The sequence below is a fragment of the Anomaloglossus baeobatrachus genome, chromosome 1 (assembly GCF_048569485.1).
Source record: "Anomaloglossus baeobatrachus isolate aAnoBae1 chromosome 1, aAnoBae1.hap1, whole genome shotgun sequence".
NCBI classification, from domain to species: domain Eukaryota; kingdom Metazoa; phylum Chordata; class Amphibia; order Anura; family Aromobatidae; genus Anomaloglossus; species Anomaloglossus baeobatrachus.
In genome coordinates this window covers 953,075,474-953,180,403 of record NC_134353.1, presented here as the reverse complement: position 1 = coordinate 953,180,403, position 104,930 = coordinate 953,075,474, and the positions used below count along the sequence as shown (strand labels likewise).

Here is a 104,930-nt window from a genome sequence, read left to right as displayed (position 1 = left end):
CCTCCCCCACTGCGAGCCCCCCAACGTGTGGCCTCCCCCACTGCGAGCCCCCCAACGTGTGGCCTCCCCCACTGGGAGCCCCCCAACGTGTGGCCTCCCCCACTGGGAGCCCCCCAACGTGTGGCCTCCCCCACTGCGAGCCCCCATGTGCAGCCTCCACAACATGCAGCCCCCCCCTCTGCGAGCCCCCTCAACGTGCAGCCTCTCTCCATGCAATTCCCCAACATGCAGCCACTCTCCATGCGAGCCCCCCCAAACAGCCATTGCCGCCCCCTGCCCAGTGCGAGCCCCCCCAAACGTGCAGCGTTGCCCCCTGCCCAGTGCGAGCCCCCCCCAAACATGCAGCGTCACCCCCTGCCCAGTGCGAGCCCCCCCAAACGTGCAGCGTCGCCCCCTGCCCAGTGCGAGCCCCCCCAAACGTGCGTCGCCCCCTGCCCAGTGCGAGCCCCCCCAAACGTGCAGCGTCGCCCCCTGCCCAGTGCGAGCCCCCCCAAACGTGCAGCGTCGCCCCCTGCCCAGTGCGAGCCCCCCCAAACGTGCAGCGTCGCCCCCTGTCAAGTGCGAGCCCCCCCAAACGTGCAGCGTCGCCCCCTGTCCAGTGCGAGCCCCTTCCAAATGTGCAGTGTCGCCCCCTCCCCAGTGCGAGCCTCCACCAAACGTGCAGCGTCGCCCCCTGCCCAGTGCGAGCCCCCCTAAACGTGCGTCGCCCCCTGCACAGTGCGAGCCCCCCAAAAAGTGCGTCGCCCCCTGCGAGCCCCCCCAAACGTGCAGCGTTGCCCCCTGCCCAGTGCGAGCCCTCCCAAATGTGCAGTGTCGCCCCCTGCGAGCCCCCCCCAAACGTGCAGCGTCGCCCCCTGTCCAGTGCGAGCCCCCCCAAACGTGCAGCGTCGCCCCCTGCCCAGTGCGAGCCCCCCCCAAATGTGCAGCGTCGCCCCCTGCCCAGTGCGAGCACCCCCCAAACGTGCAGCGTCGCCCCCTGCGATGCCCCCAAACATGCAGCGTAGCCCCATGCACAGTACGAGCCCCCCCAAATGTGCAGTATAGCCCCCTGCCCAGTGTAAGTCCCCCAAACGTGCAGCATCTCCTCCTGCCTAGTGTTATCCCCACATTCCTTATGAAAGCCCCCACAGCCTCCCCCTGCCCTGTATAGCCCCCCCCATAACCACCCTCCTTATAGAAGCCCCCACAGCCCCGTGCTGCAGCTTCAGGCCATTCCCTGTGACACATACACGAGCTGCAGCCCCAAGAAATGACCGGAGACACTGCTCTGTGCCCCCTCTGCCCCGCCCACAGATCGGTTCAGCCTAGAGAATACAGACCACGCTAAATAAAGAACACGCCCCCAACAGTAGATGAATACGCCCCGGAAGTGACGTCATAACCTGCAAGCAGCCTGTATTCTCTAGCTTCTATCCTGCTGCTTCCCGCCCACCGCTCTGCCCCGCCCCTTCCGGTGACGTCACCCCTCAGGAAATCTGCAGGACGTGTCCTCCCCCAGCACAGAGCGGAGAACTCCAGATCCCAGCGCTCTGCAGAGACACAGACTCCCTGCACCACAAGTCCCAGCCACACTAATGTCACACTGCGCCTGCGCCCCCAGTGCTGGCCACAGAGCAAGTGCAGCGCCACCTACAGGCAGAAGCCGGGAATAAGGGTAAATGCCGGATCCTCTGGAGACGTTTCTCCGAGTTGTTTCCTGTGAAGTTTCCGTTATTTTCTCTTCTCATCTTTTCTCCATTCAGATTCCTCCAATAAAGAATCCTCTGAAGAAAAGAGGCAAAATGGCGGCGAGGATCATTCCCCTCACCCTGGAGCTCCTCTCCCATCTTACTGCAGAGGTGAGAGGCTGTGACGTCACCACATGACATCATTATCTATGGGGATAACAGAGGATATGACCGGGGAGGTGAGAGGCTGTGACGTCACCACATGACATCATTATCTATGGGGATAACAGAGGATATGACTGGGGAGGTGAGAGGCTGTGACGTCACCACATTACATCATTATCTATGGGGATAACAGAGGCTATGACCGGGGAGGTGAGAGGCTGTGACGTCACCACATTACATCATTATCTATGGGGATAACAGAGGATATGACCGGGGAGGTGAGAGGTTCTGATGTCATCACATTACATCATTATCTATGGGGATAACAGAGGATATGACCGGGGAGGTGAGAGGCTGTGACGTCATCACATTATATCATTATCTATGGGAATAACCGAGGATATGACCGGGGAGGTGAGAGGTTCTGATGTCATCACATGACATCATTATCTATGGGAATAACAGAGGATATGACCGGGGAGGTGAGAGGCTCTGATGTCATCACATTACATCATTATCTATGGGAATAACAGAGGATATGACCGGGGAGGTGAGAGGCTGTGATGTCATCACATTATATCATTATCTATGGGAATAACCGAGGATATGACCGGGGAGGTGAGAGGTTCTGATGTCATCACATTACATCATTATCTATGGGAATAACAGAGGATATGACCGGGGAGGTGAGAGGCTGTGATGTCATCACATTACATCATTATCTATGGGGATAACAGAGGATATGACCGGGGAGGTGAGAGGCTCTGATGTCATCACATTACATCATTATCTATGGGAATAACAGAGGATATGACCGGGGAGGTGAGAGGCTGTGATGTCATCACATTACATCATTATCTATGGGAATAACAGAGGATATGACCGGGGAGGTGAGAGGCTGTGACGTCACCACATTACATCATTATCTATGGGAATAACAGAGGATATGACCGGGGAGGTGAGAGGCTGTGACGTCACCACATGACATCATTATCTATGGGGATAACAGAGGATATGACCGGGGAGGTGAGAGGCTCTGATGTCATCACATTACATCATTATCTATGGGGATAACAGAGGATATGACCGGGGAGGTGAGAGGCTGTGATGTCATCACATTATATCATTATCTATGGGAATAACCGAGGATATGACCGGGGAGGTGAGAGGCTGTGATGTCATCACATTACATCATTATCTATGGGAATAACAGAGGATATGACCGGGGAGGTGAGAGGCTCTGACGTCACCACATTACATCATTATCTATGGGGATAACAGAGGATATGACCGGGGAGGTGAGAGGCTCTGACGTCACCACATTACATCATTATCTATGGGGATAACAGAGGATATGACCGGGGAGGTGAGAGGCTCTGATGTCATCACATTACATCATTATCTATGGGAATAACAGAGGATATGACCGGGGAGGTGAGAGGCTCTGATGTCATCATATTACATCATTATCTATGGGGATAACAGAGGATATGACCGGGGAGGTGAGAGGCTCTGATGTCATCATATTACATCATTATCTATGGGGATAACAGAGGATATGACCGGGGAGGTGAGAGGTTCTGATGTCATCACATTACATCATTATCTATGGGAATAACAGAGGATATGACCGGGGAGGTGAGAGGCTCTGACGTCATCACATTACATCATTATCTGTGGGGATAACAGAGGATATGACCGGGGAGGTGAGAGGCTCTGACGTCACCACATTACATCATTATCTATGGGGATAACAGAGGATATGACCGGGGAGGTGAGAGGCTCTGACGTCACCACATTACATCATTATCTATGGGGATAACAGAGGATATGACCGGGGAGGTGAGAGGCTCTGATGTCATCACATTACATCATTATCTATGGGAATAACAGAGGATATGACCGGGGAGGTGAGAGGCTCTGATGTCATCATATTACATCATTATCTATGGGGATAACAGAGGATATGACCGGGGAGGTGAGAGGTTCTGATGTCATCACATTACATCATTATCTATGGGAATAACAGAGGATATGACCGGGGAGGTGAGAGGCTCTGATGTCATCATATTACATCATTATCTATGGGAATAACAGAGGATATGACCGGGGAGGTGAGAGGTTCTGATGTCATCACATTACATCATTATCTATGGGGATAACAGAGGATATGACCGGGGAGGTGAGAGGTTCTGATGTCACCACATTACATCATTATCTATGGGAAGAACAGAGGATATGACCGGGGAGGTGAGAGGCTCTGATGTCATCACATTACATCATTATCTATGGGGATAACAGAGGATATGACCGGGGAGGTGAGAGGTTCTGATGTCATCACATTACATCATTATCTATGGGAATAACAGAGGATATGACCGGGGAGGTGAGAGGCTCTGATGTCATCATATTACATCATTATCTATGGGAATAACAGAGGATATGACCGGGGAGGTGAGAGGTTCTGATGTCATCACATTACATCATTATCTATGGGGATAACAGAGGATATGACCGGGGAGATGAGAGGCTCTGATGTCATCACATTACATCATTATCTATGGGGATAACAGGATATGACCGGGGAGGTGAGAGGTTCTGATGTCACCACATTACATCATTATCTATGGGAATAACAGAGGATATGACCGGGGAGGTGAGAGGCTCTGATGTCATCACATTACATCATTATTTATGGGGATAACAGAGGATATGACCGGGGAGGTGAGAGGCTCTGATGTCATCACATTACATCATTATCTATGGGAATAACCGAGGATATGACCGGGGAGGTGAGAGGTTCTGATGTCATCACATTACATCATTATCTATGGGAATAACAGAGGATATGACCGGGGAGGTGAGAGGCTGTGATGTCATCACATTACATCATTATCTATTTGGATAACAGAGGATATGACCGGGGAGGTGAGAGGTTCTGATGTCATCACATTACATCATTATCTATGGGAATAACAGAGGATATGACCGGGGAGGTGAGAGGTTCTGATGTCATCACATTACATCATTATCTATGGGGATAACAGAGGATATGACCGGGGAGGTGAGAGGCTCTGATGTCATCACATTACATCATTATCTATGGGAATAACTGAGGATATGACCGGGGAGGTGAGAGGCTCTGATGTCATCACATTACATCATTATCTATGGGAATAACAGAGGATATGACCGGGGAGGTGAGAGGCTCTGACGTCACCACATTACATCATTATCTATGGGGGTAATAGGATATGACCGGGGAGGTGAGAGGCTCTGACGTCACCACATTACATCATTATCTATGGGAATAACTGAGGATATGACCGGGGAGGTGAGAGGCTCTGATGTCATCACATTACACCATTATCTATGGGGGTAATAGGATATGACCGGGGAGGTGAGAGGTTCTGATGTCATCACATTACATCATTATCTATGGGTATAACAAAGGATATGACCGGGGAGGTGAGAGGCTTTGATGTCATCACATTACATCATTATCTATGGGAATAACAGAGGATATGACCGGGGAGGTGAGAGGCTCTGATGTCATCACATTACATCATTATCTATGGGAATAACAGAGGATATGACCGGGGAGGTGAGAGGTTCTGATGTCATCAGATTACATCATTATCTATGGGAATAACAGAGGATATGACCGGGGAGGTGAGAGGCTCTGATGTCATCACATTACATCATTATCTATGGGAATAACAGAGGATATGACCGGGGAGGTGAGAGGTTCTGATGTCATCACATTACATCATTATCTATGGGAATAACAGAGGATATGACCGGGGAGGTGAGAGGCTCTGATGTCCTCACATTACATCATTATCTATGGGAATAACAGAGGATATGACCGGGGAGGTGAGAGGTTCTGATGTCATCACATTACATCATTATCTATGGGAATAACAGAGGATATGACCGGGGAGGTGAGAGGTTCTGACATCATCACATTACATCATTATCTATGGGGATAACAGAGGATATGACCGGGGAGGTGAGAGGTTCTGATGTCATCACATTACATCATTATCTATGGGATAACAGAGGATATGACCGGGGAGGTGAGAGGTTCTGACGTCACCACATTACATCATTATCTATGGGAATAACAGAGGATATGACCGGGGAGGTGAGAGGCTCTGATGTCATCACATTACATCATTATCTATGGGGATAACAGAGGATATGACCGGGGAGGTGAGAGGTTCTGATGTCATCACATTACATCATTATCTATGGGAATAACAGAGGATATGACCGGGGAGGTGAGAGGCTCTGATGTCATCACATTACATCATTATCTATGGGGATAACAGAGGATATGACCGGGGAGGTGAGAGGTTCTGATGTCATCACATTACATCATTATCTATGGGGATAACAGAGGATATGACCGGGGAGGTGAGAGGCTCTGATGTCATCATATTACATCATTATCTATGGGAATAACAGAGGATATGACCGGGGAGGTGAGAGGTTCTGACGTCACCACATTACATCATTATCTATGGGATAACAGAGGATATGACCGGGGAGGTGAGAGGTTCTGACGTCACCACATTACATCATTATCTATGGGGATAACAGAGGATATGACCGGGGAGGTGAGAGGCTCTGATGTCATCACATTACATCATTATCTATGGGAATAACAGAGGATATGACCGGGGAGGTGAGAGGCTCTGATGTCATCACATTACATCATTATCTATGGGAATAACAGAGGATATGACCGGGCAGGTGAGAGGCTCTGATGTCATCACATTACATCATTATCTATGGGAAGAACAGAGGATATGACCGGGGAGGTGAGAGGCTCTGATGTCATCCCATTACATCATTATCTATGGGAAGAACAGAGGATATGACCAGGGAGGTGAGAGGCTCTGATGTCATCACATTACATCATTATCTATGGGAAGAACAGAGGATATGACCGGGGAGGTGAGAGGCTCTGATGTCATCACATTACATCATTATCTATGGGGATAACAGAGGATATGACCGGGGAGGTGATGGACTCTGGAAATGTCTGTAGTGATATTATTAATGTCTCCACACTCAGGATTACGCAGTAGTGAAGACCTCTAGTGATCGCTGTCAGGCCCCTGTGTGTGAAGGACGGGGAGGAACCCTGAGCCCAATCCCGGGGCCTCCAACTCACCCCCGGATACATGAGGACATCAATGACCAGAAGATCCTAGAACTCACCAACAAGATGCTTGAGCTGCTGACTGGAGAGGTGACACTGCTGGGAATGCTGGGACATTATACAGGACAGCACTGGAGGATTCTGGGTGATGACGGTATCATTGTGTTGTCAGGTTCCTATAAGGTGTCAGGACGTCACCGTCTATTTCTCCATGGAGGAGTGGGAGTATCTAGAAGGACACAAGGAGCGGTACAAGGAGGTGATGATGGAGGAGCCCCAGCCCCGCACATCACCAGGTAATAGACAGGACTGAATACACCCGGCCTATAATTATCTGTATGTAATAATGATGTCCGTCCTGTCTGTGTCTCCTGCAGGTCTCTCCAGTACGAGGACGACCCCAGAGAGATGTCCCGCTCCTCCTCCTCCACAGGATCCTCAGGTAGATGGAGATCTCCCCTATGAGGTGTAGACGGCTGTGACCTCCTTGTGGTCAGTCTTGTTTTCTCCTCCAGTATTAGATGTTTTATACTTGTGTAATGAGAGCGGTGGAGACGGCAGGATCACAGCTGACCACAGACCTCACATGTCCGGATCTTATCTCCATTATTCCCGGGGACTTTTACAATATTTTGTTTTGCAGCTTTTGGATCCGGATAAAGATCTGAACAATATTAATTCTCCAGAGAGAAATGTGAGGGGCGATCAGCGGAGTAACGAGGAGATTCCTACAGATCACCGCCCCGGTGAGGCTCTTAGATGTATAGTCACTTTTTTGGCCAAAATCTTGCTCCATTATGATGCAATACTGTTATGTGATGTCACAGGTTGTGGATTTATAATATGGATGATAAGATACAGCCGGGGATGAATTATACTAATGTGACTGCAGCCGGTTTCTTCATCATCCGCGGTCAGTCCTGATGAAGAAAAAGTATTTGTCCAATTTGGGACTAAGAAGCCATCGTCTCCTATTACACTCATGTTAGTGTTTGATAAGGCTGCTTTCACACCTTCAGTTTTTGCTATGCGGCACACTCCGGCACTTTGCAGGAAAATCGCAACCGTTTTTTTTTGCTGCCGGTTGCGATTTTCCTGCATAGACTTTAATTAGTGCCGCATTGTGCCGCATGGCCTTGCGTTCCGTCCGGTTTTTGCCGCATGCGGCAGATTTACCCGATGCGGCGGCCGGATGGAACGTTGCCTGGCACGTTTTTTCGTGCGGCAAAAAAACTGCATCGCGCCACATTTTTCAATGCATGCCTATGGCGGCCGGATGCGGCAATAACCGCATCCGGCCGCCATAAGGAAAAACTTATGCAAAGGATGCGGTGTGTTCACCGCATCCGTTGCATAGCTTGCACAGCCGGATTGAGCCGCAGAGCTCAAGCCGGATGTGTGAAAGAAGCCTAACAGAATAAAGAATATGGAGACATAAACCCCAATATCAGTGACTGACAGCCGGGCTCCTGCCATAATGATTGGGATTGGAGATAACGCTGAGCCTCATCTTTACCCCTTAAGATGCTGCGCTTAGTAGCAAAGAAGGACTCTAGGTGGTTAGATAATGGAGGGGACTTTCTCTCACCCATGAGACCCAATGGGCTAAATAAATAATTTTTTTTGAAAAATGAATATGCAAAAGTGAAATAAAAAAAAACCTAAAAATCTATATTTTTACAAATATAGAAAATAGACTCCTATAGAGTGTAACCCATACAATAAAGTTAATACGTTATTTTGACATAAAGGGTTTCTTGAAGTCAAACAGAAGAGAAGGTATTTTCCCTCTGGATATAGAAATTCCAGGTTACAGGGAAGTTGGGTTATTGGGGATAAGCTAAAGGTGGTAAAAGCCAGGACTTTATCCTCAATCCCAATCTCCAGAGTAAAGGCCATAGAGATCAGAGGATGACTGATCGGCTTGGCCAAACAATTGTATGACCAGAAATGCTTAGATCCTGAAAACCATCATTAATGGGTACAAGATGGAGTTACTCTCCAACCCAACGTTGTATTAAGTGATGCCACGCCTACTAGTCGAATTCTGACCAGGAGCATGCATATCGCAGAATTGCGTTGTGTGAACGCCGTTCCCAGCTCAAAAAACGGTGAATCGTCGCAGCACACAGTGTGCACACTGGGAGGGTGCATAAGTCTGCAGTCACAAAGAGAGACTGAGGACTTAACATTTAAGGTCAGAGAACCCCTTTAACAGAGTAGCTGTGACTCCAGACAATCATCCATCCAGAAATAACCAGCACTGAGGCATGTGAGTAGTGAGTGTAAATGGCTTCTCCCAAAATGTGATTGGGCAAACCAAACAAGAATTTGCACCCTCGGGGGCGTGGCCTGGACGCCAATGTGAGGAGACGTGTCTCTGGAGCTCTCCTGGAATCACCCGCAATAAATACCTGACACGCCGCTAGTACCGCTGCCTCAGCCGGCTGACTGGATATTGCGGTAGTGGTGATTTGTCCGGGGTGAGTCTGGTGGATCATTAGCAGCGCCATGACCCGCCGCCGGCAGAAAGACCCTTGAGGCGGGAAAGTCCCCAGCTCTCAAGATGACTTTGTGATAAGGGAGGAAGCAGAGAAAGCCAATGCAGCCTGCCAGCAACAGATGCAGGTCGCAGCAAAGCTGGCGGTTTGCCCGGAATTTAGAGGAATCCCTGCAGCATGCAGACAATGGAGGTGAGGAGGAGGGGGAAGACGCTGCAAGCTCTGATGAGATTGGGGATGGTGAAGAGTAGCAAGATAGTGCATGGGAGGTGGAGAAAGCCCACAGTGCAGAGGAGGCTCCAGAAAACCCCACTATAAAGGACGTTTTGGCAGTGGTGTCCTTTTGTAAACAAGCCCTGACTACCCTGACAAAGCAAGTTAAGGGAATACAGGCAGAGGTTGCTGGCATGAAGAAGGACTTGAAAAAAAGCTGACCTGAGAACAGGAGCTGTGGAGGAAAGGGTGGGGATAACAGAGGACCATATCACAAAATTACAAAAGTCTGAAAAAACGTTTGCACAGCAGATAGCTGAAGTCATGGCAAAAAACGATGACCTAGAGAATCAATCTAGAAGGAATAACATCAGGATTGTTGGCATCCCTGAGAAAGCGGAAGGAAGGAACCCCACTGAATATGTAGAAGGGTGGCTCAGGGAAAAAATTGGTGCTAATGTCTTATCCAAGCTCTATGCCGTGGAACGTCCACACAGAGTCCCGATGCAGTCACAGCCAGCCGGCAGGGGTCCTCGCACTATGCTAGCCAAGCTCCTCAACTACAGAGACAGGGACACTATACTGCGAAAGGCAAGAGACATGGAGGATCTTATGATTGACGGCCAGAGAATTTCCATATACCCGGACTACTCCATTTCTGTTCAATAGCTGCGTTTGACTTTTACTGGAGTAAAGAGGCGCCTGTGAGAGATTGGGGTGCAATACTCAATGATGTTCCCGGCAAAGCTAAGAGTGACGGCGTTGGAACGGGTGCAATTGTTTACAACCCCGGAGGAAGCCATGCAATGGTTGGACGCAAACGAAAAACGGATCCGTGCGAAGGATTGAGCTGACTGTCTGAATCTGCAGTATATTGGAGAAGGCCGGCTGAGGCTCTACGACATCCTTAGGAGCTTACAAGGGACCCTTCTTGGTTTTTCTTTCCCCCCCTTTTATCTCCTCCTTCCCTTTGGGATTGAGGTAGTATACAGGGGAGTGCGAAGGGTTTGATGTGAGCTTCGCAGGACATGGGGACTGCCTAATTAGGCGCGGTGGTGATGTCTACAATTTGAGATTCCAGTTTAATTACTGTTCGCCATTTTACTGTTATATTAGTTTGAGCGGAATATGATTATACATAGGAAGGGTGGGAGCGGGGAGCTGTTGAAAAAGGGACGAGTTTCAAAATGTGTCTAGGAGGGGAAGACTGGATAGGCGGGGAGGAATTTAGCACGGACAATGGTCCAGGTTTGGAAAACCCGATGCTTCAAGGGAGTACTCAAGAACAGGAGGTGGCGGGGAGTAGGGGGGGAGGGGAAGGGAGCAGGGAGCGAGGGGGGAAAGGGGTAGGGTAAAGGAAGCATGGGGAGGTGCTACAAGGTTGGATGGTTTTACTGGGTGGGATTATGGGGGATAGAAATAACGTGTTGAGTTGGAATATTAGAGGTTTATCAGATAGGCTCAGGAGGGCGGCAGTAATTAAATATATTCAAGACCAGAATCTGTCAGTAATATGTCTACTAGAAACACATCTAACAAAGGAGACAACACATGTTTTAAATAGGAGATGGGTGCAGAAGGCCTATCATTCCACCTTTTCCAACTATGAAGAGATAGAAGTGTATGTGGATAAAGAGGGACGGTGTGTGGCCGTCAAGTGTAAAATATTTGGCAGACTCATGTGTATAGCTGCAATATATATATACCACCTCCATATATGTGCACCAAACTAAGGGAGATAAGGGAGTTCTCTGAGAAGGGGGGAGTAATCCCTTTTTTACTGGTGGGGTTTTCAATAATGTGATAGATTTGTACTGGGATAGGAGTAGTAGACCTCCAGGTATTCAGGATAGTTGTATGACCCCATATGGCACTCTTATTGGGGAACTTGGAATGGCGGATGCCTGGGGAGTAAGGAATGAGAGGGTATCCTGCTTCTCTTGTTACTCTGCTTTGCATAACATTTTGTCCCGCATTGATATGGCTCTAGCTAGTGATCTGATGAATGCAATGATAGGCGATGTGCAATATCTGACGAGTGATTTCAGATCATAGCCCGATTCTAGTGTCCATGCGACGGGAGACCATGAAAGGGGGAAGAAGGGGAGAGTGGAAGCTTCATCCAGCATGGATCCGTCATATTAATATGGGTAACATAGAGTGGGATCTCGGGGAATTTTTTATCCACTGATCCCCCTGGAAGTTTGGGATGCGATGAAGGCATACCTTAGGGGGCTCCTGTTCAGGGATATCTGTAAACGTAAAACACAGATGAGGCAGGATGAGAAAAATAGCCTGGAGGCCCTAGATAAGGCGCAGCTGAAAGCAATCCCGAGTAATACAACGGACGCGAAGCAAAATCTTAGGAAGGCGCATGAGCAGGTTAATAAGATGCTTTTGGAGAAGGCGGTAAGGAAGCAGGCATTCCAAAAACTGAATTTTTATGAGGAGGGAGAAAAAGTTGGTCATCTATTATCGGTCATAGCTGCATTTCAAAGGAGTAGTTCATTTGTGCATGGTATGGACACGGCGGAGGGGACACAGGTCACTGAGGTTAAAGAGGTCCTGGGGGTCTTTTAAGATTTCTATCGCACGCTATATTCTTCTAGCGGGGAGATGAGGGTGGAAGAGGGGGACTCATTTCTTGAACGATGTGAGCTTCCTGTCTTGTCGGTGGCCGATAGAGATAAATTGGAGTTACCTATTACTATTGATGAACTGGAGGGCGCTCTGCATGGCATGAGCAATGACAAGGCCTCGGGAGCAGACGGGCTACCAGTTGAAACTTATAAACAGAAGAAATCCTATTTTCCCAAACTATTGAAAGTCTTTGAGGTGGCGGAGGGGGAGGGTGTATTGCCTGGATCTATGAGAGAAGCAATAATAGTAGTAATTCCTAAGGAGGATAAAAACCCGAGGCTTCCAGACTCATATAGACCAATCTCGTTATTAACAGCGGACGTGAAGCTTCTGGCTAAGGTGTTGTCAAACCGGCTGACTGGAGTTATATCTAACCTAATCCATATGGACCAATCAGGGTTCATGGCCAATAGGTCGACAGCTGCTAATATCAGGAGATTGTATCCTTAATCTACAGTTGCCGCCTGACAACCCTGGCCGGAGGGTGATCGCTTCGCTAGATGCCCAGACAGCTTTTGATAGTGTTGAGTGGGGGTATCTGTGGAAGGTGTTTCAACATATGGGTTTTGGCCCACGGTTTGTAAAGTGGGAGCAGCTGTTGTATAATAGGCCTACTGCTAAAGTGAGAGTTAATGGTATGACTTCCTCAGTGTTTGAGTTACACCAGGGAACGAGGCAGGGCTGCCCACTATCGCCGCTACTATTTGCTATTGCAATAGAGCCTCTGGCTGCGGCCATTAGGAACTCAAAGGAGATCCATGGATTTAGATATGGAAACTTAGAGGAGAAAATAGCTCTATATGCCGATGACCTATTACTTTTTTTGGGAGACCCGTCAGCCTCATTGGATCATGACATGCAGATAATAGAGAAATTTGGAGAAGTTTCGGGACTGACCATTAATTGGTCTAAATCGAGCCTCTTTAATGTGAATGGGGAAGTAGCCTGGACAAATGGTGATACTGGGGCTAACAAAGAAGAGTGTTGACGAATTTAAATATTTAGGTATCCAGATATCTCTGCCAGTAGAAAAATACATACAGGTGAACTTATAGCCGCTTCTTAACAAATTGAGAGCCAAAGTGGATGCCTGGAACAAGCTAGATTTATCGGTTGTTGGAAGGGTTAATTTATTAAAGATGGTAGTAATCCCTAAGCTCCTATACATACTGCACAATGCCCCTGTTTGTATTTCAAGAAGAGATTTAAAGGGATAAACTCGCTGTTTAGGGACCTGGTGTGGGGAAAAAGTAGCATAGGGTGAGATTGGAGACTTTAGAGGCCGAAGGATGAGTGGCGTCTAGCAATCCCAAATCCGGAATTGTATTATATGGCGGCGCAATGTCAACACCTCAGGGGTTGGTCTGATCGAGAGAAAGATGGGGGCATTAAAGAAGTGCTGGAATACATAGTGGGTAGAAGTCCATTGGTAATGGGACTAGAGGATGGTGCGGTGGGGCTCCTGGGTGGCACATCTCCTACAATGGCACTTATAAATAAGACCTGGGATAGGCTGAAAAGGGTGAGAGGGGTGACCCAGTTAACTAAGTTTACACCTATCTGGGATAACAGTAATCTCTCGGAGATTCAGAAAATGGGGAATATTGAGGACTGGAGACGTAGGGGTGTGATATACAAGCACCAGATATTGGACGGAGGAATTCTGAAATCGTTCCCACAGTCACAGAGTGAGTTTGTTACCGGCGTCCGGCTGGCTTCACTACAGTCAATTGAAACATGCGATTGCAGCCCAAGTGGCTAAAAAAAGTGTGGACATAGAGACTGACCTGGTATGTGTGTAAGGGCGGAGGAAGCACTAAAGTGATAATTTCTGGCACATATAGGGTATGTGCGCACTAGGCGTTTTTTTTTTTCACGCTGCGTTTTTATGTGCGTTTTTGTCTCAAAAAACGCACCCGCGGCTAAAAAACGCGACAAAAACGCATGTGTTTTTACCACGATTTGGTGCGTTTTTTGCTGCGTTTTTGCTCACTGCGTTTTTAATCAGTGCACAATGCCATTAAAGATTGTTGATGAAAAAAAAAAAAGGTCTGATGTCATTTCCTTCTTCAAAATGTTCATTGTATGCAGGAGAGCAGACAGCTGCAGAACTAGTGTATGCAGGAGAGCAGACAGCAGCTGCAGAACTACAAGGCTCAGCATCCTCCATCCAGGACTGTATGCAGGATTTTTTTGCCCAAAAAGAAAAAAAAAAATGACATGGGCTTCGCTATATTTTTGTATGCTAGCCAGGTACAGCAGGCAGGTACAGGCTGCCCCCAATCCCCACCTACCTATTTGTACCCGGCTGGGAATCAAAAATATAGGGAAGCCCTTTTTTTTTTTTTTATTTCATGAATTTCAAGAAATAATTTAAAAAAAAAATGACATAGGCTTCGCCCAATTTTTGAGTCCAGCCAGGTACAACTAGGCAGCTGGGGATTGGAATCCGCAGTGCAGAAGAGTGCCCATGCTTTCTGGGCACCCCCACTGCGAATTGCAGTCCGCAGCCACCCCAGAAAATGGCGCTTTCATAGAAGCGCCATCTTCTGGCGCTGTATCCAACTCTTCCAGCTGCCCTGATGCCGGGTGGCTCACTGGGTAATAATGGAGTTAGGGCTAGCTGTATATTATCAGCTGGCCCTAAGCCCGAAATTCATGGTGTCACGCCAATATTAGACATGGCCACCATGAATTTCTAGTAATGATAAAAAAAAAAAAAACAACACAGAAAAATATCTTTATTAGAAATAAAACACAACACAATTAGTGACTCCATCTTTATTGAAATTAAGAACTCCCCTCCGCAGTAATCCTGGGTCAAGGGTCCCGCGCCGTCCAATCCGGATCCAATATCATCTGATCGGTTTGCTGGAAGGTAAAGCGATCAGATGATGTGTCAGGTTCTAGGGGCTGAAGCACATCACACATCAGCTGATTGTATAAAAGCCGATTTATACAATCAGCTGAAGCATCAGTGCAAAAAAATAAATAAATACGTCCGTGCTGATTACCGGCAGCTAGCTCCTGCAGCGATCGGATGAGAGTCTGATCCTGTCCCATCGCTGCAGGAGCTGCCGGTAATCAGCTGATGAAGTCCCCTGACGGCAGGATCAGCTGATAGCCGGCCGGGCGCGAAAAAGCCGGCGACACCGCGAGAATTACGATCAGCTGATGCATCAGGTGACTGCATCAGGTGATCCACCGCCAGGTCCTGCAAGCTTCGTACGTGCCCCGGGGAGACTGCACACAGCCAGAGCGGCGGTACCGGGAGGAGATGGGAGCGGGCATGGCACCGGGACCCTGCAGACAGGTATGTATATATGACATTTTTGTTTTCTACTGTTCACTTTTGTTTTCGCCGCTGCCTCCACCTCCCGCCCAGACATGGCATCGGGCGGGTTTTGGACGCAGCGGTGACGGTACCGGGAGGATTCATGCTTCTGTGTTTACCAACAGAAGGAATCCTCTTCCTGTACACGTCACTTTACTGCCCACCCCTTGCGTTTATAGCTGCGTTTTTAGTCATAGAAACGCAGCTATATGCGTTTTTCATTGCGTTGTTGAACATCTCATTGAACTCAATGGGTGAAAAACGCAGAAATAGTTGACATGCTGCATTTTTGTGGTCACCACAAAAACGCAGCAACAAAAAAAACGCTGTGTGCGGACAGCACTTCTGAAAACGCATAGACATTGCTGGGGAAGCAATGTCACTGCGTTTTCAGCACAAAAACGCGGTAAAAAACGCCCCTAAAAACGCAGCAAAAACGCCTAGTGCGCACAAGGCCATATACTACATACCTTTCTTTTAGACTACTTAAAACTAAATCTAAATGGGAGGAGGAAGTTGGGCCGATAACGGAGGAGGTGTGGGAGAGTATCCTGGAGTATGTACCTAAACTCTCTATGAGCGAACCGGCCAGACTATCTCACCTATGCGTGATTCACCGGGTATATAGGTCTCCTTTACTGATGTTTAAAATGGGGTTGAAAAGGAATTCGGAGTGTCCAAGGTGTCAGGGATCTGACGCAGGTATTTTTCACATGATGTGGTCTTGTCCGAGACTGGTCTCCTTTTGGACTAAGGTTAGTCACAAGATAGGAAAAACGTATGGGTGTGTCCTTCCCAGGGAACCAGTGATATGCCTATTGGGATACGTTGAGGAGCTTGGGGTGGAAAATACTATGAAAATTGCCATTGCTAGGCTGCTGTATGCGGCAAGAAAGCTAATCGCCAGGTCCTGGATTAAAAAGGACCCCCCGACCAGGGGAGAGTACATTAAAAGGGTGAAATGTATTATTCAGCTGGAGCAGGGAGTGTATGAAAGGGGGAATGTTAAAATGTTTGAGAAGCTATGGCCTTTCTGGCTGCAATGCGGATAGGACGAGTGATGGACCAGTAAACTGATATGGGACGGGGATAGCCATCGGAGACCTCTGATGTGTTTGTTTTATATTATTTGTATTATTAGTAATTCCTCTTGCGCAGCGGGGTGAACTGGACGTTTGCTATATTACAGTTGGAGGATATTCTAAGTATGTACTAAATGGGATGTAGTATCGGGGGAGGAGTGCTGCTGGTGGGGTGGGGTGGGGGGGGGGAGGGGTAATTGATATGATAAACTTAATTTGAATGCCGATTTGTTATACTGTTGTATGTATTCTGGTTTAATAAAAAAAAATATCTGATTTAAAAAAAAAAAAGAAGAAATTGCACCCTCCTGAATAGAAGTGAAACTGGAAGGCAAATCATAAGAAATAAAGACAACGTCCTTCATCAGTTGTACGAACACAAAACAGGCAGTGTCCAACCAAGAGGGAAAGCAACAAACAACCAGAGAGCACCGGTTTGAACCCCAGAGAGGAGCCATGAGAATACCTTAGTAGGCATGAAATCCTTCATTGCCTCCCAGACGCATTGTGTGGAGGAATCGTGCCAGCACCCTCTTCTAGGCGTCACAATCATGCTTTACAATGTCCAGCGTCATCTGCATCTCTATACAAAGCCGGGCGTACCTCTCGGCATTGAGCATGTCCAACGTCAGGTGTAGGCTCACTGCTCATGGTCAGAAGTCACCGCACTTCCGGTCATGCACACTATATATCTCTGAAGCCAACAACAGAAGAATCCAAGAAAAGGAACACCGGGCACTAATCAGCTCACCGACCGACCTCGCAGCAAATTCACCTTTCCACTCAAAGTCCGGTACAGCTCACTCCGGCATAGTTACAGCTTTGCTCCGGGCACTGGTGCTCCTTCCAAGCATAAGTCCCATCCATAAGAAGCAAAAGAAGAGGAGGGCACTCACCGGGCTGCCATATACAAAAAGTCTGTTTATTTCAGCATCAGGTAAAATATAAAAACAGCGTGGAGAGGAGGGGGAAATGCACGGCACAGCAGACGACGGCCGTTTAGTGCTTAACAAGCACTTCAACAGGTCTACAAACACATGACGTCAGATCCCCTTTCTTATAGGGCAATACCCCACAGAGGAAATATCAGAAACTTATAAAAACATTTTAAAAACATCAATAAACAACAAAAATGTTTCAAATATGATCCACTAGAGAATACTATTTATTCAATTATTAACAGAAATTGTCATTTGATAGAGAAAGACGGGGATCTAACCGATTTGGAAAGACATAGACCAATAGTAGCCTTCAAAAGATGCAAAAGTTTGGGTGATATTTTGGTTAAAAAAAAGATATGTGCCACCCACTACCTGGTTGCATAAATATAGCCCAAAAGGGAATTACAAGTGTGGCAGTTGTTCATTTTGCAAGTTTCACTGCACAGATAGACCTCTAAAAATAGGGAACATCTGGCATATTACTAAACAACTGATCACTTGCAAAACCAAAATGGTGGTATATATCATTTTTTGCCCGTGCAGAATGTACTACATCGGGAAAACTATCCGGCCGCTCTTTGTTAGATTTAGAGAGCACCGCAACTCTATAGAGACAGGTATTGGTGCAACTAAAATGATTTCACATGTTAGAGACCTACATGGAGCCAATAAAAATATACTAAATTTTGCTGGTTTAGAGCAAGTGGAGCCCAGAGCAGAAGGAGGAGATCTCCATAACATTCTACTACAAAGGGAAGCTCAATATATAATAAAGTACAATGCTCTGGGCCCGCTAGGGTTAAACGAGAAAAACGATCTCCGTGTTCTTGTAAGATTAGAAAAGCCGGAGATTTCTTGCTTTTTTCATGTCTTTGTTATAAGTGTTACAGTCTGATGTTGTTTATTGATGTTTTTATACGTTTCTGATATTTCCTCTGTTGGGTGTTCCCCCTATAAGAAAGGGGATCTGACGTCATGTCTTTGTAGACCTGGTGAAGTGCTGGTTAAGCACGAAACGGCCGTCGTCTGCTGTGCCGTGCATTTCCCCCTCCTCCCTCCCGCTGTTTTTATTTCATGCTGAAACAAAAAGACTTTTTGTATGCGGCAGCCCAGTGAGTGCACTCCTCTTTTGCTTCTTACATCTCTGAAGTCAGGACACGTACAGCTGGCTTCAGAGTAAAAAAAATCTGTTTGTGTGCTACTACGTATATGTTGAGACTGTTGGGCAAGGATTCTAGATATGCATACAGAACTGCTCGTTCTGGGTGCTAGTATGCTGTCCGCACTCTCTTCCAAACTGGGCTGGAATAATTAAACACTGGTGGCAGCTACATTATGGCAAGGATTGTTTTGTAGGATTAAGGACAAGCTGGCTGGTCAAGATGTGCCTTCTTCTCTGGCCGACCTGGTTTTGCTAGCTATCCGCATTGACCTCAGGTTCCAAGAATGATTCAGAGAGATGAACCTAGAGAAAAGAATGTTACGCCTGGTTCCTTCATTCCAGAAACCCCATATGCCATGACCCGTAGTCTCTGTGACTCCTCCCGAGCCCATGGAAGCGGATCAAATGCATTCAGAAAAGCTCCACTGAGAGATCCATCCCACTGGAGAGGGGTGCTTCTACTGCGGAAGTACTGCTCACCTGATTCGTTTCTGTCCAAGAATTCTGGGAAACTGCCAACCTGAGGGTCAGTAGGAGAGGCTACCCTAGGTGAGAATGTTTCATCACTATTTATTTATATCCGTGTTTGTAACTAGTGGCAACACCCGAATCACAGAGTTGGCCTTATTGGACTCTGGTTGCATCGGGAACTTTGTACAGCAGGCCATTGTGGATCAGTATCTGATTCAGGTCCATCAGCTACAAGCTCCCTATGCAGTGTCCTCTGTGGATGGAAAGCCCTTGTTAGAGGCTATCCATTTAATCACCGAGCAAGTTGACCTTCAGATGGAAATGCTGCACATGGAGAGAATCACTTTCTACTTGTTACCAAGAATGTTGCATTTACTGTTATGGAGTCTGCCATGGCTTTGGAGGCATGAACCGATTTTAAAATGGAGATCCAGAGATGTGCTCAGGTCGGGGTCACACATGTCTCAAAGAATGTTTCTTTTCAGCTCAACCTGTGAGGCCTTCAAATCTTCTGGGTCTGCAGTCTACCTGCTGGTCCTACTCGGATGTCTTCGACAAGAAGGGAACTGAGACTGCCACCACATAGGCCATGTGATTACCTTATCAACCTCCTTCTTCCTGGTTCCACTTCTCTCCACGGTCGTATCTACCCTCTTTCTCAGGCGGAGACCCAAGCCATGTCCGAATACATCAAGGAAAACCTGGCAAAAGGATTCATCCAAAGGTCCTGCTCACCGGTCGGAGCCGGATTCTTCTTTGTCAAGAAAAAGGATGGTTTCCTTCAGCCATGTATTGATGATAGAGGTCTTTAACGAAATCACTGTCAAGAATAAATACTGGAATTGTTTGACTCTCCGTGGTTCCAGGATCTTCTCCAAGCTTGACCTCCGTGGTGCGTACAACCTCGTCCAGATATGGTTGGGTGATGAATGGAAGATTGCTTTTAATGCCCGTAATGGTCACTTTGAGTATCGGGAAATGCAATTTGGGCTCAGCAATGTTCTGGCGATCGTCCAGGAATTTGTGAATGATATATTTCAGGACCCTCCTCTACCCATGCGGGGTGGTGTACCTGGACGACATCCTGGTGGTCTCTCCTGATCTCTCTACACACAGGAATTACTGAGACTAAGTGAGAATCAATTATACACCAATTTGAGAAGTGCCCCCTTGAACTGTCTTCCCTCCCTTTGCTTGGTTACGTAATCTTGGACACCAGCCTGAAGATTGACCCGGACAAGGTGTCGGTGGTGCTGAAGTGGACCTGTCCTGATGGAGTAAAGGTGATTCAACTGTTCCTCAGTTTTGCCAATTATTACCATCAGTTCATCCCTCAGTTTTCTTCCCGGATTCTGCGCATTACTGCCTTGACAAGCAAGAGGGCGAATCCTAAGATGTGAACTCCAGAAGAAGACAGCGCGTTTATCGCCCTCAAGGCCCTTCTTTTTGGCCCGGCGCTGCATAGATCGGACATTAATGGGAACTTCATCCTGGAAGTGGATGCTTTGTCCTCCAGGGTTGGTGCAGTTCTCACACAGAAGTCTACCTGCTGGTAAGGCATTAACCTGCGGTTTCTTTTCCAGGGTCTTCTTTGCTTCTAATCGCAATTCGCTACCGAGCACTGTTAGCGATTTAAGATGGCTTTGTAAGCGTGGCAATACCTTCTGGGGGGGGTCGGGGGTGCATCCAGTCATCATCTACACTGACCACAAGTACTTACAGTTGGCTCAGAGGCTGAGTCCGTGCTAAACCCGCTGGATGCTGTTCTTCGCTCATTTTGACTTTGTTCTTTACTGCCGGCCGGCCGAGACAAACGTTTAGGCAGATGTAATGCACTTTCCAGGTCTTTACTACTGCCGATCAAGAAGAAGAGCCTCAACATATTGACCCCCTCTGAGATGTTCCCGGTGGCACCAGTAAACGTGTCTTAAGTCTCACCCGGAAAGACGTTTGTTGCTGAGGCAGATGGGTGTGTGTTGCAACAGAGTCTGTCTTCTAAGCTGGCCGGTCACGCTGAACAAATGAAGACAACTCTGCTGATCTTGCATTACTGGTGGCCAATGCTTCCTAAAGACTATGTGGAATTTGTCTCAGCCTGTCCCTCGTCTGCTCATAACAAAACCTCAAGAGTGAGTACTCTGCTCGTTCCATATAGTGTATGGTCAGCAGCCCAAAATCCAGTTCCCTATGGCGATTTCCCCCAGCAACCCTGCAGCCGATGCTCCCGTCAATACTTTCTGCGATGTCTGGGCGGAGACCAAGTACTCCCTGGAGCAGTCCTCCATCCAAATGAAGAGTCATGCGGATAAGAGACGCCTAGACCTCACTTTGTTCCAGCCAGGAGACAATCCCAGATATGTCTGCCTCAAGTTGGTGTCCTACAAGTTAGGTCCCTGCATTATCAGTTTCTTCAAGGTGCTCCAGCTGATCAATGATGTGTCCTACAAGCTAACGCTTCCATCCTCCTTGCGAATTCCCAACTTGTTCCGTGTTTCTGTCCTCCAACCTGTCCTGAGCCGCTACTTCCGGGATTCTGGAAAGGGTTCAAAGTAAAACCCTCCTCTTAGAGGACTAGAAGGGGTTTGGGCCGGAGGAGAGATCATGGGAGCCCAATAAGAATAATATGTCCTTCTTCTCCTTAAAGGGAACCAATCATCAATATTTTTGTAAATAAGCTGAAGCCAGTGCTATACTGTCACTATCAGGCAGATTATCTACATACCATTAGTGGGCAGCTCGGATGTTTAGGCTTTCAAATCTAAGAAAGTGAAGTTGAAAAGTCGTCAGCTTTTTGATTGACAGTTTCACTGCAGCAGATAATAGCAGGGTGGGTTATGCACATGGATTCCCGCCCCCCGCCTCTTGTTCCTCCCTCTCTCTCTCTAATTTTTCTATTCAGTAAGATGGCGTCGGGGTTGGTGTCTGCGCATAGCGCTTATCTCGGCGCCATCTTTCTGAAGTCCGTGTTACCCCCTGTCATTATATTCTTGTGTTCCGGTGTTCTGGAGCGGTGCGGTGTCCTGTAGCGCTCCCTCGGTCACAAAGAGAGCTGAAGAAGCAAGGACGCATGCGCCACCCTCAGCCACAAGAATATAATGACGGGGGGTAAGACTGTCTTCAGAAAGATGGCGCCGCAGATAAGCGCTATGCACAGGCGCCAACTCCGATGCCATCTTACTGAATAGAAAAATTAGCATAGAGCCAGAGAGAGGGGGAGGAATAATAGGCGGGGGGTGGGAATCCATGTGCATAACCCACCCTGCTATTATCTGCTGTGGTGAAACTGTCAATCAAAAAACTGACGAATTTTTAAACTTCACTTTCTTGGATTTGAAAGCCTAAACATCCGAGCTGCCCACTAATGGTATGTAGATAATCTGCCTCATAGCACCAGTATAGCACTGGCTTCAGCTTATATACGAAAATCCTGATGATTAGTTCCCTTTAAGGCCTGTTTCACACGTCAGAAAAACACAGATGTTCTTAACTGACATGTAAAACACGACTATGTCCCTCCGTGTGCCATGATTCACGGCACACATGGGTTGTCCATGTGCAATCCGTGAAATGTGATCCGTATTCCGTGATTGCACATGGACATATACTCACCTGTCCCGTTCCTGCTCTCCGTGGTGCTGAAGTCTCCAGTTCTGCAGCATCCGTCCTCCGCCGCTCTCTATCCTCTGCAGCTAATAATGAATATGCACGACAGTAATGAGCCGGGCAGGAAGCAGCTGCTAGGGAGGCAGAACACAGCGTCACTGGAGATGGGTGAGTTGAAAATGTTTATTATTTTCAATGTACGTTTTTTTTTCTGGTACGTGTTTCACGGACCACACCGTAGTGTGGTCCGTGGGACATCAGTGATGCCAGAAAAAAATGGACTTGTCTCCGTGCGGCAATCACGGACATGCGTGTACGCCATACAGAGACACGGTCAGTGAAAAATCACTGATGTGTGAGGAGCAGAGCCATTAATTATAATGGGTCTGCATAGGTCGGTGATTCTGGTACGTATAAAAAAAGCACATATGTACCATAATCACTGACGTCTGAAACAGGCCTCAGAGATTCCTGTAAAAGGGGGGGGGGCGTAAGGACGGGTGGTGGGCTACTGTAACGCCTATACCTGCATCCCCGCACTGTCCTGCCCCTCCTCCCCGGCTTCAATGCCAGCACACTCACCAACCCGTCTGCTCTGTCCCCGGTCCCTACTGCCACCTCCCGGGACCTGTGCACGCCGCATAGCTCTCCTGGTAGCAATCTTAGGGCGTGCATGCAGCTTTTTTGAAAGGGCCAATGAGCCCTAACCCGGAAGTGCCTCTCAGCCTATGGCTGAGAGCCACTTGGTATTTAAACTACCGTGGTCTATTCCTGGAAACACGTCGTTAGTTGTTAAGGTTCCTTACCTATGTGCTGCTGCTGTGTTACTTAAAATTGTCTGTTTCGTAGTCTCAGCTGCTGCAGCTGAATCGTACCTTATCGGCCAATCCTGCTGTACTGGCTACTGCTGCATCGTACCATATCAGCCAAATGTGCTTTATCAGAGACTGTCAGTGTCCATATCCCTGGGGTCAGCTGTCACAGCACCGCATCTCCCTGAGTGGCAACTGGTATTTACCTGCAGCCCAAATACACCCTCACCAAATACACCCTCATCAAACAGAGGCTGTGGTGACAAACTGGTGCGAGCCATAGCCACGTCCCTAAGGTATTCTGTGTGCTGTAGTTCAGTGGGTCCACTCCCTTCTTGCACCTGCAAGCTTTACATTGTGAAGCCCAGTTGTTAGGTCCTTCCACTACTCCAGAGTCCAAATTATTTGATCCTGTGTACCTGAGATTGTCTGTTGCAGAACTTTCATGACTCTATTTTGAGTGGTCACCCAGGGGTCCCAGCTACCCTGAAAGCTATTGCTAAACTCTTTTGGTGTTCATCCATGCTTAATAATATTAAAGATTTTGTATCCGTTTGTGAAACTTGTGCACATGCTAAAGGCCATCATAGCCGGGGAATTGGTTGCATTTTGTCCATGAATTTCATCACTGATTTGCTTTTGTCAACTTTCACAGAATTCACAGAAATTCTTCTTTCCAGACCTAATCTTGACCTTCACTGTTAACGGCCATTTTTTAATTACATATCAAACCGAGGAAAGGGCAACTTGAAAACACTTTGCTATCTTCCTATAGCCTTCTCCTGCTTTGTGGGCCTGCACCATTTTCAGAGTGCTAGGCAGCTGCTTAGAAGAACCCATGGCTGTTGTTTTTTGGCACAGGGTTAGAGGAGGCTGTGGTGTTATAATGCTGTGAAATTTCCATCACCTGGTCTTTCCTAATGATGGTGAACAAGCCATAAAGGCCCCATCACACACAACGAGATCGCTAATGAGATCGTTGCTGCGTCACCGTTTTCGTGACGCAGCAGCGATCTCGTTGTGTGACACCTACCAGCGATCAGGCCCCTGCTGTGAGATCACTAGTCATTGCTGAATGGTTGGGATCATTTTCTTCAAAGGCGATGTCCTGCTGGGAAGGACGCATCGCTATGTTTGACACTGTGTGACCGGGTCCCAGTGACAGCAGAGATCGTTACACAGGTCGCTACTGAGACCTGTATCGTTACTGAGTCGTTGGTAAGGTCTGACTGTGTGACCTCTCACCAGCGACTTACCAGCGATCCTTCTCAGGCCACATCGTTTTCGGGATCGCTGGTAAGTCGCTAAATGTCACTGGGACTTAACCCTAACATGGTAATTAAGGGCTGAAACCTTGATCAAAGTTATCTGAGTACACAAATATCCAAGGGTGGCCACACTTTTCTATCAGCCAATTTTCCTTTTTGTAATTTTTAAAATGTAAAAGATGAAAATAATTTTTATTTTTTGCTTAAAATACAAAGGACATGTGTCATCTGTAACTTTCTGCCTTTTTAGAGATTTCATATTCAACTTGCTTAACTGTTCACAATAACAGCAATTTTCACCAGGGGTGCACAAACGTTTGCATGTCACTGTACTGGCCGTTCGCAGTCCAGTAATGTTTCTATAACAGAAGCTACATGCTGCTTTCCATTTGGAAACACAAACTTTTTGATGCAATTTCCACACAATTGTACGTCTTTTGATGGCTGTATATCATCATATGTGATTGTTTTGAGGTGTGCTAAATACTGCATATATATATTTTATATTATATATTTATATTTTATATATATATATATATATATATATATATTTGGACCTGATTTCTCACCCTCATGGTTGTTTGGTTGGACCTTTAGTGTTTAACCATTAGGACCCCCTTTTTGTAAAACCTATTGTGTTATGAATGTGTAAATTAATTGATATGATCTATTTCTTGCTATAAAAATATGTAATAAAAAAGTTTTATATTTTTGCAAGTAACTATCGTATTTTTTCGCTTTATAAGACGCACCGGATTATAAGACGCACCCCAAATTTAGACATAAAAAAAGGTAAGAAAAATAGGGTCCGTCTTATACTCCGGTGTTCTCTTACCGGAGGGGGGCAGCAGTGGTGGTGAAGCGGGGTCACAGGAGGCACAGGTTGTTCTGGCAGGCGCGGCGGGTCAGTGGTAGCGGGGTCTGTGGTTGCAGGTGCCGTGGCGTCCGTGGTTGCAGGCGCGGTGGCGTCCGTGGGGTCCGTGGTGGCGGCAGCAGCGGCTGCAGGTGAGCCGTGCAGCAGGCCGGTGCATTGAGTGTCCGCGGTCCCGGTTCAGTGGTGGGAGCGGCGGCGACTGGTCAGTGGTGGGAGCGGCAGCGACTGCTCAGTGGTGGGAGCGGCGGCGACTGCTCAGTGGTGGAGCAGATGGATGCGGTGTTTTCCCAGTGTGTCCGCGGTCCCGATTCAAGTAATGGCGCCCGGAGCGACGCATGCGCAGATGGAGCTCTCATCCAAGGGCTCCATCTGCGCACGCGCTAACTCCCGGAGCAGCGCGTGCGCAGATGGAGCTCTCATCCAAGAGCTCCACCGGCGCCATCATTTCAAAGTGGGACCGCGGACAACTGGTAGCTTGCTGTACAGCCGCCCGCCCCGCACGCACAGAGTGGCAGCCAGCAGGCTGCCCGCCCACCCTGCGTGCAAGCCGCCGGGTACCTGTGCTTGCGTGCGGTGGCAGCCGGGTACCCGTGGCTGTGTGCGGGCGGCAGTTGGGTGCTGTGTGAGGGCGGCAGCCTGGTGCCTGTGTGAGGGCGGCAGCTGGGTGCCGCCCGCACGGGCACCCGGCTGCCGACCCCACACAGCACCTGGCTGCCGCCCGCACACAGCCATGGGTACCCGGCCGCCACTGCACGCAAGCACAGGTACCCGGCTGCCGACCGCACACAGTACCCGGCTGCCGCCCGCACACAGCCACGGGTACCCGGCTGCCACCGCATGCAAGCACAGGTACCCGGCCGCTTGCATGCAGCCACAGGCACCCGGCCGCCTGATCGCCTCAGACAGGACCCCCCCCCCCCCCCCCCAGGTACCGCTTTATAAGACGCACCCCCCCATTTTCCTCCCAAATTTTTGGGAGAAAAAGTGCATCTTATAAAGCGAAAAATACGGTAGTTTATGACTCATTCTTTGATAAATTGGACTATGATTCCCAGTTTTTCCTCTTGTTTAGTGATATGCTGCTTTGGAGGTGGATGTGGGCCCCTTATTTCCTGAGCCCTTGTGCAGCTGCACAGGTAGCACTAGTAATGGGGGGCATTTTACTACCGTGTTTTTCCAAAAATAAGAGCTGGGGCTTTTTTTTTGGAGGAGGTCTTATTTTTGGAGAAACATGGCTGGGGGTAAGTTTATCCCCTCCAAAAAAGCAGACGCCCCACTTTCCAGGAGACACATACTTACCAGACCCGGATGTCTGCATGGCTCCCAGGTCCTCCCTGTGATCTCCGGTGGGTGCTGCACGCCATCCTCCCATGCCTCTGGCTGACTGACACACACACACACACACATTACATCCAGTGTTACAGAATACTTCTGGCCGCAGGGAATGATGGGAGGAAGTCACGTGTCCGGCCCGCAGGTCCCGTAAGCAAGCAAGCATTCTTGTGCTCCACTGACCAGCCTCCCAGGATTCTGCCATCCAGAAGAAATCGGTGTCGCTGGATGTGGTATGTGTGTGTGTGTGTGTGATGCGATGTGTGTGTGTGTGATGCGATGTGTGTGTGATGCGATGTGTGTGTGATGCGATGTGTGTGTGTGTGTGATGCGATGTGTGTGTGTGTGATGCGATGTGTGTGTGTGTGATGCGATGTGTGTGTGTGTGATGCGATGTGTGTGTGTGTGATGCGATGTGTGTGTGTGTGTGTGTAATGCGTTGTGTGTGTGTGTGTGTGTGTGTGTGTGATCAGATGTGTGTGGGTGTGTGATCACTGCAGGGCCTCCCGCTCGGCGTCTGTGGAGTGTGATTGTGGGGTGCCCGCTTTCTATAATGAAGTGTACTGCAGTATCTCTAACTTTTTTAGCTGCACGGACACTCCACTATTAAACCGTGGCTAGGGCTTATTTTCAGGGGAGGGCTTATTTTTTGAAAAACACGGTATATGTGTACCGCCCCGATGCTCGGCGGCCGCCGAGCCTGCTCGGATCCGGACTCGTTGAGTGGTGGCTCGAGCGTCTCCGGACCCGGGGGCCCCAGTGGTCACTTCGATCTGAAAGGAAGGGCTGGCGCTTTAGGGGATGTAGGTGTACGGCCGGAGCCATGTTGGTAAGTTCATGACACCATCCACGGGTTTTGGTGAAGGTGTGCACCACCACTGCTGTTTTACGGGGCACCCGGGGGGCAAGTTGTTAACCCCACCGTGGGTAGGGATGGAGGCCCCGGGACCCGTTGGCGGGGAGTTGGGCGGTGCAGGGCGACATGTGGCCGGAGGGCACTGTTGTACTCACGCTTAGTAACACACACCAGTCTTTGGTAAACGGAGTTGATGGTGGTCGGTGCCCGCAGCTGGCTGCGGTCAGGTCCCCCACCCGGTTGGTGGTCTCTGCCTTTCTCCTGCACTGTGTTGTGTGATGTGACTGCCTGTGCTTCAGCAACAGAGAGTCCGCTCCCCGGCATTGTGTATGTCGGGAAAGCCCTTTGCCCGCAGACGCTGGCACGTGGGATCTCCTGCCTGTGCGGTGGCTTTCTATCCCCATCGTTGGGCTGTTGTCTTCAGTCGGAACTTGGGTGGGACAGGACCTATAGTCCTGGCCGCAATCAGTGAATTAACTCAGTCCAGTGGTTTCTGGACCTCGTTTCAGGCTGAGTACCCCCTCTTGTGCTCTGGTTTCCAGTCTGTTCCCTGGGTCGGTACCGGCGGGCCACTACCCTGTCCAGGTCCACCTCGGTTCCACCAGGCTGTCTTCCCGGCTCCTGCGGGCAGAGGCCTCCGTATGCCTCCTAGCCAAAGGTGCCTGGGCTCCGACCCTGGCACCTGTCAGACTACCACAGGCCTGCTTCCACTCTGCTTCATCTCCTGAACGATCTCTCCTACTCCTCTCCTCCAACTCATCTGACTACTTTTCCCGCCTCAGGCTATCCGAACTCCTCGGTGGGCATGGCCAACCGCCTGACCACACCCTCCCTGGTGTGTCCATCAGCACTGAGGAAGGTGGCGTAGGGCTTTTGTGATTGGCTGATGTGACCTAATGTAGGGACAGGTGTTGTACGGGGCCTACCTGTGACTAACTGGCTGGTCAAGGGCGTCACATATGGAATCAATGTAGGGGCCATTACACTGTTTACAGGATTATGATGGAGCCATTATACTGTATGTGAGGAATTATACAGTATGAAGGATTGTGTAGGGTCCATCATACTGTGCGTGTGGAGGAATTCACAGTGGGGGTATCATACTGTCTTTGGGGGCACTTATCTGTTTATACCTTGAGCCAGAAGAAGCTCGTAAGGTTAAACGGGACCCGTGCTCACACAAGACTCTCAGCACAGAGTGGAGAACTACAGATCCCAGCACTCTGCAGAGAGACATAGATCCCATGCTGGACGGCACCACAAATCACAGCCACACTAATGTCACACAGCACTGCGCCTGTGCCCCCAGTGCTGTCCACAGATCAAATGCGGCACCGCCTAGATGCAGAAACCGGGGTATATGGTTACATGACGGTTACTCTAAACGTTTCTCTGTATTGTTTACTATGAAGTTTACGTTGTTTTAATCGTCCCCTCATTTTTCCATTCAGATTCCTATAATAAAGAATCCTCTGCTGATAACATCTCTGCGAGAAGGAAGGACAGAGGCAAGATGGTGGAGAGGATAATACACCTCACCCTGGAGATAATCTTCCATCTTACTGGAGAGGTGAGAGGTTCTGATGTCATCACATTACATCATTATCGATGGGAATAACAGAGGATATGACCGGGGAGGTGAGAGGCTCTGATGTCATCACATTACATCATTATCTATGGGGATAACAGAGGATATGACCGGGGAGGTGAGAGGCTCTGATGTCATTACATTACATCATTATCTATGGGAATAACAGAGGATATGACCGGGGAGGTGATGGACTCTGGAAATGTCTGAAGTGATATTATTAATGTCTCCACACTCAGGATTACACAGTAGTAAAGACCTCTAGTGATCGCTGTCAGGCTCCTGTGTCTGAAGGACGTGGAGGAACCCTGAGCCCAATCCCGGGGCCTCCACCTCATCCCCGGATACATGAGGACATCAATGACCAGAAGATCCTGGAACTTACCCACAAGATGCTGGAGCTGCTGACTGGAGAGGTGACACTGCTGGGAATGCTGGGACATTAGACAGGACAGCACTGGAGGATTCTGGGTGATGATGGTATCATTGTGTTGTCAGGTTCCTATAAGGTGTCAGGACATCACCGTCCATTTCTCCATGGAGGAGTGGGAGTACCTAGAAGGACACAAGGACCAGTACAAGGAGGTGATGATGGAGGAGCACCAGCCCCGCACATCACCAGGTAATAGACAGGACTGAATACACCCGGCCTATAATTATCTGTATGTAATAATGATGTCCGTCCTGTCTGTGTCTCCTGCAGGTCTCTCCAGTACGAGGACGACCCCAGAGAGATGTCCCGCTCCTCCTCCTCCACAGGACCCTCAGGTAGATGGAGGTCTCCCCTATGAGGTGTAGACGGCTGTGACCACCTTGTGTTCAGTCTTGTTTTCTCTAGTCACCCTCCAGGACAGCAACACAGCAGGAGTTAACTCTCTGACCAAATAGGGATAGGAAACAGAGTCCCTTCCCACCTTCCATTTCCAGTGTTGTTTCCTGTCCTTATGAGTGCATGAAGAGGTTACCTGCGGTGGTCCGTGGCTGGTGACCAGAACACTGCTACAGCAAAATTCCACCTTTATACCAGGTAGCTGAGGTCAGAGCTCACTCGCTTTCTCCTTCATCGCTGATCTGCAAAGGCAGCAGTACTATCAAATTCTGCAAGAAGGGCCCTGTGGTTTAAGTTCTGGAGCAGTGATGCTACATCAAAGATCTGGCTCTTCTCCATCCCCTTCCAGGGAGAGTACATCTCCAGTCTGGCTCTAAATGAGTTACTAGAAAGGGCAATCGAAAAAGTCACTACCAGAGCATAAAACGATAAAAAATATTTTCAGAGCCAGCCATTTCAGTATAGAGGAAAGGTAAAACAGGATGGTGGACTTGCCTAAAAGGATGAAAAGGCAGGAACATTTTTACCTCCCAGAGGTCGAACGATTGGAACTAGCATCAGGAGAAACAATGACGCCAACATAGTAGGAGGCCGCATCTCAAAATTCCTTCCCAATGGCAAATTATTTCATCAAGCCAGTGGGTCCTAAATACTATCAGAGACGGGTTGAAGATTGAGCTCTCCTCCTATCCTCCACGACATCTAAGACTCACCTGTACTTCCTTTCAGGGTTGGCAGGACCCACTCATGTAAGGTCTTCGAGAGCGCCAGAGGTCTGGGGTAATATCACCACTTCCAGAGACAGAGGTCAGACAAGGCCGCTACTTTCAGTTATTCTTGATAAAGAAACCCAATGGCTCGCACAGGGTTTTAATAAACTTAAAACCCTTGAACGAGTACTTAACCTACAGACGGTTTAAAATGGAATCAGTCAAGTCCATAATTCCACTAATCAGGTGCAATTTCGTAATGGCAACAATCGACCTAATGGATGCCTACTACCATATCCTAATCCACCAGTCTCACAAGAAATTCTTCGAGTTTGTGGTGTCTCACAACCGGTAGATATTACACTACTACCCGTACAACGTAAACCCATTCGGCATCTGCTCAGCTCCTTGTGTGTTCACCAAGCTGATGGCAGAGGTTGTGGCTTTCATTAGGGAACAAGACTTCTGCATTGTTCCCTACCTCAATGGCTTCCTTGTCCTTGCTCCTCAACTCCAGTACTCGAACAGCACATACAGATAACCCTCGAGGTCCTAAAGAAGTTGGGGTGGAAGGTAAATCCAAGGAAGTCCGATCTCAAACCCTCCACAAGGAAGAATTTCCACAGAATCCCACTAGATTCAAGCAAGCAAACATCCTTCCTGCCCAGGGAAAATCAGTCAGAAATCAATTCCAAATCTCAGCGATACACAGAGATCGGTAACACTGAGGTTGACAATGTCAATACTGGGATCCATGACATTGTACATCCAAGCAGTAGCCTAGGCCCAGGCCCGCATGAGAATCCAGCAGACACACATCTGTTGTGATTGTCAGTTATGCTTTGGCTGCTGGGAGGCTCCCTCTTGTGGCCAGGAATGGTTTGGACAGAAACCAGGTGTGTTGAGCAATGGGCGTTTCCATTGCTAACTCTCTGCTTATTTAAATCCTGGTCTGATAGCAGGCTATGCCGGATGTCAGTTGTTCTTTGTTCACTAGCCTGCTTCAGACCACATCTACCTCAGATAAATGCTTTGCTCTTTATTTGTTGCTTTGTGCTTTTTGCTCTTATCTGAGTTTGTCATTTGCTGTGGTTGTTTTCAGTTTATTTGCATGCAGGGATCTTCCCTCTCAGTTGCTTAGCTGGGAAACTCCCTGGAGTTATGTTTGGAGTATTGCTCCTATAAGTCCATGTGTTTGTGGCTTTTTTGAATTTGTAATGATTCCTGTTTTCTGTTCATTGGTATGACAAGAGCGCCTGGTATAGGACGGAGTGCAGATCGTGCGATCTGAGGGCTTTTTTGTACTATCAGGAATTTGGAATTTTGTAGGGTTTTTCTCTAGCCACCATCAGCCCCTTTCCTATCCTTTCCTATTTTAGTCAGTGGGGGCCTCACCTTTGCTAATCCTATGATCTATCTGTGTATTGTGTTTTCCTATATCACTGCAGTCTTTGATTGTGGGGGGCTTGCTATTCTTTATCTATTTTCTGAGGTAGAGAGTTATTCATCTTTCCTTCCTTTAGAATAGCTAGTTCTCCGGCTGGGTTCGCGGTGCACAGGATGTTAGTTCACCCCTCAGCTACTTCTAGTGTTGATGGTTAGTAAGGGGATGGCGGCCAGTTTAGTTGCCAATGCTCTTGTCACCTTTTACCAATGATTTATGGTGGTCTTCCATGGTTCCGGATCATAATAGTACATCCGGCCTACAAATTTAAAGGGTACTCTTAAGAAGGAAAAATAAAAAAAATAAGGTGTACTGAAAATTTTTTTTTTGGTGTTTCTCTTTTTCTTTGGGTTCCGTGGAAGATTTTTTTTTTTCTAGCTTGGATGAATTGGGTGAACGTGTTGCTCATCTTGATGCTAAGGTTCGTCATATAGAGTCTTTTCTTGCACAGACTCCCCTTGCAGAGCCTAAGATTCTCGTTCCTGAAATTATTTTTTGACCTTCGCCCTAAGTCCTCAGGGAATCCCGTACAGCAGGTTAAGATTGTCATCTCCTTACTGCGTGGTGACCCTCAGGACTGGGCCTTCTCTTTAGCGTCTGATGATCCGATTCTCAGTGATGTGGACTTCTTTTTTCAGGGCTTGGGTTTATTATATGATGAACCCAATATTGTGGACCAAGCAGTAAAGGCCTTGTTGTCCTTATCTCAGGGTTTGGATTCTGCTGAAACTTTTTGTCAGAAGTTTCGAAAGTGGGCGGTCCTTACCAAATGGAATGATGACGCGCTTGCGGCTCTTTTTCGGAAGGGTATTGATGATACAGTGAAGGATGTAATGGTGGGATTCCCCGTCCCTTCTGGTCTTGATGCCTCTATGACCTTAGCCATTCAGATTGATAGGCGGTTGCGTGAGCGCAGGAAGATATCTGCTGGTTTTGTTCCTGTGGAACAGCCTTTGGAGCCTATGGAGTGTGATAGGGTCCTCTGTAATGCTAGTCGGCAGGGGTTCAGACGGAAGAATAGACTGTGCTTCTATTGTGGAGACTCTTCTCATAAGATCTCTGTCTGCCCTAAACGTGAAAGGAGATTGGCTACTTCTGTTACTGTGGGTTCTTTGCAACCAAAGTTTCTTTTGTCTGTCACATTGCTTTGCTCATTGTCTTCCTTTTCTGCATTTGCCTTTGTGGACTCAGGGGCAGCGCTCAATTTGATGGTTTTTGGGTTTGCTAGGGATTGTGGTTTCCCCATGGTTCCTTTGCAAACTCCTATTCCTTTAAGGGGCATTGATGCTACCCCTTTGGCAGAAAATAAATCCCAATTTTGGACCCAGGTGCCTATGAAAGTTGCACCAGCGCATCAGGAAACTTGTACATTTTTAGTATTGCATAATCTACAGGATACATTGGTACTGGGATTTCCGTGGTTGCAGACCCATAATCCAGTTCTTGACTGGAGATCCTTGTCGGTAGCTAGTTGGGGTTGTCAAGGTTTGCATCAGGACCTTTCCGTGTCGTCCACGTCTGCTCAGGCAGTTGATGTTCCGGCCTTCCTGTCTGATTTCCGTGATGTATTTAATGACCAGGAATCTGATTCTCTGCCCCCACACCGGAACTGTGACTGTGCCATTGAGCTGGTGCCGGGTTGTAAATTTCCCAAGGGGTAGATTTTCAACTTGTCTGTGCCCGAACATGATGCCATGCGGTCATACATCAGGGAATCATTGGAGAAGGGGCACATTCGGCCCTCATCTTCTCCTTTGGGTGCTGGCTTTTTCTTTGTTGCTAAGAAAGATGGGTCGTTGAGGCCTTGTATTGATTACCGTCTTCTTAATAAAATTACGGTCAAATATCAGTACCCTTTGCCTCTGATGTCTGATCTTTTCTCTAGAGTGAAGAGCGCCAAATGGTTTACGAAACTGGATCTCAAGGGTGCGTATAATCTCATCCGTATTAAGGAGGGTGATGAATGGAAGACGGCTTTTAATACTCCTGAGGGGCATTTTGAGTACCTAGTGATGCCTTTTGGGCTCACTAATGCACCCTCCGTCTTCCAGGCTTTCATGAATGATATTTTTCGGGACCTTATTGGTAAATTTTTGATTGTGTATTTGGATGACATCTTGATTTTTTCTGATGATTGGGACTCTCATGTTGGGCAAGTACGGGCTGTTTTTCAGATACTTAAGGATCATGCACTGTATGTTAAGGGGTCGGGGTGCAAAGGATTTCCTTTTTGGGCTTCATCTTGTCTCCCGCTATCGAAATGGACCTGGTTAAAGTTCAGGCTATTTACGACTGGGTGCAACAGACTTCTCTAAAATCCCTGCAGCAGTTTTTGGGGTTTGCTAATTTGTACCGTAAATTTATAGCCAATTTTAAATGGCGATTGGTTCACTTCTGCCCCAGTCCTGCAGCAACCTGATGTGTCTCGCCCATTTCAAGTTGAGATCGATGCCTCAGGGATCGGAGCTGTTCTGTCTCAACGAGACGCTACTTCGGGTAAACTTAAGCCCTGTGCCTTTCTTCGGCGCTCCATTGGGAGACCCAGACGATTGGGGTGTATAGCTACTGCCTCCGGAGGCCACACAAAGTATTACACTAAAAAGTGTAAGGCCCCTCCCCTTCTGCATATACACCCCCCGTGGGATCACGGGCTCTCAGTTTTCATGCTTTGTGCGAAGGAGGTCAGACATCCACGCATAGCTCCACTGTTTTTAGTCAGCAGCAGCTGCTGACTATGTCGGTTGGAAGAAAAGTGGGCCCATATGGGGCCCCCAGCATGCTCCCTTCTCACCCCACTCTTGTCGGCGGTGTTTGTTAAGGTTGAGGTACCCATTGCGGGTACGGAGGCTGGAGCCCACATGCTGCTTTCCTTCCCCATCCCCCTGAAGGGCTCTGGTGAAGTGGGATCTTACCGGTCTCCAGGCACTGAGACCGGGCTCCATCCACAGACCCGGAGAACCTGCTGATATGGAGCTGGGTATCCTCAGGGACAGGGTCGGCAAGCCTCCCAGGAAGTCCGGCGGATTCTGATGTGGGTGGAAGACAGAGCATACACCATATCCGCAGTTCACATAACGGGCGTAGAAAACTGGGAAGCAGACTTCCTCAGTCGCCAGGGCATGGACGCAGGGGAATGGTCTCTGCACCCGGACGGGTTTCAAGAAATCTGTAGCCGCTGGGGGTCGCCGGACGTCGACCTAATGGCGTCTCGGCACAACAACAAGGTCCCGATTTTCATGGCACGGTCTCACGATCAAAGAGCTCTGGCGGCAGACGCCTTAGTTCAGGATTGGTCGCAGTTCCAGCTACCGATTGCCGCCGCGCCATCCTCGTCGCCCCAGACTGGCCGAGGAGGTCGTGGTACCCGGATCTGTGGCATCTCACGGTCGGTCAACCGTGGGCACTACCAGACCGGCCAGACTTACTGTCCCAAGGGCCGTTTTTTTCCATCTGAATTCTACGGCCCTGAACCTGACTGTGTGGCCTTTGAGTCCTGGATCCTAGCGTCTTCAGGATTATCTCAACACGTCATTGCCACCATGAGACGGGCTAGCAAGCCGACGTCTGCCAAGATCTACCACAACTCGTGGAAGATATTCTTATCTTAGTGTTCTGCTCAGGGAGTGTCTCCCTGGCCATCGGCATTGCTTACTTTGCCTTCCTTCCTGCAATCTGGTTTGGAAAAAGGTTTGTCGCTCGGCTCCCTTAAAGGACGAGTCCCAGCGCTGTCTGTAGTCTTTCAGAAGCGCCTAGTACGACTTCCTCAGGTACGCACGTTCCTGCAGGGGGTTTGTCACATTGTCCCTCCGTACAAGAGGCCGTTAGACCATGGGATCTGAACAGGGTACTCATTGCTCTCCAGAACCCGCCCTTCGAGCCTCTGAGGGATGTTTCACTTTCTCGACTTTCACAGAAAGTGGCCTTTCTGAGCTAGCAGCGCGGTCATCCAAAGCTCCCTTCCTGGTGTTTCACCAAGACAAGGTAGTGCTGCGCCCGATTCCGGAGTTTCTCCCTAAGGTGGTATCCCTCTTTCATCTCAATCAGGATATCTCCTTACCTTCCTTTTGTCTTCATCCAGTTCATCGGTATGAAATGGATTTGCATTGGTTGGATCTGGTGAGAGCACTCAGAATCTACATTTCCCGTACGGCGCCCCTGCGCCGCTCGGAGGCACTCTTTGTACTTGTCGCTGGTCAGCGTAAAGGGTCGCAAGCTTCCAAATCCACCCTGGCTCGATGGATCAAGGAACCAATTCTTGAAGCCTACCGTTCTGCTGGGCTTCCGGTTCCATCAGGGCTGAAAGCCCATTCTACCAGAGCCGTGGGTGCGTCCTGGGCATTACGGCACCAGGCTACGGCTCAGCAGGTGTGCCAGGCAGCTACCTGGTCGAGTCTGCACATTTTCACCAAGCATTATCAGGTGCATGCCTACGCTTACGCGGATGCCAGCCTAGGTAGAAGAGTCCTGCAGGCGGCGGTTGCCTCCATGTAGGGAAGGGCTGTTTTACGGCCCTAACTTGAGGTATTAATTTACCCACCCAGGGACTGCTTTTGGACGTACCAATCGTCTGGGTCTCCCAATGGAGCGCCGAAGAAGAAGGGAATTTTGTTACTTACCGTAAATTCCTTTTCTTCTAGCTCCAATTGGGAGACCCAGCACCCGCCCTGTTTCCTTCGGGATTTTTGGTTGTTTCGGGTACACATGTTGTTCATGTTGAATGGTTTCAGTTCTCCGATGTTTCTTCGGATTGAATTTGTTTAACCAGTTATTGGCTTTCCTCCTTCTTGCTTTTGCACTAAAACTGAGAGCCCGTGATCCCACGGGGGGTGTATATGCAGAAGGGGAGGGGCCTTACACTTTTTAGTGTAATACTTTGTGTGGCCTCCGGAGGCAGTAGCTATACACCCCAATCGTCTGGGTCTCCCAATTGGAGCTAGAAGAAAAGGAATTTACGGTAAGTAACAAAATTCCCTTCTTTTCTCTCGGAAGTTTGCTCCTTCTGAATGGAATTATGATGTGGGGAACCGGGAATTATTGGCTATGAAGTGGGCATTTGAAGAGTAGATACATTGGTTGGAGGGGGCTACACATCAAGTTGTGGTGCTTACAGACCACAAGAATTTTAACTATCTGGAATCTGCAAAGAGGTTAAATCCTCGGCAGGCCAGGTGGGCTTTGTTTTTTACCCGGTTTAATTTTGTGGTCTCTTTTTTGCCGGGAACCAAGAATGTTAAGGCCGATGCCCTTTCCATGAGTTTCTGTGCTGACTCTGTGGAGGTTGTCGAGCCGTCTACTATCCTGAATGATGGTGTAGTTTTCTCGGCCATTACGCCTGATCTGCGGTTGGCACTGGCGGAATTTCAGGGGGATAAACCTGAGAGATATCCTGCGGGGAAACTGTTTGTCCCGGACCAATGGAGAGACCGAGTTGTCTCTGAGGTTCATTGCTCTGTTTTGGTGGGTCATCCTGGCATTTTTGGTACTCGGGATCTTGTGAGACGCTCTTTTTGGTGGCCTTCCTTCTCCCGGGATGTCCGTCGTTTTGTGCAGTCGTGTGGAGTTTGTACTAGGTCCAAGCCGTGTTGTTCACGTTCTAGTGGGCTGTTATTGCCTTTGCCGGTACCTAAGAAACCTTGGACGCACATCTCTATGGATTTTATTTCAGAGCTTCCTGTCTCTCAGAAAATGACTGTGATTTGGGTGATCTGTGATAGATTTTTCAAGATGGTCCACTTGGTTCCCCTATCTACGTTGCCGTCTTCATCGGAGTTTTTTTTTTTTTTTTGAGGATTTTTTGCTCCAAATTGGGTGTTCAGCTGTCTTTCTCCTCGGCGTTTCATCCTCAGACCAACGGTCAGACTGAAAGGGCTAACCAGACCCTGGAGACCTATTTACGGTGTTTTGTTTCTGCGGATCAGGATGACTGGGTTTTGTTTTTGCCTTTGGCTGAATTTGCCCTTAACAATAGAGCTAGCTCTACCACATTGGTGTCCCCCTTTTTCTGCAATTTTGGGTATCACCCCAGGTTCCTCTCGGGGCAGCTTGAGGCGTCTGATTGTCCAGGGGTGGATTCGGTGGTAAACAGAATGCAGCAGATTTGGGGGCAGGTGGTGGATAAATTGTTTCAGTCCCAAGAAACTGCCCAAAAGTTTGCCAACCGGCGTCGGACTGTTGGTCCCCGGTTTAAAGTGGGGGACATGGTGTGGTTGTCCTCTAAAAATGTTCCTATGAGAGTTCCATCTCCTAAATTTAAGCCCAGATTTATTGGACCTTATAAGATTTCGGAGATTATCAACTCTGTATCTTTCCGTTTGACTCTGCCTGTGTCATTTAAGATTTACAATGTCTTCCATAAGTCCTTGTTGAAGAAACATGTGGAGCTAACGGTTCCTACAGCAGCGCCTCCTGACCCTGTTTTTGTACAAGGGGATCTGGAGTATGAGGTTGAAAAAATTCTGGATTCCCGTCGCAGTAGGCGACAGCTTCAGTACCTTGTGAAATGGAAGGGTTATGGGCAGGAGGCGCTGCTGTAGGAACAACTCTTGGGTTGTGGCTTCTGACATTCATGCGGACAGGTTGGTTCGCGCCTTCCATCATGCTCATCCCGAGCGACTCGGTGGCGTTGGTGAGGGTTCGGTGACGACCCCTCCTCAAGGGGGGGGGGGTAATGTTGTGAATGTCAGTTATGCTTTGGCTACTGGGAGGCTCCCTCTTGTGGCCAGGAATGGTTTGGACAGAAACCAGGTGTGTTGAGCAATAGGCGTTTCCATTGCTAACTCTCTGCTTATTTAAATCCTGGTCTGATAGCAGGCTATGCCGGATGTCAGTTGTTCTTTGTTCACTAGCCTGCTTCAGACCACATCTACCTCAGATAAATGCTTTGCTCTTTATTTGTTGCTTTGTGCTTTTCTTCAGCGCTCTATTGGGAGACCCAGACGATTGGGGTATAGCTACTGCCTCCGGAGGCCACACAAAGCACTACACCAAAAAGTGCAAGGCCCCTCCCCTTCTGGCTATACCCCCCCGTGGTATCACGGGTTCTCCAGTTTTCAAGCTTTGTGCGAAGGAGGTCAGACATCCATACATAGCTCCACAGATTTTAGTCAGCAGTAGCTGCTGACTATTTCGGATGGAAGAAAAGAGGGCCCATATAGGGCCCCCAGCATGCTCCCTTCTCACCCGTGGATGGTGTTGTAAGGTTGAGGTACCTATTGCTGGTACAGGGGCTGGAGCCCCACATGCTGTTTTCCTTCCACATCCCCTTGTAGGGCTCTGTGGAAGTGGGATCCTGCCAGCCTCTAAGCTCTGACGCCGGGCTCCATCCACAGACCCAGTTGAACCTGATGGATATGGAGCAGGAGTACAATCAGGGACAAGGCCCTGCATCATACAGGTACTCTGTGTCCCCGGCAGGCACAGACACACTCCGGGCTGGCTGGGTGTTGTAGTGCGCCGGGGACCGTAACGTTGGAGTTAGAGTTCCTACAGTTTACTGGGGGACTTCGTGTTGTGGGAACGCAGCGCCGACCCCCACTGGACCGGGCGGCGCTGCTGTGACTTGTGGTGCGCCGGGGACACGCCGACCGCGCTTTTACGGCGGCGGCGTTTATAAATCCAGTCCCCGGCTTTTGCGGCCTAGCTCCGCTTCGTTCCCGCCCCCACCCTGTCAATCAGGGTAGGGGAGAGACGCTGTTTCGCAGCAGCGACGAGGGCTGGAGCCTGATTTACATGCTCCAGCCCTCTCACTAGGCACAGAGGGAAGCAGGCTTCCCGCTCTTAGTCAGGAACGCCCAGGGCCCGCCCTCCTCCCTCTCCTAGGACGCCGGCAGCCATTACATGCAGTCTGGCTGGAGGAAGGACGCAGGCTCTGGGAGACCTGGACTGGGGGGGCTTTTTGGCGACCACACACACCCGCTCTTAAGCGGGCGGTAAGCGGCATTTCAGTGCTGGCCCCTCTAGTGCCTCACTGTGTATTGGTGTACTGTCTACCAGATATATAGATATATTTATTTCTTGCACTGTGAGGTCGCTTCCTGGCTGGATACCCAGATCGCTCTGAGGAAGCAGCAACATGCCATCCACAAAACGCAAGGCTGCCAAGGCAAGGGCTGTGTACACTGCGTGTGCTGCATGTGGGGCTGCTCTACCAGCAGGCTCCGATGACCCCCATTGTGTGCAATGCTCCGATCCGGTGCTGCTTCGCCAGCCGGAGTCCGGAGAGGTAGTGTCCCAGGCTGAGACGCTTGTAAGTTCTGCCCCGTCGCCAGGGACAGACTTTGCAGTTTTTGCTGATAGAATGTCTGTGACTATGGCAAAAATGCTTGAAACTTTGCAATCCATGTCTGGGGCTCAGTCTTTGGACTCGGCGAGGTCTCTGTCCTCTGGCCCCCCTCAGCTGGATCCAATCCAGACTACAAGGGGGTCCCCGGCTTCACAAGCTGAGGTTTATGACTCAGATGATAGCCCCAGCCACCCTAAGCGGGCTCGCTGGGAAAGACCCTCAACGTCATCACACTGCTCAGGGTCTCAGCGCAATCAGTCTCCCTGTGAGGTGTCTGAAGAGAGTGATCAGGAATCCACTCCTGGAACCCCTCTCAACCTGGATACCCCTGATGGGGACGCCATGGTAAACGACCTCATCTCAGCCATCAATAGGCTGTTAGATATTTCTCCCCCAGCCCCTTCAGCAGAAGAGGCAGCTGCAGAGCAGGAGAAGTTTCGTTTCCTCTATCCCAGGCGTAAATTGAGTGCTTTGTTGGATCACTCTGACTTCAGAGAATCAATCCAGAAACACGACGCTCACCCAGAAAGACGTTTCTCTAAACGTTCTAGGGATACACGTTATCCTTTCCCCCCTGATGTGGTCAAGCGCTGGACCCAGTGTCCAACGGTAGACCCCCCGATTTCCAAACTTGCAGCTAGATCCATAGTTGCAGTGGAGGATGGCGCTTCACTTAAAGATGCCAATGACAGACAGATGGACCTTTGGTTAAAATCTGTCTATGAAGCTATCGGCGCGTCGTTTGCTCCGGCATTCGCAGCCGTATGGGCTCTCCAGGCTATTTCAGCTGGTTTAGCAAAAGTGGATGCTATCATACATCCAGCAGTGCCACAAGTGGCGTCCCTTACCTCGCAGATGTCTGCGTTTGCGTCTTACGCTATCAATGCGGTCCTAGAATCTACCAGCCGCACCTCCATGGCGTCCGCCAATTCGGTAGTTTTGCGCAGAGCCTTGTGGTTAAAGGACTGGAAGGCAGATGCTGGTTCCAAAAAATGTTTAACCAGCTTGCCTTTATCTAGAGATAGACTGTTTGGCGAGCCATTGGCTGACATCATTAAGCAGTCCAAGGGTAAAGACTCTTCTTTACCCCAGCCCAGAACAAGCAAACCTCATCAGAAAAAGTGGCAGCAGAGGTTTCAGTCCTTTCGAGGTTCGGGCAAGACACCATTTACCTCGTCCAAAGGGTCTCAGAGGACGCAAAGAAACTCAGATTCCTGGCGGGCTCACGCACGCCCCAAGAAAGCAAATGGAGGAACCACTTCCAAAGCGGCTACCTCATGACTTCCAGCCCCCTCCCGCCGAATCTCCGGTCGGGGGCAGGCTCTCCCGTTTTTGCGACATTTGGCTGTCACAGGTCAAGGACCGGTGGGTGACAGACATTTTGTCTCGCGGGTACAGAATCGAGTTCAGTTCTCGTCCTCCAGCCCGATTCTTCAGAACCTCCCCACATCCAGACCGAGCAGATGCTCTGCGGCAGGCGGTGGACTCCCTAAGAGCGGAAGGAGTAGTGATCCCTGTCCCTCCTCAGGAACAGGGTCGAGGGTTTTACTCCAATCTCTTTGTGGTTCCAAAAAAGGACGGCTCATTCCGTCCTGTTCTGGACCTAAAACTGCTCAACAAACATGTGCACGCCAGGCGGTTCCGGATGGAAACCCTACGATCTGTCATTGCCTCAATGTCTCGAGGAGACTTCCTTGCCTCAATAGACATCAAAGATGCTTATCTCCACGTGCCAATTGCTACAGAACATCAACGTTTTCTACGTTTTGTGATAGGAGACGACCATCTTCAGTTCGTAGCTCTGCCATTCGGTCTGGCGACAGCCCCACGGGTCTTCACCAAGGTCATGGCGGCAGTGGTAGCAGTCTTGCACTCTCAGGGACACTCGGTGATCCCTTACCTAGACGATCTACTGGTCAAGGCACCCTCTCAAGAGGCATGCCAACTCAGCCTGAATGCTACGCTGGAGACTCTACAGTCTTTCGGATGGATCATCAACTTTCCAAAGTCGATCCTGTCACCGACCCAATCACTCACGTATCTTGGCATGGAGTTCCATACTCTAGCAGCGATAGTGAAGCTTCCGCTGAACAAACAGCGATCACTACAAACAGGGGTGCAATCTCTCCTTCAGGGTCAGTCGCACCCCTTGCGGCGCCTCATGCACTTCCTAGGGAAGATGGTGGCAGCCATGGAAGCAGTTCCCTTTGCGCAGTTTCATCTGCGCCCACTTCAATGGGACATTCTCCGCCAATGGGACGGAAAGTCAACGTCACTAGACAGGAAAGTCTCCCAGACGGCCAAGGACTCTCTACAATGGTGGCTCCTTCCCACCTCATTGTCTCAGGGAAGATCCTTCCTGCCCCCGTCCTGGGCAGTGGTCACGACAGATGCGAGTCTGTCAGGGTGGGGAGCAGTTTTTCTCCACCACAGGGCTCAGGGAACGTGGACTCCGCAGGAGTCCACCCTTCAGATCAATGTTCTGGAAATCAGGGCAGTGTATCTTGCCCTACTAGCCTTCCAACAGTGGCTGGAAGGAAAGCAGATCCGAATCCAGTCGGACAACTCCACAGCGGTGGCATACATCAACCACCAAGGAGGGACGCGCAGTCGGCAAGCCTTCCAAGAAGTCCGGCGCATTCTAATGTGGGTGGAAGACACAGCATCCACCATATCCGCGGTTCACATCCCAGGCGTCGAAAACTGGGAAGCAGACTTCCTCAGTCGCCAGGGCATGGACGCAGGGGAATGGTCCCTTCACCCGGACGCGTTTCAGGAAATCTGTCGCCGCTGGGGAGTGCCGGACGTCGACCTAATGGCGTCCCGGCACAACAACAAGGTCCCGGCATTTATGGCGAGGTCGCGCGATCAAAGAGCTCTGGCGGCAGACGCCTTAGTACAAGATTGGTCGCAGTTCCGGCTCCCATACGTATTCCCGCCTCTGGCACTCTTGCCCAGAGTCTTACGCAAGATCAGATCCGATTGCAGCCGCGTCATACTCGTCGCCCCAGACTGGCCGAGGAGATCGTGGTATCCGGATCTGTGGCATCTCACGGTCGGCCGACCGTGGTCACTTCCAGACCGACCAGACTTACTGTCCCAAGGGCCGTTTTTCCATCAGAATTCTGCGGCCCTGAACCTGACTGTGTGGCCATTGAGTCCTGGATCCTAGCGTCTGCAGGATTATCCCAAGGAGTTGTAGCCACAATGAGACAGGCTAGAAAGTCGACTTCTGCTAAGATCTACCACAGAACGTGGAAGATTTTCTTATCCTGGTGTTCCGCTCAGGGAGTGTCTCCCTGGCCATTTGCATTGCCCACTTTTCTTTCTTTCCTGCAATCGGGGTTAGAAAAGGGCTTGTCGCTCAGCTCCCTTAAAGGGCAAGTCTCGGCACTATCCGTGTTTTTTCAGAAGCGTCTAGCACGTCTTCCTAAGGTGCGCACGTTCCTGCAGGGGGTCTGTCATATTGTGCCCCCGTACAGGCGGCCGTTAGATCCATGGGATCTGAACAGGGTACTAGTTGCTCTCCAGAAGCCGCCTTTCGAGCCTCTGAAGGAAGTTTCCTTTTCTCGCCTGTCACAGAAAGTGGCGTTTCTTGTTGCGATCACATCGCTTCGGCGAGTGTCGGAGCTGGCAGCTCTGTCATCCAAGGCTCCCTTCCTGGTGTTCCACCAGGACAAGGTAGTGCTGCGCCTCATTCCGGAGTTTCTCCCTAAGGTCATATCCTCGTTTCATCTTAATCAGGATATATCCTTGCCTTCCTTTTGTCCTCATCCGGTTCACCGGTATGAAAAGGACTTACGTTTGCTAGATCTGGTGAGAGCACTCAGAATCTACATTTCCCGCACGGCGCCCATGCGCCGTTCCGATGCACTTTTTGTCCTTGTCGCTGGTCCGCGCAAGGGGTTGCAGGCTTCTAAAGCCACCCTGGCTCGATGGATCAAAGAACCAATTCTAGAGGCCTACCGTTCTGCGGGGCTTCCGGTTCCTTCAGGGCTAAAAGCCCACTCTACCAGAGCCGTGGGTGCGTCCTGGGCATTACGACACCAGGCTTCGGCTCAACAAGTGTGCCAGGCAGCTACCTGGTCGAGTCTGCACACTTTCACCAAGCATTATCAGGTGCATACCTATGCTTCGGCGGATGCCAGCTTAGGTAGAAGAGTCCTGCAGGCGGCAGTGACACCCCCGTAGGGGAGGGCTGTTTTGCAGCTCTAACATGAGGTATTTCTTTACCCACCCAGGGACAGCTTTTGGACGTCCCAATCGTCTGGGTCTCCCAATAGAGCGCTGAAGAAGAAGGGAATTTTGTTACTTACCGTAAATTCCTTTTCTTCTAGCTCTTATTGGGAGACCCAGCACCCGCCCTGTTGTCCTTCGGGATTTTTTTGTTGTTTGCGGGTACACATGTTGTTCATGTTGAACGGTTTTTCAGTTCTCCGATGTTACTCGGAGTTAATTTGTTTAAACCAGTTATTGGCTTTCCTCCTTCTTGCTTTGGCACTAAAACTGGAGAACCCGTGATACCACGGGGGGGTATAGCCAGAAGGGGAGGGGCCTTGCACTTTTTGGTGTAGTGCTTTGTGTGGCCTCCGGAGGCAGTAGCTATACCCCAATCGTCTGGGTCTCCCAATAAGAGCTAGAAGAAAAGGAATTTACGGTAAGTAACAAAATTCCCTTCTTTGCTCTTATCTGAGTTTGTCATTTGCTGTGGTTGTTTTCAGTTTATTTGCATGCAGGGATCTTCCCTCTCAGTTGCTTAGCTGGGAAACCCCCTGCAGTTATGTTTGGAGTATTGCTCCTATAAGTCCATGTGTTTGTGGCTTTTTTGAATTTGTAATGATTCCTGTTTTCTGTTCATTGGTATGACAAGAGCGCCTGGTATAGGACGGAGTGCAGATCGTGCGATCTGAGGGCTTTTTTGTACTATCAGGAATTTGGAATTTTGTAGGGTTTTTCTCTGGCTACCATCAGCCCCTTTCCTGTCCTTTCCTATTTTAGTCAGTGGGGGCCTCACCTTTTGCTAATCCTATCATCTATCTGTGTATTGTGTTTTCCTATATCACCGCAGTCTTTGAATGTGGGGGGCTTGCTATTCTTTATCTATTTTCTGAGGTAGAGAGTTATTAATCTTTCCTTCCTTTAGGATAGCTAGTTCTCCGGCTGGGTTCACGGTGCACAGGATGTTAGTTCACCCATCGGCTATTTCTAGTTGTGATGGTTAGTAAGGGGAAGGCGGCCAGATTAGTTGCCAATGCTCTTGTCACCTTTTACCAATGATTTATGGTGGTCTTCGATGGTTCCGTATCATAACACACATCCTAGCCTCTTGGGACGAATCGCTGTTATGGTCATGAGACCGCAAAGGATCTTGGAAAAAAACCCATAAACGATGATGGAAGATAATGCACAAGAGTAGTTGGAAACTTAGCTGGCTGCAATCCACTAACTGCACAAATACAAATAGAAGTAGCAGTGGAGCGTTCCTAACCAACGTAGACTCCTCGTCACCGCTGGAGAACTAACCTCAAAGATGAAATGAGGAATCTTTTTTTTTAAATCAGATACTTTTTTATTAAAACAGAATACATACAACAGAATAACAAATCGGCATCCAAATTAAATTTATCACATCTATTACCCCTTTAACTCCCCCTCCCGCCCCCCTCCCCCACCCCGGCAGCATCACTTCTCCCCGATACTACATCCCATTTAGTACACACTTAGGATACCCTTCAACTGTAGTATAGCAACCATCCCGTTGTGCAGGAGGAACAACTAGTAACACAAATAAAACAAAACACACACATCAGAGGTCTCAGACGGCTATCCCCGTCTCATATCAGTTTACTGGTCCATCACTCGTCCTATCCGCATTGCAGCCAAGGAGACCAGAGTTTCTCAAACATTTTAACATTCCCCCTTCTTTCATACACTCCCTGTTCCAGCTGAAGAATACATTTCACCCCTTTAATGTACTCTCCCCTGGTCGGGGGGTCTTTTTTAATCCAGGACCTGGCGATTAGCTTTCTTGCCGCATACAGCAGCCTAGCAATGACAATTTTCATAGTATTTTCCACCCCAAGCTCCTCAACATATCCCAATAGGCATATCACTGGTTCCCTGGGGAGGACACACCCATATGTTCTTCCTATCTTGTGGATAACCTTAGTCCAAAAGGAGACCAGTCTCGGACAAGACCACATCATGTGAAAAATACCTGCGTCAGATCCCTGACACCTTGGACACTCCGAATTCCTTTTCAACCCCATTTTAAACATCAGTAAAGGAGACCTATATACCCGGTGAATCACGTATAGGTGAGACAGTCTGGCTGGTTCGCTCATGGAAAGTTTAGGGACATACTCTAAGATACTCTCCCACACCTCCTCCGTTATCGGCCCAACTTCCTCCTCCCATTTAGATTTAGTTTTAATTGGGTAGTCTAAAAGAAAGGTATGTAGTATATCTTTATATGTGCCAGAAATTATCCCTTTAGTGCTTCCTCCGCCCTTGCACACATACTCCAGTACCAGGTCAGTCTGTATGGCCACACTTTGTTTAGCCGCTTGGGCTGCAATCGCATGTTTTAATTGTCTGTAGTGGAGCCAGCTGGACGCCGGTAACTGAAACTCACTCTGTAACTGTGGGAACGACTTCACAATTCCTCCGTCCAATATCTGATGCATGTATATCACATCCTTGCGTCTCCATTCCTCAATATTCCCCATTTTCTGAATCTCCGGGAGATTACTGTTATCCCAGATAGGTGTAAACTTAGTTAACCGGGTCACCCCTCTCACCCTTTTCAGCCTATCCCAGGTCTTATTTATAAGTGCCATTGTAGGAGATGTTCTACCCAGGAGCCCCACCGCACCATCCTCTAGTCCCATTACCAATGGACTTCTACCCACTATGTATTCCAGTACTTCTTTAATGCCCCCATCTTCCTCTCGATCAGACCACCCCCTGAGGTGTTGACATTGCGCCGCTATATAATACAATTCCGGATTTGGGATTGCTAGACCCCCCTCATCTTTCGGCCTTTGTAAAGTCTCTAATCGCACCCTAGGCTGCTTTTTACCCCACACCAGGTCCCTAAACAGCGAGTTTATCCCTTTAAATCTTTTCCTGGAAATACAAACAGGGGCATTGTGCAGTATGTATAGGAGTTTAGGCATTACTACCATCTTTAGCAAATTAACCCTTCCAACAACTGACAAATGTAGCTTGTTCCAGGCATCCACCTTGGCTCTCAATTTTTTAAGGAGAGGCCATAAGTTCACCTGTATGTATTTTTCTACTGGCAGAGATATCTGGATACCTAGATATTTAAATTCGTCCACATTCTTCAATTTGTTAGCCCCAGTATCCTCATTTGTCCAGGCTACTTCCCCATCCACTTTAAAGAGGCTCGATTTAGACCAATTAATGGTCAGTCCCGAAACTTCTCCAAATTTCTCTATTATCTGCATGGCATGATCCAATGAGGCTGATGGATCCCCCAAGAAAAGTAATAAATCGTCAGCATAAAGAGCTATTTTCTCCTCTAAATGCCCATTCTTAAATCCATGGATCTCCTTTGATTTCCTAATGGCCGCCGCCAGAGGCTCTATTGCAATAGCAAATAGGAGCGGCGATAGTGGGCAGCCCTGTCTCGTTCCCCGGTGCAACTCAAACGCTGAGGAGGTCATACCGTTAACTCTAACTTTAGCAGTAGGCCTATTATACAACAGCTGCACCCACTTTACAAACCGTGGGCCAAAACCCATATGCTTCAACACTTTCCACAGATACCCCCACTCAACACTATCGAACGCTTTCTGGGCATCTAGCGAAGCGATCACCCTCCGGCCAGGGTTGTCAGGCGGCAACTGTAGATTAAGATATAATCTCCTGATATTAGCAGCTGTCGACCTATTGGCCATGAACCCTGATTGGTCCATATGGATTAGGTTAGATATAACTCCAGTCAGCCGGTTTGACAACACCTTAGCCAGAAGCTTCACGTCCGCTGTTAATAACGAGATGGGTCTATATGAGTCTGGAAGCCTCGGATTTTTATCCTCCTTAGGAATTACTACTATTATTGCTTCTCTCATAGATTCAGGCAATACACCTTCCCCCTCCGCCACCTCAAAGACTTTCAATAGTTTGGGTAATAGGATTTCTTCTAACTGTTTATAAATTTCAACTGGTAGCCCGTCTGCTCCCGGTGCCTTGTCATTGCTCATGCCATGCAGAGCGTCCTCCAGTTCATCAATAGTAATAGGTGACTCCAGTTTATCTCTATCCGCCACAGACAACACCGGAAGCTCACCTCGCTCAAGAAATGAGTCCACCTCTTCCACCCTCATCTCTCCGCTAGAAGAATATAGCGTGCGATAGAAATCTTTAAAGACCCCAAGGATCTCCTCAACCTCAGTGACCTGTGTCCCCTCCACCGTGTCCATACCATGCACAAATGAACTACTCCTTTGAGCTGCAGCTATGACCGATAATAGATGACCAACTTTTTCCCCCTCCTCATAAAAATGCAATTTTTGGAATGCCTGCTTCCTTACCGCCTTCTCCAAAAGCATCTTATTAACCTGTTCATGCGCCTGCCTAAGATTTTGCTTCGCGTCCGTAGTAGTACTCCGGATTGCTTCCAGCTCTGCCTTATCTAAGGCCTCCAGGCTATCTTTCTCATTCTGCCTCGTCTGTGTTTTACGTTTACAGATATCCCTGAACAGGAGCCCCCTGAGGTATGCCTTCATCGCATCCCATACCACCAGCGGACCAGTGCTACCCTCGTTGTGGATAAAGAAATCCCCAAGATCCCGTTCTATATTCCCCATATTAATATGACGGATCCATGCTGGATGAAGCTTCCACTCTCCCCTCCTTCCCCCTGTCAGGGTCCCCCGTCGTATGGACACTAGAATTGGGCTATGATCTGAAATCACTCTTGTCAGATATTGCACGTCACTTATCATTGCATCCATCAGATCACTAGCTAGAGCCATGTCAATACGGGACAGAGTGTTATGCGAAGCCGAATAACAAGAGAAGCAGGATACCCTCCCATTCCTCACTCGCCAGACATCCACCATTCCAAGTTCCCCAATAAGAGTGCCAAACGAAGTCATACAACTATCCTGGATACCTGGAGGTCTACTACTCCTATCCCAGTACAGATCTATCACATTATTGAAGTCCCCCACCAGTAAAAAAGGGATTACTCCCCCCTTCTCAGAGAACTCCCTTATCTCCCTTAGTTTGGTGCACTTATATGGAGGTGGTATATATATTGCAGCTATACACATGAGTCTGCCAAATATTTTACACTTGACGGCCACACACTGTCCCTCTTTATCCACATACACTTCTATCTCTTCATATTGCACAGAGCTATGGATCAGCAGTGATACCCCCCTTGCATAGTTGGAAAAGGTGGAGTGATAGGCCTTCTGCACCCATCTCCTATTTAAAACATGTGTTGTCTCCTTTGTTAGATGCGTTTCTAGTAGACATATTACTGACGGGTTCTGGTCTTGAACATATTTAATTAATGCCGCTCTCCTAGACCTATCTGATAACCCTCTAATATTCCAACTCAACACCTTAATTCTATCCCCCATTATCCCACCCAGTAAAACCATCAAACCTTGTAGTATCTCCCCATGCTGCCTTTACCCTACCCCTTTCCCCCCTCCCCCCTGCTCCCCTCCCCTCCTACTCCCCACCACTTCCTGTTTTCGAGTACTCCCGTGAAGCATCGGGTTTTCCAAACCTGGTCCATAATCCCTACTAAATTCCCCCCTACCTCCCTCGCCTTCCCCTCTTAGATACATTTTAAAACTCGTCCCTTTTCCAACAATTCTCCACTCCCCCCCTTTCTATGTATAATCATATTCCACTCAACCAATATAACAGTAAAATGGCGAACAGTAATCAAACTGGAATCTCAAATTGTAAATACCACCACCGCGCCTACTTAGGCAGTCCCCATGTCCTGCGAAGCTCACATCATACCCTTCGCATTCCCCCTGCATACTACCTCAATCCCAAAGGGAAGGAGAAAAAAAAGAAAAAACAAGAAGGGTCCCCTGTAAGCTCCTAAGGATGTTGTAGAGCCTCAGCCGGCCTTCTCCAACACACTGCAGATTCAGACAGTCATCTCATTCCTTCAAACGGATCCGCTTTTCGTTTGCGTCCAACCACTGCATGGCTTCCTCTGGAGTTGTAAAAAAGTGCACCCGCTCCAACGCCGTCACTCTTAGCTTTGCTGGGAACATCATTGAGTATTGCACCCCCATCTCTCGCAGGCGCCTCTTTACTCCTGTAAAAGTCATACGTAGCTTTTGAACAGAAATGGAGTAGTCCGGGTATATGGAAATTCTCTGGCCGTCAATCATAAGATCCTCCATGTCTCTTGCCTTTCGCAGTATAGTGTCCCTGTCCCTGTAGTTGAGGAGCTTGGCTAGCATAGTGCGAGGGCCCCTGCCTGCTGGTTGTGGCTGCATCGGGACTCTGTGTGCACGTTCCACGGCATAGAGCTTGGATAAGACATTAGCACCCATTTTCCCCCTGAGCCAGTCTTCTACATATTCAGTGGGGTTTCTTCCTTCCGCTTTCTCAGGGATGCCGACAATTCTGATGTTATTTCTTCTAGAGCGGTTCTCTAAATCATCATTTTTTGCCATGATTTCAGCTATCTGCTGTGCAAATGTTTTTTCAGACTTTTGTAGTTTTGTAATATGATCCTTTGTTATCCCCACTCTCTCCTCTACAGCCGTTGTTCTCAGATCGGCTTTCTTGAGGTCTTTCTTAATGTCAGCAACCTCTGCCTGTAATCCCTTAACTTGCTTCGTCAGAGTAGTCAGAGCCTCTTTACAAAAAGACACCACTGCAAAAACGTCCTTTAAAGTGGGGTTTTCTGGAGCCTCCTGTGCACTATGTGCTTTCTCCACTTCTCCTGTCTTATCTTGCTGCTTTTCACCATCCCCCATCTCATCAGAGCTGGCATTATCTTCTCCCTCCTCACCTCTGTTATCTATATGCTGAAGTGATTTCTCTGAAGTCCGGGCAAATTTCTCCAGCCTTGCAGCGACCTGCATCCTCTCCTGACAGGCTGCATTAACTTTCTCAGCTTCCTGCCTTATCATGGCACCATCTTGAGAGCTGGGGACTTTCCCGCCTCCATTATCTTTTTGCCTGTGACGGACCATGGCACCTCTCTGCATCCACCAGACTCACTCCAGATAAGTCCTCACCACCTTATCTTCCTGACAGCTGGCTGAGGCAGTGATAACAGCGGTATTCAGGGATTTATCAAGGGAGTTTGCGGGAGAGCTCCACAAACACGTCTCTTCACATTGCCGTCCAGGCCACCGAAATGAGGAATCTTGACTTGCCTCAGAATTGCCCCAAAGGAAAGAGACAAGCCCCCAACATATAACGACGGTGATATAAGAAAAAACAACACACAGATGGAAAGTATAGGGTTAAGCAAAGTGAGTCCCTGCTAGCTAGATACAAAAGGATAGGATAGATTTCCTAGTTACAGCCACTAAAAACCCTTAAAGAAATACCAACACCTGATAATCAAAAATTCCTTAAAAAGATCACACGATCTTTCCTCCCACTATATCAGGAATTCTTGTGCAAATACATGAGATACAAAAATACACACTCTAGATTAGATTAGACTGGGAGCAAAACTCCCTTTCTTGCTGGGAATAAATAGTCCTCCAAACAAAGTGCAGGGAGAGCACTTATTCACATGCAAGAAACAAAAAGGTGCATGAGAACTAATTAAATGTCAGAAGGAAAAAATAAAAATACTCATGAGGCATAGCTGCAGACCAGGATGGCATGTAAACAAAACCGACGCAAAAGAACAAAAAAATCGCTGCAGAAATTATTCCTGGAGAGTCCAAAAAAGGAGCAGAAAAAATGTATAAACAGAACTTGCAGGGAAAGGCAAAAGCCTCAAAGCTGGAGGACAAAGTTCAGGACATTTTCTCATTGAGCAGAAACAATTATCACCAGCAAAGGCTAGACAGAAATTGCCTTCCTTTATTCCTCCAGGCTGGACTCCATAGGCTTCTTGGAACAGCAATCATCTCCTGCACCTGTCTGAGCAACAGATGCAGAATCAGACCCACTACCTGCACTAGCCACCAGAGGGAGCCCAGAAACACTCTCGGGAACAGCACCATGTCTAATGATATTCACAACAGATCGCCCAGGTCCCTAGACAAGAAGGTCCTTCTACCTGGGCGGATAAGAGTATAACTTTTTTCTTTGTCGCTCTATTGGGAGACCCAGACAATTGGGTGTATAGGCTATGCCTCCGGAGGCCGCACAAAGTATTACACTTAAGTGTTAAGCCCCTCCCCTTCTGCCTATACACCCCCCGTGCTCCCACGGGCTCCTCAGTTTTTTGCTTTGTGCGAAGGAGGCAGACCTGCACACATAGCTCCACAGATTGGTCAGCAGCAGCTGCTGACCATGTCGGATGGAAGAAAAGTGGGCCCATATAGGGCCCCCAGCATGCTCCCTTCTCACCCCACTCTTGTCGGCGGTGTTGTTAAGGTTGAGGTATCCATTGCGGGTACGGAGGCTGGAGCCCACATGCTGTTTTCCTTCCCCATCCCCCTCAGGGCTCTGGGCGAAGTGGGATCCTATCGGTCTCCAGGCACTGAGACCGTGCTTCATCCACAACTCCTGTGGAGCCTGCTGGATAGGAGCCGGGTACCGTTCAGGGACATGGCCCTGCTACTTGAAGGTACTCTGTATCCCTGTGGGGACCGCGCACGGCAGCACCTCAGCTTTGCTGGGTGTGCTAGTGCACCGGGGACCGCGGCGCTGACCGGGTTAAACTGTGCCATTACACACTCAGCGTCGCTGAGTGTGTTTATATGTAGGGGCTACCGCGCTAACCGCCGCTGCCATGGGAAACTGCGACGCGGCTGGGACTTGTAGTTCGCCGGGGACTTCGGCGCCGGCCGCGCTTTTACGGCGGCCAAGCTTATACTCGAGTCCCCGGCTTTCTTGCGGCCTAGTTTCCTTTTCTCCCGCCCTCAGCCCTGACAGGCAGGGGAAGGGCGGGACGCTGCACGGAACGAGCAGCACTGAGGGCTGGAGTATGATTTGCATACTCCACCCCCCTCACTGTGCACCGTGTGAGCACCAGTTCCCGCACTTTCTCGGCCACGCCCACGGCTCCATCCTCTCGTCAGGACGCCGCAGCCATTCCTGTCAGCTCCTCCGACGCTGCAGAGAGGGACAAACCCTGGGAGACCCAGACACGGTCTCTGGTGGCCTCACAACCGCTTTAGGCGGGTGGTAAGCAGCACCTGTTGGTGCTAGCCCCATGGTGCTGTAGTGTATTGATACATTATTTGTTTATAGTATATTCTTTACACTGTATGAGCACAGTTCATTCTGGCTATATACCCTATTGTGTTGCTCAGGGAAAACAATAGCATGGCGCCCACAAAAGGCAGGGGTGCCAAAACACAGGCTTATTATGCTGCCTGCGCCGCTTGTACGACCCAGCTGCCGGCAGGTTCCACTGACCCTCATTGTGTGCAATGTTCGGCCCCTGTGGCACTTCTTCAGCCAGAGCCTCTGCTAAGAGGGGCCCAGGGGGAGCCACCTGTTGACGCTGTTCAGGTGACGGGGACGGAGTTTGCAAAACTCTCTGAGACTATGGCTAAGATACTAGAAGCCTTGCAGTCCAGGCCGGTATCTCAGCAAACGGACTCTGTTGAATCACTGTTCCCTGGCCCCCCTCAGTTGGACCAACAATGTCCTCCCGGGGTATCTCATACATCCCAGGCTGAGGGTTATGACTTAGACCCCAGTCCCAGACCGACTAAGCGGGCTCGCTTAGAATTTCCCTCGACATCATATTGTTCAGGGTCTCAGCGGGGGGAATCTCTGGTTGATGATGCGGAGACAGCTGATCAGGATTCTGATCCTGAGGGCGCTCTCAATCTTAATACTCCAGATGGGGACGCCATAGTGAACGATCTTATTGCGTCCATCAATCAAATGCTGGATATTTCTCCCTCAGCTCCTCCGGCGGAGGAGTCAGCTTCTCAGCAGGAGAAATTCCGTTTCAGGTTCCCCAAGCGTACACAGAGTATGTTTCTAGACCACTCTGATTTCAGAGAGGCAGTCCAGAATCACCATGCTTGTCCAGATTACTTTGCACTGACGAGGGGCAAGCACCCCGAAACACCGTGTCTGCAAATTGGGATTCTGATCTGGCTTATATATCCTGAGTCATATTGCAATGGATTGTTGAAAATCCACTTGTGACTTTTAGGATCGCTACTTCCAATAGGTGGCGCTGTGCTAGAGTTTGTCTCCTTTACTGGAGAGACAATTTGAATATTTCCCAGAGGGGCATTGCAGCTATAAGTCCCCTTACCTGGCAGCCAGACTGGCTTGCAAAGTCTCCTTAAGGAGAATAGTGTTCCCCCGTGGTCCCCACATAGCTTTCTCATGAGCCAGATCAGACACCCCCATACTTTGCACTGACGAGGGGCAAGCACCCCGAAACACCGTGTCTGCAAATTGGGATTCTGATCTGGCTTATATATCCTGAGTCATATTGCAATGGATTCTTGAAAATCCACTTGTGACTTTTAGGATCGCTACTTCCAATAGGTGGCGCTGTGCTAGAGTTTGTCTCCTTTACTGGAGAGACAATTTGAATATTTCCCAGAGGGGCATTGCAGCTATAAGTCCCCTTACCTGGCAGCCAGACTGGCTTGCAAAGTCTCCTTAAGGAGAATAGTGTTCCCCCGTGGTCCCCACATAGCTTTCTCATGAGCCAGATCAGACACCCCCATACTTTGCACTGACGAGGGGCAAGCACCCCGAAACACCGTGTCTGCAAATTGGGATTCTGATCTGGCTTATATATCCTGAGTCATATTGCAATGGATTGTTGAAAATCCACTTGTGACTTTTAGGATCGCTACTTCCAATAGGTGGCGCTGTGCTAGAGTTTGTCTCCTTTACTGGAGAGACAATTTGAATATTTCCCAGAGGGGCATTGCAGCTATAAGTCCCCTTACCTGGCAGCCAGACTGGCTTGCAAAGTCTCCTTAAGGAGAATAGTGTTCCCCCGTGGTCCCCACATAGCTTTCTCATGAGCCAGATCAGACACCCCCATACTTTGCACTGACGAGGGGCAAGCACCCCGAAACACCGTGTCTGCAAATTGGGATTCTGATCTGGCTTATATATCCTGAGTCATATTGCAATGGATTGTTGAAAATCCACTTGTGACTTTTAGGATCGCTACTTCCAATAGGTGGCGCTGTGCTAGAGTTTGTCTCCTTTACTGGAGAGACAATTTGAATATTTCCCAGAGGGGCATTGCAGCTATAAGTCCCCTTACCTGGCAGCCAGACTGGCTTGCAAAGTCTCCTTAAGGAGAATAGTGTTCCCCCGTGGTCCCCACATAGCTTTCTCATGAGCCAGATCAGACACCCCCATACTTTGCACTGACGAGGGGCAAGCACCCCGAAACACCGTGTCTGCAAATTGGGATTCTGATCTGGCTTATATATCCTGAGTCATATTGCAATGGATTGTTGAAAATCCACTTGTGACTTTTAGGATCGCTACTTCCAATAGGTGGCGCTGTGCTAGAGTTTGTCTCCTTTACTGGAGAGACAATTTGAATATTTCCCAGAGGGGCATTGCAGCTATAAGTCCCCTTACCTGGCAGCCAGACTGGCTTGCAAAGTCTCCTTAAGGAGAATAGTGTTCCCCCGTGGTCCCCACATAGCTTTCTCATGAGCCAGATCAGACACCCCCATACTTTGCACTGACGAGGGGCAAGCACCCCGAAACACCGTGTCTGCAAATTGGGATTCTGATCTGGCTTATATATCCTGAGTCATATTGCAATGGATTGTTGAAAATCCACTTGTGACTTTTAGGATCGCTACTTCCAATAGGTGGCGCTGTGCTAGAGTTTGTCTCCTTTACTGGAGAGACAATTTGAATATTTCCCAGAGGGGCATTGCAGCTATAAGTCCCCTTACCTGGCAGCCAGACTGGCTTGCAAAGTCTCCTTAAGGAGAATAGTGTTCCCCCGTGGTCCCCACATAGCTTTCTCATGAGCCAGATCAGACACCCCCATACTTTGCACTGACGAGGGGCAAGCACCCCGAAACACCGTGTCTGCAAATTGGGATTCTGATCTGGCTTATATATCCTGAGTCATATTGCAATGGATTGTTGAAAATCCACTTGTGACTTTTAGGATCGCTACTTCCAATAGGTGGCGCTGTGCTAGAGTTTGTCTCCTTTACTGGAGAGACAATTTGAATATTTCCCAGAGGGGCATTGCAGCTATAAGTCCCCTTACCTGGCAGCCAGACTGGCTTGCAAAGTCTCCTTAAGGAGAATAGTGTTCCCCCGTGGTCCCCACATAGCTTTCTCATGAGCCAGATCAGACACCCCCATACTTTGCACTGACGAGGGGCAAGCACCCCGAAACACCGTGTCTGCAAATTGGGATTCTGATCTGGCTTATATATCCTGAGTCATATTGCAATGGATTGTTGAAAATCCACTTGTGACTTTTAGGATCGCTACTTCCAATAGGTGGCGCTGTGCTAGAGTTTGTCTCCTTTACTGGAGAGACAATTTGAATATTTCCCAGAGGGGCATTGCAGCTATAAGTCCCCTTACCTGGCAGCCAGACTGGCTTGCAAAGTCTCCTTAAGGAGAATAGTGTTCCCCCGTGGTCCCCACATAGCTTTCTCATGAGCCAGATCAGACACCCCCATACTTTGCACTGACGAGGGGCAAGCACCCCGAAACACCGTGTCTGCAAATTGGGATTCTGATCTGGCTTATATATCCTGAGTCATATTGCAATGGATTGTTGAAAATCCACTTGTGACTTTTAGGATCGCTACTTCCAATAGGTGGCGCTGTGCTAGAGTTTGTCTCCTTTACTGGAGAGACAATTTGAATATTTCCCAGAGGGGCATTGCAGCTATAAGTCCCCTTACCTGGCAGCCAGACTGGCTTGCAAAGTCTCCTTAAGGAGAATAGTGTTCCCCCGTGGTCCCCACATAGCTTTCTCATGAGCCAGATCAGACACCCCCATACTTTGCACTGACGAGGGGCAAGCACCCCCAAAAACACCGTGTCTGCAAATTGGGATTCTGATCTGGCTTATATATCCTGAGTCATATTGCAATGGATTGTTGAAAATCCACTTGTGACTTTTAGGATCGCTACTTCCAATAGGTGGCGCTGTGCTAGAGTTTGTCTCCTTTACTGGAGAGACAATTTGAATATTTCCCAGAGGGGCATTGCAGCTATAAGTCCCCTTACCTGGCAGCCAGACTGGCTTGCAAAGTCTCCTTAAGGAGAATAGTGTTCCCCCGTGGTCCCCACATAGCTTTCTCATGAGCCAGATCAGACACCCCCATACTTTGCACTGACGAGGGGCAAGCACCCCGAAACACCGTGTCTGCAAATTGGGATTCTGATCTGGCTTATATATCCTGAGTCATATTGCAATGGATTCTTGAAAATCCACTTGTGACTTTTAGGATCGCTACTTCCAATAGGTGGCGCTGTGCTAGAGTTTGTCTCCTTTACTGGAGAGACAATTTGAATATTTCCCAGAGGGGCATTGCAGCTATAAGTCCCCTTACCTGGCAGCCAGACTGGCTTGCAAAGTCTCCTTAAGGAGAATAGTGTTCCCCCGTGGTCCCCACATAGCTTTCTCATGAGCCAGATCAGACACCCCCATACTTTGCACTGACGAGGGGCAAGCACCCCGAAACACCGTGTCTGCAAATTGGGATTCTGATCTGGCTTATATATCCTGAGTCATATTGCAATGGATTGTTGAAAATCCACTTGTGACTTTTAGGATCGCTACTTCCAATAGGTGGCGCTGTGCTAGAGTTTGTCTCCTTTACTGGAGAGACAATTTGAATATTTCCCAGAGGGGCATTGCAGCTATAAGTCCCCTTACCTGGCAGCCAGACTGGCTTGCAAAGTCTCCTTAAGGAGAATAGTGTTCCCCCGTGGTCCCCACATAGCTTTCTCATGAGCCAGATCAGACACCCCCATACTTTGCACTGACGAGGGGCAAGCACCCCGAAACACCGTGTCTGCAAATTGGGATTCTGATCTGGCTTATATATCCTGAGTCATATTGCAATGGATTGTTGAAAATCCACTTGTGACTTTTAGGATCGCTACTTCCAATAGGTGGCGCTGTGCTAGAGTTTGTCTCCTTTACTGGAGAGACAATTTGAATATTTCCCAGAGGGGCATTGCAGCTATAAGTCCCCTTACCTGGCAGCCAGACTGGCTTGCAAAGTCTCCTTAAGGAGAATAGTGTTCCCCCGTGGTCCCCACATAGCTTTCTCATGAGCCAGATCAGACACCCCCATACTTTGCACTGACGAGGGGCAAGCACCCCGAAACACCGTGTCTGCAAATTGGGATTCTGATCTGGCTTATATATCCTGAGTCATATTGCAATGGATTGTTGAAAATCCACTTGTGACTTTTAGGATCGCTACTTCCAATAGGTGGCGCTGTGCTAGAGTTTGTCTCCTTTACTGGAGAGACAATTTGAATATTTCCCAGAGGGGCATTGCAGCTATAAGTCCCCTTACCTGGCAGCCAGACTGGCTTGCAAAGTCTCCTTAAGGAGAATAGTGTTCCCCCGTGGTCCCCACATAGCTTTCTCATGAGCCAGATCAGACACCCCCATACTTTGCACTGACGAGGGGCAAGCACCCCGAAACACCGTGTCTGCAAATTGGGATTCTGATCTGGCTTATATATCCTGAGTCATATTGCAATGGATTGTTGAAAATCCACTTGTGACTTTTAGGATCGCTACTTCCAATAGGTGGCGCTGTGCTAGAGTTTGTCTCCTTTACTGGAGAGACAATTTGAATATTTCCCAGAGGGGCATTGCAGCTATAAGTCCCCTTACCTGGCAGCCAGACTGGCTTGCAAAGTCTCCTTAAGGAGAATAGTGTTCCCCCGTGGTCCCCACATAGCTTTCTCATGAGCCAGATCAGACACCCCCATACTTTGCACTGACGAGGGGCAAGCACCCCGAAACACCGTGTCTGCAAATTGGGATTCTGATCTGGCTTATATATCCTGAGTCATATTGCAATGGATTGTTGAAAATCCACTTGTGACTTTTAGGATCGCTACTTCCAATAGGTGGCGCTGTGCTAGAGTTTGTCTCCTTTACTGGAGAGACAATTTGAATATTTCCCAGAGGGGCATTGCAGCTATAAGTCCCCTTACCTGGCAGCCAGACTGGCTTGCAAAGTCTCCTTAAGGAGAATAGTGTTCCCCCGTGGTCCCCACATAGCTTTCTCATGAGCCAGATCAGACACCCCCATACTTTGCACTGACGAGGGGCAAGCACCCCGAAACACCGTGTCTGCAAATTGGGATTCTGATCTGGCTTATATATCCTGAGTCATATTGCAATGGATTGTTGAAAATCCACTTGTGACTTTTAGGATCGCTACTTCCAATACGTGGCGCTGTGCTAGAGTTTGTCTCCTTTACTGGAGAGACAATTTGAATATTTCCCAGAGGGGCATTGCAGCTATAAGTCCCCTTACCTGGCAGCCAGACTGGCTTGCAAAGTCTCCTTAAGGAGAATAGTGTTCCCCCGTGGTCCCCACATAGCTTTCTCATGAGCCAGATCAGACACCCCCATACTTTGCACTGACGAGGGGCAAGCACCCCGAAACACCGTGTCTGCAAATTGGGATTCTGATCTGGCTTATATATCCTGAGTCATATTGCAATGGATTGTTGAAAATCCACTTGTGACTTTTAGGATCGCTACTTCCAATAGGTGGCGCTGTGCTAGAGTTTGTCTCCTTTACTGGAGAGACAATTTGAATATTTCCCAGAGGGGCATTGCAGCTATAAGTCCCCTTACCTGGCAGCCAGACTGGCTTGCAAAGTCTCCTTAAGGAGAATAGTGTTCCCCCGTGGTCCCCACATAGCTTTCTCATGAGCCAGATCAGACACCCCCATACTTTGCACTGACGAGGGGCAAGCACCCCGAAACACCGTGTCTGCAAATTGGGATTCTGATCTGGCTTATATATCCTGAGTCATATTGCAATGGATTGTTGAAAATCCACTTGTGACTTTTAGGATCGCTACTTCCAATACGTGGCGCTGTGCTAGAGTTTGTCTCCTTTACTGGAGAGACAATTTGAATATTTCCCAGAGGGGCATTGCAGCTATAAGTCCCCTTACCTGGCAGCCAGACTGGCTTGCAAAGTCTCCTTAAGGAGAATAGTGTTCCCCCGTGGTCCCCACATAGCTTTCTCATGAGCCAGATCAGACACCCCCATACTTTGCACTGACGAGGGGCAAGCACCCCGAAACACCGTGTCTGCAAATTGGGATTCTGATCTGGCTTATATATCCTGAGTCATATTGCAATGGATTGTTGAAAATCCACTTGTGACTTTTAGGATCGCTACTTCCAATACGTGGCGCTGTGCTAGAGTTTGTCTCCTTTACTGGAGAGACAATTTGAATATTTCCCAGAGGGGCATTGCAGCTATAAGTCCCCTTACCTGGCAGCCAGACTGGCTTGCAAAGTCTCCTTAAGGAGAATAGTGTTCCCCCGTGGTCCCCACATAGCTTTCTCATGAGCCAGATCAGACACCCCCATACTTTGCACTGACGAGGGGCAAGCACCCCGAAACACCGTGTCTGCAAATTGGGATTCTGATCTGGCTTATATATCCTGAGTCATATTGCAATGGATTGTTGAAAATCCACTTGTGACTTTAAGGCTATGTGCGCACGTTGCGTACAAGCCCTGCAGAAATTTCTGCAGCGATCTGAAGAGCACATGTGCGCTTTAGATCGCTGCAGAAATGTTCGTAGTGAGCGCCGATTCCATGCGCTCTGCCTGCAGCTCCTGCCATAGACAGAGCAGGAGCTGCCGGCAAAGCGCAGGAAAGAAGTGACATGTCACTTCTTTTTGCGCAGCGCTTCGGCAGTAGCCGAAGCGCTGCGCTCTTAGACGCCACGTGCGCACGGCCCCTGCACAATCTCCATAGACTGTGCAGGGGCCGCAGGACGCATGCAGTTACGCTGCGCTACAAAGCGCAGCGTAACTGCATGTTTTTACGCAACGTGCGCACATAGCCTTAGGATCGCTACTTCCAATAGGTGGCGCTGTGCTAGAGTTTGTCTCCTTTACTGGAGAGACAATTTGCATGCTTGTCCAGATAAGCGTTTTTCGAAGCGCCTTAAGGATACACGTTATCTTTTTCCCCCTGACGTGGTTAAAGGTTGGACTCAGTGTCCCAAAGTGGATCCTCCAATCTCCAGACTGGCGGCTAGATCCATACTTGCAGTGGAAGATGGGGCCTCGCTCAAAGATGCCACTGACAGGCAGATGGAGCTCTGGTTGAAATCCATCTATGAAGCTATCGGAGCTTCTTTTGCCCCAGCATTCGCAGCCGTATGGGCGCTACAAGCTATCTCAGCAGGTCAAGCGCAAATTGAAGCAGCCACGTGCACGTCCGCGCCACAAGTGGCATCCATTACCACCCAGACCTCGGCATTTGCGTCTTACGCTATTAATGCTGTCCTGGACTCTGCGAGCCGTACGGCGGTTGCGGCCGCCAATTCGGTGGTACTCCGCAGGGCCTTGTGGCTACGGGAATGGAAGGCAGATTCTGCTTCCAAAAAGCGCTTAACCAGTTTGCCAATTTCTGGCGACAGGCTGTTTGGCGAGCGTTTGGATGAAATCATCAAACAATCCAAGGGAAAGGATACATCCTTACCCCAGCCCAAACAGAACATACCCCAACAGAGGAGAGGGCAGTCGAGGTTTCGGTCCTTTCGGGGCGCGGGCAGGTCCCAATTCTCCTCGTCCAAAAGGTCTCAGAAAGAACAAAGGAACTCTGATGCATGGCGGTCTAAGTCACGTCCTAAAAAGACCACCGGAGGCGCCGCTAACAAGGCGGCTTCCTCATGACTTTCGACCTCCTCTAGCAGCATCCTCGGTCGGTGGCAGGCTCTCCCGCTTTTGCGACACCTGGCTGCCACAAATAAAAGACCGCTGGGTGAGAGACATTCTGTCTCACGGTTACAAGATAGAGTTCACCTCTCGTCCCCCGACTCGATTCTTCAGGTCATCCCCGCCTCCCGAGCGAGCCGAGGCTCTTCTGCAGGCGCTGTGCACTCTGAAGGCAGAAGGAGTGGTTATCCCTGTTCCTCTCCAGCAACAGAACCACGGTTTTTACTCCAACTTGTTTGTGGTCCCAAAGAAGGACGGGTCTTTCCGCCCGGTCCTGGACCTGAAACTGCTCAACAAACACGTAAAAACCAGACGGTTCAGGATGGAATCCCTCCGCTCCGTCATCGCCTCAATGTCCCAAGGAGATTTCCTTGCATCGATCGATATCAAAGATGCTCATCTCCACGTACCGATTGCTCCAGAGCACCAGCGCTTCTTGCGCTTCGCCATAGGAAACGAACACCTGCAATTCGTGGCACTGCCGTTCGGCCTGGCAACAGCCCCACGGGTTTTTACCAAGGTTATGGCTACTGTAGTAGCGCTCCTACACTCGCAGGGTCACTCGGTGATCCCGTACTTGGACGATCTGCTGATCAAGGCACCCTCTCAAGAGGCATGCCAACGCAGCCTCGACGCTACCCTGGAGACTCTCCAGGGTTTCGGGTGGATCATCAATTTTCCAAAGTCAAATCTGACACCGGCCCAATCGCTGACATATCTTGGCATGGAGTTTCATACCCTCTCAGCGATAGTGAAGCTTCCGCTGATCAAGCAGCAGTCACTACAGAAAGGGGTACAATCTCTCCTTCAAGGCCAGTCACACCCCTTGAGGCGCCTCATGCACTTCCTGGGGAAGATGGTGGCAGCAATGGAGGCAGTCCCTTTCGCGCAGTTTCACCTGCGTCCCCTTCAATGGGACATCCTACGCAAATGGGACAGGAAACCGACGTCCCTCGACAGGACCGTCTCCCTCTCTCAGGCGACCAAAGCTTCCCTTCGGTGGTGGCTTCTTCCCACTTCATTATCGAAGGGGAAATCCTTCCTACCCCCATCCTGGGAAGTAGTCACGACGGACGCGAGTCTGTCAGGGTGGGGAGCGGTTTTTCTCCACCACAGGGCTCAGGGTACGTGGACCCAGCAAGAGTCCTCGCTTCAGATCAATGTTCTGGAAATACGGGCAGTGTATCTTGCCCTGAAAGCGTTCCAGCAGTGGCTGGAGGGCAAGCAGATCCGAATTCAGTCGGACAATTCCACAGCGGTAGCATACATCAACCACCAAGGCGGCACACGCAGCCGACAAGCCTTCCAGGAAGTCCGGCGGATTTTGATGTGGGTGGAAACCACGGCCTCCACCATATCCGCAGTTCACATCCCAGGCGTGGAAAACTGGGAAGCAGATTATCTCAGTCGCCAGGGCATGGACGCAGGGGAATGGTCCCTTCACCCGGACGTGTTTCAGGAGATCTGTTGCCACTGGGGGGTGCCAGACGTCGACCTCATGGCGTCCCGGCACAACAACAAGGTACCGACGTTCATGGCACGGTCTCAAGATCCCAGAGCTCTGGCGGCAGACGCCTTAGTTCAGGATTGGTCGCAGTTTCAGCTCCCTTATGTGTTTCCTCCGCTGGCACTGTTGCCCAGAGTGTTACGCAAGATCAGGGCCGACTGCCGCCGCGTCATCCTCGTCGCTCCAGACTGGCCGAGGCGGTCGTGGTACCCGGATCTGTGGCATCTCACGGTCGGCCAACCGTGGGCACTACCAGACCGACCAGACTTGCTATCTCAAGGGCCGTTTTTCCATCTGAATTCTGCGGCCCTCAACCTGACTGTGTGGCCATTGAGTCCTGGATCCTAGCGTCTTCAGGGTTATCTCAAGACGTCATTGCCACTATGAGGCAGGCTAGGAAACCAACGTCCGCCAAGATCTATCACAGGACGTGGAAAATTTTTCTGTCGTGGTGCTCTGCTCAGGGTTTTTCTCCCTGGCCATTTGCATTACCTACTTTTCTGTCCTTCCTTCAATCTGGACTGGAAAAGGGTTTGTCGCTCGGCTCCCTTAAGGGACAAGTCTCAGCGCTCTCTGTGTTTTTCCAGAAGCGCCTAGCCAGGCTTCCACAGGTACGCACGTTCCTGCAGGGGGTTTGTCACATAGTTCCACCTTACAAACGGCCGTTAGAACCCTGGGATCTAAACAGGGTGCTGATGGTTCTTCAAAAACCACCATTCGAGCCAATGAGAGATATTTCCCTCTCACGACTTTCGCAGAAAGTGGTTTTTCTAGTAGCAGTCACTTCTCTTCGGAGAGTGTCTGAGCTAGCAGCGTTGTCGTGCAAAGCCCCTTTCCTGGTGTTTCACCAGGACAAGGTGGTTCTACGTCCGGTTCCGGAATTTCTCCCTAAGGTGGTATCCCCCTTTCATCTCAATCAGGATATTTCCTTACCTTCTTTTTATCCTCATCCAGTTCACCAATGTGAAAAGGATTTGCACTTGTTAGATTTGGTGAGAGCACTCAGACTCTACATTTCTCGTACGGCGCCCCTGCGCCGCTCGGATGCACTCTTTGTCCTTGTCGCTGGCCAGCGTAAAGGGTCACAGGCTTCCAAATCAACCCTGGCTCGGTGGATCAAGGAGCCAATTATCGAAGCTTACCGTTCGGCTGGGCTTCCGGTTCCCTCAGGGCTGAAGGCCCATTCTACCAGAGCCGTGGGCGCGTCCTGGGCTTTGAGGCACCAGGCTACGGCTCAGCAGGTGTGTCAGGCGGCTACCTGGTCGAGCCTGCACACTTTCACGAAGTACCATCAAGTGCATACCTATGCTTCGGCGGATGCCAGCCTAGGTAGACGAGTCCTTCAGGCGGCGGTTGCCCACCTGTAGGAAAGGGCCGTTTTACGGCTCTCTTACGAGGTATTATTTTTACCCACCCAGGGACTGCTTTTGGACGTCCCAATTGTCTGGGTCTCCCAATAGAGCGACAAAGAAGAAGGGAATTTTGTTTACTTACCGTAAATTCCTTTTCTTCTAGCTCTAATTGGGAGACCCAGCACCCGCCCCTGTTTTTTTGTGTACACATGTTGTTCATGTTGAATGGTTTCAGTTCTCCGATATTCCTTCGGATTGAAGTTACTTTAAACCAGTTTATAATTCTTTTTCCTCCTTCTTGCTTTTGCACCAAAACTGAGGAGCCCGTGGGAGCACGGGGGGTGTATAGGCAGAAGGGGAGGGGCTTAACACTTTTCAGTGTAATACTTTGTGCGGCCTCCGGAGGCATAGCCTATACACCCAATTGTCTGGGTCTCCCAATTAGAGCTAGAAGAAAAGGAATTTACGGTAAGTAAACAAAATTCCCTTCATTGTAGATGTCCAAGAAAGTATGCCAGCCAGAGAGGTTGGGGCGCAATGGTCTAACAAATATCCTTCCAGGGACTCTGCACTCGACATCAGCTGCAAGTCTTCCCCTGTCAGGGAACTGAAAATAGTAGTCTACACTGTGTGCAGACTTATTAGGCAAATGAGTATTTTGATCACATGACAATTTCTATACATGTCCTACTCCAAGCTGTATAGGCTAGAGAGCCAACTACCAATTAAGTAAATCAGGGGATGTGTATCTCTGTAATGAGGAGGGGTGTGGTGTAATGACATCAACACCCTATATAAGGGGTGCATACATATTAGACAACTTCCTTTCCTTTGGAAATATGGGTCAGAAGAGCGGTTTGAAGGGCTCTGAAAAGTCCAAAATTATGAGATGTCTTGCAGAGGGATGCAGCAATCTTGAAATTGCCAAACGTTTGAAGCGTGATTAAGCGCTTCATTGCAAATAGCCAACAGGAACGTTAGAAGCATGTTGGGCAAAAAAGGCGCAAAATAATTGCTCAATTGAGGAAAATCAAGCGTGAAGATGCCATTTGCCACCTGTTTGACCATATTTCATAGCTGCAACGTTACTGGAGTATCAAAAAGCACAAGGTGTACCATACTCAGGGACATGGCCAAGGTAAGGAAGGCTGAAAAATGGCCACCTTTTGAACAAGAAACATAACATAAAATGTCAAAACTGGGCCAAGAAATATCTTAAGAATGATTTTTCAAAGGTTTTATGGACTGATGAAATGACAGTGACTCTTGATGGGCCAGAGGCTGATCAGTAAAGGACAGAGAGCTCCACTCCGACTCAGACACCAGCAAGATGGAGATAGGGTACTGGTATGGGCTGGCATTACCAAGATAAACTTGTGGGACCTTTTCGGGTTGAGGATGGAGTGAAGCTCAACTTCCAGACCTACTGCCAGTTTCTGGACGACAACTTCTTCAAGCCGTGGTACAGGAAGAAGTCGGTATCGTTCAAAAAAAAACATGCTTTTCATGCAGGACAATGCTCCATCACATGCATCCAACTACTCCACAGCGTGTCTGGCCAGTAAAGGTCTAAAAGATGAAAAAATAATGACATGGCCCTCTTGTTCACCTGATCTGAACCCCATAGAGAACCTGTGGTCCCTCATAAAATGTGAGATCTACAGGGAGGGAAAACAGTACACCTCTTGGAACAGTGTCTGGGAGGCTGTGGTGGCTGCTACATGCAATGTTGATCGTAAATAGATCAAGCAACTGACAATCTATGAATGGTAGGTTGTTGAGTGTCATCATAAAGAAAGGTGGCTATATTGGTCACTAATTTTTTTCGGTTTTATTTTTGCATGTCAGAAATGTTTGTCTAAATTTTGTGCAGTTATATTGGTTGACCTTGTGATAATACACAAGTGAGATGGGAATATATTTTGTTTTTATTAAGTTGCCTAAGAAGTCTACACAGTAATAGTTACCTGCACAAACAGATATCCTCCTAAGATAGCCAAATCTAAAAAAAAACCACTCCAACTTCCAAAAATATTAAGCTCTGATATTTGAGTCTTTTGGGTTGGTTTAGAACGTAGTTGTTGATCAATAATAAAAAAAATCCGCTAAAATACAACTTGCCTAATAAGTCTGCACCCAGTGTAGGTTCTCAAAGCTGCAGTTACTCTCATCAGCCTAGCCCAAGAAGCATACACCAAATATACAACCCCCCCCCCCCACCAGGGTCCACTCTTTTTCTTCTTTTTTTTTTTTTTTACCCATTACCTCCACAGGTCGAACTTGGTGGTTTGTCTTCTGAAGCCACACTCCTGAAAGCCAGAGGCCAGCCTGTCGGACAGGGTAATCGAAACCCTTCAGACGTGCACACACCAGTAACAAACTCCATTTATAATAAAATATGGAACCCCTGGTGTAAACCCAATATTCCAGACCCATTCCGTCCTAGCATAGCTCAAATCTTAGGGGTACTTTGCACACTGCGACCATCGCTAGCGATCTCGTTAGCGATGTGAAAATCTAGATCGCAAGTGGGATCTTTCTAGGTCGCACATGCGTAAAATGACCTATGTGCGATCCCGAAAGATCGCACTTGCGATCTAGAATTTCACATCGCTAGCGATGGTCACAGCGTGCAAAGTGCCCCTTAGTGTTTCTGCAGAATGGGCTAAAGAAAGATCTCAGACCTGAAACGCTTAAGGTCCAAATCTCGGCTCTAGGTTCCTACTTTCATCAAAACCTTGCAGGCCACCGTTGGATCAAAAGTTTCATGTCAGTTAGGTTAAGACCCAGACAAGTCAACCTAGTTTCCCTTTTGGATTTGAAAATAGTTCTTAAAGGACTTACACAACCTCCCCTTTGAGCCAGTTACCGCTTCAAACCTAAGAATCTTATCCTGGAAAACCACCTTCCTGGTGGCAATTACCACAGCCAAACGAAAAGGTGAACTCTAGGCTTTGTCAACAAGAGAACCGTACATATGAATTTGCAAAGACAGAATACTATTTCGCTTAGATTAGTCATTCCTTCCAAAGGTAGTATCTGAGTTTTACAGTTCCTAGGATATTGTGTTACTATTCTTCTGCCAAAAGTCTACCAATTATAAAGAAGTGGAATTCCATTCCTTAGATGTACATAGAGGAGTAATGAACTACCTTCCAAGAACCAAGCCCTTGCAGAAGGACCAAAGTCTCTTCTTCTAAATCATTGGTCAAACCACAGGCAAGAAAGCTGCCAAGAGTACAATCACTAACTGGATTAAAAATGCAATCAGCGAAGCATGCAAGAACCAGGGTCTCACAGCTCATTTTACCAGATCAGTGTCCGACTTTTGGGCCGAGAAACCAGACTCCTCCATTGAGCAGATTTGCAGAGTCACCACTTGGTCCTCAGTCCATACCTTCTTAAAGCATTATAGGCTATATTTGCTATCTAATAAAGACCTATCCTTTGGTCGAAATGTCCTTAAAGCTGTTGGCCGCCCCCCCTAAGTGTACTTGTTGTTACTCCTCCTGTGGTGCTGTTGTGGATGGAGAATAAAGAAAATAGAATTTGTCTTACCGGTAATTCAGTTTCTAGGAACCCTTCATGACAGCACGGTTATTCCCTCTCTGTCTGTTTTGCACTTAATGGCTTATTTCTGAAATAAAAGATTTAGACCATTCATGCTAGTGTGGTTTCTTGAAAAAAACAACACTGCAGATGGGAGGTGGGAAGAGGTTATTTATCCTCTTTGTGTTTCCAGTCCATATTAGGGTAGAGCGTTTACTCCTGTGGTGCTGTCGTGGAGGGTTTCCTAGAAACTGAATTACCAGTATGACAAATCCTATTTTCTCCTCCAGTATTGGATGTTATATACTTGTGTAATGAGAGCGGTGGAGACGGCAGGATCACAGCTGACCACAGATTTCACATGTCCGGTTCTTATCACCATTATTCCCGGGGACTTTTACAATATTTTGTGTTGCAGCTTTTGGATCTGGATAAAGATCTGAACAATATTAATTCTCCAGAGAGAAATGTGAGGGGCGATCAGCGGAGTAAAGAGGAGATTCCTACAGATCACCGCCCCGGTGAGTACAGACCACCGAATAACGCAAACAAGTCACACATTACAATTTCTCCGCTCCTTCCGGTGTCAGTTTTTCCATTACTCACAGCAAGTTGGGCTGCAGTGTGTACATCGCCCAGGCCAAAAGCTAATGCTCTACCAGGATACAGCTAAACCCCCATTAATGTGGAAGCGTCACAGGTGCAGGAGAAGCAGATCACACACACACCTCCATGGAATGGAGGGGAGGCAAATGCTAGATGATAAAACTGCACACTAGTGGCTTGCATAGAGCGCTGTTCACATGCAGATGGCACAGTCACAAACCCGCAGCCTATTAGGTGACGCCCTTCTATTAGATCAGGCGGGCTGCCAAGCCGTACCCCACTGTGTATCATGCACGGACAGACACTCTACAATGCAAGGCCCAACAGAAAGGGGCCTGGCTGTATCCTGTACAAACAAAAAAAATATACACAGTGGGGTACGGCTTGGCAGCCCGCCTGATCTAATAGAAGGGCGTCACCTAATAGGCTGCGGGTTTGTGACTGTGCCATCTGCATGTGAACAGCGCTCTATGCAAGCCACTAGTGTGCAGTTTTATCATCTAGCATTCGCCTCCCCTCCATTCCATGGAGGTGTGTGTGTGATCTGCTTCTCCTGCACCTGTGACGCTTCCTCATTAGTGGGGGTTTAGCTGTATCCTGGTAGAGCTTTAGCTTTTGGCCTGGGCGATGTACACACTGCAACCCAACTTGCTGTGAGTAATACTTAATTTTTGGAGGACATTGTCCTCTTTTTGTTGCTTTTTTTATATGTCAGTTTTTCCAGTGGTATATTAACCCTTTATGTAAAATAAACATGAAATGTGAATGAATCTGTGATCCCGGTGCAGGTGATAACACGGGATGTGCAGTTATGTTATAGAAGAGAAATACAGCTGGACGTGAATTCTGCCGATGTGAGCGAGGACGAGATCCAGCTCTTTCCTATTATCCACGGTCAGGGCTGATGAGGGGTTTCTCCAGTTTAAGGACTAAGTCTCCATTATCTCCTATTACAGTCATGTCAGTGTGTGAGATACAGAACGGGGGGGCGTGGCCTGGACGGCAATGTGAAGAGACCTGTTTGTGGAGCTCTCCTGCAAACTCCCTTGATAAATCCCTGAATACCGCTGTTATCACTGCCTCAGCCGGCTGTCAGGAAGATAAGGTGGTGAGGACTTATCTGGAGTGAGTCTGGTGGATGCAGAGAGGTGCCATGGTCCGTCACAGGCAAAAAGATAATGGAGGCGGGAAAGTCCCCAGCTCTCAAGATGGTGCCATGATAAGGCAGGAAGCTGAGAAAGTTAATGCAGCCTGTCAGGAGAGGATGCAGGTCGCTGCAAGGCTGGAGAAATTTGCCCGGACTTCAGAGAAATCACTTCAGCATATAGATAACAGAGGTGAGGAGGGAGAAGATAATGCCAGCTCTGATGAGATGGGGGATGGTGAAAAGCAGCAAGATAAGACAGGAGAAGTGGAGAAAGCACATAGTGCACAGGAGGCTCCAGAAAACCCCACTTTAAAGGACGTTTTTGCAGTGGTGTCTTTTTGTAAAGAGGCTCTGACTACTCTGACGAAGCAAGTTAAGGGATTACAGGCAGAGGTTGCTGACATTAAGAAAGACCTCAAGAAAGCCGATCTGAGAACAACGGCTGTAGAGGAGAGAGTGGGGATAACAGAGGATCATATTACAAAACTACAAAAGTCTGAAAAAACATTTGCACAGCAGATAGCTGAAATCATGGCAAAAAATGATGATTTAGAGAACCGCTCTAGAAGAAATAACATCCGAATTGTCGGCATCCCTGAGAAAGCGGAAGGAAGAAACCCCACTGAATATGTAGAAGACTGGCTCAGGGGGAAAATGGGTGCTAATGTCTTATCCAAGCTCTATGCCGTGGAACGTGCACACAGAGTCCCGATGCAGCCACAACCAGCAGGCAGGGGCCCTCGCACTATGCTAGCCAAGCTCCTCAACTACAGGGACAGGGACACTATACTGCGAAAGGCAAGAGACATGGAGGATCTTATGATTGACGGCCAGAGAATTTCCATATACCCGGACTACTCCATTTCTGTTCAAAAGCTACGTATGACTTTTACAGGAGTAAAGAGGCGCCTGCGAGAGATGGGGGTGCAATACTCAATGATGTTCCCAGCAAAGCTAAGAGTGACGGCGTTGGAGCGGGTGCACTTTTTTACAACTCCAGAGGAAGCCATGCAGTGGTTGGACGCAAACGAAAAGCGGATCCGTTTGAAGGAATGAGCTGACTGTCTGAATCTGCAGTGTGTTGGAGAAGGCCGGCTGAGGCTCTACAACATCCTTAGGAGCTTACAGGGGACCCTTCTTGTTTTTTCTTTTTTTTTTTTTTTTTTTTCTCCTTCCCTTTGGGATTAAGGTAGTATGCAGGGGGAATGCGAAGGGTTTGATGTGAGCTTCGCAGGACATGGGGACTGCCTAATTAGGCGCGGTGGTGGTATTTACAATTTGAGATTCCAGTTTGATTACTGTTCGCCATTTCTTTAGTGTTCCTATGGGAGACCCAGACCATGGGTGTATAGCTACTGCCCCCGGAGGACACACAAAGTTACTACACTCAAAACGTGTAGCTCCTCCCTCCTAGCATATACACCCCCTGCTAGCCAGTCCTAGCCAGTTTCATGCTTTGTGTCAGGAGGATCACACACACACATGCATCCTTTTTTGATTTTTCATTTTTTCTACAGATTTGGAAGAAAAGCGGGTCCACTGGACTCCCGGCATGTCCCTTCTCACCCCCCTGGCGGCGGTGCTGTTAAGGTTGACTTCAGGGCAGGAGCCCTTCATGCCGCGCTCCTTCACCATCCCTTAGGGGCTCTGGCTTGAAGTTAGAGCCAACACGGTTCTCACTGCCTTGCAGGAGACCGGCCTCCATCCGCAGCCCTTTTGCAGGACCCTGCTGGACGGAGCACTGAACCCCCACCCCACCCAGGGACTGGGCCCTGCGTCTCAAAGCTAAGTATAGAGACGTTATTCAGAGGGTCCTTCTGCAATGTGGGGCACTTTTATTGGGGGGGACAGTGATTTACTTTCATTATGCTGCTTTTTACTGTGTTTCCGGCCGGTTCCACGGTTTTTACTGAGAACCGCGCCGATGATGCCTGATTGTCGGCCGCATGCATAACTCTAGGCCCCGGCTTCAGCCGCGGCCTAGTTTCGTTTCGTTTCGTTCCCCTGCATGTCAGTCATGCAGGGGGACACTGCAGCGCCGCCCGCCGGCCGCTCTGCACAGGGGAGGACACTCCTTTTTGAGGAGATGATTCCCTCCCCTGTACATCTCCTTAGCCCTCCGATTCCCGCTCCTGGGTTAACCCCCGCCCCCCCCCCCCTCACTCTGGCGCCATTTTCTCAGCGTTCTTAGTACGCTGGTCGGCGCTGGCTGCTCTGCAGTGCAGAGGGAGTGAATATCTGGCTGGGGGTCCAGGCTTGGAATCCGGAGGGCACTCATAATAGCGGCCTGATAAGTCACAACCTCTGGTTGTGCACTTTTATACACTCTCAGGGCATTCTGAAGGAGTTAATTCTTTATTATAGAACCTCCTCCTCAGCAGCATGTCTCACTAGGAGCAAAGCTCCAAGGCTGTACACTACATGTTCTGCATGTAAGCTCATATTGCCTTAACCGGCACAGACCCACACTGTAATGGTTCTTATGTGGTGGTGCCTCAGCCTGGAGTCTCCCCAGGCTGAACCCCTGTCTTGGGTATTCTAGACATTCTAGACAGAGCCCCCACCTCTGCAGCATGTCTCACAGAGCGAGGCTGCAGGCTGTTTTTATTATCCACTGCAGGTAGTCTCGTACGGCTGTACCGAGCTCATAACCACTGTGGCCCCTCAGCTTGGAGGCTCATTAATGGTCCCTCCAGCTGCTCCGGTTTCGGTGGCTGACCCCTGGGGGAATCCTATTTCCAGGGGTCGGCTGTCCCGGCATCTGCTGAGCATGCAGCCCCCTTCTCAGGGCGTTTTCTGCTCGCTCAGCAAAGCTCACAGACCCCGTCCTCCTGACAGGGAGACGCAGGGTCCCCTGTCCTCCCCGTCCCGCAGCTCCGATTACGAGCTGACTCGCTGGACGAGGAGGATGTCTCTACCAAGGGCTCGGACGCTACTTTATGTACATTGATCCGTCCGTAGGTGACGCAGATGCGAATGATTGGATTGCGTCCATTATACTTGTACTGGACCTCCATCCGCCTGTATCAGGGGAGTATTCCCCGCTGGCAGAAAGGCATCAGTATACCTTTAACAGGGCGAGGAGTGTGTTCCTTAACCACTCCAGTTTTCAGCCCGCTGCGTCCAAGCCCACAGCCTGTCCTGCAGACCCCACAGCGGGGTTCTGCTGCCTGTCTCCCCCTCCCATCAGAGGTGGTCAAGGAGTGTACTCATTTCAAGAAGTGGGCTCATTCACCTCAGGTGACTCAGCCCGGACCGTTATGTCAGTGGCTGATGGCTCCTCACTTAAGGTTTTGCGGTCCGCCCGGTTGTCCTTTTGGCCAAGTCGGTATGGGGGCGGCAGGAGCTTCGTTCTCCTCAGCTTTACAGCAGTGCGGTTTTTTTTGTACCTTCTCTGCTTCTCTGGAGAACATGCATTCCCTCACAGGGACTCTATGCCCAAACCGGTTGCCTGAACTTCCAGACTTCAGTCTTTTCATCCTCTGCCAGGTCTGCCATGCTGGACACCGCACGGCGGTGGTCTTGGCTACTTTCCTCGCTATCCGCAGGCTCCTGTGGCTTCGGAGGGACCAGTTTCCTCGTAACCAACTGGATGAAATTAAGGAAGCTCTTGGCGGGGAGTGTTCTTCCTTGCCACAAACCTAAACCAGGGAACCTGTCCAGGGCAGGAATCAGTTGAGGTTTCGGTGGTTTCCGTTCCTCCATCTGATCGTCCTCTAGCTCGGCCTAGGTTCATAAAACCAAATGGCTCGAAGCTGCGTCTTCAGAAGACCGCAGGAGATGCTGCCACTGAGTCAGCTTCCTCCGAGCTATCTAGCCACGCCAACAACTCCTTGGTCGGTGGCAGGCTCTCTCCACTTGGCGACGTACGGTTCCAACATGTCTCCGTTCAGTGGGGGCGGGATTATATCTCCCATGGCTACAGGATGGAATTCTGTCCACCCGCCAAACAGATTTTTTCTTTCAACTCCTCCCGGCTCCAAGGCCGCCGCCTTCTCACAGGCCGTGGCATTTCTTGCAGGCCAATGGAGTATTTGTACCGGTTCCCGACTGGGAACGGTTCTGAGATTTTTGCTTAAATCTATTCCTAGTCCCCGAAGAGGGCGGTGCCTTCCGACCTGGATCTTTAGCTTTTCAAGCATAGTCAGGTGTGGCGTTTTCACATGGAGTCTCGGTTTTGTTCCGTGTGTTTTTCACCGGATCAATCAAGAACCCAAGGAGATTCCCTAGCAGCCATCGGCATCAGAGATGCCTATCTGCAGGAGTCAATCGCAGTTTCACACCAGCGTTGACTACGTTTTGACAATCGGAGTGGTCCAATTCGTGGCTCTTCCCTTGGGGTTAGCCACGGCCCCTCGAGTATTCTCATTGGGGCAGCTGTGATTAGGGTCCTGCACCCCTAGGGATTGGCAGTGATCTTTTGCCCTGGACGGCCTTCTTGTCGGGGCTTCATCCAGTGCTGACTCTTCAGCAGAGTGCTTCGCTCACTCTCGCCACTCTAACCTTTTCGGGTGGCTTGTCTTTCTGTCCAAGTCCACTCTGACTTCGAACCAGAGGTTCTCAGGGACGCAATTCGAGACTCTGTCGGCACTTGTGAAGCTGCTCTTAGTCGATCAGTAGTCCCTCCGCTGGCGGTCGACGTCGTTCTATCAGACACCATATACAGGTGCTGGTCAGACGGTGGTGTCAATGGAAGCGATTCCTTGCCCAGTTTCTCCTGCGTCCTCTGAGACTGGATGTTTTCCGCTGTACGAGCGAACTCCCTCCTCCCACGGGGTGGTGGCTTCGCCACTGACCAGGGGCTCGTTTCAGTGGTGGCTTCGGCCACTCTGTCTCAGGGGCGCTCCTTCCTGGCCCCGTCCCGGGTGATTCTCACCAGGATGCTAGCCTATCCGCCTTGGGAGCAGTATATCTCCACCGTGGAGCGCAGGGCGCTTGGACTCTGTCCGAATCAGCCCTCTGGATCAATGTGCTGGGAATCAGAGCTGTATTTCTAGCTCTCTAAGCCTTCACCATCTGTTGGCGGCTAGGCACATTCGAGTCCAGTCGGACAACGTGACAGTGTTTTCCTACATCAGCTTCCAGGGCGGGACACTCAGCCGCCTGGCAATCTTGGCGGCTCAACATTCTTCAGTGGACAAGGGACTCCTAGTCCACCGTATCCGCAGCCCACATCCTAGATGTGAAAACTGCGAGGCAGACTATTTCAGCTGTCCAACCGTGGTCCACAATCCTCAGGTTTTGCGGTAGACACACTGGTTCATGTTTGATCCCAGCTTCGTCTCTTTACGTATTTCACCCTCTACCTCTTGTCCAGAGTCCTGCGCAAGATCAGTAAAGGGGGCCGTCGGGTCATTCTCATACTCCAGACTGACCCAGGCAGGCTTGGTACTCTGACCTGCTCCTTCTGTCCGTTGGGTTGCCATGGCATCTTCCGGACCGTTCAGACCTTTTCTCAAAGGGTCCGTTTTTTCCGTCAGAATTCTGGATTCTCAGATTGACGGCGTAGCTCTTGAGTCCTGGATCTTGGCGACTTCTGATATCCTTCCTGAAGTCATCTCCGCTATGACTCGAGCCCCAAAGTGTCCTTTGACCTTTTTGGCCTTGCCGACCCTCCTGTCCCTTCCACAGTCCGGTCTACAGCTAGGACTATCCCTCATTAAGGGACAGGTCTCGGCTCTGTCAGTATGTGCCAGCAGCGTATCGTCCGGCTGGCTCCGGTGCGCTCCTTTAAGGGCGCATCTCACATCATTCCGCCTTTCCGGCGGCCTATGGAGCCCTGGGACCTTAATCCGGTCCTCCCGGTTCCCGGAAACCCCCCTTTGCGCCTCTTGGGGAGGTTTCTTTGTTTCATCTTTCACAGAAAGTAGTCTTTCTAGTGCCTATAATTTCCCGCCAGAGAGTTCTGGCTGCACTCTCTCGGAGTCACCCCCTTTTTTTGGTCTTTTGCATCAAGACAAGGTGGTCTTCGTCCGACGCCGGACTTTTTTCCCTAAGGTGGTTACTGCTTCCACCTTATCCGGGGCAATTTTCCTGCCTTCCTTTTGTCCGGCTCCTGTTCATCGCTTGAGGAAGCGTTGCATATCCTGGATCTGGTGCGGGCACTCCGGATCTATGTGTCTCGCACCGCCGTTATTAGGCGGTGCACCTCTCTCTGGTGCTGACTGCTAGTCAGCGTAGCGGTCTCTCGGCATCTAAGCCGACCCTGGTTCGTTGGCTTAGGTCGGCCTTTTCCGAGACCTACAAGTGTACTCAAGTGCCTTCCCCGCCGGGGATCAGAGCACATTTGATCAGACCTGTCGGCGCCTTTTTTGGATTTTCAGGCACCAGGTTACGGCTCAGTAGGTCTGTCAGACTGCAGCTCGAATTAGTCTACATCTTTTTCGAAGCACTACCCAAGGCATGCTCATGCTTTGGCAGACGCGGGCTTGGGCAGACGCATTTTTCCGGCGTCTGTCGCCCATTTGTGAAGTTAGGTTTGCCTGCTTCTCAGTTGTCTGTTTATTCCCACCCATGGACTGCTTTTGGACGTCCCATGGTCTGGGTCTCCCATAGGAACGATAAAGAAAAAGAGAATTTTGTTACTTACCGTAAATTCTTTTTCTTATAGTTCCGTCATGGGAGACCCAGCACCCTCCCTATTGCCTGTGGGCAGGTTTCTTGTTCCGTGTGTCTTCACCGGCTGTTATTGTTGTAGACACAGGTTCCGGTTCTTCCGGATTTTACTCTGTCTCTTCTTGTGGGTGGATGTCCTCCTTCAGCTTTTGCACTAAACTGGCTAGGACTGGCTAGCAGGGGGTGTATATGCTAGGAGGGAGGAGCTACACGTTTTGAGTGTAGTAACTTTGTGTGTCCTCCGGGGGCAGTAGCTATACACCCATGGTCTGGGTCTCCCATGACGGAACTATAAGAAAAAGAATTTACGGTAAGTAACAAAATTCTCTTTTTTACTGTTATATTGGTTGAGTGGAATATGATTATACATAGAAAGGGGGGGAGTGGAGAATTGTTGGAAAAGGGACGAGTTTTAAAATGTATCTAAGAGGGGAAGGCGAGGGAGGTAGGGGGGAATTTAGTAGGGATTATGGACCAGGTTTGGAAAACCCGATGCTTCACGGGAGTACTCGAAAACAGGAAGTGGTGGGGAGTAGGAGGGGAGGGGAGCAGGGGGGAGGGGGGAAAGGGGTAGGGTAAAGGCAGCATGGGGAGATACTACAAGGTTTGATGGTTTTACTGGGTGGGATAATGGGGGATAGAATTAAGGTGTTGAGTTGGAATATTAGAGGGTTATCGGATAGGTCTAGGAGAGCGGCATTAATTAAATATGTTCAAGACCAGAACCCGTCAGTAATATGTCTACTAGAAACGCATCTAACAAAGGAGACAACACATGTTTTAAATAGGAGATGGGTGCAGAAGGCCTATCACTCCACCTTTTCCAACTATGCAAGGGGTGTATCACTGCTGATCCATAGCTCTGTGCAATATGAAGAGATAGAAGTGTATGTGGATAAAGAGGGACAGTGTGTGGCCGTCAAGTGTAAAATATTTGGCAGACTCATGTGTATAGCTGCAATATATATACCACCTCCATATAAGTGCACCAAACTAAGGGAGATAAGGGAGTTCTCTGAGAAGGGGGGAGTAATCCCTTTTTTACTGGTGGGGGACTTCAATAATGTGATAGATCTGTACTGGGATAGGAGTAGTAGACCTCCAGGTATCCAGGATAGTTGTATGACTTCGTTTGGCACTCTTATTGGGGAACTTGGAATGGTGGATGCCTGGCGAGTGAGGAATGGGAGGGTATCCTGCTTCTCTTGTTATTCGGCTTCGCATAACACTCTGTCCCGTATTGACATGGCTCTAGCTAGTGATCTGATGGATGCAATGATAAGTGACGTGCAATATCTGACAAGAGTGATTTCAGATCATAGCCCAATTCTAGTGTCCATACGACGGGGGACCCTGACAGGGGGAAGGAGGAGAGAGTGGAAGCTTCATCCAGCATGGGTCCGTCATATTAATATGGGGAATATAGAACGGGATCTTGGGGATTTCTTTATCCACAACGAGGGTAGCACTGGTCCGCTGGTGGTATGGGATGCGATGAAGGCATACCTCAGGGGGCTCCTGTTCAGGGATATCTGTAAACGTAAAACACAGACGAGGCAGAATGAGAAAGATAGCCTGGAGGCCTTAGATAAGGCAGAGCTGGAAGCAATCCGGAGTACTACTACGGACGCGCAGCAAAATCTTAGGCAGGCGCATGAACAGGTTAATAAGATGCTTTTGGAGAAGGCGGTAAGGAAGCAGGCATTCCAAAAATTGCATTTTTATGAGGAGGGGGAAAAAGTTGGTCATCTATTATCGGTCATAGCTGCAGCTCAAAGGAGTAGTTCATTTGTGCATGGTATGGACACGGTGGAGGGGACAGGTCACTGAGGTTGAGGAGATCCTTGGGGTCTTTAAAGATTTCTATCGCACGCTATATTCTTCTAGCGGAGAGATGAGGGTGGAAGAGGTGGACTCATTTCTTGAGCGAGGTGAGCTTCCGGTGTTGTCTGTGGCGGATAGAGATAAACTGGAGTCACCTATTACTATTGATAAACTGGAGGACGCTCTGCATGGCATGAGCAATGACAAGGCACCGGGAGCAGACGGGCTACCAGTTGAAATTTATAAACAGTTAGAAGAAATCCTATTACCCAAACTATTGAAAGTCTTTGAGGTGGCGGAGGGGGAAGGTGTATTGCCTGAATCTATGAGAGAAGCAATAATAGTAGTAATTCCTAAGGAGGATAAAAATCCGAGGCTTCCAGACTCATATAGACCCATCTCGTTATTAACAGCGGACATGAAGCTTCTGGCTAAGGTGTTGTCAAACCGGCTGACTGGAGTTATATCTAACCTAATCCATATGGACCAATCAGGGTTCATGGCCAATAGGTCGACAGCTGCTAATATCAGGAGATTATATCTTAATCTACAGTTGCCGCCTGACAACCCTGGCCGGAGGGTGATCGCTTCACTAGATGCCCAGAAAGCGTTCGATAGTGTTGAGTGGGGGTATCTGTGGAAAGTGTTGCAGCATATGGGTTTTGGCCCACGGTTTGTAAAGTGGGTGCAGCTGTTGTATAATAGGCCTACTGCTAAAGTTAGAGTTAACGGTATGACCTCCTCAGCGTTTGAGTTGCACCGGGGAACGAGGCAGGGCTGCCCACTATCGCCGCTCCTATTTGCTATTGCAATAGAGCCTCTGGCGGCGGCCATTAGGAAATCAAAGGAGATCCATGGATTTAAGAATGGGCATTTAGAGGAGAAAATAGCTCTTTATGCTGACGATTTATTACTTTTCTTGGGGGATCCATCAGCCTCATTGGATCATGCCATGCAGATAATAGAGAAATTTGGAGAAGTTTCGGGACTGACCATTAATTGGTCTAAATCGAGCCTCTTTAAAGTGGATGGGGAAGTAGCCTGGACAAATGAGGATACTGGGGCTAACAAATTGAAGAATGTGGATGAATTTAAATATCTAGGTATCCAGATATCTCTGCCAGTAGAAAAATACATACAGGTGAACTTATGGCCTCTCCTTAAAAAAATTGAGAGCCAAGGTGGATGCCTGGAACAATCTACATTTGTCAGTTGTTGGAAGGGTTAATTTGCTAAAGATGGTAGTAATGCCTAAACTCCTATACATACTGCACAATGCCCCTGTTTGTATTTCCAGGAAAAGATTTAAAGGGATAAACTCGCTGTTTAGGGACCTGGTGTGGGGTAAAAAGCAGCCTAGGGTGCGATTAGAGACTTTACAAAGGCCGAAGGATGAGGAGGGTCTAGCAATCCCAAATCCGGAATTGTATTATATAGCGGCGCAATGTCAACACCTCAGGGGGTGGTCTGATCGAGAGGAAGATGGGGGCATTAAAGAAGTACTGGAATACATAGTGGGTAGAAGTCCATTGGTAATGGGACTAGAGGATGGTGCGGTGGGGCTCCTGGGTAGAACATCTCCTACAATGGCACTTATAAATAAGACCTGGGATAGGCTGAAAAGGGTGAGAGGGGTGACCCGGTTAACTAAGTTTACACCTATCTGGGATAACAGTAATCTCCCGGAGATTCAGAAAATGGGGAATATTGAGGAGTGGAGACGCAAGGGTGTGATATACATGCATCAGATATTGGACGGAGGAATTGTGAAATCGTTCCCACAGTTACAGAGTGAGTTTCAGTTACCGGCGTCCGGCTGGCTCCACTACAGACAATTAAAACATGCGATTGCAGCCCAAGCGGCTAAACAAAGTGTGGCCATACAGACTGACCTGGTACTGGAGTATGTGTGCAAGGGCGGAGGAAGCACTAAAGGGATCATTTCTGGCACATATAAAGATATACTACATACCTTTCTTTTAGACTACCCAATTAAAGCTAAATCTAAATGGGAGGAGGAAGTTGGGCCGATAACGGAGGAGGTGTGGGAGAGTATCTTAGAGTATGTCCCTAAACTTTCCATGAGCGAACCAGCCAGACTGTCTCACCTATACGTGATTCACCGGGTATATAGGTCTCCTTTACTGATGTTTAAAATGGGGTTGAAAAGGAATTCGGAGTGTCCAAGGTGTCAGGGATCTGACGCAGGTATTTTTCACATGATGTGGTCTTGTCCGAGACTGGTCTCCTTTTGGACTAAGGTTATCCACAAGATAGGAAGAACATATGGGTGTGTCCTCCCCAGGGAACCAGTGATATGCCTATTGGGATATGTTGAGGAGCTTGGGGTGGAAAATACTATGAAAATTGTCATTGCTAGGCTGCTGTATGCGGCAAGAAAGCTAATCGCCAGGTCCTGGATTAAAAAAGACCCCCCGACCAGGGGAGAGTACATTAAAGGGGTGAAATGTATTCTTCAGCTGGAACAGGGAGTGTATGAAAGAAGGGGGAATGTTAAAATGTTTGAGAAGCTATGGTCTCCTTGGCTGCAATGCGGATAGGACGAGTGATGGACCAGTAAACTGATCTGGGACGGGGATAGCCGTCTGAGACCTCTGATGTGTGTGTTTTGTTTTATTTGTGTTACTAGTTGTTCCTCCATTAAGGAATAACGTTTGGAACTCCATTCTATGTCTGAACTGGGTGCAAAAAACCTAAAAAACATCACTATGGGGAGATAAGGTATGCACACCAGTGACTATGGAAGGGGAATACATTGGAATAGCAGAAACTGCAGTGTGAATACTGACATGAAAAATTCAATAGCTATTTGTAAGAATGAAATGTGAAAAATGGAACCTGCATTACTGCCATGAATATATGAATAAAGAGAAATTTAGCTACTGAATTGATCAATGCAATAGAGCCCCAACACTACGCCAAAGTATTTCTCTACGTTGGGGTCCCTAGCTTGTGTGTGTCCTCTCATGCAGTTAAAAAACTTACCGTGTATGGGAGGCTGAGACCCAGGCTATATATACGATGTGGATTGGCAATAGGTGTGTATGGGGAGGGTTCACAAACGAAAAACTACTAACATTAAGGAATAACGTTTGGAACTCCATTCTATGTCTGAACTGGGTGCAAAAAACCTAAAAAACATCACTATGTTCCTCCTGCACAACGGGATGGTTGCTATACTGCAGTTGAAGGGTATCCTAAGTGTGTACTAAATGGGATGTAGTATCGGGGAGAAGTGATGCTGCCGGGGTGGGGGAGGGGGAGTTAAAGGGGGTAATAGATGTGATAAATTTAATTTGGATGCCGATTTGTTATTCTGTTGTATGTATTCTGTTTTAATAAAAAAGTATCTGATTTAAAAAAAAAAAAGAGATACAGAACGGGGACATATACCCAAATAACCGGAGCGGATGGAGATTACTGCTCTGAGGGTCTGTAATGCTGCTCACCAGGGAGGAGGCAGAGACAAAGATGGCAGAGCATTATCATCACATCACAAATATGGTTACATGAAGATGAGCGTCACCTCTTATATATAACCCATTGTGTGCAGATAGGATGTCCGGGGTCCAGCAATTTAATCCTGATATTGGGGGGTGGGATTCTTGGGCGATTCTTTTACTGACATAATTTCATCTGTGATTGTGCCGGATACGAGTTTAATAATAGCAAATGGCATAAACTATTTCTATATTCTGATTTTTTTTTTTTTTTTTCTAGGAGTCAAAATGTTCAGATTTATTTTTTTTCTTTTATATCACAAGATGCTGAAATGTAACAAATCTCTCGTTGCTTATTTCTGTTGCTGACTCCTCCATCTTAGGCTATGTGCGCACTTACCGGATTTTGCCGCGGATTTTTTGCGGTTTTGCTGCATGTTTCGCTGCAGAAAATGTTCATAACATCTCTGCAGTGAATCACCAGCAAAACCTATGGGCAAAAAAAATCCTGTGCGTACTAGGCGGATTTTGACAGCTGCATGTTTTGCTGCGGGATTCCCGCAGCAAAAACAATTGCATGTCAATTCTTTTCCGCACGTCGCTGCGGGATTTCACTTCATTGACTCCAATGTTAATCGTGAAATCCCGCAGGGAATAACGCAGGAAGCAAATTCTGTGCGGTTTACTGCGTTTTCCTGCGTTATTCCCTACGGTGTTTCGCGGTTTACCTCCAGTAATGTACATCGCCTGTCTGCGGTTTTGCAGGGAAGTGATGTCATTATAGGAAGAGGAAGCCGTGCAGAGAGTAAACACACACACATCACACACACACACACGCAGACATCACAGACATAGAACACAGACACAGACACATAGAACACACATAGAAAGAAAACGGAAATATAGAAAACAAAGAACGTGGGCTCCGCTGTATATTTACCTTCCAGCCGAGGTAAGCACACAGCGGCGGCCCGGTATTCTCAGGCTGGGGAGGGAGAGGGGCAGGGTTAATGTCCCCCGCCTCACTCCACCTCCCGCAGCCAAGATTATCAGCCGCAGCTGTCCCGGGACTGTCGCATGCATTATGCGGCAGCACCGGCGTGTCTCCGGCTCTTCCTGCCGCCGTGTAGCAGTGGCAGCAGGGTAATACAAGGGGTTAATGGTGGTGGATCACCGCCATTAACTCCAGGCTTGATCATGGCAGCGTCTATGTGACAGCTGACATGATCAACCCGTAAGTAAAGTGAAAAAAACACAGACACCGAAAAAGCCTTTATTTTAAATAAAACAAACAAGCCTGGTTCACCATTTTATTAACCTCTCCCGCACCAAAGCTCCGGCGTAATCCACAGGTCCTGCGCTGCTTACATCCCGCCGCGACTGTCACAGACACAGCGCTGAATGAAAGCAGCAGACAGCAGAGGTAATTACCGATCATTTCCCACGGCCGGTAATGTGAACTCACTGCCGACCGTGGGAAATGCAGCGATCTGTCCTCTATCTATCTATCTATCCCTCTATCTATTCTTCTGTGTATCTATCTACTATCTCAGAATTAAATGACTTTTTTTTTTTTTTTTCAATGTGCTTTATTGCATTGAATGCAATAAAGCACATCCCAACCTGCACGCGGCAAAACCGCGGCAATACCGCGGTCAAACCGCGGCAAACCGCATGCGGTTTTCGGGTGCGGTTTGCCGCGTTTTTTTTACCGCGGGTGCGGTAATCTTTGAGAGCATGCGGAATTTTCTCAAGAAAATTCCATTTACCAGTGCGCACATAGCCTTATAGAGGGTTTATGGAAGGAAAGGGGCTACAGAGCGGTATTCTGTAAGAATTGATTGTTCCTGCACTGGCTTGCCTCCTCTTTTTGCAGCGCCCGGATAATCCTGCTATATGCAGCCCCTTTCCTTCCATGATCAGCTCCCTTGTCTTGGGTGGTCGGAGCTGCAGCTTCCGGAGGATTTTTTCTGGGCTGTTTCCAGTGTTGTACCTGCTAGCACAACTTGCTGTGGTGAGCGCTGTATTTTGACCCTCACCTTCATGGCATCATAAAGTATAATTCCTCTTATGTTGCCTTATATAAGGCAGGCATGGACACTGTGCTTATGTTACCAGATATGATATTCAGTATATAATCAATATTATTAACTCATTTTCTGTGTGATTTCTTTTTGGAATTGTGGAAGAGTCGTCTTAAATATAATAAAATCATCACAATCTGGGCAGCACAACAATACTGCAGTTAGGGGCCTGAATTTACCAATAAAAACCAAGTTCAAATGTTACAATTTTTAAAATTTACAAAATCTGTTTTATTCTTTTGACAGAATATTGTGGTATTATACAGAATAAGTATGAAGAACAAGTCATTATCCCAGATAAATCCTCAGTCCTTCACATTCAAGATCCGTCATCTTATGCTTCTAAACAATATCCTGAGTCACCTCAGAATGTTCAGCAAATTAAAAGCCACATAAGGGGGCATCAACAGCAACAAACTCACACAAGGGATAAGCTGTACTCCTGTTCAGAATGTGAGATATGTTTTAATCAAAAATCACAACTTATTTTACATCTAAAAGCTAGTCAATGTGGAAAATCTTTAACCCAAAAGTCTGCTTTAATTTCACATAATATAATTCACAAAGGAAAACCATTTTCTTGTCCAGAATGTGTAAAATGTTTTACTTTGAAATCAAAACTTATTCAACATCTAAAAATTCACACAAGGGAGAAGCCATTTTCATGTTCAGAATGTAGGAAATGTTTTGTTCGGAAATCAACGCTTGACCTGCATATAAAAATTCACACAGGGGAGAAGCCATTTTCATGTTCAGAATGTGGGAAATGTTTTATTCAGAAATCACAGCTTGATTTGCATATAAAAACTCACACGGGGGAGAAGCCATTTCCATGTCCAGCATGTGGGAAATGTTTTTTTCGGAAATCACCGCTTAATGAGCATATAAAAACTCACACGGGGGAGAAGCCATTTTCATGTTCAGAATGTGGGAAATGGTTTTTTCGGAAATCACACCTTGATTTGCACATAAAAACTCATACAGGTGAGAAGCCATTTTCATGTTCAGAATGTGGGAAATGTTTTATTCTGAAATCACTGCTTGATTTGCATATAAAAACTCATACGGGGGAGAAGCCATTTTTATGTTCAGAATGTGGGAAATGTTTTATTCAGAAATCACACCTTAATGTGCATATAAAAACTCACACTGGGGAGAAGCCATTTTCATGTGCAGAATGTGGGAAATGTTTTTTTCGGAAATCACACCTTGATAGGCATATAAAAACTCATACAGGTGAGAAGCCATTTTCATGTTCAGAATGTGGGAAATGTTTTATTATGAAATCAGACCTTGATCTGCATATAAAAACTCACACAGGGGAGAAGCCAATTTCATGTTTAGAATGTGGGAAATGTTTTATTCAGAAATCAAGCCTTCGTCAGCATATAAAAACTCACACAGGGGAGAAGCCATTTTCATGTCCACAATGTGGGAAATGTTTTATTCGGAAATCACGTCTTGATGACCATATCAAAACTCATACGGGGGAAAAGCCATTTTCATGCCCAGCATGTGGGAAATGTTTTTTTCTGAAATCACACCTTGATAGGCATCATAAAACTCATACAGGGGAGAAGCCATTTTCATGTTCAGAATGTGGGAAATGTTTTATTCTGAAATCACTGCTTGATTTGCATATAAAAACTCATACGGGGGAAAAGCCATTTTCATGTGCAGAATGTGTGAAATGTTTTTTTCGGAAATCACACCTTGATAGGCATATAAAAACCCATACAGGGGAGAAGCCATTTTCATGTTCAGAATGTGGGAAATGTTTTATTGTGAAATCACTGCTTGATTTGCATATAAAAACTCATACAAGGGAGAAGCCATTTTCATGTTCAGTATGTGGGAAATGTTTTTTTCAGAAATCAAACCTTCGTCAGCATATAAAAATTCACACAGGGGAGAAACCATTTTCATGTCCACAATGTGGGAAATGTTTTATTCGGAAATCACATCTTGGTGACCATATAAAAACTCATACGGGGAAAAGCCATTTTCATGTTCAGAATGTGGGAAATGTTTTATTCGGAAAGCAAATCTTGTTGGACATATAAAAACTCACAGAAGGTAGCAGACATTTTTATGTTTATAATGTGGGAAATGTTATACAGTGGAACCTTGGTTTTAGAGTAACTTAGTTTGAGAGCGTATTGCAAGACAAGCAAAGCTTTTTAAAAATGTGTAACTTTAAGAGCAATGCTTTGCAATAAGAGCAAATATGCACTGCAAACACTTGTGGGTCAGTCCTTTCACCATGCTCTGATTCGCTCTGGAGGTAACTTTCTGTACATATGTACAGTATACCATTGCACAGGTGGATGTGTTGGTCTGCTCCTCTCATCCCAGTGTGCCTTCCAGGTCATCCCCTCAGTACCCTCACTCTTGTTTCCTTCTTTTGAAGTCCACACCATTAGACTCTTCAAACCATTCTCCCTGAGAGTGGCAGTTGTGTATCGCCCTTCAGGCTCCTCCCATCAGTTCCTTGATCATTTTGCCACTTGGCTTCCACACTTTTTATCCTGTGACCTTCCCACTCTCAGCATGGGGAATTTCAACATCCCTATTGACGACCCACTCTCCCCATCTGCCACCCATTTTCTTTCTTTAACCTCGTCATTCGGCCTCTCACAACTCACTAAGTCTCCTCCGCATGAGGATGGGAATACGCTGGACCTGGTCTTCTCCCGCCTCCTCACTCTTCATGACTTCACCAATTTCCCTTTCCCACTCTGACCACAACCTTCTCTCCTTTTCCATCACAAACTGTCTTCAAACACGGGATGCCCCCACCTATCACCCATGCAGAAATCTAAGCGCCATCAATACCCAACTGTTAATGAACAATTTGCAGTCATCCTTGGCTCCCATCTCCTCCCTCTCCTGTGCAGTTTCACATTATAATAAGACAATTGCAGAGTGCCCTGGATGAAGCTGCACCAGCTACATGCCTCAAACACGTTTCCTACAGCGCTGTTCTAGGTGTGCTGAGCGTCTGGAGAAAATCCTTTTCAGCTGAAGACTTCATCCACTAGCAGTTCATGCTCAAAAAATATAACTCTGCTCTCCCTCTGGCTAAACAAGCATAGTTTTTACCACTCTCCTCACTTCACTAGCCAACAATCCTAAACGACTCTTTGAAACCTTCCACTCCCTCCTGAGCCCTAAAGCACAGACCTCGGTCACCAACCTAAGCTCTGATGATATGGCCACTTTCTTCTTACAAAAGATCAACGATATCCGCAAAGAAATCTTTGAAAAATCCCCTCAGAGGCTTGATCCGCTCCTTTCCCGCACCTCAAGCTCACTATCAATATTCGAACCGGTCACAGAAAAAGTGACACGACTCCTTGCTCTTCCCGCCCAACAACATGCACGAGTGACCCTCTTCCCTCACATCTCCTTCAGGCTCTCTCCCCAGCTGTCACTACCTATCTAACCAAAATGTTTAACCTCTCTCTTTCATCCCGTATCTTTCCTTCATCATTTAAACATGCCACCATAACCCCTCTACTTACAAAACCTTTCCTCAATCAGAACTGTGCCGCTAACTACAGACCAGTCTCTAACCTTCCCTTTATCTCTAAGCTCCTGGAACGCTTGGTCCACTCTCGGCTAATCCGCTATTTATCTGAAAACTCACTTCTTGATCCCTCTCAATCTGGTTTCCGCTCTTTACACTCCACCGAAACGGCCCTCACCAAAGTCTCAAATGATCTATTAACAGCAAAATATAAAGGCCACTGTTCCCTATTGTTTCTCTTGGATCTCTCAGCTGCTTTTGATACTGTGGATCACCAACTTCTCCTCACCATGCTCCGCTCTATTGGCCTCAAGGACACCGCTCTCGCCTGGTTCTCCTCCTATCTCTCCGACCACTCCTTCACTGTTTCCTTTCCTGGCTCTTAAGGCCGCTTTACACACTGTGATCTCGGTAGCGAGATCACTAGCGTTCGTACCCGCCCCCATCGTTTGTCTGTCACGGGCAAATCGCTGCCCGTGGCGCACAAAATCGCGCGGACCCGTCACACTACTTACCTGCCTAGCGACGTCGCTGTGACCGGCGAACCGCCTCCTTTCTAAGGGGGCGGTTCGTTCGGCGTCACAGCTACGTAACTAAGCGGCCGCCCAATAGAAGTGGAGATGAGCGGGACGTAACATCCCGCCCACCTTCTTCCTTCCTCATTGCCGGCGGCCGCAGGTAAGGTGAGTTTCCTCGTTCCTGCGGTGTCACACATAGCGATGTGTACTGCCGCAGGAACGACGAACAACATCGTACCTGCAGCAGCAACGATAATTGGGAATAGGGGGGCATGTCACAGATTTAGCAATTTTGAACATTTTTGCGACGATTCAAAATCGCTCATAGGTGTCACACGCAAAGACATTGCTAACGCGGTCGGATGTGCGTCACAAATTCCGTGACCCCAACGACATCACTTTAGCGATGTCGTAGCGTGTAAAGCGGCCTTTACTCCACTCCTCTCCCTCTCGCCTTTGGGGTTCCTCAAGGCTCAGTCTTGGGCCCGCTCCTTTTCTCTCTATACACCGCCCCTATTGGACAAACCATCAGCAGATTCGGTTTCCAATACCATTTCTATGCTGATGATACCCAATTATATACATAATCTCCAATCATCACCCCTGCTTTGTTACGAAATACCAGAGATTGTCTGTCTGCTGTCTCTCAAAGCATGTCTTCCCTCTGACTGAATCTCTCCAAAACGGAGTTTCTTGTGTTTCCTTCCTCTACCAACCAACCTACACTGACATCTCAATTACCTTTGATGATTTAATCATTATTCCCGAGCAGCATGCTCGCTGTCTTGGGGTCATATTTGACTCAGAACTCTCCTTCATTCCCCATATACAATCACTCACTTGCACATGTCACCTACATCTCAAAAACATGTCCAGAATCCGACCATTTCTTACTTTCGAAACTGCAAAAACCCTTACTGTCGCTGTTATTCATTCCCACCTGGATTACTGCAACTCTTTATTGATTTGTACAAAAACTTGTGAACGAGGGGGGGGTATTTTTCATGGGTTTTTTGGAGTAAGAATTACTGCACCACAATTGTGAAAAAAGTATACAGTTTTTATTATTACAAAAAATACAAAATACTGGAAATCACATGTGATTGCAGTTAGTGATTAGACTTAGTTAAAATCCAATTAAATGAGACAGAGAAAAGAAGGTCAAAGGGAGGAAGACAGGCTACCCCTTAATTTCTGTGCAGGGAACAGGATAGTTAAATTATATCCAAGATGGCCATATAAATAACCCGAGAAACATAGGTATATCCCCTAAGATAGTAGAGTAATGGAGGGCTTATACATGAAAAGTAACCAACAGGATAAGGTCCAAATCAGGGCCTGAACACAATAGTATGTAACACCACCAGCAAGCACATAGCATAATCTCAAAAAAAAATTCATACAATGGTGGAGATTGGTACCTGAAGGACCTACCTGTGGTATGTATAGCACCCAAGGAGGGGAGTCTGTCAGCCTCACATGTGGACCCGGTCCCAACCGGTGGGTGCTGCACGCCATCCTCCCCTGCTTCTGGCCGACACACTCACACACAGCAGATCACACATACACACACAGCAGATCACACACACACTCATTCATCACATCCAGCATTACAAATGCTTCTGGCCGCAGGGAACGATGGGAGGAAGTCACGTGTCCGCTGGTCCTGTATGCAAGAATTGCGGCAGGTCCTTGCACTCCACTGCACTGCCTCTATGGATTCTGGCGGCGAGAAGAAATTGGTGTCGCTGGATGTCGTGAGTGTGTGTGATCCGATGTTTGTGTGCGTGAGATCGGATGTGTGAGGGGGTGCGATCACTGTAGAGCCTCCAGCTCGGCATCTGGTGTGTGTGATTGCGGGGTGTCTGCTTTCTATAATGAGGTTTCCTGCAGTATTCTTTAACTTTTTTTAGCTGCACGGACACTTCATTATTGAACCGCAACTAGGGCTTATTTTTGGGGGAGGGCTTATAATTTATGCCTTGCTCCGAAAATGCTGAAATTCCCTGCTAGAGCTTATTTTTGGGGGAGGTCTTATTTTTGGAAAAACACGGTATATAGCATGTCTCAATTTGCATTTGTGGATACAGTACTGTACTGTACTTTCTTTCTGCTAACCAGTACAGCACATTGCTTGAACTGTAATCTAATTGCCTGTGCAGTATTCCTACCCGACATTTGGCTTAGGTGTGCCCTTATTTTGGTGAGAATAGATTTGGGGTGTGTACTTTTGTGTACTGTACTACAATATAGGTTGTCATATTTATAACATCATTTTTTCTCTCTATATTGTACCTCCCGCACACCAATAATTCTATTGTAAGGTAATGTGTAGTTTAATTTGTTTTATGGTTTTTACTGTACTGTATTTTGTTAGTGTACTGTAATAATTTTACATGAATAGAGTACATTATTTTGTATTACTGTAATCAGTTTGTATAAATACAGTAAATATTTTTAGGTTGTGTAACAAATTGTCTGCGCTTCAATTATTTCCTATGGGAAAATTTGCTTTGATATAAGAGTAACTTGGTTTAAGAGCAGACTCCCGGAACCAATTATGCTCGTAATCCAAGGTTTCACTGTGCCAGTAAATCAACTCTTGCTGAACATCTAAGAACTCACACAGGGAAGAAGCCGTACTCATGTCCAGAATGTGAGAAATGTTTTTCCCAGAAATCAGATCTTGTAAGATATCAGAGAATTTACAAAGGGTAGAAACAATTTTTATGTTCTGTATGTGGTAAAGTGTCGTCAGCAAAAGTCACAACTGAAATACAGGACTCATTGTAAACTAGCAGTGTGGCTGTTTTCAAAATGCACAATGAGGAGGCAGAAAATGTAATCTACCCAATTTCTAGAGTAAGGTAATCTTCTCTGAGTCTAATTTTCAGCTTTGCCCAACACATGGTCGTCTATAGTTAGATGGAGACCTGGAGAGGCGTACAAGCCATAGTGTCTTGCACCCTCTGTTTAATTTTGTGGAGGATCAGTGATGATCTGGGGATGCTTCAGCAAAACTGGAATTGGGCAGATTAAACTTTACGAAAGACTTATGAATCAAGCTGCATACAAGGTTATCCTGGAAAAACAGTTGCTTCCTTCTGCTCAGGCAGTGTTCCCCAACTCTGAGGACTGTTTTTTTCCAGCAGGACAATGCGCCATGCAACACAGTTGGGTAAATCAATATGTGGATGAAGGGCCACCACATCAAAACCCTGTCATGGCCAGCCCAATCTCCAGACCTGAACCCCATTGAAAACCTCTGGAATGTAATCAAGAGGACGATGGGTAGTCTTAAGGCATCAAACAAAGAAGAACTGATTAGATTTTTGTGCCAGGAGTGGCTTAAGTTCACCCAAAAGCAGTGTGAAAGACTGGTGGAAAGCACCCAACACGCATGAAAGCTGTGATTAAAAATCATGGTTATTCCACAAAATATTGATTTCTGAATTCTTTCTGAGGTAAAACATTATTAGTATTGTTGTTTTAAATGATTATGAACTTGTTCTCTTTGCATTATTTGAGATGTGAAAGCAATGCATTGTTCTGTTATTTTCACCATTTCTCATTTTCAGAAAATAAATACAAAATTTATTGCTTGGAAATTCAGAGACATTTGTCAGTAATTTATAGACTAAAAGAACAATTTACATTTTACTCAAAAATATAAAGAGGAAAATTTTGCAGGGATGTCTCAATTTTTGACAGAGATGTTACCGTATCTTTCGTTTTAGAAGACGCACCAGATTATAAGACGCACCCCAAATGTAGAGATAAAAAAATATATAATGAAAAGGGGGTCCGGTCCGTCTTATACTCTGGTGTTGTCAAACTGGAGGGGGCGGCAGCAGTGGTGGAGCAGGGACACAGGAGGCAGAGGCTGTGCTGGCAGCAACGGCAGGTCAGTGGTTGAGGCAGCGGCGGTTCAGTGGTGGCAGCGGTGGGTTAGTAGTGGAGCAGGCCTGAGCGGCGAGTGTCCCAGTCTGTCCGCGGTCCCAGCTTCAAACAATGGCGCCCAGAGCGGCGCGTGGGCAGATAGAGCTCTCATCCAAGAGCTACATCTGCACACGCGCTGACTCCCTGTGCCATAATTTGAAGCCGGGACTGCGGACAGACTGGGACACCTGCAGCACAGCCACCGCAGTCCGCCTTCCCCAATAGAGTGGCCGCCGGCACCAGGCACCCAGCTACCCGCACGCATCGGGCCGCCCGCGCACAGGCAGCCCCCCTTTCCTCGGTAAGCTATATTCGGATTTTAAAACGTACCCCTCTTTTTCCTCCCAAATTTTGGGAGGAAAAGTGCGTCTTATCAAAAAATTCAGTATATAATATCACTCAAGTGAAGTGACAATACACTGAGCTATAAGAGATGACTTGTCACTAACCCTATGTTGCAAAATGCTACCATTAGGAGACTAATATTTAAGAGTTGTCCGACATAAACTCCCCAAAAAATGTTAAGTTAATCTGTGCTGTATTGTCATATAAAACACCCCTACATTATTTTTTTCGTTTTCTAACTTTTGTTCCTCTTGATTTTTCAATTTTTTCTCTGCAGCACTTTGTTTGCATGCAGCTCAACCAATCATGACATGTTTGACTGCCGAACTTCACAGTCACAGCTGGCACCGGCCGGCCTCAATGTCCAACCCCGCCCCCTGCACACACATTCCTGTCAGTATTCTGCCCCAGCACCTGATAGATAAATGAATACCATGTAATGAAAATTATATATAGCCCGTAATGTGAGTCTATAGGAGATACATACACTCACACACATACACCTAGAGTTATATAATATATTCTATATAATCCCCCCTCATGCACTCTCTCCTCTCCCCCTGTGCGGTCTCCTCTGCCCCCCAAGCACTCCCCTGTCTCTCACCCATGCACTCTCTAGTCTGCCCCCTCGCTCTGTCTCCTATGCACTCTTGTCTCTCCCCCTGCACTGTCAGCCATGCACTCTGTTCTCTGCCCCCCCGCACTGTCAGCTGTGCACTGTGTTCTCTGCCCCCCCACTGTCACCTGTGCACTCTGTTCTCTGCCCCCCCCACACTGCACTGTCAGCCGTGCATTCTGTTCTCTGCCCCCCCCCGCACTGTCACCCGTGCACTCTGTTCTCTGCCCCCCCCCCCCACACTGCACTGTCAGCTGTGCACTCTGTTTGTTCTCTGCCCCCCCCCCGCACTGTCACCCGTGCTCGTTCTCTCTTCTCACTTAAGCTGGGGTCACACTAAACGACAGCGACAACGACGTCGCTGTTACGTCACCATTTTCTGTGACGTAGCAGCGACCTTGTAAGTCGCTGTTATGATCGCTGCTTAGCTGTCAAACACAGCAGCCAAAGCAGCGATCATAACGACACGCGTCGCTGTGCTGCAACATGTGCAGAGAGCAGGGAGCCGTGCACACTGCTTAGCGATGGCTCCCTGCTCTCCTAGCTACAGTACACATCGGGTTAATTACACAATGTGTACTGCAGCTACATGTGCAGAGAGTAGGAGCCGGCGCTGGCAGCGAGAGCGGCGGAGGCTGGTAACGAAGGTAAATATCGGGTAACCACCTTGGTTACCCGATGTTTACAGTGGTTACAGCTTTCCGCAGCTGCCAGATGCCGGCTTCTGCTCCCTGCTCGCTTCATTTCGTCGCTCTCTCGCTGTCACACACAGCGATGTGTGCGTCACAGCGGGAGAGCGACGACCAAAAAATGAAGCTGGACATTCAGCAACGAGCGGCGACCTCACAGCAGGGGCCAGGTCGTTGCTGGATGTCACACACAGCGACAGCGACGGGACAGAAAATGGTGACGTAGCAGCGACGTCGTTGTCACTGTGTGTGACACCACCTTTATGCTGTATCTTCTCCTCCATGCTGTGATGATTGCAGCGTCCTTACAGCCGAGCAATGCAGAGCTCAGTGCTGCTTACCTGGTGTCAGGTGACGCTCCTGCTCTCTGCTCCTAACTATTCAGAAACCAGGAGCACGGGAGGCTGCATTCATCACAGAGACAGAGCACGGGGGAGGGGGGGGTCACAGTTGCCCGGACACCATACAACATAATGAGCTGAGAACACAGTCGGGCAAACATCGCTGATGGTGTCCTAGACAGAGAGGGCAACCCTGTTTCTCCACCACATACAGGGCATATACAGAAAGCAGTGCATAGGAAGTGGGGGAAGGAGGGGGCGGGGACTCCGGTGCACTGTACCTGCCCAGCAGAGCGGCAACATGCTGTTCACTGTGAAGCCCGACAAACGTTTCGGCCCAGAACATGACCTTTGCCAATGACTGAAAATAAAGTAGACAAATATTATACAATTACATATAAAATAGTTCATAGTACATATGGTTTCATCTTGAAAAATGTATGCAATGAATAAGGAAAAAAAGGGAGGGCAAAAAAAAGATAAAAAAAGAATAGACCAAGAAAGAGATAAAATGATGTACGTGAAAGTGGTAGTGTCATCTAATATATAAAGCTCAGTGTGTGTGTGTGTGTGTGTGTGTGTGTGTCCGTGTGTGTGTGTCCGCTAAAGGAATCCGCACCGTCGCATTTACAATCACGAAATTTTGCACAGATGCTCCATGTGACTCAGGGTACGTCGTAGACTATGTTTTGACAGAAAAATTTAACCCCGTGCTTTACAGTTAGTCTCTAAAATCCTGCCGCCATTAAACTGAATGGAGGAGGGAGCTATAGGTTATTAATAGCAACTATCAGTGGTTGCTATAGGAGTAAAATAAACTGTTAGTTGAAGCTTATGCGTGAGGTTATATGATGCCGGTGGAGAGGTGGATAGAGAGAGACAGACAGACAGAGACAGACGGGGAAAGAGACAGAAAGACAGACTGGCAAAGAGACAGACCTGGAAAGAGACAGACGGGCAAAGAGACAGACGAGGAAAGAGACAGCCCTGGAAAGAGACAAACTGGCAAAGAGACAAACTGGCAAAGAGACAGACGGGCAAAGAGAAAGTCCTGGAAAGAGACAGACGGGGAAAGAGACAGACGGGGAAAGAGACAGACCTGGAAAGAGACAGCCCTGGAAAGAGACAGACGAACAAAGAGAAAGCCCTGGAAAGAGACAGATGGTCAAAGAGACAGATGGGGAAAGGGACAGACTGGGAAAGGGACAGACTAGGAAGGAGACAGCCCTGGAAAGAGATAAACGGGCAAAGAGACAGACCTGGAAAGAGAAAGCACTGGAAAGAGTCAGACGGGCAAAGAGAAAGCCCTGGAAAGAGACAGACCTGGAAAGAGACAGTCGGGGTAAGAGACAGCCCTGAAAAGAGACAGTCCTGGAAAGAGTCAGCCGGGCAAAGACACATCCCTGGAAAGAGATAGCCCTGGAAAGAGACAGGCGGAGAAAGAGACCGATGTGGAAAGAGAGAGACCTGGAAAGAGACAGACGGGCAAAGAGACAGACGGGGAAAGAGACAGGTGGGGAAAGAGACAGACCTGGAAAGAGACAGCTGGGGAAAGAGACAGACGGGGAAAGAGAGAGACCTGGAAAGAGACAGCCGGGCAAAGAGACAGACTGGGAAAGAGACAGACCTGGAAAGAGACATCCCTGAAAAGAGACAGACGGGGAAAGATACAGCTCTGAAAAAAGACAGTCCTGGAAAGAGTCAGCCGGGCAAAGAGACAGCCCTGGAAAGAGAGAGCCCTGGAAAGAGACAGACAGGGAAAGAGACAGACAGGGAAAGAGACCTGGAAAGAGAGATCCCTGGAAAGAGACAAACGGGCAAAGAGACAGCCCTGGAAAGACACAGACGGGAAAGAGACAGACAAGGAAAGAGACAGACAAGAAAAGAGACATACAAGGAAAGAGACAGACCTGGAAAGAGACATCCCTGGAAAGAGACAGTCCTGGAAAGAGTCATCCGGGCAAAGAGACAGACGGGGAAAGAGACAGGTGGGGAAAGAGACAGACCTGGAAAGAGACAGCCCTGGAAAGAGACAGCTGGGGAAAGAGACAGTCGGGGAGAGAGACAGACCTGGAAAGAGACAGACGGGGAAAGAGACAGTCCTGAAAAGAGACAGTCCTGGAAAGAGTCAGCCGGTCAAAGAGACACATGGGGAAAGAGACAGACCTGCAAAGAGACAGACCTGGAAAGAGACAGACCAAGACAGATGGGGAAAGAGATAGACAGACATACAGAAAGACACAGAGATAGAGACAGACAGAGATGGAGACCGATAGACTGATACAAATACAGACAGAGATAGAAATAGTCAGACAGAGACATAGACACAGACAAACAAGGATAGAGACAGACAGAGAGACAGACAGACAGACAGCGACACACAGACAGTGACTGGGAGAGAGACAGTTACTATCCCGGGCAACGCCGGGTACTACAGCTAGTCTAATATATAAAGCTCAGTGTATGTGTGTATGTCCGCTAAAGGAATCCGCACCGTCGCATTTACAATCACGAAATTTTGCACAGATGCTCCGTGTGACTCAGGGAACGTCATAGACTATGTTTTGACAGGAAAATGTAACCCTGTGCTTTACAGTTACACTCAAAAAAACATGTCTCCATATCACTGAATGGAGGTGGGAGCTAAAGGTCATTAATAGCAACTGTCAGTGGTTGCTATAGGAACAAAATAAACTGTTAGTATAAGAAGTTTATGTCTGAAGTAATATGTCAGTGGTGAGATGGATAGAGAGAGACAGAGACAGACAGAGACAACCCTGGAAAGAGACAACCCTGGAAAGAGACAAGACCTGGAAAAAGACAGCCGGGCAAAGAGACAGCCCTGGAAAGAGACAGCCGGGCAAAGAGACAGCCGGGCAAAGAGTCAGCCCTGGAAAGAGACAGCCGGGCAAAGAGATAGCCAGGCAAAAAGACAGCCGGGCAAAGAGACAGCCCTGGAAAGAGACAGCCGTGCAAAGACAGATGGGCAAAGAGACCGACCTGGAAAGAGACCGACCTGGAAAGAGACCGGAAAAGAGACAGCCCTGGAAAGAGACAGCCGGGCAAAGATATAGCCAGGCAAAAAGACAGCCGGGCAAAGAGTCAGCCCTGGAAAGAGACAGCCGGGCAAAGAGATAGCCAGGCAAAAAGACAGCCGGGCAAAGAGACAGCCCTGGAAAGAGACAGCTGTGCAAAGAGACAGACCTGGAAAGAGACAGTACTGGAAAGAGACAGACGGGCAAAGACAGATGGGCAAAGAGACCGACCTGGAAAGAGACCAGAAAAGAGACAGACCTGGAAAGAGACAGCCCTAGAAAGAGACAGACCAGGAAAAAGACAGACCAGGAAAGAGACAGCCCTGGAAAGAGACAGCCGGGCAAAGAGACAGACCTGGAAATAGACAGACCTGGAAATAGACAGAATGGGAAAAAGACAGATCGGGAAAGAAACAGACGAGGAAAGAGACAGACGGGCAAAGAGACAGACCTGGAAAGAGACAAACCTGGAAAGAGACAAACCTGGAAAGAGACAGACCTAGAAAGAGACAGACCTAGAAAGAGACAGCCCGGGAAAGAGACAGATGAGGAAAGAGACAGATGAGGAAAGAGACAGATGGCCAAAGAGATAGATGGCCAAAGAGACAGACCTGGAAAGAGACAGCCCTGGTAAGAGACAGACGGGCAAAGAGAGAGACCTGGAAAGAGACAGCCCTGGAAAGAGACAGCCGGGCAAAGAGACAGCCCTAACAAGAGACAGCTAGGCAAAGAGACAGCCCTAACAAGAGACAGCCCTGGAAAGAGACAGCCCTGGAAAGAGACAGCCCTGGAAAGAGACAGCCGGGCAAAGAGACAGCTGGGCAAAGAGACAGACCAGGCAAAAAGACAGCCCTGGAAAGAGACAGCCGGGCAAAGAGACAGACTGGGCAAAGAGACAGACCGGGCAAAGAGACAGACCGGGCAAAGAGACAGCCCTGGAAAGAGACAGCCCTGGAAAGAGACAGACCTGGAAAGAGACAGACAGTCAAAGAGACAGATCTGGAAATAGGACGGGCAAAGAGACAGACCTAGAAAGAGACAGACCTGGAAAGAGACAGAAGGGCAAAGAGACAGACCTAGAAAGAGACAGACCTGGAAAGAGACAGAAGGGCAAAGAGACAGACCTAGAAAGAGACAGACCTGGAAAGAGACAGAAGGGCAAAGAGACAGACCTAGAAAGAGACAGACCTGGAAAGAGACAGAAGGGCAAAGAGACAGACCTAGAAAGAGACAGACCTGGAAAGAGACAGCCCTGGAAAGAGACAGACAGGCAAAGAGACAGACCGGGAAATAGACAGACTTAGAAATAGACAGAATGGGAAAGAGACAGATCGGGAAAGAAACAGACGAGGAAAGAGACAGACAAGGAAAGAGACAGATGAGGAAAGAGACAGATGGGCAAAGAGATAGATGGGCAAAGCGACAGACCTAGAAAGAGACAGACCCGGAAAGAGACAGAAGGGCAAAGAGACAGAAGGGCAAAGAGACAGACCTAGAAAGAGACAGACCTGGAAAGAGACAGGCGGGGAAAGAGACAGACGGTGAAAGAGACAGACGGGGACAGAGACAGACTGGGAAAGAGACAGCCCTGGAAAGAGACAGCCCTGGAAAGAGACAGCCCTGGAAAGAGACAGACCGGGGAAGAGACAGACCGGGGAAGAGACAGATGAGGAAAGAGACAGACGGGGAAGAGACAGACGGCCAAAGAAACAGATGGCCAAAGAGACAGACGGCCAAAGAGACAAACCTGGAAAGAGACAGCCGGGCAAAGAGACAGCCCTAAAAAGAGACAGCAAGCCTAAGAGACAGCCCTGGAAAGAGACAGACGGGCAAAGAGACAGACAGGCAAAGAGACAGACCTGGAAATAGACAGACTTAGAAATAGACAGAATGGGAAAGAGACAGATCGGGAAAGAAACAGACGAGGAAAGAGACAGACAAGGAAAGAGACAGATGAGGAAAGAGACAGACGGGCAAAGAGATAGATGGGCAAAGCGACAGACCTAGAAAGAGACAGACCCGGAAAGAGACAGAAGGGCAAAGAGACAGAAGGGCAAAGAGACAGACCTAAAAAGAGACAGACCTAAAAAGAGACAGACCTGGAAAGAGACAGACCTGGAAAGAGACAGACGGGGACAGAGACAGATGGGGACAGAGACAGACGGGGAAAGAGACAGACCTGGAAAGAGACAGCCCTGGAAAGAGACAGCCCTGGAAAGAGACAGACCTGGAAAAAGACAGACCTGGAAAGAGACAGACCGGGAAAGAGACAGATGAGGAAAGAGACAGACGGGGAAAGAGACAGACGGCCAAAGAGACAGACGGCCAAAGAGACAAACCTGGAAAGAGACAGCCGGGAAAAGAGACAGCCCTAAAAAGAGACAGCAAGGCTAAGAGACAGCCCTGGAAAGAGACAGCTGGGCAAAGAGACAGCCGGGCAAAGAGACAGACCGAGCAAAGAGATAGACCTGGAAAGAGTCAGCCCTGGAAAGAGACAGACGGGCAAAGAGACAGACGGACAAAGAGACAGCCAGGCAAAGAGAGAGCCCTGGAAAGAGACAGCTCTGGAAAGAGATAGCCGGGTAAAGAGACAGCGGGTAAAGAGACAGCCGGGCAAACAGACAGCCAGGCAAAAAGACAGCCGGGCAAAAAGACAGCTGGACAAAGAGACAGACGGGCAAAGAGATAGCCGGGCAAAGAGACAGCCCTGGAAAGAGACAGACGGACAAAGAGACAGACGGGCAAAGAGACAGATGGGCAAAGAGACAGACAGGCAAAAAGACAGACGGGGAAAGAGACAGGGAAAGAGAGAGACAGACATACACACACATAGAGACAGACACAGAGATGGAGACACAGAGATGGAGACAGATAGACTGATACAAATACAGACAGAGAGATAGAAACAGACAGACAGAGTCAATGACACAGGCAAACAAGGAAAGAGACAGAGAGTCAGACAGACAGTGACACACTGACAGAGACTGGGAGAGAGACAGTTACTATCCCGGGCAACGCCGGGTACTACAGCTAGTATAACATAAAGCTTCCAGGTGAGGGTGAAGGAGCAAGGGACTTGGGTGTCATTATAGAGAAATAGCGCTATTGTGAAGTAATACTCTTAGGCTGGTTTCACACTACGTCTTTTTAACATCCGTTGAAAACGTTTTTTTAGCGGACAAGCGGATCCAGTGCAAATGCGTTTTCATTTCAATGCATTTGCAATGGACTCGCGTTAACATCCGTTCACCTGCGTTTGCCTGCGTTATAGTGAGGATCCAGTGGCTTGCAGTTTTTTAACATGTTTCAAAAACGCTACTTGTAGCGTTTTTGAGCTCCGTCCAAATACTGCAAATTGCTGGATCCTGACTATAACGCACGCAAACGCAGGTGAACGCTGGCGTGCTGATAGACAGGATCCTGCTTTTGTACTGAGCATGCCCAGAAAGTACTGAGCATGCCCAGAACCAGTCTCGCGTGATCTGTCTATCTCTCTACTCCCTCCCTCACCCTCTCTCTCTCTATCTCTGTCTTTCCCCCTTCCTCTCCTCCCTCTCTCTCCCACCTGAGAGCTGCGGACACTCGTAACCAAGGTAAATATCGCGTAACCACTTCTCTTAGTTACCCGATGTTTACGTTGGTTACGCGTGCAGGAGTACCTCCTAGCAGCTGCAGACACTCGTAACCAAGATAAATATCGGGTATCCAAGGCCGATGTTTACCTTGGTTACCAGCGTCTGCAGCTGTCAGAAGCCTCCTCCCAGTCTAGCTCCCCTCACTCCCGATCACATGACTCCAATGCCCGCCCCTAAATATCCAGTGCAGGATCCTGCAAAATAACAGATGCGTTTGCATACGTTATTTGCTGTAAAAGCAGGATCCGTACTTCCGCTAAAAAAACGTTTTCAGCGGATGTTAAAAAGACGTAGTGTGAAACTAGCCTTACCCAGCAAATGAGTTATCTCTTCAAACCATAGAAATTCCATAATAAGGGAACATGTGCAAAGCGCTGTTTAGTATATACAGAACACAAAGTGGTCACTAATAGGTTAAAGTCTGTCGAACAGGCTAAAGCTCAGCCCACCCTGCTCACCTATTAGGTATGCGCTGTAAGATAAGGCTCTATTGAAAGCGGTATCCACGGTATGTAAGCGGTATGTGTATTTATAAAGCGCTAAGGAAAACAAACAGAAGCAGTCATCACTAATAGGTTCATGATAAGCATGGAGCGGGATTGTTGATTACTGCCCTTACCTAGTGGTATGGCACCATCTGTATGGAATCTATGAAGCAGCGGTATCCACCGCCGTGCTAGCAAAAGGGCTGGGGATGGCACCAGGGTTAAAAAGGCGGTCCAAGCCAATCAGGTGTGAGTGGGCAGTTCTGTCTACGTGGCAGAGCGATGACCGGTCATAGGAGGCTCGTTCAATACAACCAATGAAAGGTTAGTGGGCGTGGCTAAACAGCACTGCATAGAAATGCATGGAGAAAAGCAGGCGCTTGCGCAGTGGCTCCAAATCTAGACTTGAGTGCTCATGGAGGGGAGTGTTTACACTAGACTTGTGCTGTGAGCAGGTGCACACGTTGTGGACTAGAAGGGCATACAAATAACAGGAAAACGAGAATTAGTCAGTGAATTATAGGTGAAATCCTGTTCTTATGCCAGAATCAGCCGGTGAGTCATGGAAACCAGTGGACACAGAGGAGAATCCAGAGTATAATTTATGAAAATTGTATAATCACAGATGTATCCATAAGGAAAAAGAATTTACGTTAGTATTCAAATAGGCACAATACTATTACAGTAAGATCATCAGAAAAGGGCAGAAACTATAAGATAGGTCTAGGAGGAGGAGGAGTTGATGGGCCCGGCTGGTGGGCTGCGGGTGGTAATGCAGGCAGGCATATAACCCTCTACCCTTACTAACCTCCCCTCCCACTCCCCCCAACCCTACCTCCCCCCCCCCCCTTTGTTCTTGTGCCCAGTTACTTGAATAAAGTCCCCATCTTTCCTTCCCCCCTCCTCCCTCCCCATGTTGTTGTGTGGTTAAAGTGTAAGGCAGAGGAATTCTAACCGGATTGTCTTGGAGTATACTAATGTATGGAGCCCTCATGTGCGGGCGCTTGACAAATGTAATCTTCATTTACCATGTATGATTTTGTATCTGCCGTGTTTTCAATAAAAACTAATTGGATTAAAAAAAGAAAAGGGCAGAGACAATTTAAAATGAATCAAAAATCATGAAAATGAGTAAATGATATGCGTTATTCAACCCTTTTGGGTGCAATATATTAAGTTCGTATATCCAAAAGGCTTCTCTCTTAAGCATCATTTGTTTAATGTTGCCACCCCTGCGCGGGGGCAAAACCTGTTCAATTACCTGGAACTTCAATTGCGAAATTCTGTGTCCCGTGGTGTTGAAATGGTGGGAAACCGGTACTATATTCTCTTGGCATCTTATAGAGGACGGGAATTTGAAAAAGAGTCAAGACACCTCATTAATCTAGAACTGCATTGTGTGACCCTCATGGAGTACCTGAGGGCACAGAGGATATCCGGAGGACTGAAGGCCAACCTCAGACCCACAGTTTTTCACGAGAACCCAGACAACAAGAGGAGGTTTGAATAGATTCTTAACAAATGTTCTTTTGACTTAATGACCCTAAAGGTACCGTCACACTAAGCGACGCTCCAGCGATCCCACCAGCAACCTGACCTGGCAGGGATCGCTGGAGCGTCGCTACACGGGTTGCTGGTGAGCTGTCAAACAGGCAGATCTCACCAGCAACCAGTGACCAGCCCCCAGCCAGCAGCGACGCGTGGAAGCGATGTTGCGCTTGGTAACTAAGGTAAATATCGGGTAGCCAACCCGATATTTACCTTGGTTACCAGCGCACACCGCTTCACACTCGCTCCCTGCTCTCCTAGCCAGAGTACACATCGGGTTAATTACCCGATGTGTACTCCACCTACGTGTGCAGGGAGCAGGGAGCCAGCACTGACAGCGTGAGAGCGGCGGACGCTGGTAATGAAGGTAAATATCGGGTAACCAAGGGAAGGGCTTGTTGGTTACCAGATGTTTACCGTGGTTACCAGTGTCCGCAGAAGCCGGCTCCCTGCTCCCTGCACATTCAGTTGTTGCTCTCTCGCTGTCACACACAGCGATCTGTGCTTCACAGCGGGAGAGCAACAACTAAAAAATGAACCAGGACATTCAGCAACAACCAGCGACCTCACAGCAGGGGCCAGGTTGTTGCTGGATGTCACACATAGCGACATCACTAGCAACATCGGTGTTGCGTCACAAAAGTCGTGCCTCAGCAGCGATGTTGCTAGCGATGTTGCTTAGTGAGACGTGGCCTTAACAGTTGAATTTTTACAGAAGGAAATTAAGAAGACCTCAGATAAGATCACAGCCATTAACACCCAGCTGGAGACCTTCATCACATCCCGAGAGGAACTTGAGGGATTAAAAACTCAAATTAACGAAATCCTTGCTACCCATAGAAGAGAAGTGATGTAGAGAATAAAAAACGCCCAAAATTCACTCGTGATACGGAGGATTATCAATACAATTGAGTATACAGATGGTATTCAGGTTTCTTCAGCTCCAGACCCCGATCACAATACAGAGGATCTTCCAGCGAATCCTTGTCCAGTCAGGAGAGAGATACCAGGGGCCTTTGAGGTCCGCAGTCTTCCACTTTTTCTGTTTTAAGGGGATGCACACGACAACAAAATCGACAAC

At 48.3% G+C, this 104,930-nt stretch overlaps 1 protein-coding gene across 1 annotated transcript; it reads left to right on the top strand.

The window, feature by feature from the left end:
* Positions 1-1,455: 1,455 nt before the first annotated feature.
* On the top strand, positions 1,456-92,824 carry LOC142256991 (uncharacterized). Its single transcript, XM_075329033.1, has 12 exons — positions 1,456-1,654; positions 1,743-1,838; positions 6,916-7,092; positions 7,175-7,298; positions 7,380-7,444; positions 7,646-7,748; positions 29,543-29,661; positions 29,919-30,095; positions 30,178-30,301; positions 30,383-30,447; positions 69,851-69,953; positions 85,416-92,824. The coding sequence occupies exons 2-12, from the start codon at positions 1,782-1,784 to the stop codon at positions 87,230-87,232; spliced, it is 2,931 nt and encodes a 976-aa protein (XP_075185148.1). The 5' UTR covers positions 1,456-1,654; positions 1,743-1,781; the 3' UTR covers positions 87,233-92,824.
* The last annotated feature ends 12,106 nt before the right edge of the window (positions 92,825-104,930 follow it).

What these genes read in the sequence shown, in the direction of transcription:
- LOC142256991 (XM_075329033.1), top strand. Translation starts at nt 1,782, where the DNA reads ATGGCGGCGAGGATCATTCCCCTCACCCTGGAGCTCCTCTCCCATCTT. An exon ending in TGGAGCTGCTGACTGGAGAG is followed by an intron (nt 30,096 to 30,177) that starts GTGACACTGCTG and finishes TTGTGTTGTCAG; the next exon opens with GTTCCTATAAGGTGTCAGGA. An exon ending in CTCCTCCACAGGACCCTCAG is followed by an intron (nt 30,448 to 69,850) that starts GTAGATGGAGGT and finishes TTTGTGTTGCAG; the next exon opens with CTTTTGGATCTGGATAAAGA.